The sequence below is a fragment of the Eurosta solidaginis genome, chromosome 1 (assembly GCF_040869045.1).
Source record: "Eurosta solidaginis isolate ZX-2024a chromosome 1, ASM4086904v1, whole genome shotgun sequence".
Classification (NCBI taxonomy): Eukaryota; Metazoa; Arthropoda; class Insecta; order Diptera; family Tephritidae; genus Eurosta; species Eurosta solidaginis.
The window spans coordinates 82,652,559-82,796,737 of NC_090319.1; the positions used below are offsets into that span (position 1 = coordinate 82,652,559).

At 39.1% G+C, this 144,179-nt stretch overlaps 1 protein-coding gene across 3 annotated transcripts; it reads left to right on the forward strand.

Annotated features, from left to right (window-relative positions):
- Positions 1–15,994: 15,994 nt before the first annotated feature.
- Positions 15,995–81,249, forward strand: LOC137236375 (uncharacterized). 3 transcript variants are annotated; one of them, XM_067758883.1, is made up of 3 exons: positions 15,995–16,079; positions 21,606–22,130; positions 80,820–81,249. In XM_067758883.1, exons 2-3 carry the CDS (start codon positions 21,793–21,795, stop codon positions 80,923–80,925), a joined length of 444 nt encoding a protein of 147 aa, XP_067614984.1. In that variant the 5' UTR covers positions 15,995–16,079; positions 21,606–21,792; the 3' UTR covers positions 80,926–81,249. The 3 variants fall into 3 exon arrangements, with proteins under 3 accessions (XP_067614984.1, XP_067614982.1, XP_067614983.1); XM_067758881.1 differs by having other exon boundaries at positions 15,999–16,485; positions 21,352–22,130; XM_067758882.1 differs by having other exon boundaries at positions 16,029–16,079; positions 21,405–22,130.
- Positions 81,250–144,179: the final 62,930 nt, after the last annotated feature.

Below are 144,179 nucleotides of genomic sequence, written 5' to 3' on the forward strand. Positions count from 1 at the left end.
AAGCCTTTTCTCTCGGGAGTGGGATTTGAACCCGCACTCCTACGATGGTTGAAGGGTTACAAACGCATTCAGCCACGTCATGCCTTAGTTGTTGTAAACCTTATCCCAATTGCCTTCTTTACATATTTGCTTTATGCACAGTACATACTTCGTATGTAATCATGTGGTAAAGTTATGCGGTGGTAAGGCGGTTTCAAAGAAACTTGGCGTTGTTGCTTTTTGTTCTAATTATAGAACTACAACGAATTACCTAATGTTGTCATACATTTAAAGCAATAAGGGTAATCCCCGCATAAAACTCTTACAAAATATGTTTTAGTGTAAGCTGCTTTAAACCAAAAGTTAGCCCGCTGACGAGATAATACTGACATTTAAAGAAAACTCAAAATGACAATTACTGCGGATATATGTATATGCCTTCCATATCATTTTACTACCTTTATATTAAGTCCCTTTCATGTTTATCCCTTCATTTCCATACGAATTTTTGACCCACGGAAAAGTCTTTTTAGGTAACTTCCCGTTGAGCTAGACACTTGATACTTAGAACATAATTCAGATCTGGGGGACATTACAATGCAAGTGAAAACCAAATCCGCTAGGTGGCGCATGGATTGAGATATACAGAAAATTTATTTTAAAATGGAAATTTTGCGATCGACATTTAACTAACTTCTCGGTGATCCAGAGACTTGAAACATAACACGTAGTTTCCGAGTCGATGGCACTACAATTCGTGAAAAACAAAATGCGGCCAAGTGGCAGACGAATCGAGATAAACGAAAATCCCTGAAAAAACGTGGCGTGCTAATTGAGATAACTACAAATCCCTGAAAAACGAGGGAATTTTGCGATCGATTTTTGAGTAACTTGCCGGTGAGCTAGAGACTTGAAACTTGGGCCGTGGGTCAGAACCCGGTAACAATGCAACATTTGATAAAAAAATCCGCTAGGTGGCGCATGGATCGAGATATTAGGAAAATTAATTTTAATTTGGGAATCTTTAAATCCATTTTTAACTAACTTCCCGGTTACCTAGAGACTTGTAACTTAGCACGTAGTTCGAGACCTGGTGACAATACAATTCATAGAAAACAAAGTTCCTCTAGGTGGCGTGCTAATTGAGATAACTACAAATCCCTGAAGAACGAGGGGAATCTTGCGATCGGGTTTTGAGTAACTTGCCGGTGAGCTAGAGACTTGAAACTTGGGCCGTGGGTCAGAAACCGGTGACAATGCAACATTTGATCAAAAAATTCGCTAGGTGGCACGCGAATCTACATAGTAAGAAAACAAATTCTAATTTGGGAATCTTTCAATCCATTTTTAACTAACTTCCCGATTACCTAGAGACTTGAAACTTGGCACTTAGTTAGAGGCCTGGTGACAATACAACTTATAGAAAACAAAGTTCCGCTAGGTGGCGCGCTAGTTAAGATAACTGCAAATCCTTTAAAAAGGGGGCGGAATTTTGCTATCGATTTTCGAGTAACTTCCCGATGAGCTAGAGACATGAAACTTGGGCCGTAAGTCAGCACCAGGTGACTATGCAATATTTCCGCTAGGTGGCGCATGGATCGAGATATTGAGAAAACTGATTTTAAATTGGGAATCTTGCAATCGATTTTTAACTTACTTCCTGGATATCTAGAGACTTGAAACCTGAAATATAATTTAAAACTCGGTGAAAGTGCAATGTTTGATTAAAAATTTGAGCTACGTAACGCACAAGTCGAACTATTTAGAAGATTAGGCCATACCTTCATGGCTAGCCTCCTGAGTGTTGCAGGCGTTGTAGAATTCCACCTCGTTGAAGGCCCAACTCAATGCCCGTCCTTGCATACTTTTAGGCGTACGCGACTTTTACCATGATTCTTTTAGACTTTCAGGCGTATGCGAATTTCACCACGATTTTCAGCTGTGCAAATTAAGTAGCTGACAAACGAGGTGGAATTCTCTTGTTATGATGGGAGGTGGAGTTCTGTTGTTTTCACCAGTGTTTTTTTTTTTTGTCAGCAAAAATTCCACTAATTCTCTTAAATCTTGCTATTTTGAACAAATAAATAAAGATAAGAACTTTCACTTAGGAATTACTAAAATTACTAATCAAAGTTGCAATTGCCTTTTTGTAGGCAGTACGGCCACCGTGGTGTGATGGTAGCGTGCTCCGCCTACCACACCGTATGCCTTGGGTTCACATCCCGGGCAAAGCAACATCAAAATTTTAGAAATAAGGTTTTTCAGTTAGAAGAAAATTTTTCTAAGCGTGGTCGCCCCTCGGCAGTGTTTGGCAAGCGCTCCGAGTGTATTTCTGCCATGAAAAGCTCTCAGTGAAAACTCATCTGCCTTGCAGATGCCGTTCGTAGTCGGCATAAAACATGTAGGTCCCGTCCGGCCGATTTGTAGGGAAAATCAATAGGAGCACGACGCAAATTGGAAGAGAAGCTCGGCCTTAGCTCGGGAGGTTATCGCGCCTTACATATATTTTTTAAAAATATTCCGGCCTTACTTCCAATAAAAATATTCCTTGGGTTAAGATTTTTAGTAATATTTTGATATAATCATTGCAGCTAAAATTACTCATATTTATGGAATAATATCAGCAGAATAAATTTTTCTGATTGAACTCTTTAGCGCAGGTCGGAAATATATAGAAACTTTTGCTTCTGTAACTGATATTGAATTTGGGGGTTGTATAGCATAAATGCTATTAACTTCCAGACACAAAAATAGAAAATATAGCCGCATAATAATATAACATAATAGCCCTGGAATTCATAAAACTTAACAATTTGTTTTTTGCAGTGTGAGAAAAATTAAAAAACTCTCATTACCTATCGAAGCATAACGCATAACTTGAACATAAAACAGTGGTAAGTACGCTTAATATAAAACAAATTAGACTCATTAATTTATTTAGTTTTTAATACAAGAATGTCTTTATCAGTGGACAACTCCGTCAAATTACTTTGAGATGTACGTGTATTTGCAACAACTTTTTTTAAGTTCAAACAGTAACAGTTTTTGATAAACGATCCAAATATCCAGCCACCAAAACAACATTTTCTGATTGATCGCTTGTTTCACCAACAATTTACGAAAATTGGTTTGCTTCAAGCTCCAAATGGACCAAAAGTGGCAACCGTGTGTGCAAGTCTCGCAAAGAGCATATTCACTCTTCACACCTTGTTATTATTTTCCCAACAGGGTTTGCGCAAGCATACACAACCACATAAAAACTTATCATTGTTTTTTGTTCATTGCATTTCTTTTGTGCGCTTTTAGGCGCTTACTCAAAAGGATTTGCACTTAATACCCAGCGTCAATAGACTGCCATACATTTATGAAAGTGTGTATGTACATTTGTACCTTAAGAGCTCGAAATGATTTTGTGTGTGTGATAAGCTTTAGGATTGTGATTTTTGGTCCGTTTTTGAACCTTCAGTGTGGGTTTATTTAGAATTGTGCTTTCTCGACGGATTTACCTTTTCCGTCCAATAAAAAAAAAAAACAATTATAATTTTTTTTTTTTAATTTTTAAATTGAGATTACTATAAGCCTATATACACCTCAACATGCATTCTACATGCAATTCCTATTTATTCATACATTCGATTTCATTTGATGATATCTGCGGAGAGGAAATTGTTTGTTAATGATATCGTTAAAGAGATCTTTTCCAACTGAATGATCTCCAGTAGTTAGAGGGATGTATGAAATGTGATTGTATAATGATATATGTAGGTAAAAATTTGGAATGGATGATGTGGTTAAAGTTAAATATACAGTGGAGTGGGGTGTGGAGGAAAAAATATAAGCCAAATCCCGTTTGAGACCTTTACAAAAAGTAAGTATAAAAATGTTTATTGTGAGGTTTGGTTGATTGGTTGAAACGGCTGCGCTGAATTATTTAGGTCGACACTTAGACCACAAGTGGGTCTATTGTGATGGAAAATACGGTCTCTATCTATACTGCGACAGATTTTGTGGATCAAACGTTTTTGTGGTATCTGAGCTATTGCTTCAACTTCAATATGTCCGAGAGAGACAGATCAAATGTTGTACATTTTCTTCCTCCTCACTTTATCTTGTAGATACCTATATTGATGATGACATGGTGGCTGAGGTACAGAGCCCACGTTTCGGCATCCGAATACGACAAAGTGAGGATGACTACGGCTAAAGAATAGTAAGGCGTCGGCTAACGACTAACTACCCTTCCACTCTGTTCAAACACAGTGGCGGGAAGTTGGTAAAAATCATGAACAAAATATGGTCGGACGAGAGATCGTAATTTAAGTGGGCCCTGTCCAATTCATAAGAAAGGCGATCCCGCAAACTGCGCTAATTACAGCGAATTCAACCTATTAATATCGCGTTTAAGGTTCTATTTAGCGTATGGTGCGAGAGATTGAAGCCCAAATCAAAAAACTAATTAGGTTTTGCCATTGTGGACAGGCGATGTAGTTTTAGCGATAGCGAAGCTTGGAATTTGGGGGCAAATCTTTACTATACACCAGATCAGAGAGAAGACGTACGATGAGAGAATTGACATGAACCATATTATATTACGAAGAGGAGTTGCTTGTATGCTGCTATCTCCAAATTTTAGTTTCATGGAAAGCTATTGAGGTTTTGCCAAAAAACGTGGACAACACCGTCAGCCCTGTAAGGACTGGAAACTACCTCTCCGAGACAATCGAAACTAAGCGAGATTAAAGACTAGGCGACTTGAGAAAATAATTCTAGAAGAGATATGGAAACGCACGGTAAGTTATGCCTTTTCTGACTTAGATGAAAAGGCAAAAATAGTGGGTCTTGCTGTAAATAAGAACAAAAAGAAGTACTTGCTGTCGTCTAAGAAAAACTCGGCGCACCCGCTCCTTAGCAGCCATGGTACGGATACGGATATAAACTCAAAACTGTGAAGTACTTAGTTCATCTGATAACCAGCACTAACAGCGAAAATAAAGTCAGTTTAGAAATCAAATGGAGAATAACTCTTGCCAATAAGTGCTACATTGGACTGAGTAGGCAGTTTAAAATTAAATTCCTCTGTTGACGAATAAAAATCACGCTCTACAAGTCGATCATCGTATGTGTCTATGGCTGAGAATTGTGGGCGATATCCGGGAGAAGATAAGATGGCTCATGCAGTAAACGAAAAAGGAATTTTTCGGAAGATTTATGGTCCCATACGTAATGTGTCAGATTTACGCAGATATGCACATAGCGCAACGAGAAAAGGTCCAAAGACTTCGTTGGCTAGACCATATTATAAGAATGGACGAAGAAGCTAGCTACGGCCAAAAAAGTGTATCTATAGACCCCCGTATTTGAAAGCAGGGGAAGAGGAAGAACTCCTCGTTGAGACAGTACTGATCATCCATTATGCTCACATGGATAGCTGGCGTGGCTTGTTACGAAACAACCAATATCAGTTAACGCAAATAAGCGCAAATTAATGATCATGATGAAGCGTGAATGTGACTTGCCTGCCAAGACTTCACCAGCTCTCCCTTGTTGTATAGAGTTCGTGCTTACACTGAGGAGATCATAGATACATCTATTGAGTAGTTTTTCGGGAGGATGGGAGAGATCGTAATGATACTGTGCAACCCATTTAGGTTACATATAAAATTTACACGGAAGTGCTGCGCCATTTCATTGATTGAATTTATTTTGTCGAAGCATAAGTCCTTTACAAGCTTTTAATTCAGGTTGGCTCTATGAAAACATACACCAGTTTTTGCAGGTAAAAATATTTTTTTTAATTCGGATTACTCAAAAAATAAAAATACAGATTTTACTTTTATATGTGGACTTTTATGGAAAAAGTTCGGAAAACAAAAAGGATGCATGATTCGACGTGATATTGCTATAGGGATACCTGGGAACTCAAATATTTTCACCTAGGACAATTTTTTGACCACGACTTTTTCGACACCGAAAAAATAATATTATTTTCCATCCCTGGGCAAGAGCCTAGCAGCTCGAAGTTCCTCACGGATGGCCTAGAAGCTTCAACGTGAAAATATGAAATCGTTCCCAAGGTGGTCGGGCTGGTACATATCTCAAGGGTGCTATTTTCTGGAACGTGCCGGATCTGTACGCGGTAAAGGACCATTAACATCGATATCACTCGCCAAAGCCTTGGGGGAGTTTCCTTACCGCTGCAAGAAGCAGAAGAAGAAGAAGCAAAGGAGGAATGACACCAGGACGAGTCTTATTTGATAAGATGAAAGAAGTGAACGCCTGTGTATCGCATATATGTCAACTCTAGGAAGCTTGTTGATGAAACGGATAGTCTTACGGCGCCGATGCCCTTCATTTTGCGAAATCGACAGGACGTCAACCTTAAGTGTATTTTTACCGTTGCACGCTATTTGTACGAGTATGCTGCGTTTTCCACAGCTCTGGCTCCGGATGTGAATCCATGGGAGAGCACAAGCGGCTACTTCTATGACGTTTGGTTTCTATCTCTTGGCCCTAAGAGCGGTGATCGAAGTTCCGCCTTCACACTGAATCCTTCTATACTGCGTGCAACAACATAGTCAGCGCGCACCGTTTTCTTGTGGAAGCGTGCACCGGACACGGCAATATCAAAAATTAAGAAACAAACTTTTCAATTAGAAAAGAATCGGGGTCTCCCCTTTACAGTGATATGGCAAACACTACGAGTGTATTACTGCAATGAAACGCTTCTCAGTGAAAACTCATCTGCCTCGCTGAGTCTGCGTAAACATGTAGGTCTCGTCCGGCTAATTTGTAGGAAGAGAAAGTTGAATCATCAGTAAAGTGCTTGAAGATGCAGTGAAGTGAATGCCTCCGTACATAGATTCCTCTGGCCTTATAGCAAATAGCTGAGAGACATTGATATTGCAAGTGCAGGCCATAAAATCAGGATACTAAAGGGTAAAAAAGAAGGTTATGGAGGTGATCTAGTGAACTACTTTGGAAGAGAAAATTATGAAACACAATTTGCTCTGTACTCAGATTTTTGTCCAGAATGCCTACCAGAGACTGGGCTTTTCCAGTGAAACTTGAGTTCATGCTCCTAATTTTAGTTCAGTTAGAGTCAATAAAATGTACTGTCGCATAAGGAGAAGGCGTTACGCATTTTCCGGGTTAACCTTCAGTCCAGCTTCGTTTCATTTCCTTTACCAACAATTCACCGGCTGAGTGGAAAATCAAAGTAAATTGGATAGGAGGAGGAGGATTGGAGCAGGATTTATTGAAGAGCTTGGTTCATTTCATACTTCTTTACTTTTAACCATGGACCTAGTTCAATAACAATTTTTGGTTTTAAGTCAAAAATTGTTTTAGGTAAACATTTTTTATACCCATAGTATTTTTTTGACGAAAATATTTTTCAAATCAGGATGTAAAGAAAAATCGATTGGTATAAGATTTCTTCTATTGGCTTCAGCCGTTCCTTTATTATAAAGCCGCACTTTTACTCTGTCCTCAAAAAATAAAAGTAGAAGTCCTCTATTGGCCACTATGGCTTCTCAGTGTTAATGCATCTGCCTTGCAGCTGGCGCTCGGAGTTGGCATGTACATGTTCATAGGTCTCCTCCCGTCAATTTGTAGGAAAAATTAAAAAGGAGCAGGTCGCATATTGGTAGAGAAGCTTGGCCTAAATCTCGTCGGAGGTAAATGGCGCCTTGTATTTATTAAGTTTTTATGATTAATATTTATGTTTTTTCTAACAAATTGTGGTCTATTGATGCACTGATCACTTTATTAACTATTTTTGAGTGCTGAGGGTAGGTCCTTGATATTTGCTTATTCAAAATTACACTTCCACTGACAAGGGTGTCAAAATATAAATTCCTCATTCAATGATTTTGTCATATAAAAAAAAAAAAAACACGGTAAAATAAGTTTTGTAACGCTAAAGGTGTGGTCATGAAGCGCCACGGTATATAAAATGTGAGCATAACCCAGTAGGAAATAGGTACATTTACATATTGGAACACTCTAACATTTAAGCTCATGAATTAGCATATTGTGGTCTTATTCATACTAGTTAATTTGTGACTAAAGTTAGATATGTTGTCAAAAACCCAGTGTAAAACAGAGACGTAAGGGCATAGATAATAACCAATGACGTTTAAAAATGTATGGTGTCAAACTAGTGATAGACAAATCACCATATTAACTGCCTCAAAATATGCTGTCAAAATATGAATATTATAATAAAAATGAAGTGTTATGATTGATTTTCACTAAGTCAAATTTTACCACCAACTTGGCATATCAATGATACGATTTGCCATACAACGTCAAATGCACTTGCAATAGGTGACGAATAAAACCCAACGGCATGACAAATTTGACATTAAAATTCCATTTGATAAAATATTGCCAATTTATTTTCGTTTGCCAACTAGCGTGGAATATCACCTTATCTCGGCTGCTGTTTTCGAAACAGTTGAAGAACGAACTATTCAGAATTTTTTTGAAAAATACCACGCCCTATTTCATAAATTGTTTTAAAAAACGCCCCAGGTAATGGTATTAAATTTGATCTCCGATAGGGCATTTTCGAATAAAAATCCTGAGGTAGGGCATTCCTAAACCAAATTCTAAGATAGGGCCTTCTTGAAACGAATTATGAAATAGAGAGTTATTAGAATGTTTTCTGAGAAAAGGCGTTTTTGAAACGGCAACCGAGATAGGGTGATATTTCACTCAGCAGTGGATGCCAGAGCATGTGAGACTACGGTAAATAATGAAACGGGCTGTGAATTAAAAAAAACACAAAATTATAGCGTGTGTTTTGACCATGTACTGCTTTATCGACTTCGAGTTAGCAATGTGACATAATGGAAACTCCTTTGAGACCAAATGGCCAGCGGGTCAGTCATTGTTTAGTTTATAGTTGGCCAGCCTAAATTAAGTTTATGTAGCGAATTGAGTAGAAGGCAGTAAAAGAAGGCAGTCGAATGGAGTGGAATGAAAAAACAGCAGGAAGAACAGAGGTACATTGCATCAATATACCTTCAATCTTTGTATCAATGTTACAGATAAAATTGAAAAAAAAAAAAACTAACTAAATATTTAATTATAAGCACACATTTTCTCTTAATCACTGCAAATAAGTTGACCTTAATGCTATATACATATTCTAAAATTAGCAAAGTTTATGCCTGTTCAAATATTTAAGATGCATTTTCTAAAAGATTTTCGTAATATGGCCAAAAGTGATGTTACTTGTTAAGGTTTACAATGGAATCAGTTTTATGTACTTTTTGTTGTCAGTGACCGTATGAAAACCACGCATTAGCGCCTCTTCACGAGTAAATTTTTTTTGGTATATTTTTTGACGTTTAACAATCTGTTCTAGGTAAATATTGAAATTAGCACCAGACATACATCTACTGCATTCCGTACCTGACCTGGGTCTTAAGTCATTTCTAGAGCAGGCACTTTGTCACGGATGTGCAAATGACTATGTGGCTGGGTGAAAAGAGCCTTCCCCTCACTGGCCCTACGTATTCGAGGTGATTGATAAGCTAATGAAAAATAACCCAGAGATTCCAGTTTTAGCCTGGACTAAAACGCTGCGACTTCGGTTTTCCGCAATAAGGAACGGAGCGACGAACAGTCACGACTGTGGCGCTAATAGGCCGCAGAATTTCCTATGAGCAGATGTCTATCAAAATTTGGAGTTCTGAAGAAAGGAAAGCTACTTAATGTCATGTTCAGAATAATACCAAATAAACGTTTGCCCCTACTACTTTAATTAATAGTAGTATGGAGTTATGTTCATAAAGCTGAACAATACTAACACCTTGAAATACCCGTATTAATAATAACACCTTCAATCCCATTTTTTATAAAGTAAAAAACGTAGTTTCACTGCAGCTAACGAAGTTCTTGTCAAATAAAGTCCAATCTACATTTTCTGGTTTTCTTGTATGATGGTAAGCAGTTTTTCATAACTTTGTTAGACTTGGTAGGTTTTATTTTAAGTAATTTTTTGCGATTATTGACATTAAACACAAAATTTTCTTTTACCACCATGTTCAGAAATCGTCCCATATTCCATCAATATCAAAATGTCGTTTTGAATGAAAATTGGAGTTAGCAGCTTTTATCGCATAGTAGAAGGCATGTAACACTGATCTTAATGTTTCTTTCAAAAAATCTTGTATTTACCTCTTCCACGTCAAAAATTTCTTTAAAACCTTTGAGACTCCCTGTTGTACACTCCCTGTAGCTCCCGCAACGCACGCGATTTAGCGCAGCCAATATCTTAGTTCAAACGAGACGGGCAGCAATCTGCTTAGAAAACTTCAACCAACTCCCACACCAGTTTGTGCCTCAAACATCCACGCCGCTTGACATAATATTCCTCGCATTTCAACGGACAGTGGTACAGAAATTATATTTAACATGCAACAACATGTTGAATTATTTGATTTGGAAGAAGTTTCATTTAATTTGGATGAAGTTTCATTAAAATGGAAGAAGTTTCATTGATTGGGAAAAAAGTTACATATGATTTAAAAAAAGTTTTATTTCTCGCAGGGGCGTAACTCGTTATTCTCTTTGTGTATGAAAGTCCTCTTGTTGTATGCAGTTTTTTTGAGGGTTAAATTTCGGCATTCATATATTTTGTATCTCAACTATCTCTATCACATCACACTGTTGTTGTATGGCAAATAAGCAAAATATTGTTCTTTTATCATTTTGATCGTCCTTGTTGTAGTTTACCCAAGTACTATTATGATTGCGCTGTAGTACTAAGGATACCAACGATAAACAAATTATGTTTATATGAACAGACGAAAATTTGTACGAAGAGGAATTGTGCAGCTGTCTAAACAAATTAGTTCTGAAGGCAAATGCATAGACGGGCAAACGTAATTCGACTGATTTTGTAATAATCAAGTGGTTGGTGGCAGTACATATTTTATATATCCGAGGTCCTAAATGATAGCAACCCAAGTTTTAATATTTTTAATAGTAAAATTAAATTTTTTTCTGTGCTCTTATAGCTTTTAAATATTTCGACTGCTGAGGTATACATATGTCACCATGTCTCGTCTGCCAGTTCGAAGACGCCCTCTCTCAGAATTTAATTGAAGAAGACCCTACCCGAGAAAGATATTGGCGCATGGTCATAGTCGAAATAACATAAGCTCTAAAGTTACTTGCAGCTTTTTAACATAATTTCCTCTGAAAAACCTTCCAAAAAAGTTGCAACTTAATACATATATAGATTATTTATTGGATTATTCTGAAAAGGCATTTTCGAAACTTGATCACTTACTAGATATTGAAATCTTTGAATCCTATGTATGTCTTAAAATTGATGCGCCCAAGTAAAACTTTCTGAACTTTCTTATTCCGTTGAGAAAAACATAAAATGTAGAAAGAAGTGTCGAGAAAAACAATGTTTTGATAAAAATGTGAAACGGATATCTTTTGCCTCTGAAATGACGAAGAAGTCCATATTTTCCAAGGAGAAATATCTGATCTTTTTACGATGGAGAGATTTGAGCACCGACTAGACATGTGAAGTCAATATTACAAAATGCAGTGGCATTTGACAATACTCGCTCTCATAAATGCAAGTGTTGCTTCTTGACTTATCTGCAGCATTGATATTTTCAGTATCATAAAAAATACTACATTAATGCCTTTCTGAAGTAAAAAGTAACGTGCCGGAAAATACCGCCTGCGGTTTGTAATTCCTTTTCTGGGAGGGTATATTTCTTTTTAAACAGTTTTATTTAGCTTGACTCTGTGTAGCGGCCGGCTGGCCGTTGTGAAAAAAATTTTGTAATTAAAATTTCAGTAACTTCCCGATAAGCTACAAGCTTGAAACTTGGAATATAGTTCAGAACCCTAAGACAGTGCAATAATAAGAAAAAACTCCGACAGGTGGCGTATGGATCGAAATATTCAAAAAAATCGTATTTGTGGTCCGATTTGGCTCATATTTAGAAGAAATCTTACATACAGTCCGGCAGAAATGACATCAAAATACTTTGGAGTTCTAGAGGGGACAAGCATACGTGGGGCCGTAGTCGAGTCGCGTAAAGTCTTTGAAAGGATTATGTATTGAGGATTTAGACTATAACAAATTGTCAGGAAAGAGTCCTTGTAATAATGAGTCACTAAATGAACTAAATATAATAAGAAATAAAAACTTGAAACTTGAAAATAAAATAATAAACAAATTTTAAGGTAGACGGTTTGATTGAAAACAATACTTACATTAAGTATTAATAATACTAAAAGCTAGAAAATAATTAGGTAGGTCCTAGGTACTAGTCATCACACTCCTCATCAATCTAAGGCGTTGATCAGACAATCAAATAAAATAATTGGGCGCAAATACACTCAGAGTTCTTGCGAATCGATGCCAAGGGCGACCCCGCTTAGGAAAACTTACTTCTAATTTCAAAAACTTGTTTCTAAAATTTTCATGTTACTTTGCCTGTGGCCAGAACCCAGGAATCTCGGTGTGATAGGCGGAGCACGCTACCACCACAACACGGTGGCCACCAACTAAGTAATATAAAAGCATGTTGATGACGTCTATGAGATGATTGACGATCTGGAACAATATCATGAAGTTGCGGACGAGTATCTAGGAGGTTTATAATACGAAAGAGTATTGACGGTATACGGTTCCAATACCCAACAGTTATCTATGTAATCAGGCGTTGAGGTAAAATAATTCAGCAGAAGAAGGTGGCTGGTGTAAAAATATAAAGCGGCGGAGGTTTTATTTTAAACAGCTCTGGCTAACCATGAACTTAATTAGACAAACATGAAATATTGCCATCCATATTATCAAGCCCGACATACAATGTTCTGACTTTTTCTATCTATCCATCTCACTCTCCTTTGACTATTGCTCTTCCTCTCTTATTTTCTCTCCTCTCTGAATTTTTTAGTTTGCTTTAATCGGATCGTTCAATTTCCCTATCGGTATAATTCTTCCGTTAATCTTCCCGCGTATCCTCGGACTCTTCCCGCACTTATCCAGGTCTGACTTCCAATATTAGTCGTAATATTATCCTTATTATTAATCCTCCTATTAACCTCTTTTTACTACTTTTTACTACTTTGTATGAAACCATTTCCCCTCTTCTTAATTTTACCTTCACTCTCTATCTTCCTCTTGTTCTCTTTACTTTTCTGACTTCCCATCAACATCCTCTGGGGTTTCTTCCCATTTTCTGTTTTCTATTCTTTTCCTTCATTTTCCCGTTTTCAATGTGGAGACATATCGTGTTTGGCTCTTTATCGCACATTACATTACTAAGGTAAGTAAGAAAGGAGCAAAATAGTATCAACAATTTTCTCTCCCCACTACTCTAAAATTCATGACCGTTTTGTGAGGGCCGTCAAATTTTTGTTGTTGTACAAATGTCTTCACCTTTCTGATTTTATTACGTCATGTCCGTCTTGGTACCAGAAATACGTGTGTAGATGGTAATGTTGACGAAGGAATGCATATACTTATACTATATGGATGACGTTAACGTTACGCCCTACCTAATTGTAGCTCCTACGATTGCAGGTAATAGTTGCCCTGCGATCATCTCAGAGAATAAGCAACATTGATCGCAAGTCAACGCAATTGATAAGTTTAGCACTAGCCACAGAGGCTCCAGACTAGCTATGGCGGCTTCCGTTGTGAGGGCTATATCGTTCTTATATTCAGTAAAATCCTGTTTCTTACCATCGGTCAACTGACTTGTGTACTTTAGACAGCTGTGTGTGTTCTCTATTGGAGTGCTAAGCTTCCACTTAGACCTGATGATCAAATTTGGAGAATGGGTGCCCATGAGCAACTCGGAACACATTTTTCGGCGTCAATGTACGCCAGCAAACTAATACCGAAAGAATTTTTTAAGCTCCATGACTCATTACACCCTTTCTCTTATTAAAAGAAGCTTACACAAGAGTTCTGGTCTTTAGAGACAAAATTATTTTCAAAAGCCTCTTCCCTAATTGCAGGAACACGAGGGGATCATCGACCTCGATCTCGACCTACCCAAAGAAGGCTGCAGGAAGAATGATCTTGGTGTTGATTACCGCTTGAGTTCTAAACAAATCATCATTGATCATACGCCCAGAGATCAGTCCACTATTCCTTTTAATGATGATGAAATCACGCTGAATTTACAAATTTTTTGTCCAGAGATATTACTACTAGTACTATTCAACCACGACTACTGTATAAGGTTTATGTCTACTTCACTTCTACAAGGCAGAGCAACATACTTACATACATCTACAGCACCTCTGCGCTGTCGCTTCTCCACACTTGAAGCCAGAGTACCTATTTAATATGTTGTTATGAGCTGTGAGTTAAGGGATTCAAGGGGTTGTGTAGCGCAATCCAATCCAATTGTCAACCTCACATTCGAGCGGCGAATCCCGTTTCACTAACAGATGAGGCTTTGGCGACCCCAAGCACCTCAAGGAACTTGGGGGTGGGGAGGGAGCGATGACCTGAAGGTTTAATGTGGCCATATAAATCGTTCCCGAGATGGTCGGGCTAGTACCTTAATGGTGCTGTGTTACCGGAGCGTACCGGATCTGTTTCCCGCAAAGGACCATCACATCGATAACACTCCCCAAAGCCTTCGGGGAGTAACCTTATCGCTAGAACAACAACAACAACAGCTGTGAATTAACGAAATTAACTCTCATAAAATATTTAAAACCAGTAATAGAAAACCTTCATGGATGGTCACGGGCTAAAATTATTCCTATATATGCATATATCAAGGAGGTGTGACGCCCCCATACTGATTGAGTTTTCCTTACTGCATGGCTTTAAGTATATTTGATCTAGATCAATAATATTTGGTTTTATATATACCCAGTTTGCCCAAAGTTACTACTAGCAGTTTTGAATTACTTCGGAAGTGATTGTGATTCAATGAATTAGACAATATTCCGAACACTTCCGTTTTGGGACTGCTAACAGTATTGTATTGCAATTGTTTTTTGGGACAATGTCGCGATAATTTCGGGACTTTGGCACCGCTTTAAATTTTCGGAATTTTTTTGAAGGCCATAGCAAGGCTATTTCTGGAGTATTTTATGATGGTTTTGGAAATTATTTCGACACTATTTTGACAACGTTTCGATATTGTGATTGGGATAATTTCGGGAGCATTGCAGGATCGTTTTCAGATTTGTTATAGGGATCATTGCGGATATTTCCTAAACTTTTTCGGAATTGTGTTCGGGGATAACTTCGGAAAATGTCGAGTAATTTCGGGATCATTTTGCGATCATTATACATAGGTTTTCGTTTAACAGAGATAGTGTGAAAAGTAGTATCAAAAACACTTTATGAATATTTTTCTAAACATGGTCGCCCTTTGGAATGCTATAAGTGTAATTTTTACGATACCAAGCAATTTCTCCCCATTCAAATTTTTTTATAATCAAAACTCTTCGTTGCTATAATAAATTTAAGTCGAAATAAAGATATCATTTGCTTGTTATCTTGTCATTAAACTAAATCGCCAATAAATATTTCATTCACTCTGCGCCTAAATTAGTTTTGTGCACAACCTGTTCATATTGACCTTTAACACCTTCATATAAAAAATTGTATGCATTTCTGTAGAAACATTCCAAAGCACACACATTAGCCTCTGATTGGTGTTATATTAAGCTCCGCCCATAAAGTTCATTCCTTGGAGTTTGCCGCCATTATTGTCGCAAATAAACCCTCACTCAACCCAACTGGCAGTCTACAAAAACAGCACATACTCCTTATTAAACATTCGTACACATATACTAAGTATAGCACGATTAGCTTCAAAAACAATCTGGCAGCACAGTCACCACCCTGTATGGCGTATAAAACAACCCTCTGCAAAGTATTTGGTATTTCAGCCCAGAACCTGGGGTGAAGAGGGTGCAATGAAGCATTCAATTGTCCGGATATCGGTAACGCACGTTCATTTTGGGCTGCTCGTTCATTTAATGTTCAATCACGCGAACGGCAGTGCCACGCGGGTTTTATGCGTTTACCGATGTACAATAAGATCAACTTGTGAAATTGCTGTGAGGTGACGGGCTCTGTATGTGAATTTTATTTATAGTTATTAAAGTTATTCGGACGAGTTGTATAAGCTGACCCATTCTGTGTGAAGTTATATGAAAATCCAAGAAAAAATGTGAATATAAAAAGTTGGTAGAAAGTGCAAAAAAGCCACAGCTTAAGTGAAAGCCAAGCTTAGCTGATTGGAATGTGAGAATGAAGAAAGACTTCAAACTTAAAGAAAACAGTGAAATTGTGCAAAGACGACAGAGAGAACTACAACATTTCCAGTTGAAAATAAGAACAGGCAATTGTAAATGAGAAACCATCATATGGAAATGAGAGTAGTTACTTGTATATGAGGAAGCGTCAGTTGGAAAATAGATTTGCTAATCGCAAATTAGATTAAAATGCGAATATATTATATGAAAAGAGAATAGTCAATTGTAAATGGTAAATGGTAAAGCGTTACTTCGATATAAGAAGAGTTATTTGTAAATGAGAGAGCGTGAAATAAAAATGCGAGAACGGCATTTGCATACAAGAATAGTCAGTTGGAAGCGTCAGTTGGAAATAAGATTTGTTAATCGCAAATTAGATAAGTCAATAAGAAAGCGTCAAATGTAAATGCGAAAATGTCTTAAGAGTACGAAATCGTCACTTGGATAAGAGTTATTTTTAAATTAGAGAGCGTCAAATGAAAATGCTGAAGTGTCATTTGCATATTTAAATAGTCAGTTGGAAATGAGAAAGCGTCAGATGTAAATGCGATGTAGTCATATGTAAATTAGAATAGCTAATTGTAAATGCGAAAGCGTCAATTGTAAATGCGAAAGCGTCATATGGAAATGAGGAAGTCAAGTGTAAATGAGAAATTAATATGCGAAAGCGTCACATGTAATTGCAAGAGGCTAATACATTCATTTATTCGGCGAGATATCAGTGTCTGGAGTGTCGTTGATCGACCGACAAAAGGTTCCGTTTAGCAGGGGAAAATATGCTGTTTCAGTGTGTTTAGTTTTTCAACGATTGGAAGAGCAGGCGAACGATTTAACGATTTAAGTGTTGCATTAAGTACCGTGCTCGCTCCCCATCAAAAATCTCTAGGAAAAGTAAACACATAGGTGCAGGGATACATTACAATACCACTGACAAACGTATGTTGTATGTAGAGCGATATTTGCAAGGTTAGGTTAGGTTGAACTGGCCTCACATAGACTGAATAAGTCCGTAGTGTTACCAGAAGTTTGTTTTAACAACCAAACTGAAAAACATCTGCAATATTTATATAGTATATTACGCGAGAGTATTCCAGCATGCACCGTCACGGAGACCTTTTTTGTCCTTTTTTTTATTTTCCATCAAAGTTGGAAAAAGGTCCTAAAAATAGGCTTTTCAAAAAACAGGTAGATCTGACAACTTTTATAAAAAAAAACCAATTATATGTTTTGCTTCAACCTAGAATTAAATATCCTTTCGTTATAATACAAGAAAGCAGTAGCAGGCCGTTTTATTTAGAGACACAACAATTTTTAATACAACAAAAAAGAACAAAAACCACAAATTTTTCTAAGTGTTAAAAATTAATCAAATTTGAACGTCTCTACCTCCTAAGATATCATTTTCTGTTTATTAACAGTTATATATTCGTAATCCCTGGAAAATTCTCTATTAAATACATGTATTACGTTTATCGAACGCTTTCATGAAATTTTTGATTTTTGCCAGGCTTTTCGGGCAGAGGCGCCATAGTGCGTCGTTCCATGGAAATGCTCTCACTCAAAGATATGTCAGTCGGCATAGGCAATTTCCCATTAAGTGTTATTATGCTTAGCGGACGTGCCGGTTGTATCGTGATAGCGACCGACTAGACTCAGTAACATTACCTTAAAAGGTATGGAAAAAGTATAAGGTCACATATTAAAGAAGTCAATCTAAAGGAACCCCTTATAAATATAAAAATAAATTCGCAGCTATTCAGGATAATCTTCCTAAAACCCCTCATAGAATTTTACTCTCTCCCCTATTATTGACATGCCATCAGTGATAAGAGAAAGATGACGTGATACGAAGAAATTGTTCAATTTTAGCCGCGCGAGAAAGCTATTAATGTTAGAACAACAACTGTATGAGTTTGCCAATAAAAGTAAAACTCCAAGATTCAATAGAATTCTCACATGGAGAGATTATCTAAAGCCTATCATAAACATAACACCGAGGAACTTCTTCCCTTTACTCGACCTTAAGACAAATAAGTGAGATATCTACCAAAGCTAAGTTGTGGTCAATTAATATGATTTTGAAGCCAACGCTTCCTTATAAAGATGGCCTAAGACTACGTAAAGGAGGGGTTTCCGTCGGTATAACAGGTGCAATGAACGTGCCCTGTAGATTATCTTAGTGCTCCAGTAGGAATGCCTCAGATGCAAAAGTTGCTATTCTCAGGATCTCACGGAATTTTTGAGGTAGCCACTTAACCTGATTAAGACGGCATCGGTGAGTACCGAAGAAAAATCAAGTAGTTGATGAGAGCTATTCATAGCTTCCGCAACCCAAATGTCAACCTAACCTACGCGAGGCGAATCGTGTTACAAATATGCATGTATCATACACATATTTAAAAGGCAAGGATCTGGAGACCTCAAGCTCCTCGTGGAACTGGGGGGTGGGGGCGGGATGGCCTAGAAGGTTCAATGTGGTCATATTCATTAATGGTGCTTTTTTACCGGAACGTACCGGATCTATATCCGGCAAGGGGCCATCAATATCGATGAGGCTCCCCAAAACCTTGGGGGAGTGTCCTTATCGCTACAACAATAACTACCCAAGAAGATTTAAGGATTAGCTGTTTGACATTTGTGCAGACAAAAATATAGCTTAGCAAATTAAAAGACAGTGACCTGTCAAAATCGTTTAAACAGTTGAGCGCCAATTAAGTAAGTAAGTAAGACCCAGAGGTTTGGTTTATGGATGGATGCTTTTCCACCTTTAGTACGGTAGTCCATGTAATACAAATTTGCAGCAAAAATTGTATTTCTTAAGCCCACAGGGAGCGACTGTGGTTTCAGATCTAATACAAATGCTGAAAAAAAAATTCAAGCAGAAAAGTCTCTAAGTCAGCATCTAATAAAAGGGCTTGCACTGATGATATTCATATTATTAGCCTTGAAGGCGCGTATAACTTCTTTCCTTCTGCGATGGTCAAAATCTCACGCTCTATAAATCTTTCTCCGAGAACCCTTGGAGTATTCAAGGGGAAGAGTATCAAAGTAAATTTTATGATAAACTAAAGAATATATATATTTCACCAAATAAAAGCCCAACGGCACGCCGACTAAGTTGTACTCTCCTAACTGACACCCGTTTTGGGAAAAAGATTTGTAGGATGACTTGAAATAACGTAATGTTTCCATTTTGTGGCAGCTGCCGCTACAAGCCGTTTCTCGAACAAATTAATCAAAACTTGAACCATGGACTTTAAGAGACGTTGCTCGATTATTAGATATTTCGATCGGTCAATATTCGACCCCGCGTAATCCTTAATGGTGGCAATTTTGAAATGTTTGCTGATGCATAGGGGAATGGAAGAGGAAAATAAATGACATAGAGAGAAGAAAAAGAAGGATAGGCGAAGTCATAATGTCCATTGATCTTTTGACCACTTCAAATGGCCACAAAGTCGTTGAAGTTATGACTATATGAAATGGTCACAAGGGCAAGTTTTAAATTGTTGCAAAGTCAACGATATTGACATTATGACCATCCTTCTTTGCGGAAGTGGTCACAAAGTCAACACCTTTTTTTCCAATTGGCTATAAAGTATATTATTTTGTTTCGCATGTTAAAAACTATTAAATTACAGTATTACAACTTTGTTCAATCGATTGAAAAGGATTTGCTTTTATTTAAAATTTTCTTATACGGCGCTCCTTTTCTCATATTTCGATCCCATTCTGGTCAAAGATCGGATGAAAACTGGCCCTATATGATTCCATCTGAGATAAGAAAAACCTATTCAAATAAAATTTTAGAGAAGTTTTGGAATATATAATCCCGCGAAGTTTCATCTGCGGAGTTACTTTTCCTAGTTCTGTTTTTATTAAAGTACCAAATCGGTCTAAGAGCTGGGCCGGTGACGTCCTTTGACATTAGAAGAACATATTCAAATAAAAGTCTAATCCATCCTGCTGAAGTTTTTTGATTTCGTGCTGATTTTAAATTGCTGGACATGGCTATGGTATAAAGGTCAAAAAGCCAATGAACCTTATGGCCGTTTGAAGTGGCCTTTGACTTTTCGGCCGTTGACCTTATGTCACCTGCTGTATATTGTTACGGTCCTTTACTCAAACGGAAATTTCCTAAACGGCCATAAAGTCAAATGAAAATGTTTCTATGTTCAATTTTACTTAAGATTTTTTTTCTTAATCTTAAAGTAAAATTGGACACACCATTAAACACACAAACATATAACTATATAAACTGAGCGCAAGTTTAAATATAGTACACAAACAAATGAAAAAACGTAATAAATTCAATAGACCTTGTGACCATTTGAAGTGTTCATAACGCCAGTTTACCTTTTGGCCGTTGACCTTATGTCACCCCACCAAAATTTGTTATACTATCTTATCTGGGCATAGAATAGATTGTTCATAAAAATTGTCGAAATCAGATTCTAATCTACTTTTTCGATATCGAAACTTTCGAAAAAATGGGAAAAAATCATTAACAAACACTGACAAAGTGATGAAAGAAAATTCGAAGAATTTTGTAAAGATGGCAATGACAACAATCAATTGTATAGGGACAAAATTTTTAGTAGCTACCATTCCATGTAGAAGGTAACGAAAAGCTCGATGAGTTGGCAAAGGAGAGTGCAACACGCGCTGAATCGATAATAGCCGTCCGCATCCGTTTCAGAGAAGTTAAAAGGGGAATTGCATATGATCCAATCAAGCATCAAAGGCGTGGACAAGAGCGAGAGGCTGCAACATTTTTAAGACCATGTGCAAAGCCTACGATATTAGACTGACAAAGTCTCGCCATGTCAAGGCTCCAGTTACAAGGGGCCAGATCACGAGGCAGCATTTAAGCTAGTTCCTAGAAAACTTAAAGTACTTGCCAAGAGGTTTTTACTGACCGGCCAGTTCAACCTAACATACCATTCCATGTCTCTGAAAAGTATAATAAAATATTAATGTTAAGCAAAATTGGAATAAAATTATCGAACTCATGTTTAACATTTTTATAACATTACGGAAAAATCACTTAAAATAAACAGATATCAGCAACATACATACATACATATGTAGGTAAACACATATAATTATCTACTTAACAAACTAACATAAATTAATACGAAAAGCCAATAATATTCATATGTATGCTTAAAAACATAACAAATAAACACAAACAATCGTAGTGATAAAAGAAAAAATTAAGCGAATGTGGGCGTTAGTGAACGCTAAAGAGTTACTAAAGGGAGGCGGAAATAAGAACAATAAAGCAATAAACTAATAGACAATTGATTTTGTTTAAAAAGCCAACAAATCATTATCTACTTTAGAAAAATCTACAAAAATAGTAACAAAAGCGACAAAAGTCGAGAACACTTGTTTTGGTGTGAAGTGCACGTGCAGAACACGCGGCACTTGGCACGACCTAATCAAATCCGTATATTTAACTAAAAGCGACGCGTGTGCCCATTTAAGAAAGCAAATATCGGTGGCAAAAATAAAATGCACAACTGTTAAATGCTAATTATTCAATTAAATAATAGTGTTTACATACAATTTGTCGAGTCAATTACGACTGTTGGTCCTACTGACAACAACAGCACCAATAAATATAAAAATAGACACACACGAAATATTGCGCCTTTGTCAAATATAACCGTTAAAATGTTTTCACTTGATAATTTCGATTTGGAAGCGACCATGGCACGACACTTTTTCGAAGGTTCGCAAGCGACAAATGCTTCGAGTTCAAGTTCGGAATTCTTCTTCGGCGATGATGATAACACTTCGGAGAGCGATGAAGATGATGCGTATAGTAGTGGTTTTAATAGTGATCAAGAAAATAATGAAAAAAGGTGAGAACGCTTAGTAAATATCAGATTTTAGGTGGAGGTTGGTCACCTAATTGGGTCTAAAACCAATGTTGTCAACAAAACTATCCCAAACTTTTTTTTTATTATAATGTTTTTAACTTTCGATTTTTAAAACTGATATGCATTACTTTGGTCTTGAGAAACTCTATATTTCGTTCTAATGTCATTTTTTTGCTGAAGTCGTTTTCATGAAATTGTGACAGCTAAACGAGTCTTAGTTCCATCGATCGTATGGAACTTGTTTCTTCTTCATAAACAAAATTTAAAAGCAGCAAATATTACAAACATCTTTTGATATTTGCCCCTATTTCAAGCGATTTATTGCGTTTTGAAAAAAATTATTTATTTATTGGTGAATTGCTAGGCTAGGCTCAGCGATGTATGTATGTATGTACTTCAACAAAAAACAAATTTCTTAGCTACGGTATGGTTACCACTGAGGCGTTATATTATGGCATCAATAACAGATGTCATTGATTCCATAAGGTTGATTGCATCAGCTGTTTTATACGGAGTTTTCCAGGGCCATGAAGTACTTATTCCGCAATTTTATTTTTATCTCATGGTCTATTCGATAACGTGGAAAGTTTAAAGCTAAGAATAAAGTTTGATCTCAAAACCTAAGGCATTTGCATGTCTCACACTTTTATTGCAAACAATCAAAAATATTTGTTTGAAATTGCAATTATAAATATTATTTGAAGATAACATAAAAAGAAGTATTGCCATTGCGACTGCTGATTGGAATATATCACCATATCTCGGCTACCCTATCTTAGAATAAATTCTATATGCTTTGACGTGAGCTGCAGCGTGTATGAAAAAAGTTCTGAAATGGGGCCGAGTTAGGGTGATTTTCCACTCAGTATTATAATAACATCACCCTGCAATTACCGCCGAATCGCATCACTTAAAAAGTACTCAACCCATTTAACCTTGAGTAAATTTTTGGTTAGAAGTGCCTAATTAAAATTTCAATGCCCTTAATTATGAAAAATATTTAGACAGCAATAATATTTGAGTAAGAACACTACTCGAAATAGTCAAGATATTGTTCAAAGTGTGTAGCACTCATGTCAAATATACCCTACAGGGTAATTCGAGTATCGAATTGATTGCAACATCAGGTGACATTGCCATAACAGAATAATTATTGTAGATGTGACAATAAATACCTACATACTTTTTGCATAAACTCTTAGCGGGATAATCAGGCGATTTTTGAGAACAAAGAAAATAATAATATATTAAAAACTTGTGGTGCTACATGTTGCAGACGATCTTTTAAGCTCGACATAAAATACTATAGTCTTTTTTATACGACAGGGTTTGATTTAAGCCAGGATTATCAATGTCAGGATCAACTCTTTGGAATCAATCTTGTATAACGAAGTTGCCTACTTAATGCTAAATTACCTAATTCAATTTTACTTAATTCGTTGTTGTTGTATTAACGATAAAGACACTCCCCGAAGTCTTTGGGGAGTGTTATCGATGTTGATGGTTCTTTAACGGATTTAGATCCGGTACGTTCCGGTAACAAAGCACCATTAAGGTACTAGGCCGACTATCTCGGGAACAGTTTATATGACCATATTAAACCTTCAAGGCCATCCCTCCCTCTCCACCCCCTACTTGCATGAGGAGCTTGGGGTCGCCAGAGCCTCGTCTGTTAATGAAACAAGATCCGCCGCGGGTAGGAGAGTTTGACAATTGGGTTGGAGAAGCTATATATTGCGCTGGCAACCCCTTCAATTCGTCGCTCTGATCAATTCGGTATATTTAATGGTGAGTCTATCTTCTATATTTCTCAACGTTACAAACATCGGACAAAGTTAATATACCATTTCATGTTCATGAAAGGTATAAAAAGCGGATTTATAAAACAATTTTAATAAGCTGTTAATTCTATTATGTGTTATTGGATTCTAAAATAAATAAATCTAATCATGAAGGAAAAAATGCACAGTACAAGCATACATATATGTAAGCAAAGGAAAAGAAACATGTAAATACTTCTATAGGTATAAATAAAAACAGAAATGTAGAGACAACTCAATAAATATTAATAATATTCAGTTTTTTTGTTCTGTTCGGACTTTGAATGAAACCTGGCCAAAATGGGACTCTGAATGATCCCGTCGCATGTACAACCTAAATGGGGATACAATTTACACATTTGTAGGGGCACTAACTGGGCATTGCTTTATAGGTAGGTGTAGGCATGTAGAAAGGTTAGGAGCTACTTATCGTCGATGTTGCCGGTGTTGAAATGAGGATGAAGAGGAGGGAACGGTGGTTTTCCTCATCTGCAACTGCCTGGCTCTAAGTGGCTCAAGGCACCGTTTCCTGGGTGCTCCATTTCTAGATTAACTGAGCCAAGTTTTGGAGCATGTCGTCAAGGACTTGGTAGCATTTATCAGGTCCTCAAAATGGTTCGAAGAGGAAAGGTAACGGTGTCTTTTCGTGGTATCACAACGGGTCTAATATCACCGGCCTAAGTGTGCCTTCGGGAAGCCACTTCAACCTAACCTATACTTTCTTAATTTCCAAATAAAGAACCCAAATCCTTATTCGCTTAAAATTAGAGCTAACAATTTCTCGAGAGGGAATGTGTCGTGCGCGTCTGCTTTGTAGAATCGCGAAATACACGTAAGGCTCGCGAGTTTCTCGACATTCAAATTCATCACTGAACTGGCAGAATTATATAGATCTTACGAATACTTCTCGAAAACAAGCGAGAATTTCGGGAATAGATCGTAAGTTCTACATATCGCACACCTAGATCAAAACAACGATCAAAAATCGCAAATTTCAGAAAACGCACTGACCGCCTTCCCCATATGCGCAATTCCAATTTTTATTCTAACCAAGTCTTTTCTCGCTGATTATACAGTTCGGTAGGTATTGAATAGGGAAGCTCGGGTGTACTCATAACTTCGATATTTGAGTTAGCTCCCTATTGATCTAGGTGTGCGCTATAACATTGCCAATGCAGCGACTAAATTGAATGTCGAAAAGCTTGCGAGCTTTACGAGGTTCACCTACTGGCTGAAATCGTTCCGTTAGCAATAACGCTTACAAACAATGACTGCCCCAGACCCAATCACAGCTCCCGTCACAGGAGACTAAACAACGATAATATAAACCCGTTATCTGTTCAACAACTTAGCAACACTAGATGTTGCAGCAAACTGTCATACATCCTCACTCACAGCTTGCTATATACAGTGTTGCCATATTAGCTTTTTTCAACCTAGATTTAGTTTATTTTTCTTCGTTGAGCTTGAAAAGTTGCGATTAAGCTTTAGGCTTTTTCAGCTTTTTTTAGCTCTGTTTAGCTTTTTTCAAAATTTTAGAAAATCTAGATAAACAGTTTTATGTAGATAAGATTTTAAGAACATTGAATGAATTAAAAAAATTTATGGGGCTAAGAAACAGATAATGTTGGCATTATGGTAGGCAGAAATCGAGGCGTAGTAACTTTATTAAGGCAGCATCAACGTAATATCGTTTTCGTTCCGTGTGTTTGCCACTCGATTCTATGACTGTTTCATCTGCTTCGACACCGATTCCGAGCGAAATTAAAAATTTGATTTCAGAAACAGTTAACTGGGTTTCTATGCCCACATGTAGACAAAAGAGCAATGATACATACACATATGCTGGGTAATACGACGAACTCTATCCGTAGAAAATCGCATCCACACGAATGGGAAAACTCCTTGTTTTTCTGTACTTATGTCAACAGGCTTAATATTTATTCGAAAAATACCGTTGTGTGTAAGGCTTATTACTTACTTAATTGGCGCTTAACAGTTTAAACGGTTATGGCAGTCCAACAAGGCGCGCCAGTCGCTCCTTCTCTCTGCCAACCGGCGCCAATTGGTCACACCAAAGGAGTTTAAATCGTTTTCCACCTGGTCCTTCCAACGGAGTGGGGGCCGCCCTCTACCTCTGCTTCCATAGGCAGGTTCCGATAGAAACACTTTCTTGGTCGGAGCGTCATCGTTCATTCGCATAACATGGCCTAGCCAGCGCAGCCGCTGCGTTTTAATTCGCTGGACTATATTGATATCTGCGTATAGCTCGTACAGATCGTTAAATCTTCTTCAATACTCGCCATCGCCAACACGTAAAGGGCCATAAATCTTTCGAAGAACATTTCTCTCGACCACTGCCAGAGCCGTTTCATCTAATGTTGTCATGGTCCATGCTTCTGCACCATATAGCAGGACGGGAACGATAAGTGACTTCTAGAGTATAATTTTCGTTTGTCGAGAGAGGGCTTCACTTTTCTATTGCCTATCTGGGCCAAAGTAGCATTTATTGGCAAGAGTGATTCTTCGCTGGATTTCAGAACTGATGTTGTTGCTAGTGTTGGAGCTGGTTCCCAAATAAACGAAGTCTTTTACTATTTCGAAATTATCGCTGCCAAAAGTGGCGTGCTTGCCAAGGCGCAAACGCGCTGACCCTTTGCTCGATGACAGCAGGTACTTCGTTTTGTCCTCATTCACCTTCAAACCCATCTTTACAGCTTCCTCTTCCAGTTTGGAGTAAGCAGAACTAACATCGTGGGTGTTTAGGCCGATGATATCAATGTCATCAGCATATGCCAGTAATTGCACGCTTTTATATAATATTGTTCCAGAGCGGTTAAGTTCTGTAGCTAGTATAATTTTCTCCAGAGCATCAAATTAAAGAAATCGCACGATAGGGGGTCACCCTGAATGAAACCTCGTTTAGTTTCGAACGGCTCGGAGAGGTCCTTCCCAATTCTGACTGAGCTGATGGTGTTGCTCAACGTCATTTTGCACAGCCGTATCAGTTTTGCGAGGAAACCAAATTAAGACATAGCGGCATATAGGTAGCTCTTTTTCGTGCTGTCGAAGGTGGCTTTAAATCGACGAAGAGGTGATGTGTGTCGATTATTTTTTCGCGGGGAATTTATATGCGATATTAAGAAGGCTGATTCCGCGATAGTTGGCGCAGTTTGCAGTATCCCCCTTCTTGTGGACTGGGCAAAGAACATTTTTATTCCAATAGTCGGGCATGCACTCGTCCGCCCATATTTTGCGAAGAAGCTGATTCATGCGCCTTACCAACTCCTCGCCGCCGTATTTGAATAGCTCAGCAGGCAATCCATTAGCGCCCGCGGCCTTGTTGTTTTTCAATCTGGTTATTGCTATTCTGACCTCATCATAACCGGGTGGGGGACATTTATTCCATCATCATCGATTGCGGGATCAGGTTCGTCATCCCTGTGCGGTAGATCGCTGTCTCTATTTAGGAGAGCAGAGAAGTGTTCCCTCCATAATCTAAGCACTCTCTGGACATCAGTTACAAGGTCGCCGTTTTCGCCGTTTACAGGAGTTTGCCCCGGTATTGAAATTTTCCGTCTGTCGCCGAATTTTTTGGTAAAATTTTCGGGCGTTATTCCTGGTGGCTAGCAGCTCAAGCTCTTTGCACTCACGCCTTTCTGTCTCTGCTTTTTTCTTCCTGAAAAGGTGTCTGGCTTCCCGATAGCGTTCACACACACTCCTCTTGTTGCGATCGCTTTTAACGTAGCCCTGTAGGCAGCGTCTTTTCTTTCGGTATCAACGCGGCATTCTTCATCGTACCAGTTGTTTTTCCGTGGCCGCCGGTAACCAATTTTTTCCTCGGCGGCAGTACGAAGTGCTTTGGAAATATGCTCCCACCGCTCCTGCATTCCTTCAGGCTGAGTTGAGCTCTCACAGAGCAGGTGTGAGAGTCTGTTGCGAAATCATTCGCAGTCTGTTGCGATTGCAGCCTTTCGACGTCTCGCTTTCCTTGTGTTTTTTGTTCCTTGGTTTTAGCCGTGCAAAGGCGGATGCGTATACGGCAGCGATCGTATGTGCATTCTAATTGTTCATAAAAAGCGTCTTTCGCCTCATCGTCTTTCTCATCTATCGGTGCATGGGCGCAGATGAATGATATTGTAACAAATTCTGGGGATTTCTGCTTATTTGAAACCTTCTTCCAACATTCGAATCGCAAAAATGTTGAATAAATTACTCCAATATTCTGTCTATCAAAGTTGTCTTTATTATACTACTTTGGGAGTAGTACAATTATTCTTCCCAATTATACTTCAGTTCGCAAGTGATAGCGTGTTTAAATCAAACTGAATAGTTATGCATCAGCTTGCGCTGCTTTCATACTCTCGGTTGCCTCGTCTGCATATTTCTCCTAAGGTCCAGACGTTTCGCCTTCCAGAAATTTTGTCTCTTCTGCTTGGTTACCATCTGCATACATGTATATTTGTAGTTTATGTTTATCTTGTAGCCATATGCGGGTGTATGTGTGAGTAACTACTTCCCAGCGGACCAAGTTTGATTAATTTGCGAGACTTTCGCAAAATGCTCAGAATTGTGCTCATATGTGAACAAAAGAAGATATAAACTTTATTTTTATCACAAAAAACCTGTAAACAAGCTCCTACGCGAACAAAGAGCGATAGGAAATTTATATACCGCATATCACTCGCTTTATGTTTGCAGGAATTCTCGCAACTGAGCAAAGAACGATGCTCATTTTTGTGGCGCAAAACAAATTATTATGAGCTTTGCAAAATGTGTTTTGTGACAAAAACCAAAATGCAGACAAAATAACGGTTCAAATTTCGTATACAGCGTTATTTCTTCTATCGATGCGCAGCGCATATAAGAAATAAAACAATTTTTTAGTTCTATGATATCCGTGAAAGTGAATACTTGAGAGCAGTGTTTGAAAAATTATTTAATATTTATTATACGCAAATAAATACTGTGCAAAGTAAGTATAAACGCCTCAAGTGCGCTTCAATGTATTTAATATAGGGGAACATAACGGGAAACGGAACAACTGAAAAATTCGTTCATCCTATTTCTTATGATCATTTTGTAATATCCTTTTTGATACTTATATAATATTGTTTCCGTCTCGGGAAAAAGATTTTTTTCAGTATCTAATTTGAGTCGAAAATGTATCAAATCAAATATTTTATCCGACTAATCAGAAGTATCAAAAAAAGCCTATAAAAAATATTGCTTAATATTCGCTAGCTTTATTTGTTGCGACTATCGTAAACAATACTTTCACTGCCACAAACGAACGACATATGAATCATATTGCTATCGTTTTCAGACTCGTTTGCGAGGGTTTTATCCGGTTAAATATCGTAAATCGCTCAAATGGGGTATCATTTGTGAGAATTTGGTCTGTTGGGATTCGACTGATGATTACATGTGTTTGTGAGTATTTCTTCGTTGCCTTGAATGTATGTGTGTAAATGATGATTGCCACAAGAGTGGCAGCTTGCTTTATTGTTGTTGTGCCTTTATTTACTAACAGCTTAGTGATGCTAAAATTCGCCACAATATACTAAAAAATTTTGCTTTTATTCGGATAGCGGCGAGACGTTTGTCCAGAGGCGTGAACGCCAGTACTTGGCGACAAAGACTCTCTCCCACCACGAATCCGACGGCGAAACTACGCTTATTTGTATGGCCACTCCAATAGATGTCACAATTTTTAATCTTTATTCCTTGCTTCGTCCAACGCATTCCTTGGATGGCGGTGATGTCAGATTTTGCTTTGACGAGGACATCAACCAGCCCGGCATCTGTACCAATCCCATTCAGGGAGCGGACGTTCCAGGTGCATGCCCTCAATTCATTGTCCTTCAAACGTTTGCCATGGTCGTCATCAATAAAGGATTTTTGTTTTATCCGAGGCTTGTTCTTGCTTTTCGTTGGAGTGTGGTTTGACGTGGCGGGTTCCAAGCACAACCCGCTCAGCGGGGGTGAAAATATTACTTGCACGTTTATATAGCGAGCCGCTTGATCCAAGACAGACGCCCACTTGCAGCCGCACTTCGTGGTGGAGAGACGCTGCTGATAGCTCATATAAAGTCATATAGAGTAAAACTTACGTAAGGAATTATTATAAGCCATAAGGTAGAATATAACAACTTTATTATAAGGCTTATGGACCAACAAAAGTAAGGCTTACTTACATAAGACCTTATTAAAAGAAACTACTGGCTGTATTAGGATCTTTTATATAAGATTTATATATAGCCCACCCACAATCAGGCTTGCATAAGCTGTTACAATAACGAGTTTGAATAATGATTGGTCTACCATAGTATAACCTTTAAGTTTTATTGCACATATGAAATTGCTTGGCCTTATAATAAGACACCATCTGACTTCAAATTCCTTTAGTCATATTCATAATAACCTATTTCAAAACCTTATTTAGCCGGGGGTCACTCGTCGATAGTGGTTCGGCAAGCCTATAAAGTGTCATGAAAATGTTTCTTCCAAAAATTTATTTGCCAGATATCGTTTGGAGTCGGTGTAAACCAAAAACTTGAAAACGAGGTTCTCAGACAGAGGGGAATGTAGATTTTCATCTTACATGGGTTCTTTAAAAGGACAAAAAAAGAAGAGTTTCTTATTGAAAATATTTTTATCGGCGTTATTATTTTTCAAATAAAAAAACATTTACCTGAAACATATTTCGAAAACTTTTAGACTATAGCGGCGCTTTGTTTATCCCTTTTAAATTAAAACACAGATAGCATCTGCTAACTATTTTTTTGATCTTTTATGAAATTGGAGTAAAAATTAATAAAATTTTTTTAATCTGTTATGTCTTTTATGAAAAAAATTAAAACAACACATAGAAAGTTGCCTTAAACTATTAGCTATTTTTCTTATACTAGGTTCAAACACACACCAAATTGGCAATTTATACTGTTTGGGCAATTTATTACGCAATTTGTCATATAATAAATTGTAATAATAAATTGCCAATTTAAAAAAAATTGCGTAATAAATTGTTTCAACCTGCAAATGCAACATTGTAAAGTGTGTTTATTGAGTATATTTAAACGTCACTTACGCATGGCTGAACTATATGGTTGGCTCATTTCATCAGCTGATTTTATGTCTTTCATTTCACTGGAGTAGAGACTGTCAAAAGAAGATGGCAAAAACAAAATGAAACCAAAACATTAAACACATTTTCTTACAACATACAAAAATTTCAAAGTTTTATGTATTCATTCCATTCCATTCACCTAATACCAACACGCACATTTTGACAGTCTCAACAGATATATGCTGTTACTGTAGAGATGAGCCAACCAGCTATCAAACTACTATTGTGTAAGCTAAATAGAGTTGTATGAACACCACTCAATTTAAATCGAAACAGCCTCAATTTATTTTTCTGTTTGAACATAGTATTAGCCTTAAAAATTTTTATTTAGACTTTTTTATGTTTTTTTTTGTTGTCAATCTAGCCTTTTTTCTTAAAAAGTGCTGGCAACACTGGTCACAGTCTCGGATGTATACCGCTGCGACTGAGAAGACGAAGCCGGAAGTTACATCATTCCAACAGTGGTGGGATCTGCCAAGCCTAAGTCGAAAATATTTTCGAAATTATGTTCTGTTCTTCGGTTGCTGCACACAAAAACTTTTGTTGCTCATTATCGGCAAATTCTGTTTTAGATTTGTTGGGGTTTGACTTGGAATGACAGGTTTGTTCAATTTACATCGCCACATTCATGGCTACTGAGTTAAAACGATAACGTGCACGTAGAGAAAGGTGAAGATAAATAAAATATGATGTGAAGACCAAGAGAATGCGAAGTTAAATACGAATACTGAAGGGAAGAAGAAAATAAATGACATAGAGAGAAGAAAAAGAAGGGGATGAATAGGCGAAGCTATAACGTCCATTGCTCTTTTGATCACTTCAAATGGCTCAAAGTCAATTGAAGTTATGACTATATGAAATGGTCACAAGGTCAAATTTTAAATTGTTGCAAAGTCATATCCTGCTTTTCCGAAGTGGTCACAAGGTCAACACCTTTTCTTCCAAGTGGCCATAAAGTATATTATTTTGTTTCGCATGTTAAAAACTATTAAATTACAGTAACGTTTTATTGTTTTCGCTATATCTTTGTTTAACCGAATGAAAAGGATTGATTTTTATTTAAAATTTTCCAATACGGCGCTCCTTTTCCTATCTACAAATTATCTAGATAATAAAAAAAACCAATGCTGCCGCACAAAAAAGCATACCCCAAAAGCGGGCTTAAACTGTGACTGGAAAACTGCTCAGTAGTTTAACTGGAGTTTAAATTTGACTAGAGTTAAATCAAACGTAGTTTAAGCTTAGCTTAACCAACTACTGGAAAACCGGGCCTAAGTGGAGTTTGGTGACTCAACTGGATCTAAAACCAATGTTGTCAAAAAAAATATCCCACATTTTTTTTAAATTATAATTTTTTTAGCTTTCGATTTTTAAAACTGATATGCCCTATTTTGGAGAGTTTCTATTTCGTTCTAATGTCATTTTGTGTTCTGAAGTCGTTCACATGAAATTGTGTCAGTTAAACGAGTCTTAGCTCGGAACGATCCTGCTCCAGCTTTTCAAAGTTTCTTCTTCATAAAAAAAATATAAAAGCAGCAAATATTACAAACATCTTTTGATATTTGCCCCTATTTCAAGCGATTTCTTGAGTTTTGAAAAAAATTATTTATTTATTGGTGAAATGCTAGGCCAGGCTCAGCTATGTATGTATGTACTTTAACCAAAAAGAAATTCCTTAGCTACGGTATGGTTATCACTGAGGCGTTATGTATGGCATCAATAATAGATGTCATTGATTCCATAAGGTTGATTGCATCAGCTGTTTTATACCGAGTTTTCCAGGGCCATAAAGTACTTACTCCTCAATTTTCTTTTTATCTCATGGTCTATTCGTTAAAGAGGAAAGTTTAAAGCTAAGAATAAAGTTTGATCTCAAAACCTAAGGCTTTTGCATGTTTCACACTATCATTGCAAACAATCAAACATATTTTTTTAAAATTGTAATTATAAACATTTATTTCAAGATAACACAAAAAGAAATATTGCCATTGCGACTGCTGATTGGAATATCACCATAACTCGGCTGCCGTTTCGGGAAAGCTCTATCTTAGAATAAATTATATATGCTTTGACGTGAGCTGCAGCGTGTACGAAAAAAGTTTTGAAATGGGGCGTTCAACCGAGTTAGGATGATTTTCCATTCAGTAGTATAATAACATCACCCTGCAATTATCGCAGAATCGCATCATTTAAAAAGTCCATAACTTCTGTATTAAATAAAATTGTAAAAACAGTGGGATAATTCGGGTTCGCACATCCCATACTATATGATGCCACTGCACAAAGGTGTCCATTCACAACGCCCGGTGTCCCAAAATCTTCATTGCACACATCAGCTCCATTACCAGCAGCGCAAATCATTGTTGATGTAATAATTCTACCTCCTCTATCATAAAGCAATTCACAAATATTACGTGATAATGAATACAAGACAGTAGTTTGGAGTATATTCGAAGTCTGCCCATATCCTGCAGTTTTCCAACCCCATCCACTAACTCGCATTTCCGTACTCGTTTCAAATGTACAAGCGCAAAAGTTTATTGTGTCTACTTTATACTCGGAAAAAGGGATGCATGCACTTTCAACATAGCTATATCCATATGTAATGTTTCGGGTTCATAAGTACATGGATAAAATACATCCACTACATTGCGAGTTTGTCCAAATACGGGTATATGACGTAAATCCGTTACACCAGCTGAAACCTTCAAGTAGTGCTTATCGAAATCTACCACGCAATTTGCAACTGTTACCACCTTCAGAAGAGTCACCAACGAACCAACGCAATGATTTCTGCCTTCGAAACGTATTGATGCCAAATACGGATAATTCCGTATACCCTTAGGACCGCCACTTACTATGCGATATTCCGAATTCGTATAAATTAAAAGGAAACTAAGCATAACAAACAAGATCGCGAAAAAATTGCGTATATTCATTTTAGACTATTTCCACCGCTTCTTAAGTATAAAGTACACCAAGAACAATTTTGTGGACGCTATTTATACATAATTGTGTTGTCGATTCCAGGAATTTGAACAATAAAAACACTTCAACATTTGAATTATATAGAAAGGAAAATTTTTATTTTTTTTTTTCATTTAACCTTGAGTAAATTTTTGGTTAGAAGAGCCTAATTAAAATTTCAAGGCCTTTAGTGATGAAAAATATTTATACAGCCTTTTAACACGCTTATATTAGCTTCACTAGTTTTTAACTCTCTTGACTAGACACTCAAAGGAGAGTTAGAGCCATCTAGCAGCAATTATTGAAGTGGTTGAATAAACCGATACAAAACGAGTTGTGCTTAATAGCGGAGACGTGAACCTCTGTGCTACGGTGCTATAAACATCAAATATCTGAGTGGATTGCAGATACTAAAACGGCACAATATATCCATGTTTTTTAGTTTTTTTATACTATACTAGCCTTTACCCGCGGCCCCGTCCACAAAGAGAAAATAAAATATATGGGCTATTCACGTTAGCCTGCTTATCAAGTTATCTGTTTAAAAGTTATTTTTGTCTAATATATTTTATTTTTGTAATAGATTAAAAAAAGTACTAAAGGAGCTGATAACTTGTAAAGCACGCTTACGTACAATACAGTTTTTTCGAATTAAAAAAAATACATTTTGTTTTAAGTTAAATTAATTGATATGACAGGGGTGACGGAACTACTATACATAGAACAAAGGAGCGAAACTACAATTAGCTAAAAACAAAGATATTTTTCTAGATGAAAGTAGTGGTACCTTTCGGGTATTTAATTGGTTAAAATATTACAAAACGAGTAATTATAGTTATAACAGTTCGTTACAGGATTCATTTAAAAAAATCAAAAATAGTTAGAACGGAAAAGCTGGGTTGGATATAAAGATAAAACATACCGAATTTTAATTACGAATAACTTTGCAACAAATCCATGGCCATAAGAGCTCCTAATTTAAAAAGGCATGTGCGCTGAACTACCGGTTTCGAAGGGCCTTAAATGATCCCGGAAGGGTCCCAAAATGATACCAAAATATTCCCGGAAAAGTCCCGAAATGATCCCGACGGGATCCCGGACAAATCCCGGAAACCATCCACAAATTACCCCTTAGGGTTCCCCAAATGATCGAGAAATAGTCTCGAAATGACCCTGACAGGATCCCGGACGTATTCCGAAAACCATTCAGAAATGATCCCGAAAGGTTAATATAATGATCCCGAAATAATCCAGAAAAAGTCACGAAATTACCCCGACTGATTCCCGGGCGGATCCCAAAAACCATCCAGAAATGATCCCGGAAGAGTATCCGAATGATCCCGACATAGTCCCGAAAACTATCCAGAAATGATGCCGGAAGGGTCCCCAAATGATCCCGAAATAGCCCCGAAATGATCCCGAAATAATCCCGAAAATGTCCCAAAATAACCCCGACGGGATCCCGGACGGATCCCGAAAACTATATAGAAATTATCCCGGAAGGGTCCCAAAATGATCCCAAAATGGTCCCGAAAAAGTCCTGAAATGACCTCGGCGGGATCCCGTACGGATCCCGAAAACCATCCATAAATGATTTCGGAAGGGTCTCGATATGACCCTAATGGGATTACAATTAAGGGGAAGCTAATTATAAAACCATGTTAATAAGGCAGCAGGCGCGTTGGAGCGAATGAAGCTTTACAAAGAAACATACAGGTAAAGCTAATAAAAGCGTGCTAATAAAAACAATCGAAGGAGGGAGGATGGCGGGAGGAGAAGGAGAGGACCACTGATCGTTTTTCCAAAATTGTTTAGATCTCGATCTGTATGTGCCAGATACCAAAAACTATTGATTTTGGAGAAAATTTATATTGAGTTATAACAACTTATAGATTTTATACCAGGGGGGCGGGGGAGAAAGGGGGGGGGGGGAGGGCGGAGGGTGTCACTGCTCACTTTGGAAGCCCTGACCTATTGAGTCTGTAATATTGGTGAAGGCCAGTATACGTAAAGTTATAATGTGTAAAAATTATTAAAAAGTAATTGCTCGAAAGTAATTGCTCGAAAGTAATTGCCCCACCCCTCTTTCCCTGTTCGAAGGAAATTTCGCTAGTAGACTACTGTCTGTGTCCCAAATTTCATCAAAATCCGTGTAGCCGTTCTGGCATGATTCATTGGCAAAGACTAAAAAATATAATAATTAAATTTTAACTGTTCCTAGGGGCCGGGGAGGTATGTTTGTATGTTCGTATGTTTGTCCAGACGTTTGTCTTTGTGACTCAATCACGCAAGAACGGTTGGACGGATTTGGATGAAATTTAGCACACGTATAGCCAATAGTCTAGAATGATGTACTAGCTATATTATTTTTGGAAAGGGTTATAATTTAATTATTGTATTTTTTCGTCTTTGTGACTGAATCACGCCAGAACGGCTTCACGGATGTTGATGAAATTTGGGACAGAGATAATAGTCTACTGGCGAAATTTTTTTCGAACATGGAAAGGGGGGAGGGGGTCCCACGACCCCTTCGAATAATTACTTTTTAACAATTTTTACACATTATAACTTTACGTATACTGACCCTTACCAATATTACAAACTCAATGGGTGAAATAAGTCGAGGGCTTACAAAGTGAGCAGTGATACACCCCCCATCCCCCCTCCTTCCCCCTCTCGCGCAAAATCTATAAACTGTTATAACTCAATGTAAATTTTCTCCTAAATCAATAATTTTTGGTATCTGGATCATACAGATGGAGATCTAAACAATTTTGGAAAAACGATCAGTGATACTCTCCTCCTCCCGCCCTCCTTCAATTGTTTTTATTAGCACGCTTTTATTAGCTTTACCTGTATGTTTCTTTGTAACTCTTCATTCGCTCCAACGCGCCTGCTGCCTTATTAACATGGTTTTATAATTATCTTCACCCTATTTGTAATCCCGTTTGGGTCATACCCTTCCGGGATCATTTCTGGATGGTTTTCGGGATCCGTCCGCGATCCCGCCGGGGTCATTTCGGGACTTTTTCGGGACTATTTCGAGAACATTTTGGGACCCTTCCGGGATCATTTCTGTATAGTGTTCGGGATCCCTCCGGGATCCCGTAGGGGTTATTTTGGGACATTTTCGGGACTATTTAGGGATCATTTCGGGACTATTTCGCAATCATTTGGGGGTAATTTCGGAACTTTTTCTCGACTAAGACGGGATCATTTGGCGACTCTTTAGGCATCATTTCTGGATGATTTTATGGATCCGTATGGATCCGTCCGGGATCAATGTCATTTGGGGTGCCCTCCGGCATCATTTCTAGATGGTTTTCGGGATCCGTCCGGGATCCCGTCCAGGTCATTTCTGGACTTTTTCTCGACTGATACGGGATCATTTAGGGACCCTTTCGGCATCATTTCTGGATGATTTTCGGGTTCCGGCCGGATCCCGTCTGGGTCATTTCGGGGCTCTTTCTCGACTAATACGGGATCATTTGGGGACCCTTTCAGCATCATTTCTCGATGGTTTTCGGGCTCCGTCCGGGATCCCGTCGGGGTCATTTCGGTACTATTTCGGGATCATTTAGGGTGCCTTTCGGCATAATTTCTATATGGTTTTCGGGATCCGTCCGGGATCCCGTCCGGGTCATTTCGGGACTATTTCGGGATCATTTGGGGTACATTCCGGCATCATTTCTAGATGGTTTTCGGGATCCGTCCGGGATCCCGTCGGGGTCATTTTGGGACTTTTTCTCGACTAATACGGGATAATTTGAGAACCTTTTTGGCATCATATCTGGATGGTTTTCGGGATCCGTCCGGGATCCCGTCGGGTCATTTCGGGACTATTTCGGGATCATTTGGGGTGCCTTCCGGCATCATTTCTAGATGGTTTTCGGGATCCGTCCGGGATCACGTCGGGGTCATTTCGGGACATTTTCTCGACTAATACGGGATTATTTGGGCACGCTTTCGGCAACATTTATGGATGGTTTTCGGGATCCGTCCGGGATCCCGTCCGGGTCATTTCGGGACTATTTCGGGATCATTTGGGGTACCTTCCGGCATCATTTCTAGATGGTTTTCGGGATCCGTCCGGGATCCCGTCGGGGTAATTTCGGGACTTTTTCTCGACTAATACAGGATCATTTGGGGTAGCTTCCGGCATCATTGCTAGATGGTTTTCGGGATCCCGTCTTGGTCAATTTGGGACTTTTTCTCGACTTATACGGGATCATTTGGGGACCCTTTCGGCATCATATCTGGATGCTTTTAGGGATCCGTCCGGGAAACCGTCGGGGTCATTTCGGTACTATTTCGGGGTCATTTGGGGTGCCTTCCAGCATCATTTCTAGATGGTTTTCGGGATCCGTCCGGGATCCCGTCGGGGTAATTTCGGTACTATTTCGGGATCATTTGGGGTGCCTTCCAGCATCATTTCTAGATGGTTTTCGGGATCCGTCCAGGATCCCGTCGGGGTAATTTCGGGACTTTTTCTCGACTAATACAGGATAATTTGGGGTAGCTTCCGGCATCATTGCTAAATGGTTTTCGGGATCCGTCCGGGATCCCGTCCGGGTCATTTCGGAACTATTTCGGGATCATTTGGGGTACCTTCCGGCATCATTTCTATATGGTTTTCGGGATCCGTCCGGGATCCCGTCGGGATCCCGTCGGGGTCATTTCGGGACTTTTTCTCGACTAATACGGGATAATTTGGGGACCTTTTCGGCATCATTTCTGGATGGTTTTCGGGATCCGTTCGGGATTCCTTCAGGGTCATTTTGGGATTTTTTCTCGACTAATACGCGATCATTTGAGGTACCTTCCGGCATCATTTCTAGATGATTTTCGGGATCCATCAGGGATCCCGTCGGGGTCATTTCTGGACTTTTTCTCGACTAATACGGGATCATTTGGGGCAGCTTCCGGCATCATTGCTAGATGGTTTTCGGGATCCGTCCGGGATCCCGTCAGGGTCATTTCGGCACTTTTTCTCGACTTATACGGGATCATTTGGGGACCCTTTCGGTATCATATCTGGATGCTTTTAGGGATCCGTTCGGGAAACCGTCGGGGTCATTTCGGTACTATTTCGGGATAATTTGGGGTGCCTTCCAGCATCATTTCTAGATGGGTTTCGGGATCCGTCCGGGATCCCCCGTCGGGGTCATTTCGGGACTTTTTCTCGACTAATACAGGATAATTTGGGGTAGCTTCCGGCATCATTGCTAGATGGTTTTCGGGATCCGACCGGGATCCCGTCTTGGTCATTTCGGGACTTTTTTTCGACTAATACGGAATCATTTGGTGACCCTTTCATTATTATTTCTGGATGGCTTTCGGGATCCGTCAGGAATCCCGTCGGGGTCATTTCGGGACTCTTTCGGAACTAATACGGGATAATTTGGGGAGCCTTTCGGCATCATTTCTGGATGGTTTTCGGGATCCGTACGGGATCCTGCCAGGGTCATTTCGGGACTATTTCGGGATCATTTGGGATACCTTCCGGCATCATTTCTATATGGTTTTGAGGATCCGTCCGGGATCCCGTCGGGGTTATTTCGGGACTTTTTATCGACTGGTATCGGATCATTTGGGAACCTTTTCGGCATAATTTCTGGATGGTTTTCCGGATCCGTCCGGGATCCCTTCGGGGTCATTTCGGAACTTTTTCGGGACTATTTCGGGATCATTTGGGGTATTTTCCGGCATAATTTTTGAATGGTTTTCGGTCATTTCGGGACTATTAGGGGATCATTTGAGGACCTTTCCGGGATTATTTCTGGATAGTTTTTGGGATACGTGCGGGATCCCGTCGGGGTAATTTCTGGACTTTTCCGAGATTATTTTGGGGCCCTTCCAAGATCATTTCTGGATGGATTTCGAGATCCGTCCGGGATCCCGTCAGGGTCATTTAGGAGTCCGTTCGTGATCCCGTCAGGGCCATTTCGGGACTATTAGGGGATCATTTGAGGACCTCTCCGGCATCATTTCTGAATAGTTTTCGGAATCCGTCTGGGATCCCGTCGGGGTCATTTCAGGACTTTTTCGGACCTAATACGGGATCATATTGGGACCCTTCCGGAATCATTTCTGTATTGTTTTCGCGATCCGTCGTGGATCCCCTAGGGAACCTTCCTGGATATTTTCTGGATGGTTTTTGAGAACCGTCCGGGAGACCGTCAGGGTCATTTCGGAACTTTTTCGGGACTATTTCGGGATCATTTTGGTACCCTTCAGGCATCATTTCTATGTGGTTCTCTGGATAAGTCTAGAATCGTGTCGTTGTCATTTCGGGTTTTTTGGGACTATTCCGGGAACTTTTGGAGACCCTTCCGTGGCATTTCTAGATGGTTTTCGGGATCTGTCCGTGATAGCGTCGGGGTCATTTCGTGGATTTTTCTGGATAATTTCGGGATCATTTGGGGATCCTTTTTTTTACTCAATTACAAAAATAAAATGCATTAGACAGAAACATTTTTTTAAACAGGTAAATTGTTAAGCAGGCTAACGTGAATAGCCCATATATTTAATTTTCTCCTTGCGGACGGGGCCGCGGGTAAAGGCTAGTATATTATAAATGGCAAAGTTTGGATGTTTGGATGTTTGTCCAGACGTTTGTCTTTGTGACTCAATCACGCAAGAGCGGCTGAACCGATTTGGATAAAATTTGGCACGCATATAGGCAATAGTCTAGAAGGATCTACTAGCTATATCTTTTTGAAAAGGGGGAAGGTCCCCGCCCCCTGGGAACAGTTATAATTTAATTATTGTATTTTTTCGTCTTTGTGACTGAATCACGCCAGAACGGCTACACGGATTTTGATGAAATTTGGGACACAGACAATAGTCTACTAGCGACATTTTTTTCGAACTTGGAAAGGGGGGTAGGGGACCCACGACCCCCTTCGAACAAATAGTTTTTAATAATTTTTACACATTATAACTTTACCTATATTGACGTTCACCAATATTACAAACTCAATGGGTCAAATAAGTCGAGGGCAGTGAGCAGTGACACCCTCCGCCCCCTCCCCCCTTCTCGACCATCTGGTGTTAAATCTATAAATTGTTAAAATTCAATATACATTTCCTCCTAAATCAATAGTTTTTGGTATCTGGCACATACAGATCGAGATCTGAACAATTTTGGAAAAACGAGCAGTGGTTCTCTCCTTCTCCTCCCGCCATCCGTCCTCCTTCAATTGTTTCTATTAGCACGCTTTTATTAGCTTTACCTGTATGTTTCTTTGTAACTCTTAATTCGCCTCAACGCGCTTGCTGCCTTATTAACATGGTTTTATAATTAGCTCCAAGTTATTTGTAATCCCGTTAGGGTCATATCGAGACCCTTCCGGGATCATTTCTGGATGGTTTTCGGGATCCGTCCGGGATCCTGTCGGGGTCCTTTCGGGACAATTTCGGGGCTTTTTCGGGACAATTTCGGGATCATTTTGTGAACCTTCCGGGATCATTTCTGTATAGTTTTCTGGATCCATCCGGGATTCCGTCGGTTTTATTTTTTTACTTTTTCGGGAAATTATCAGGGTAATTTCGAGACTGTTCCGGGATCATTTGCGGATCCTTCCGGGATAATTTCTGGGTAGTTTTCGGGATCCCGTCGCGGTAATTTCAGGACTTTTTAACGACTATTTCGGGGTCAGTTCCCCTTAAAGAACATTTCTGGGTGGTTTTGGGGATCCGTCCGGGGTCCCGTCAGGGTTATTTCGCGCCTTTTCGGGACTATTTCGGGATCATTTTGGGACCTTTCCGGGATAATTTCTCTATGATTTTCGGGATCTGTTCGGGATCCCTTCGTAGTTTTTTCGCGACTTTTTCTGGGATAATTTGCGGACCCTTTAGAGATCAATTCTGGATGGTTTTCGGTATCGGTCCGGGATCCCGTCAGGGTCATTTCGGGACTTTTTCGGGACTATTTCGGAATCATTTTGGGACCTTTCCGGGATAATTTCTCTATGATTTTCGGGATCTGTTCGGGATCCCTTCGTAGTTTTTTCGCGACTTTTTCTGGGATAATTTGCGGACCCTTTAGAGATCAATTCTGGATGGTTTTCGGGATCATTTTGAGATCCTTCCGGGATCATTTCTGTATAGTTTTCGGGATCCGTCCGGGATCCCGTCGGAGTTATTTTGGGACATTTTCGGGACTGTTTCGGGATAATTTCGGGACTATTTCGCGATCATTTGGGGACGCTTCCGGCATCATTCCTGGATGGGTTTCGGGATCCGCCCGGCATCTCGTCGGGGTAATTTCGGGTTCATTTGCGGACTATTGAGAGATAAATTCTTGATGGTTTCCGGGATCATTACGGGACTTTATCGGGGTCATTTTGGGATCATTTGGGGTATCTTCCGGCATCATTTCTGGATGGTTTTCGAGATCCGTCCGGGATTCCGTCGGGGTCATTTCGGGACTTTTTCTGGACTAATACGGAATCATTTGGGGACCCTTTCGGCATCATTTCTGGATGGTTTTCAGGATCCGTCCGGGATCCCGTCAGGGCCATTTCGGGACTATTAGGGGATCATTTGAGGACCTTTTATCCATCATTTCTGGATAGTTTTCGGGATCCCGACGGGGTAATTTAGGGACTATTTCGGGATTATTTGGGGTGCCTACCGGCATCATTTCTGGATGGTTTTCGGGATCCGTCCGGAATGCCGTTAGGGTAATTTCGGGACTATTAAGGGATCATTTGAGGACCCTTCCGGCATCATTTCTGGATAGTTTGCAGGATCCGTCCGGGATCCGGGCGGAGTCATTTCGGGATCATTTGGGGTATCTTCCGGCATCATTTCTGGATGGTTTTCGGTCTCCTTCCGGGATCCCTTCGGGGTCGTTTCGGGACTTTTGCGGGATAATTTCAGGTCCCTTCCGGCATCATTTCTGGATGGTTTAGGGATCCGTCCGGGATCCCGTCGTGGTAATTTCAGGACTTTTTCGGGGTCATTTGGGGTACCTTCCGCCATCATTTCTAGATGGTTTACAGGATCCTTCCGGGATCCCGTCGGCGCATTTCGGGACTTTTTCGCGACTAATGCGGGATCATTTGGGGACCCTTTCGCCATGATTCATGACTTTTTCTGTATTATTTCGGGATCATTTGGTGACCCTTCCGGCATCAATTGTTGATGGTTCGCCGGATTCATCAGGGTAATTTCGGGACCATTTTGGGATCATTTGGGGACCCTTCCGAGGTCATTTCTGGATCCGTCCGGGATGCCGTAGGATTCATTTTTTTGTTTGTTACTTTTTCGGGATTATTATGGGACCCTTCCGGGAGCATTTCTGGATCCGTGCGGGAGCCCATCGGTGTCATTTCCGGACTATTTCGCGAATAATACGGGATCATTTGGGGACCCTTTCGCCATCATTTCTGGAAGGTTTTCTGGATCCATCCGGGATCTCGTCAGGGTCATTTCGGGACTATATGGGGATTATTTGGGAAACTTTCGGGCATCATTTCTGGATAGTTTCCGGTATCCCTCGGGGATCCCTTCAGGGTCATTTCGGGACTATTTCGGGATCATTTTGGGGTACCCACCTGCATAATTTTTGATGGTATTCGTCCGGGATCCCGTCGGGGTCATTTCAGGACTTTTTCGTCATCCCGACGGGGTCATTTCGGGACTATTTCGGGATCATTTGGGGTACCTAGATGGATGGTATTATAAATGGCAAAGTTTGGATGTTTGGATGTTTGTCCAGACGTTTGCCTTTGTGACTCAATCACGCATGAACAGCTGAACCGATTTGGACGAAATTTGGCACGCGTATAGGCAATAGTCTAGAAGGATCTACTAGCTATATCTTTTTGAAAAGGGGGAGGTCCTCGCCCCCTAGGAACAGTTATAATTTAATTATTGTATTTTTTCGTCTTTGTGACTGAATCACGCCAGAACGGCTACACGGATTTTGATGAAATTTGGGACACAGACAATAGTCTACTAGCGACATTTTTTCGAAGATGGAAAGGGGGGTAGGGAACCCACGACCCCCTTCGAACAAATAGTTTTTAATAATTTTTACACATTATAACTTTACCTATATTGACGTTCACCAATATTACAAACTCAATGGGTCAAATAAGTCGAGGGCAGTGAGCAATGACACCCTCCGCCCCCCTCCCCCCTTCTCGGCCATCTGGTGTTAAATCTACTTTATCGGGGTCATTTTGGGTCCCTTCCGGCATCATTTCTGGATGGTTTTCGGGATCCGTACGGAATGCCGTTAGGGTCATTTCGGGACTTTTTCTGGGATCATTTGAGGACCTTTCCGGCATCATTTCTGGATAGTTTAAGGGATCCGTCCGGGATCCGGACGTGGTCATTGCGGGACTATTTCAGGATCATTTGGGGGGCCTACCGACATCATTTCTGGATGGTTTTCGGTATCCTTCCGGGATCCCGTCGGGGTCGTTTCGGGACTTTTTCGGGATAATTTCGGGTCCCTTCCGGCATCATTTCTGAATGGTTATAGGGTAATTTCGGAACTTTTTCGGGATCATTTGGGATCCCTTCCGGCATCATTTCTGGATTGTTTTCGGGATCCGTCCGGGATGCCGTAGGAGTCATTTTTTTTTTTGTTACTTTTTCGGGATTATGGGACCCTTCCGGGATCATTTCTGGATCCGTGCGGGAGCCCATCGGGGTCATTTCCGGACTATTTCGCGAATAATACGGGATCATTTGGGGACCCTTTCGCCATCTTTTCTGGAAGGTTTTCTGGATCCATCCGGGATCTCGTCAGGGTCATTTCGGGACTATATGGGGATCATTTGGGAACCTTTCGGGCATCATTTCTGGATAGTTTCCGGGATCCCTCGGGGATCCCTTCAGGGTCATTTCGGGACTATTTCGGGATCATTTTGGGGTACCCACCTGCATCATTTCTGGATGGTTTTCAGTATTCGTCCGGGATCCCGTCGGGGTCATTTCAGGAATTTTTCGTGATATGCCCGTGATCCCGACGGGGTCATTTCGGGATCATTTGGTGTACCTAGATGGATGGTTTTCGGGATTCGTCCGGGATCCCGTCTGATCATTTCGGGACTTTTTCGGGATCATTTGGGGTATCTTCCGGCAACATTTCTAGATGGTTGTCGGGATCCGTCCGGGATCCCGTCGGGGTCATTTTGGAACTTTTTCGCGACGGGGTCATTTCGGGACTTTTTCGGGATCATTTGGGGTATCTTGCGGCAACATTTCTAGATGGTTTTCGGGATCCGTCCGGGATCCCGTCGGAGTAATTTCGGAACTTTTTCGCGACTAATGCGGGATCATTTGGGGACCCTTTCGCCATCATTTCCGGATGGTTTTCGGGATCTGCCCGGGATACCGTCAGGATAATTTCGGGACTATTTGGGGATAACTTGGGAACTTTTCCGGCATCATTTCTGGATAGTTTCGGGGATCCGTCGGGGATTCCATCAGGGTCATTTCGGGACTATAAGGAGATCATTTCATCTTTCATCTTTCTTTAAGGGGATCATTTCACCTTTCCGGCATCATTTCTGTATACTTTTCCTGATCCGTTCGGAATCCCGACGGAGTCATTTCGGGCCTATTTCGGGGTCATTTTGGGGTACCTTCGGGACTTTTTCTCAACTTATACGGGATCACTTGGGGTCCCTTTCGGCATAACTTTAGGATGGTTTCCGGGATCCGTCCGGGATCCTGTCAGGGTCGATTCGGTACTATTAGGGGATCATCTGAGGTCCTTTCCGGTATCATATCTGGATGGTTTTCGGTATCCGCACGGGATCGCGTCGGGGTCATTTCGGGACTTTTACGGGATCATTTGGGGTTCCTTCCGGCATCTTTTTCGGGACTGTTCCGGGATCATTCGGGGATCCTTCCGGGATAATTTCTGGATTATTTTCGGGATCCCGTCAGGGTAATTTCGGGACTTTTTCAGGCCTATTTCGCGGTCAATTTCGAACCCTATTTAGGATCATCTGAGGACCTTTCCGGTATCATATCTGGATGGTTTTCGGTATCCGCACGGGATCCCGTCGGGGTCATTTCGGGACTTTTACGGGATCATTTGGGGTCCCTTCCGGCATCTTTTTCGGGACTGTTCCGAGATTATTTGGGGATCCTTCCGGGATAATTTCTGGATTATTTTCGGGATCCTGTCAGGGTAATTTCGGGACTTTCTGAATCCGTCCGGGATCCCGTCGGTGCCATTTCGGGACTTTTTCGGGAGCACTTTGGGACTCTTCCGGGATCATTTCTGGATGGTTTTTGGGATCCGTCCGGGATCCCGTCGGGGTCCTTTCGGGACAATTTCGGGCCTTTTTCGGGATCATTTTGTGAACCTTCCGGGATCATTTCTGTAAAGTTTTCCCGATCCGTCCGGGATTCCGGCCGGGATTCCGTTATTTTTTTACTTTTTCGGGAAAATATCAGGGTAATGACTGTTCCGGGATCATTTGGGGATCCTTCCGGGATAATTTCTGGGTGGTTTTCGGGATCCCGTCGGGGTAATTTCGGGACTTTTTAACGACTATTTCGGGGTCAGTTCGCCTTAAAGAACATTTCTGGGTGGATTTCGGGATCCGTCCGGGGTCCCGTCAGGGTTATTTCGCGCCTTTTCGGGACTATTTCGGGATCATTTTGGGACCCTTCCGGGATAATTTCTCTATGATTTTCGGGATCTGTTCGGGATCCCTTCGTAGTTTTTCGCGACTTTGTGAGGACCAAATATAACACCATTAATTTGGCCCAGACAAAACGACCCACATCATATTCGATACAGCACTAACACAACAGCCAATCACAAAAGGCTATAGCAACAGACCAACCAACAAGTTCAATACAGCATACATCATATTCGATACAACACTAACACAACAGCCAGTCACAAAAGGCTATAGCAACAGACCAACCAACAAGTTCAATACAGCATTGTCACAACAGTCAGTCACAAAAGGCTATAGCAGCAGACCAACCAACAAGTCTCAGCAACACAACGGGCAAGCACAACACTTTAATGCCAACACAACAAACTAACAAATCTCAGCAACGCAACGAGCGTTCGCAACATCGAACAGCAACCATGGCAACGCAACCATTCGAGCCAGCAATACCAAACAAAGCAATAAAAGGAGCACCACAGCAGGACAGAGGTTAGTTAGCACGGAGCTGTGGCCGTGACCAAAGCTACTTGTGGAGCGTCCCTTGAAGTTGTCGGTTCTACCATGCGGACAGGTCGTTTCACAGGAGTAAGTCGTGGCCTCAAGTGGTGAATGTGTCGGTTATACCACCAAACACGGCTTGAGACTTCGCCAGCAACGGCACTACCACAGTAACGCGCACCCGCGAACAGGCAGCGTCCGCCCGCCTGCGCCGACAGTAACAGCGCCACAAACAGCGCTACGCAAGCATATACGTTGGCCGCAGCAACACTACGCAAACATACAACGCTAGCTGCAACAGCATCATAGCTAATATATACGCTGGCCATACTATTACGCCAATCTACTACGCTGGCCGCAACAGCGCCGTAGCTAATACACTACGTTGGCTTCAGTACTGCACCGATCTACTACGCTGACCACGACAGCGCCCCGATAATATACTGCGTTGACACAGCAAAGTTACGCAAACCTATTACGCCAACTGTACCAGAGTTACCCTCGTGCCGAAGCACGGAGCTGTGGTCGTGACCAGAGCTACTTGTGGAGCGTGCCTTGAAGTTGTCGGTTCTACCATGCGGACAGGTCGCTTCACAGGAGTGAGTCGTGGCCTGAAGTGGTGAATGTGTCGGTTATACCACCAAACACCGCTTGAGACCTCGTGAACAACGGCACCACCACAGTGACACGCCCCGCGAGCAGGTGACATCCGCCAACCAAACTACCACGCTGGTCACAATCGCAAACATACTACGTTGGCCATAGCATTACGCCAATCCACTACTCCGGCCACAATCGCACACACACTACGTCGGCCACAGCATTACGCCAGCCACTACGCTGACCGCGACCGCACCACGCTAACATATTACGTGGACCACATCACTACGCAAACATACGACGTTGGCCACAGCATTGCGCCAACCCACTACGCTGACCGCAAGCGCCAACATACGACGTGGGCCACAACAGCGCTACGCAAGCACATTACGTTGGTCACCGCACCACGCTGGCCACAACAGCACTACACACACATACTACGGTGACCACAGCAGAGTCACGCAAATACACGACGTCAACCACACTAGGGTTGCGTACATACATGACAACGCAAGGCGTCACCGAAACACGTTTTACACGCACTCAGGCAACGACCAGCCGGGCGTCCTAACGGGACGTTTCTCACGGGACATGCATGCCGACGCAGGGCGTCACAAAACACATTTACACACACACAAGCAACGACCATCGAGGCGTCATAACGGGACACGAGTACCGTTGGCCCACCACGCAGTATAGAGCAAACATACAGTGAAACGAAAACAACAAATATTTATTCTTTTGATTACGTAAAATTTTTCATTTTAATTATAGTGTACATACATATATAGAATTAGAGAAATAAAGTGAATTTATATGAAAACGATTCGCACGGTGTCCCAAATTTACAAATCTATTGTAAGCGAACCTTGGACACGGCGAGTATACCCCTAGCACTTATTGAAGAAGCGCCGGGACGGAAAAAGCTTCGTTACAATTGGCGACCGAGCAGAGACCCTGCAAATCGTTACCACGTCAGAAGGAACATTCCTGACGAGAAACCTAACCACAAAATGGTCGACCAGATCGATACCACGTGGTTAGACACAATTTCAAAGGAGCAGCTGATATCCATCACACAGGAATTGGGTATTGAGCTGACAGGTACCACCCGAGAAATCCGAAAGCGCATAGCAGCACTGGCCTCAAAGGCAAATACGGACTCGGAAGTCCACGAACAATTTTTATCCCTACAAGCCACCTACAAGGAAACTACGCACATGAGCGACGTAAATGAGGTTAAGACACCGACTCCGTCGAACGGAGGAGGCACACCGAAGGTCGCCGTTGCAACAGTAGAACAAACTCAGTTCGCGTTTCCTCCCAGGAATAAAGTACCCACATAACAGTACTTACCATAAGGAATAGCGGTACCACCCAACGGTACATCTCAGTCACCTCCCAGGAGTACAGTACCCACACAACAGCACGTACCATCAGAAATTACGGCATCATCTATACATGCTACACATACTATACATGCCAGGTAACTCAAGCACCGACCGTGGTGTTCGCGCCCATCAAGAAAGTGGTCCGTAAAGTATGAAGGTGGACGGGACCCGTTAGCGTTCATCGAACGGTTATAGGAGTTAGCCGAAGTATACGCGCTAAACGTGGACCTCCTGCCAAAAACCATGCCGGAGCTACTAGGGGGCGCCGCGCTACAATGGTACCGCAATAACAATGCGCACTGGGGAGAGTGGACAAGCTTCAAAAAGCATTTTTTACGTTTCTTCCTACCAGTCAGATACTTCGAGCGGCTCGACGACGACATACGCCAACGAAGGCAGCACAACAAGGAGAGGTATAAGGACTACGTACTAGGAATCCAGAGCTTGATGAGACACGTAGGGTACACCAGCGAACAGCGGCTGGAACGAATCTTCCGTAACAGCCACCCCGATTAGCAACTTTACATCCGTTGGAGGGACTTCACTAATCTCGCAGAGCTCCTGACACTTGCCGAAGAATACGAGAACATACGCGAGGACTATCGAAGATCATCAGGCGGACATCACCGCGAAGTTACGCGACACATCGCCAGTGACACAACCCGGGTGTCACCATCAAAAACTGCAACACAACCACCACCACCACCGAACCTAACGAACCGCACGCCTCCAGGCAATCAGAGATACGACCCCAACGGCGTAAGCAGGAGATGAGGCGAACGCGGACATGACACCAATAGGTGCCGAAACCCACAGACAATTTTTTTGCTGGGAATGTGGCCGCAACGATATACGAACCATCGAATGCTGCCGCCGACGTCAGGGAAACGACAGAGGGCTCCACGAAGAAGAAGGCGCCGTGAGCCCAAGGGACCTAGCGCCGAAACGGCAGTAACTATACCCAAGGAACCCAGCGCTGAAACGGCAGTAACAATGTACCAAGAGCATGGTCGCCTCTACGCCGTAGCCAAGCTCGGCGCGGAATCAGCCGAGGCGGTCATCGACACAGGGGCATCAAGAAGTTCGTCTCGAGCAGCTTAGCAGAACGTGTGGTGAACTCGGGAAGCGGAGAAATGATGACAGTGGCCATTAAAACAACAATGGCAAACGGGACTAGCACTACCATCTTCGACGCCATAAGGACTGAGGTACGCCTCGGAGAAGCGTCACTCCACACAGTTTTACACTTCATGCCCGGAGCGATCGACGACATCATACTGGGCCTAGATACGCTAGGAAGCATGGGAGCCACCATATCATGTGGAGAAGGCCACCTCGTGCTAACCAGACCCCTTGCCCAGCACACACCGAATCCTGGAGCCGCGCCAGAAACCATTCAGCGAACAACACCAGCAAGAACGAATATCGCCAGGTACGACAGCCCTGGGACTATTCCAAGTTCAATATCATCAAAAAAGGATATCGCCAGGTACGACAGCCCTGAGACTATTCAAAGTACACCATCCTCAAGAACGGATATCGCCAGGTACGACACCCCGGGGACTAATCAGAGTATAACACGAGCGAGAAAGGGTAACGCCGGGTACGACACCCCTGGAGCCTCATCTGGAACCATTCAGAGTGTAACAGCACCGGGCAGTAGTAACTTCAAGCACGACGGCATTATGCAAAACAACGACGACGACATACAAGAAGAAGAGGACCGAGTGCGCGGTTTTCTGGCAAAGGAACTCCGAAAATTCGAGAGTATGAGTGGAGTGACGACAATAGCCGAGCACAAGATTGTCCTGACGGACGAACGCCCCATCAGGCAACGTTACTTCCCACGCAACCCAGCCATGCAGACAATCATCAACAGCGAAGTTGACGAATTGCTCCAGAAAGGATGCATCGAGCCATCCTGTAGCCCACACAGCGCACCGATCGTACTGGCCAAAAAGAAAAACGCGAAGTGGCGGAAACCAACTACTCGCCCACCGAGAAGGAGTGCCTCGCGATAGTCTGGGGGATACGCAAGATGAGACCATACTTGGAAGGATACCGATTCAAGGTAATCACGGACCATATGTCTCTAAAGTGGTTAAACTCCATCGAAAGCCCTTCAGGCCGTATAGCACGATGGGCCTTGGAACTTCAACAACACACTTTCGACATCGAGTACAGGAAAGGGAAGTTGAACCTGGTAGCGGACGCACTATCACGGCAGCCACTGGAGACCCTACGCCTAGCAACGACAACAGAGCCACAATGCAAGTGGTGGCACAAGCGCGTCGGTGAAGTACGCACTAACCCCGAGAAATTTTCTGACTACATGATACAAGATGGGCAACTGTACCGCCATATTCCCTGCCGGTCACACGATGAGGAAACGGTCCCTTGGAAATTTTGTGTACCAACACCACTGCGACAACGAGTGTTAGAAGAAAACCACAACATCCCAAGCGCTGGACACATGGGCATCCGCCGGAAGGTAGCACGGATTGCCAACCGGTATTACTGGCCCGGCATGTTTCGGGACATCAGTCGATATGTACGGCAGTGCGAGTCTTGCCAGAAATACAAGGAGGCACAGCAAAAACCAGCAGGAAAGATGCTCACACTGGTGGCCCAAGAACCATTCGCCACGGTATGCGTCGATTTCGTCGGACCACTCCCACGATCCACACACGGGAACACGATGTTATTAGTATTTTTCGACCGCTTCAGCAAATGGGTGGAATTGGCCCCCATGAGGCGTGCGACAGCAGAGGGCCTTCGCCGCGCGTTCAGAGAAATCCTAGCAAAATTTGGTGCTCCCAAGATACTGATATCGGACAACGGCGTTCAGTTCACCAGCACAATGTGGCAGCGTTACCTCAAGGAAATGGGGATACGACAACAATTCACGGCGCCCTACAATCAATAAAAGGAGCAACACAGCAGGACAGAGGTTAGTTAGCACGGAGCTGTGGCCGTGACCAGAGCTACTTGTGGAGCGTCCCTTGAAGTTGTCGGTTCTACCATGCGGACAGGTCGTTTCACAGGAGTAAGTCGTGGCCTCAAGTGGTGAATGTGTCGGTTATACCACCAAACACCGCTTGAGACTTCGCCAGCAACGGTACTACCACAGTAACGCGCACCCGCGAACAGGCAGCGTCCGCCCGCCTGCGCCGACAGTAACAGCGCCACAAACAGCGTTACGCAAGCATATACGTTGGCCGCAGCAACACTACGCAAACATACAACGCTAGCCGCAACAGCATCATAGCTAATATATACGCTGGCCATACCATTACGCCAATCTACTACACTGGCCGCAACAGCACCATAGCTAATACACTACGTTGGCTTCAGTACTGCGCCGGTCTACTACGCTGACCACGACAGCGCCCAGATAATATACTGCGTTGACACAGCAAAGTTACGCAAACCTACTACGCCAACTGTACCAGAGTTACCCTCGTGCCGAAGCACGGAGCTGTGGTCTTGACCAGAGCTACTTGTGGAGCGTCCCTTGAAGTTGTCGGTTCTACCTTGCGGACAGGTCGCTTCACAGGAGTGAGTCGTGGCCTCAAGTGGTGAATGTGTCGGTTATACCACCAAACACCGCTTGAGACCTCGTGAGCAACGGCACCACCACAGTGACGCGCCCCGCGAGCAGGTGACATCCGCCAGCCAAACTACCACGCTGGTCACAATCGCAAACATACTACGTTGGTCATAGCATTACGCAAATCCACTACCCCGGCCACAATAGCACACACACTACGTCGGCCATAGCATTACGCCAGCCACTACGCTGACCGCGACCGCACCACGCTAACATATTACGTGGACCACATCACTACGCAAACATACGACGTTGGCCACAGCATTGCGCCAACCCACTACGCTGACCGCAAGCGCCAACATACGACGCGGACCACAACAGCGCTACGCGAGCACATTACGTTGCTCGCCGCACCACGCTGGCCACAACAGCACTACGCACACATAATACGGTGACCACAGCAGAGTCACGCAAATACACGACGTCAACCACACTAGGGTTGCGTACATACACGCCAACGCAAGGCGTCACCGAAACACGTTTTACACGCACTCAGGCAACGACCAGCCGGGCGTCCTAACGGGACGTTCCTCACGGGACATGCACGCCGACGCAGGGCATCACAAAACACATTTACACACACACAAGCAACGACCATCGAGGCGTCATAACGGGACACGAGTACCGTTGGCCCACAACGCAGTATAGAGCAAGCATACAGTGAAACGAAAACAACAAATATTTCTTCTTTTGATTACGTAAAATTTTTCATTTTAATTATAGTGTACATACATATATAGAATTAAAGAAATAAAGTGAATTTATATGAAAACGATTTGCACGGTGTCCCAAATTTACAAATCTATTGTAAGCGAACCTTGGACACGGCGAGTATACCCCTAGCACTTATTGAAGAAGCGCCGGGCCGGTCCGGGATTCCGTCAGGGTCATTTCGGGACTTCTTTGGGACTATTTCGGAATGATTTTGGGACCCCTCCGGGATAATTTCTGGGTGATTTTCGGGATCTGTCCGGGATCCCGTCGGAGTTCTTTCGGGACTTTTTCCGGACTATTTCTGGATTATTTGCAGACCTTTCGGAGCTTAATTCTGGATGATTTTCGGGATCTGTATGGGATCCCGTCGGTGTTATTTCGGGGTAAGGGGTCCAGGATAATTTCTTCATGATTTTCGGGATCTGTCTGAGTTTTTTCGTGACTTTTTCCGGGCTATTTCCGGATCATTTGCTAACCCTTCAGAGATCAATTCTGGATGGTTTTCGGGATCCCGTCAGGGTTATTTCGGGCTTTTTTCGGTACTATTTCGGAATCATTTTGGGAACCCTCCGGGATAATTTCTGGGCGATTTAGGGATCTGTCCGGGATCCCGTCGGAGTTTTTTCGGGACTTTTTCCGGACTATTTCGGGATCATTTGCGGAACCTTCAGAGATCAATTCTGGATGGTTTGGGGACTTTTCCGGGATGATTTGAGGATCGCTCCAGAGACATTTCTGGATGGTTTTCGGGATCCGTCCGGGATCTCGTCAGGGTCATTTCGGGGTTATTTAGGGATCATTTGGGAATGTTTAGGACATCATTTCTGGATAGTTTCCGGGATCCCTCGTGGGTCATTTGGGGACTATTTCGGGATCATTTTGGGGTATCCACCGGCATCATTTCTGGATGGTTTTCAGTATTCATATGGGATCCCGTCGGGGTCATTTCAGGACTTTTTCGGGATCATTTGGGGTATCTACCGGCATCATTTCTGAGTGGTTTTCGGGATCCGTACGGGATCCCGTCAGGTTCATTTTGGGGCTTTTTCGGGATCATTTAAGCATGGTTTCCAGGATCCGTCCGAGATCGCATCAGGGTAATTTCTGGAATTTTTCGAGACTATTTCAGGATCATTTTGGGACCCTTCCAAGATCATTCCTGGATGTATTTCGGGATCTGTCCGTGATCCCGTCAGGGTCATTTAGGGATCCGTTCGAGATCCCGTCAGGGTCATTTCGGGACTTCTTAGGGACTATTTCGGGATAATTTTTGGATGCTTTTCGGGATCCGTCTGGGAGCCTGTCTGGGTGATTTCGGAACTTTTTCAGGGCTAATACGGGATCATTTGGGGCCCTTCCGGCGTCACTTCTGGATGGATTTCGGGATCTGTACGGGAACCCATCAGGGTAATTTCGGTACTTTTTCGGGACTATTTCGGCATCATTTGGATACCCTTTAGGGGTCATTTCATGACTTTTTCTGTATTATTTCGGGATCATTTGGGGACCCTTCCGGCATCAATTCTTGAACTTTTTCTGGACTATGTCGGGATAATTTAGGAACCCTTCCTGGATATTTTCTGGATGGTTTTTGAGATCCCTCCGGGAGCCCGTCAGGGTCATTTCGGAACTTTTTCGGGACTATTTCGTGATCATTTTGGTACCCTTCAGGGATCATTTCTGTGTGGTTCTATGGATAAGTCTAGATACGTGTCGTTGTCATATCGGGTTTTTTTGGGTCTATTCCGGGAACTTTTGAAGACCCTTCGGGGGCATTCCTGGATGGTTTTAGGGATCCGTCCGCGATAGCGTCGGGGTAATTTCCTGGCTTTTTATGGATAATTTCGGGATCATTTGGGGATCCTATCAGGTTAGCAGCTCATTTAGTTCTTTTTTTACTCAATTACAAATATGAAAGGCATTACCCAGAAACAAAATAATAAACAGATAACTTGATAAGTAGGCTAACGTGAATAGCCCATATATTTCATTTTCTCCTTGCGGACGGGGCCGCGGGTAAAGGCTAGTTTATAATATATGTATCCCGGCCTATGAAAAGGTGGCTTATGACTCAAAAAAGAAATTGCGAGAAACAGCTGTTAAAGATAAACAATGCATTTCTTCAGTTTCTTAGTTTTTTTTCTTTTGCATTATGAACAGTCATGCCCAAAAGGCAAAGCACAAACCAGTTTCTGACCTATATTTTGGCTCAATTGCCACCGAAAAAATTCTATCAAAAAAATCTGAGGATGCTTCACTAGCCACCAAAGTGGCATCGAAGGAACCAAAGGCTTCATCGTCTTTCATTTGTGCTCTTCTTTCTCTACATTTTTGGTACACTTCTAAGCAAGTTAGGAGTTTCTAGTTTTCACCACGCGAAAGAGCGTCTCAAAAACTATCGAAACCAGAAAAAAATGGAAAATTGTTTTTGAGTCATAAGCCACCTTTTCACATATATTAGATATTAGATTAGATTAGACTAGCAAGTATCCGGGTTACTTTGTTACGCCGCAAAAAGTAAATCCATTCCCGCAATTTCTTCCACACTGGAGCAGACCTTATCGTATATTACTCGTTGCTCATTAGTTAGCTTTAGCTTATATTTTAATAAATAGTGGTGCAGCTCATGGGTATTGTGCGTTATTTCGCACATTGTAGAAACGGGGTCTAAGTCTGATCTAGTGCGGTTAGGTTCTGGCAAGCCGAAATCCTTTATACGTTTCTCTGCATATGAAAAAACCAAATTACCAAGAAGAAAAAGGCCTGGCCTGTATTATCAAATGTCTTCAGTAAAGTCCAATTCAGGATCATTACTACTCTGGCGCATATTATGCAAAATATCTTCACATAAATGTTTGCAGAACAAATTCCATAAATCTGTTGGATCAGAAATTTCGCAATAAGCATGATAGAAAAGGGCTCTCTCATTTTGTGCGCGCTCTCAGAGACGGTGGCATCAAACAATGTATTCTTCCAATGACTATCATCCTGCAGTAAATGTCATGCCTGGCAAGCTGCTCGATTTGTTGGATATAGTTGACCATATACTCAACGTAAATCAGTGAAAGATGTCGATCGTCGAACACGATGTAGTAGTAGTCTAAGATAAAAACATTCTGAGTAATTTGGATGTATGATATAGGTATACCCTACCCACCGCAGTTTCTCGCTTAATTCCGGGCTGATTGGGGACATTCTGTCGACGCTTTCTACGTTGCCATTTTTAATTAGTCCAAGTGTAATAGGCGGGTACTTCGGAGTAAAGTAAAGTCTTTCCGAAATCGTCAACTGAACAAATGGGAAAAAATGCTTTCAAAGTGGTTTGTGGTGGTTCCGGCAGTACGTTTTCGACATTACTGGGTGTGAAGTAAACCCTTTGTCCATTTTCTACAACCGTTGGGAATCGCTCATGAATCGAAAATCCCAGTAATCTCCAAATACCTTCTAATGTGCTTAAATATCTGCCATTCAAAAAATTTTGCATTTCGTCTTTATTATCTTGAACGGAAAATGTCGTTGCGTCGCTACCTTTGTTGACATACATATTTACAAATATATTTTATTGATTTCGCTATATGACAGTACTCTACATTTATGTGAGCGGAGGAACATCTGGAAAGAACGAAATCGGTTGTGGACGTTGTACCCATTAGAAAGTACATGGGTATAGCCACGGTCCGCTGAAGACCTTCGTCTATATTTTGGATATCCATCTTCCCCGGTCTGCGTATGCTGTAGGAGCTCGCGTGGGTATCGTTTTGAGCATCGTCGTCAACATACAGGGCGATGATAAATGATCAACCCCACATGGGCCGTGGATCATATTTTTAGTAATTATATCATACAACATCAGATCTTCGTCATTATTTGGAATTTCCGCAGATATAATGCGATCCATGTCATCGGAAAGAATTTTATCTATTAGCCAAATTAAAATATGCGCGTGAGATAAACCTCGCTTTTGCCATTCAACGTTAAAAGTTGGTGTAGTCATGAGTTGGTGTAGTTTGATATGGAATACTCTTGACACAATGTCACTGCGCTCACTTGGTCGTTGATTAGGAAACAGTTCGTTTTTGATTTCACTCCACTCTGGATTGCATGTGAATGTTATAAATAAGTCAGGCCTTCCATAATGACGGACATATAAGAGGGCGTCTTCTGTACGGTCATGCAAATATCGAGGTGATCCAGTAAATGAAGACGGCAAAATTACCAACTGACCAATATTTTCAGGATTGCAATCCTCGTGAACAGCATCCTTTAGATGTATATAATTATCTGCACACAACGTCTTTTGGTGTGCTCTTATAAAATTCAACCTTTTTGTCATCAATTTAGAAGGCATGTGCGGACAGTATCGGTTAAAGAGATATCCATATCTATGAAGCGCATTAAAGCTACATATTTTCTCTAATCATAATTTTATATGCATTAAATTGCATACATGAAATTGTTTTTTGTGGGTTTGGTGCCCCACTGCTTGGATAAGTTTGTAGTATATTTATGCTGCAACCGTCCTCACCATTTAATAAAATAATTTAAAAAAAATTTTAAGTTAAACGGTGTTATTGAAAACAATACTTACATTAAGTAGTAATAATACTAAAAGATAGAAAATAATTAGGGAGGTCCTAGGTACTAGTCATCACACTGCTCGTCAATCTAGGGCGTTGATCAGACAATTAAATAAAAGTGTTAAATTTTGATGGATAATTAACAACATTTAGGACCTCCTTTTCTTGCTATCACAATGTAACACGCTTTTATTAGAACAATTAGGACTGGATATAAACTGTAATATTTAATAATTTAGGTGTAATGTTTTAATGTTATATCTCGAGACCCTAGTTAGCCGCGGGTACGAAAAATATCCCGTATCAAAGTACTCATAAACAGCTTCCATTTGATACCCATATTGTACAAACATATCCCAGGATTACCCAGGTCCACGTTTTGATCTCAAGACCCTAGCCGGAAGGGGAAAAAATTATCCTGTTCCTATCTCCTGGTTCTAAGCTACCCCTCCACCAATTTTCAGCCAAATATCTTCATCCGTTCCTTCCTCTTCAATCACTTTTTATCTATTAAAAAAGCGCAACAAAATCCGTTGCGTATTTTTAAAGGTTTAAGCATTCAGGGACATAGGGACAGAAAAAGCAACTTTGTTTTATACTATGTAGTGATGTACATCCATACATACCTATAAACTTACGCCCGAAGTTAAACAACGCAACGAATGCTATATATGTACGTATGTATGTGTCGCATCATGCCTCAATCAAAAGCAATTAGCGCGCACAGTTCACAGCGAACAACCACACAAACACATTTTTTTGGTAAAAATGTTACTTTTTTTTTAACAATTTGGCTGATATAAGAAAGGAATCAAGTATTTTTTTTGATGCAGATTGAAGGTAAATATTTCAAAGTTTTACTGAAAAGTAGAATTTTTTAAATCCATCCATCCGTTTATGAGTTATAGCTGTGTAAACACAAATTTTATGATTTTTACTATATTTTGGCAATTTGCTACGCCCCTATAATATATATCTTCAAATTATATTAACTGTACCATCTCACGTAGCTAAGCTTTCAAATGCAAAAAACCGTTTTAAAATCGGAGTATTCTGTGTGAAGTTATGTGTGTACATGGCATTTAGCGACTTTATTTTATAAGATTTACTAGCAGACCCGGCAGACGTTGTTCTGCCCTAAATTTAGCCTATCTGCATACTCTTTAATAAGCTTTTTACACTGCTCTACCCCTCTACACTTTTTCCTAATCTATTTATTCACTCCTCCCTCCGTCTTTTTCGCTTCATCTCCATCTTCGTCTCATTCTATCTCTTTATCAGCCTCCTTCTCTCTGTTATTTTCTCTCAAGTTTTTCTCCTTCTTCTTCATCTCTTATTGCCAGTCCCAGAGGGTGGTATGTATTTTATTCCATTCCCATTCCGAGTCTCAGTCCCAGTCCCACTCCGAGTCTCAGTCTCAGTCCCAGTTCGAGTCCTAGTCCCAGTCCCAGTCCGTCTCTGGTATACTCCCCGGAAAAAAGCTTTGTAAATACTAATATAGGCAAATTTATATACCAAATTTCAGTCAAATCGAATAGGACGTGTAAATAGGTATGTGGATATTATTAGTTCATGTCTTTATTTTGGCTTCGCATGCATATTTATCAGTTTTGCCAGGTTGATGCGACTAAATCGAATATCACAATAAAAATTACTTTAAAGCTCTCAGCAACAGCTTTCATTTGACATCCATAATACACACACATTCTAGGGGTATCCGGGTCCATGTTTTGGCCTATATCTCGAGACCCTAGCCTTCCAGTTGTATGAAAATTATCCTGTACTATAGCACTCATCAACAGCTTTGAACTGATATCCATATTGTATAAACACATTCTAGGGGTACCCGGGTCCACGTTTTGGGCTATATCTCGAGACCCTAGCCTCCCAGTTGTATGGAAATTATCCTGTACTATAGCACTCAACAACAGCTTTCAATTGATATCCATATTGTATAAACACATTCTAGGGGTACCCGGGTCCACGTTTTGATCTCAAGACCCTAGGCACGTAGCGAAAAAAGGTAGACGTTGGCCGATTCTCAGACCTACCCAATATACTCACAAAATTTCATGAGAATCGGTTCAGCCGTTTATATATTAGATTAAAAACTTGTGGCGCTACATGATCATGGTCGGTTTCTTAAGTTCGGCATAGAATACTATAGTTGTTTTTATACGACTGGGTTTGATTTAAGCCAGGAGTATCAATATGACAGGACCAACTGTTCGGAAACAATCTTGTGTAGCGAAGTTGCCTACTTAATTCTAAATTTCAGGAAACTGAACAATAAAACAATTGTACATTTCAATTACATATATAGAAAGGAAAATTTTTATTTTTTTTACTAAATCCATTTAACCTTGAGTATTTTTTTGGTTAGAAGTGCCTAATTTAAATTTGAATGCCCTTAATGATGAAAAATATTTATACAGCTTTTTAACACGCTTATATTAGCTACACTTGTATGTATGTATGCTTGTTTGTAACTCTCTAGCCTAGGCGCGCAAATGATAGTTAGACCCATCTAGCGGCAATTATTGAAGTGGTTGAATAAATCGATAAAAAAAAAACGTTGTGACAATAAATAACTACATACTTTTTGCATAAACTCATAGCGGAATAAACAGGTGATTTTTGAGAGCAAAGAAAATAGGTTAGGTTAGGTTGAACTGGCCAGTCCATGAGGACCTCACATAGACTGAATGAGTCCGTAGTGTTACCAGAAGTTTGTTTTAACGGCCAAACTGAAAACACCTATCAAAAACCAGGGCCTTTGTTATAAAACAACTCCGTCCTCTTGGCAATTACTAGAAGCTTCCTAGGACTTAAGCCACTTGCTGCTTCTAGATCTGACAGCTGTATCACTCCTAATAGCTGCAGTCTTAGCCTGGCCATTGCAGGGCACGGGCACAGAACGTGCTCGATCGTTTCCTCCTCCAACTCGCACTTCTTACATCTGCTATCACTGACCCAGCCTAATTTAAAGGCATGTGACGACAGAAGGCAACGTCCAGTCAGAATACCCGTCATGAGTCTACAGTCCACTCTTTTTATGATAGAAGCAATTGAGTTAGTCTAAGGTTGTAAGACCTACACATAATCTTCGACACTTTACAGCCCCGCGCTTGAACCCAAGCCTTTCCTGCGGTCGATCATGTGCACTTCTCGCCTTCGCTTAATCTCGCAAAATTGCGACGTCTACGGAGCAAGCTTCAAGGGATGCGCCCTTTTTAGCTAATTCATCCGCTTTTTCATTCCCATATGCCTTGGGACCCAGTATAGATGTATACTTCTCCCTGTCCCGATTCTCTCCAGGGACTGCTTACACTCTAACACGCATTTACATGCTGTGGTATGCGAAATTATTGCCTTAATTGCTGCTTGACTGTCAATATAAAAGCTAACACGATTGCAGCTTGGGCTATTTTCTTCCAGGGTTTCTACTGCTTTGGTTACGGCTACTATTTCCGCTTGGAAAACGCTACAGTAATCCGGCAGCCTGTAGGATCTGTTCATTTTCGGATCACCACAGTATTCCGCAGGCCTCCTTCCACTACTTTGGAACCATCTGTATACACATTTATCGCCTCGTCCGCCATTTGAGCACCCTTGCGCCAACCGTCCACCTCTATTGTGGCTTCAAGTTCGCCCTCGAAGCGCAGATAGGGAATCAGGTAGTCTGTTTGTCTTGTGATTGATGACGCTATACTACTATGGCCGTATGGTCGGCGCTCAAGCTGCCCCGAGGCACCGAGCCTGGTTGCAATTGTTAACGCTATGTTCTTTGCTACCAGGTCTACAGGTGGAATGTACAGAATGGCATACAGTGCAGCTGTCGGGGTTGTTTTCAGGGCTCCCGTAATGCTCAGCATTGATAGTCTGCATACCCCCTCTAATTTTTTGAGGTAGGTTGCTTTTTGTGTGGCTTTCCACCAAACAATAACTCCATAGTATAGGATAGGGTTTACAATCGCTGTAAAAACCCAATGAGAAAGAGAGGGCGATAAGCCCCACGTACACGCCAGCATTCTTTTACATGCATAAAGTTCCGTTGGAGCCTTCTTCACCCTCTCCTCCACGTTGAGCTTCCCTTCTAATTTAGGCCTGATTCAATTTGGGACCTTGTACCTCTTTGTAAACAAGACCATCACCGTCTTATCCACGTTGACTTTCAACCCGACATTAATGCCCAGGTATGAACATCCCGAAGCGCCCGATCCATCAAAGAGCTAATCGTTGGAAGGCACTTTCCACTTTTGGCAATTGCAGCGTCATCTAGATAAGCCGTAAGTTTTACAGGTCCCTCTTCGAATCGCCTGAGCAGTTGGTAGATGCCCAGCGTCCACAGCAGAGGTGATAGCACCCCTCCTTGCGGCGTGCCCCTGTCCACTGATTTCGTGGCCTCGTACAATTCCCATTGTGATGTAATCTTCCTGCAATTTAACATGCAGCCGATCCATCTCGTTAAGGCTGGATGTACTTTAATGTAATTAAGACCATCCATAATTGCCCATTTAGCAACATTATTGAAAGCCCAGGCAATGTCTAAGAAGACTCCTAGAGCACATTCCTTATATTCCAGCGCTTTCTCTATGCTTATTGCCACCCTATGCAATGCGGGGTCTACCGACTTGCCTTTGGTGTACGCATGTTGTGTTGTGGAGAGCAGCTTTTCATCCACGTTGGACTTTATGTACACATCTATCAGCCTCCAAAAGGGTTTGAGCAGAAATGATGTTAAGCTAATGGGCCTGTAGTCTTTGGGATACACGTGACCGATCTTCTCCGCCTTCGGTAGGAAAGCTACACGAGCAGTTCTTCAAGAGTGCGGTACATGATTCAGTCTTATGCACCCATCGAATATTATTTTAAGCCATTCCACGACCGCTCTACTTGAAACTTGCAGCATGGCCGGGAATACACCATCTGGCCCCGGAGATTTAAACTTAGAAAACGTCTTCACTGCCCATTCGATCTTGGTATCGGTCACCAAGCCTGGTACTACCCGATCCATGATCGAAGTGTGAGTGCTGTCTGCTGGCTCCTCTAAACCATCTCCCGATGGGAAATGTGTATCAAAAAGCACCTCAACGGATTCCTCACTATTACGTGACCATTCCCCGCTCTCTTTCTTTATTAGTCCCTGGACTATGTTTCCCCTTGCTAGGACTTTGCGCAAACGTGCTGTTTCGCTGGAGTACTCTATGTCCTACGGAAACTTTTTCATGAGATTCCCTTCGCCCTGGAAAGTGCACGCTTGAAGATCCTCAGTAGATCCAAGTACTCGGCCCGACACGCTTCGCTTTCCGCGGTCTTTGCTAGCTTAGGCATTTCTTTTACCTGTCTTCTTAGGAGACTCAGCTCATTTCTCCACCATGGCGGCTTTGCTTTTCCTCTGAATCTTCTTAGAGGACAAGCTTTGTTATAAGCAGTCATAAGCGTCCCTGTTAGAAATTCATTAGACTCCTCCAGTTCCTCCACATTGGCAACCTCTTTGGGTTGCCCCAGTTTTTTTTTTTTCTACCCGTTTCTGGAATTTAGTCCAGTTCGTTGACTTAAGGTTTCTAAAGATTCCTCCCTTCTCTACCCCCTTTAGGGGGATGCTGAAGCTGATATACGCATGGTCGGAGAAGGATGGTCTATCAAGAACGTTCCAATCATACCTTGGTATATCACGTTCGGAGCTCAATGTAATATCCAAAACATTCCTGGATGTTGGACCAATGTATGTAGGGACATTTCCCCTGTTGGCTATCTGCAAATTGGTTTGCAAGATGTAACAAAATAGAGATTCGCCTCTCTCGTTCGTATCTGTTCCTCCCCATGCATTGTGGTGCGCATTAGCATCCGCGCCTATGATCAACCGCCCTTTGCGCCCTTCGTCTTGTACTAGCCTCTTGCACTCCATCGGTGGAACCTCCGCAGCATGGGCCATGTAACAGGATATCAGGATAAATGCCTGCGTATTCCTTTGCTCAACTGCCAGCACTACGAGGTCCTCAGTAGTGTAATTAGGCAGTATATATGAATGCAGCTGTTTCCTTAATATTACTACAGCTCGCACCCGTCCTTCCGTTTGCGCGTAGTAAACGCCAAATCCACGTGCGCTAAGTCCACAAACCTTGCCTCCCGATGAGAGTCACGGCTCCTGGATCAGCGCCACGTCAAACGAACCGTCCTCAAAAGTTAGGAGGAGATCGCTCGACGCCACTTTACTGTGTTGGAGGTTTATCTGTACGACTCGCAGCACCATTGGGCTGTTTGCCCAAGAAGAGAAACTAAGCATAAAATCTTTTCGGAGGTTATCGCGCCTTATATTTATTTTTACCTTATTTATACTTACCTAATTCATAATTAATTCGTAAATACTTAAATTACAAAACATCCAATTCGCTAATACCAAACTTTTTCGGCAATGAATAAATACAGATAGTTTTTGTTTTTTAATAAGAGGGACAAAAAGCATATTTAAGTATCGTGTTCTTGAAGTCGCCTATCCCTAGTATTATTTTAAATTCTGTTAGGACTATAACTATATCAAACGAACATGAAGTGGCTTACAGCGTCAACTTACGCGACTTTTCTTAAAGGCGTAGAAATCTGTAGAGATACGCGCTTGACGCCGTATTCCCAAAACCAGCTGGTGTTCCAGCGGCCTACCCTGAGGATCCCGAAATCACTTCTACATTTGAATTATATAGAAAGCATTTTTTTCTCACTCAACCCATTTAATTTTGAGTAAATTTTTGGTTAGAAGTGCCTAATTAAAATTTCAATGCCCTTAATGGTGAAAAATATTTATAGAGCTTTTTAACACGCTTCTATTACCTTCACTTGTTTGTATGCTTGTTTGTAACTCTCTAGGCTACGCGCGCGAAGGAGAGTTGGACCCAACTAGCGGCAATTATTGACGTGGTTGAATAAATCGATACAAAAAGAGTTGTGCTTAATAGCGGAACAACGAACCTTTGTGCTACGGTGTTATCAACATCAAATATCTATGTGGATTGTAGATACTAAAACGGCACCATATTTGCGTGTTTTTTAGTTTTTATCCTCAGCGTACTTTGCACACAGAGTATATTAACTTTGATTGGATAACGGTTGGTTGTACAGGTATAAAGAAATCGGGATAGATATAGACTTTTATATATCAAAATCATCAGTATCGAAAAAAAATTTGATTGAGCCACGTCCGTCCGTCCGTCTGTCCGTCCGTTTTGTTGTCCGTCCGTCCGTCTGTACCTTAACACGATAACTTGAGTAAATATTGAGATATCTTCACCAGATTTGGTACACGAGCTTATCTGAACCCAGAATAGATTGGTATTGAAAATGAGCGAAATCGAATGATAACTACGCCCACTTTTTATATATATAACATTTTGGAAAACACAAAAAACCTGATTATTTAGTAAATAATACACATAAAATGTTGGAATTTGACGTGTGGACTGACATTGAGACTTGATAAAAATTTGAAAAAAAATTTTAAATGGGAGTGGCACCGCCCACTTTTTCAATTGTACAAATATTATTAATCATAAATCAAAAATCGTTAAACCTATCGTAACAAAAAATTCGGCAATGAGGTTGCCTTTACTATAAGGAATGCTTTGAAGAAAAATTAACGAAATCGGTTGAAGACAACGCCCACTTTTATATAAAAGATTTTTAAAAGAGTCGTAGACGAAAATAATAAGCTATTACTTAGCGAAAAAGAGCTTTGTATTAATAGATTTTTACTTCCTAAATTGAATTATAACATTAAATTGGAGAACAATAAAATTTTTGAAAATGGGTGTGGCAGCGCCCCTTTTTTGTCTAAGCACTTTTCAATGTTTCGGGAGCCATAACTCGAAGAAAAATTAATTCAGAATAGAACCATATGTATGTGTATTATTGCGCAGCCTTGTAACACTATTAAGCACACAAAAGAAACAACAACAGCATTTCAAGTGTACAGCTGGGTATGTAATGTTCGGTTTCACCCGAACTTAAACTTCCTTACTAGTTTCTAAATATCTTAAGTAAAATTGAACACACCATTAAACATACAAACAAAAAAATCTTTCTTTAAATTTTGCTTAGTGCTATTTCTTAGGTATAGCAATCAATTAATGTATTCCTCAGGAAAATAAGCAGCACGAAAGGCATGAATCTCTTTGATTAACGGAATATAAATTTCTGAGTGAACTTCCGAATTGTTGAATACAAAGTTCGAAAGCATAGATTAGGGATGGGCCTATTTTCGGCTCCTAAATCAGTTTCAGTGCCAGCGAGTGCTAGGTGATACGCTTGTGTCTTTTGGGGTGTTAGGGGAGTAAAAAAATACATTGGAAATATCGTCCGCTTCGCCTCAAACGATATTCACCGCAAGCATAGTACCGGTTTACAAGTATGATATGTATGAGAAGGAAACAATTCCTTTCTCTTTCTAACACACTGCAGTTTGACACTTCGGTCAGTGTCAAACTATTGTGGAACTCAGTGGAACCTGCGTGGAACTTGCGTTTGACACTGAACGAAGTGTCAAAATTACCGGGGTTGTTGTCGTGGAAAGCGACACAGGGAAACAAAAAATGGAGCGGAATATCAGATATGGGTTGTTGTGATGGTAAATTTTTTGGAACCAATTTAGTATGAAAATGTAATGCACCTATATGGGTCCTACAGAAAATTATACAAAAGTCTTGAATTGGGGTATATGAGAACGCGTAGTTATTCCAGCATTAAGAATACAAACACGGGTGCTAAGTTTTTGTACCCGTTCAAAAGTTCTCCGCGAAAAACAGTTTGAAACCGTGGTCGACTGCAATAACCCGTCCAAAAATGTGGAAAGAGAAATGAAAAGACGCGTTTTGTCCTGTTATCAATAGTCCAAAGAGAAAAAGTATTCGAATTATTGGAAGCGAGGCAAAAAAGCGTCTATTAATACCTCCCCCGACGGTTTTGGTCGTGTTTTAGCAATCGTCCCCTGTAATAAAGTATCACAATTTGTTAATTAAAATTGTCCAAAATATATGGACATTAAAAAGAGATGTAATTAAGTGCTCGTGTGAAAGTAAATAAATATATTTCTTTGTAATATAACAATAAAAATTTTAAGCAGTTTTCGATAGCAGCTACTAAACTTTTTTTGGTCCTAAGAAGTACAACAGTGCCAAATAGCATCCACAAAAGAAAAAACGAACAAAAACAAGCATTTTATCAGGTGAGCGTGGCTGTGTATGTGCGTGCTGCTACATATTCTACTTGAAGACCTGTACTATGAACGCAAGAAGGTTGCGGGAACACTAAAGGCTCCATTACTGATACTTAGCATATACTTGACTTGACTTGAGAACTGTCACTTACAGTTCTGTTAAATGAACATTGCATGTTACTGATTACTCAAAACTTAGCAACACTTAACTTGACTTAAAAGTCTGTTGAATTTTGATTTTCTATGTAAGTTCTAAGTGAAGTTTATATTTTGAGATGCCATTTGTTTGTTTCCATTTTATTTTGACATTTCGTCATACAAATTGACATTTATTGATTATGATGCCAGATTGTATGCGCTAAGTGGAGTATAATAGTGGCTAAGTTGCCAAGTTTACGCCAAGTCAAGTCAAGTCTATTCTAAGTATCAGTAATGGAGCCTTAAAAAACTGAAATGAAAATATTCTCTCTCAACCTCGAAAACCAATTCCCAAACTGTGCTGCAATAGTACGAAAACAAAAACATACATTTTTTGGCAAGAAATACGGAAAACGGAATAAACATAGACTGAAGTCGACTTTATGTTAAGCAGCGCATTATTGACATTCATTTCGCCTTCACATACATTTTATTATATGCAAGGCGATTCATTTTGCAATATATACATAAAAGTATTTAAGAAAGTATTTTTAAAGTAGTAGCATTACAGGAAGTAGTAGTAGAAAGGCGTACTAATGCACGTTTCGTATACAATCGTGGGAAAACGAAACCCTTTTCAGACTTGTTAGCAGTGTTGCCGTGAGCCTAGAAAGAAATGTATCAGTTTACAAATAAAAAATGTACCAATCGCATAAACAACGACTAATTTTACCAGTTACATATATCCATTTACCATACATATATCGTTAAATCCACACTGCAAAAATTGTTGGAGCATGTATTGTATGTGTGTTTAAATTACGGCGACCAATTTTCTAATTTTAAAACTTGCTTTGTTTATGATTTGAATCATAAAAGAACTTTTAAAATGACAACTGAAAATTCATTTCGAGTTGTGAATCACAAAAGCGACATTACATATTTGTGGCCTTTAGGGCGAGCGAAGCCGCCGGTAAAGGCTAGTTTGTCCTAAAACGCTTAATAATTTGAACATAATAAGAGCGGTGGTGCTGTATTTTCCACATATACATATATAAGGCCAAATACTCTCTCTTTATCAATCTTATGCATGGCGGAAGGATACAAGGTGGCAGCATGGAGACATACCTACAAACATAAATAAAAATTCCATGTACTATTTTGTTTTTGTAAATTCGATGGACAAATGTCAAAATCGTACTGCGCAGCATGATACAAAAAAGAAGGTAGAGCCCCTCAAAATTTTTAGACGTATTTGGGGATTTTGGAAGTTTCATAATGTTTTACCAGAAGCGTTGCCATACCGTTACTGTTTAATGCGAAACTGTGGTTTTTCGAGATGGAAATTTCCTTTAGGATGAAAACGCAATGGTCATCTGAGACAATAATAATATGCTTTAGCACGATTTATGTGCAAATGTATTGATTGAGAATACAGTAAAACATGCAATTTTATTGAAAAATAGTGGATAAAGACTCATATCTTTATGGTAGCTTGACCCCTAGACAGAAAAAAATACACGAAAAATCCTGTTGTTCTAACATGGCGCTATTATCATGCCCCTACAGTGGATAATTTCTCAATGCATGTTGAGAAAACGTGTACCTCCAAATTCTGCACATCTATGTCAATGCTAAAAGGGCACAGAATATGTATAGCCGGGGCTGCCCCAAAGGTGATCCCTGGTACAACGGGCAGAAATACTCTCATAACTAGTGGCTAACCTGCAGAGCTACAGGGTAATGTTCTCCCAAAAATAGTTGTAACAATTCCTTCCTAAAGAGTAACGCTATTGTATAATAAATACAAAAAAAAAAATGTGGACTTGTAGCCAATTTATCAAGAAATTGCGGTGTCGGTTTATAAGGACCTCCTTTGAGCAAGCAATTGACAAACGTGTATGTTTTGTCAAAATGTTCTGAGCAAACGCACGGCCACTTCCCTTGCTTTGCATACTGCGATCCATGTTTCTTCCACCAAACCAATTTTTGGGAGCTCGGAAAGCTTATTAAAAACCTTCTTTTCTAGGCTGATATTTCGTATTAAAATATTTCAACGCACGTGGCTCGTTTCTTCTTCTTTTTTATTTAAAATAACTATGAAAGTAATTTAGTCGTATCCATTAATATGGAATCCATCAAAATTTGAAAAATTCGTAACATTTTTCAATCTGGTAACTTGTTTTTGGTGAAATTGTCATTGTCCCCGCAAAAGTCAAGGGGCTAACTTCAGACTAAATGGAACTACCTCCATTTTTTGCATCATGCTACGCAGGAAGTTGATGTATCAAATCAAATAAAAAAGTTTATAATCAGCTGTCCCATGCTGCCACCTTGTATCGTTCCGCCATGATCTTATGTGTGTTCGTATATTATTCTCTTCCTGTGTTCTTCACCCCACATACCTGCACTTGATCGTCCCTCACAAAGCACTTAAATGTGCAAAGCGTGCCCGTATGAGCAAAAGGCTCATATATATGGGAAGGTAATACCTGCCAAGATTTTAAGGGTTTTTTATTTCGCCCTGCAGAACTTTTTCATTTTCATCTACTTAATATGGTAGGTGTCACAAATATTTTATAAAGTTTTTTTCTAAAGTTCTATTTCGCGTCAATAAAACAATCCAATTACCTTACCATGTTTCATCCCTTTTTTCGTATTTGGTATAGAATTATGGCATTTTTTTCATTTTTCGTAATTTTCGATATCGAAAAAGTGGGCGTGGTCATAGTCGGATTTCGTTCATATTTCATACCAAGATAAAGTGAGTTCAAGTAAGCACGTGAACTAAGTTCATTAAAGATATGTCGATTTGTGCTCAAGTTATCGTATTAACGGCCATGCGGAAGGACAGACGGACGACAGTGTATAAAAACTGGGCGTGGCATCAACCGATTTCGCCCATTTTCACAGAAAACAGTTAACGTCATAAAATCTATGCCCCTACCAAATTTCAAAAGGATTGGTTAATTTTTGTTCGACTTACGGCGTTAAAAGTATCCTAGACAAATTTAATGAAAAAGGGCGGAGCCACGCCCATTTTGAAATTTTCTTTTATTTTTGTATTTTGTTGCACCATATCATTACTGGAGTTGAATGTTGACATAATTTACTTATATACTGTAAAGATATTAAATTTTTTGTTAAAATTTCACTTTAAAAAATTTTTTTTTAAAAGTGGGCGTGGTCCTTCTCCGATTTTGCTAATTTTTATTAAGCGTACATATAGTAATAGGAGTAACGTTCCTGCCAAATTTCATCATGATATCTTCAACGACTGCCAAATTACAGCTTGCAAAATGTTTAAATTACCTTCTTTTAAAAGTGGGCGGTGCCACGTCCATTGTCCAAAATTTTACTAATTTTCTATTCTGCGTCATAAGTTCAACTCATCTACCAAGTTTCGTCACTTTATCTGTCTTTTGTAATGAATTATCGCACTTTTTCGGGTTTTCGGTATTTTCGATATCGAAAAAGTGGGCGTGGTTATAGTCCGATATCGTTCATTTAAAATGGCGATCTGAGATGAGTGCTCAGGAACCTACATACCAAATTTCATCAAGATATCTCAAAATTTACTCGAGTTATCGTGTTAACGGACGGACGGACATGGCTCAATCAAATTTTTTTTCGATCCTGATTATTTTGATATATGGAAGTCTATATCTATCTCGATTCCTTTATATATGTACAAGCAACAGTTATCCAATCAAACTTAATATACTCTGTGAGCTCTGCTCAACTGAGTATAAAAAATATGAAAGGGCGGGACTGTGCCGGAGACTTCATACCTTTCATGATTGGGGCTGCACATTCGTAATATCCAAATAATCGGCTGTATAAGATATGAATTATGCAGTGAACATACATGCATACCTAAGCAATTTTTAAGATAAATATAAAATAAAGAATAGGTAGGCACTTTTTGAGAGAATGCAAAGATTCACGTTTTTTGTGGTCTAGGACCATGAAAAAGCTATGACCATGAATCACTTATCTCAAAAATATATGACGTAAACGTAAGTGTTTGATGAAATTTGAAACTCTTGGCCGTTAAGGACTTGGTAGCCTTTGTCAGGTCCTCAAAATGTTTCGGAGAGGGAAGGTAACGGTGTCTTTTCGTGGTATCACAACGGGTCTAATATCACCGGCCTAAGTGTGCCTTCGGGAAGCCACTTCAACCTAACCTGAACTTTCTAATTTCCAAATAAAGAACCCAAATTCTTATTCGCTTAAAATTAGAGCTAACAATTTCTCGGAGGGAATATCTCGTGCGCGTCTGCTTTGTAGAATCGCGAAATACACGTAACGCTCGCGAGCTTCTCGACATTCAATTTCGTCACTGAACTGGCACAGTTATATAGAGCTTACGAATACTTCTCGAACACAAGCGAGAGTTTCGAGAATAAATCGTAAGTTCTACATATCGCCTAGATCTAAACAACGATAAAAAAGTCGCAATCTTCAGAAAACGCCCTGACCGCCTTCCCCATATACGCAATTCCAATTTTTATTGTTATCAAGTCTTTTCGCGCTGATTATACAGTTCGGCAGGTATTGAATAGGGAAGCCCGGGTGTACTCATAACTTCGATATTTCAGTTAGCTCTCTATTGATCAATGCAGCGACTAAAATGAACGTCGAGAAACTTGTGAGCTTTACAAGGATCACCTACTGGCTGTGACAGTAAATCGTTCCCTTAGCAATAACGCTTACAAACAATAACTGCCCCACACCCAATCACAGCTCTCGTCACAGGCAGACTAACGAACGATAATATGAACCCGTGATTTGGTCAACAGCAGCAAACTGTCATACCATGATTCAATTACTAGAGGTTTGTTCTCCAATTACGACAGATCTTCGACTCTCCCAAGTTGAAAAATCTACGAAGTAAGGAAAACGGGGAATAATTCAATACCCTATTGTAGTAGAAATGTATCTTTGGTAGTATAATAGTAGTGATAATAAATTTGTAAATGCCAAAAGTTTTTGGGGAAATAATTCATTTTCTACTAAATATTTCGTAAATTGATAAAGTTATGTTGGCTTGGTCATTCTTTCAGAAATTGTTTGAAGTTAGAATTTTATTCAAAAATGCAATATCTCGAAATTTGTTTCAAAAACTCCCTATATGAGCATAAGTTCAATGCATTTTGTCATAAGAGCGAGTTAATGAAAAGCATTCTGAGATAAAGAGTTCTCCAATCTAACTCTAATATAGGGATGTTTTGTGGCAAATCCTGAATTGGGAAATTTTTGAAAAATATTTTGAGATAGCACGATTTTGAACAGGCAGCCGACATGGGGTGATACGCTACTCAGCAGCCGCAATGAACTGACAAAAACAAAAATAAAGGAAAAATGCTTATTGTTTTATAACTTTATATTCCTACTCAGCAGCCGCAATGAACTGACAAAAACAAAAATAAAGGAAAAATGCTTATTGTTTTATAACTTTATATTCCTACATTGACTTTGACACAATGTGCGGTCCTGCTACACAGGGAGCATTCACCTTTTTATTCTCAAATTTCGGAATGCTGTTTTCCATTAAGTATTCATGGAAGCGTTCCGGATAAACCGTTAATTTAGAATATTCGGAATACGTTAATTTGATACTACCTCACGAGATACGAATATATCAAATAAGTATATACAAAATATTTCATATATAAACCGATTCCCCAAATTATTAAATGGAGACGAATGTTCCGAACACACGGAATTAATAGAACAGAAGGTCGACTTTTAATAGGCGCACAAATATATCCAGAGAAGTGTTAAAAGAAGCGTATTGACCCCGATAACAATAATTCGAAGGCGGAAATAAAAATATTAGCTTGTTCAAAAGGTATTGACGAAAAACCGAAAAATGACCCCAGGTTGCCGAGCTTATAAAAAATTACCCTGGCCGGCCCACCAATGAGATGGGGTCGAAACTAAATGCGTGCAAAATCTTTTTCAGTGAACAAAAACATTACACAACCACGTGAAAATTGCCAACTTCAACTGCAAATATCTCCGGACAGATACAATTTTTCTTTTCCGCCTTCGGATTATTGTTGTCGAGGTCACCTCTCTCGATATTTTTGGATACGTATTAGCAGTAGACTCCTGTTCTAGACTTTTACCTGAATAAGTTAACATGTCCCATGAGTACATTTCGTTATGGCATCTCCAATATTTCCTCATGACATTTTTACGTGAATCGATTTAATAGTCGAGGTTTTGACGTTGAAAGATGAATTTTGCATTTCGTATGTTCCTAGGTTTATGAAAGTGCACGATTTATTGGTGTCCTCACTTTTCATAAAATTACCTATGTTCAATGGTCAGCCATACTTATAGATCGAGGCATAGTTAATAAATTCACTATAAAATTAAAAACAAAAAGTGTTCTAAGGAATTATGCAGTTAAGTACTTATCGGGTATTTGTAAACTGATTGCTTCCTATTTCTACTACTAATATTTTTCGAAAATTCGCAAAGAAACAACACAGTTAACGGATGTCAATTCGATTTGGGAGCATAATGGTTGCAATTGTCAAAAAATGTGTCTGTCGAGCAAACCTCTTGTGATTGAATCATGCTGTCATACCACCTCACTCGCCGCCTGCTATATACAGTGTTGCCATTTTAGCTTTTTTCAAGCTAGATTTTTAGCTTTAAGCTTTTTTTTTAGAAATTTTTTAGCTCCTTTTAGCTTTTTTCAAAATTTTAGAAAATCTAGATAAAAAGTTTTATGTAGATTCAATTTTAAGAACATTGAATGAATTTGCGCTAGATTTAAAAAAATTAAGGTGCTAAGAAACAGATAATGTTGGCATTATGGTAGGCAGAAATCGAGGCGTAGTAACTTTATTTAGGCAACATCAACGTAATATTATTTTCATTCCGTGTGTTAGCCACTCGTTTCTGTGACTGTTTCATCTGCTTCGACACAGCTTCTGGGCGAAATTGAATTTATGATTTCAGAAACAATTAACTGGGTTTCAAATTCACATGTAAACAAGAGCTATGCAATGATACATACATATATGCTGCGTAAAACGACGGACTCGACCCGTTGCAAATCATATCCATACGAATGGGATGCCTGCTTGTTTTTCTGTACTTATGTCAACAGGCTTAATTAATATTGAGACGAATATTAGTGACACTAAGTGATACTCACATCACTAATCTGATACTAAGTAAACAAAGCCACAACAACAATAAAGCAAGCTGCCACACTTGTATGCACATAAACAAATCAATCATTAGGGGGACTCATGTAACCGTATAAATGCCTTATAAAGTGTGTAAACGTATAAATTTATCTAGTTTACGCAGGAGCTGTCAAATTTTGTATGAAAAATCATTTACACGATTTGTATAAATTTACGCGCACATTTCATTGTGTAAACGCGGTAAACTCAAAGGAATGCAACCTTGCAGACATTACAGACGGCATTTTCATCAAAAATCTCCAACATCAGCAAGTAAAGGCGTTTTAGTTTTGATTTTACACTTAATCTTGGTATTTTTTAATTTGTATAACAATCAAAAAATTTTGTTTGGAAATAATACAGCTGAAAAACAATCAAGTTTATCAAGAGTATTACTAGGTGCGTTCATATAACCGCGTGTGTAAATGGATATAATTTTACACCTTATAAGTTTATATGCTATCATGAGTCCCCCTATTATATCTAGCTAAGCGTGGGGCAGTTGAGGGGGAGCAGTTTAATACGAGTTATAAGGGAGTAATTTGATGCGCTTGTAGGCGTATGAGTCGTGGCACAGTGGATGACGTACCCGACTCACACGTTTGGGGTTGCGGGTTCATTTTAAATTTATTTATTTTTTTTTATTTTATAAATTATTATTTTAATGGACTTTATGTTATTTTACTTAGAGAGAGGTCACTATGTACCTGTTACACCTTGTATTTATTCATTGGGGGCGAACACTGGGGGCTCCAAGGTATTGGCTGCGGGATGAGCCACCTTGTTTTGCTTTGAAAAACCCCTTGTATTTATTCATTAGGGGCGAGCACTGGGGGCTCTGAGGTTTCGCTCTAATGAGCCACCTCATCTTCTCTTTGAAGAACCTCTTGTATTTATTCATTGGGGGCGAGCACTGGGAGCTCTGAGGTTTCGCTCTAATGAGCCACCTCATCTTCTATTTGAAGAACCTCTTGTATTTATTCATTGGGGGCGAGCACTGGGGCTCTGAGGTTTCGCTCTAATGAGCCACCTCATCTTCTATTTGAAAAACCCTTAAAAAATGTGATATGGAGGCGAGCACTGGGCTCTGAGGTATTGGCACCCCATCTTCTACTCGAATAACCTCAATTTTAAATTAAAAACTAAAACTATATCTTTAGATTATTTCACTAACAAGTTGAGAATTACAAGCACACTCAATGGCTAATGAAACAAACGAAAGAAAAAAGTCATAGTTTAAGTCGCTTAAACAATAACTTCATATATGCTCATACAAGCAGCGGAGAGAAACGCACAAACACATGCATATATCTGAGATACTCCCAAATGTAGCCAATCATCGATGGAAGTATGACTCATAGCTATGCGAGAAGCTATAATCGTGCATCTGTGTTATAGCTGATAAGTTTATAGCTGGTAGTAAATTCTAGAAATAGAAACGCCTAGAAATATGCCAACGAGGAAACCAAACAGTATAAAAGCAGCACCAGCTGAGGCACGACCAATCAGTTTGACTTAAGCACTCTATCTGTTGAGAAGTAGAAGTGTTATTGTGAAACTAGTCTAATAAAGACCATTTTGCATTATTGAATATTGGAGTTATTTATTCAACAGTTCAGTGATTCAAATGTTAGCAGAAGGTTGCAAATAAGCGGAATTTCCCCGAATTCGTTACAATATTTGAAAAATGCCGTTGTGTGTAAGGCTTATTGCTTATATAAATTCATATAAAGCAAAACTCACGTAAGGAATTATTATAAGCTTATGGCTATGGCAGAATATAACAACTTTATTATAAGGCTTATGGACCAACAAAAATAGGGCTTACTTACATAAGACCTTATTAAAAGAAACTATTGGCTGTATTAGGACCTTTTATATAAGATTTATATATACCCCACCCAAAATCAGGCTTACATAAGCTGTTACAATAACGAGGTTGAATAAGGATTGGTGTACTATAGTATAACCTTATTACAAGTTTTATTGCACATATGGAATTGAATTAGACACCATCTGACTTCAAATTCCTTTAGTCATATTCATAATAATTTATTTCAAAACTTTATTTAGCCGGGGGTCACTCATGGCAGTGGTTCGGCCAGCCCAAAAAGTGTCATGAAAATATTCCCTCTAAAAATTCATTTGCAAGATATCGTTTGGAGTCGGTGTAAAACATATACCAAAGACTTGAAAACAAGGTTCTCAGACAGAGTGGAATGTAGAGTTTACATCTTTCATGTGTTCTTTAAAAGGACAAAAAGTAGATTTTCATACTGAAAATAGTTTTGTCGGCGATATTATTTTGCAAATAAAAAACGATTTACCACAAACATATTACGAAAACTTATAGACTATAGTGGCGCTTTGTTTATCCCTTTTAAATTAAAACACAGATAGCATCTGCTAACTATTTTTTTGATTTTTTATGACATTGGAGTAAAAATTAATTAAAATTTTTATTCTGTTATGTTTTTTATGAAAGAATTTAAAAAACCCATAGAAATTACCTTTTAAACTTTTAACTTTTTCCTTAGCCTTAACAAATTTTACTTAGCTTTTTAAGGTTGTCTTTTTTGTCCATCTAGCATTTTTTCTGAAAAAGTTCTGGCAATACTGGTCACAGTCTCGGATGAATACCGCTGCGACTTAGAGGACAAAGCCGCAAGTCACATTATTCCAACAACAGTGGTGGGATCTGCTAAGCCTAAAGCTGGAGACATTGGTGCTTTATCGGTAATCGTATCGGTAACCTTATAACAGCTGATTCGACCAACCTTATGAGAATCAATGCAATCGATTATTGGTTCCGCTAAGGTCGTAACCGTATCGTAGCCAACCAATTGGGTTTTGGTTTAACGTCGTAACGATAAACAGCTGATTACGTTAGGGATACGGATACAGCGATACGACATACGGCACCAATGACTCCGGCTTAATTCGAAAATATTTTCAAAATTATGTTTTCTTCTACACACAAAAGCTTTTGTTGCTCATTATCGGCATTTTCTCTTTTGGATTTGTTGGGGTTTGACAGGGAATGACTGAGGTTTGTTCAATTTATATCGCCTCATTCATGGCTACTGAGTTAAAACAAAACGATAACGTGGACATGGAGAAAGGCGAAGATAAATATGATGCCGAAGACTAAGAGAATGCGAAGATAAATATGAATACTGAAGGGAAGAAAAAAATAAATGACATAGGGAGAAGAAAAAGAAGTCGATGAAGAGGCGAAGCTATAACGTCCATTGATCTTTTTACCACTTCAAATGGCCTCAAAGTCAAAGGTTATGAGTATAAGAAATGGTCACAAGGTAAAATTTTAAATTGTTGCAAAGTCAACGATATTGCTTTTCCGAAGTGGTCACAAGGTCAACACCTTTTTTCCAAGTGGCCAAAAAGTATATTATTTTGTTTCGCATGTTAAAAACTATTAAATTACAGTAACGTTCTATTGTTTTCGCTATATCTTTGTTTAATCGAATGAAAAGGATTGATTTTTATTTAAAATTTTTTAATACGGCGCTCCTTTTCCTATATTTTGATCCCATTCTAATCAAAAATAGGATAAAACAAGTAAGGAAGGCTAAGTTCGGGTGTAACCGAACATTACATACTCAGCTGAGAGCTATGGAGACAAAATAAGGGAAAATCACCATGTAGGAAAATGAAACTTGGGTAACCCTGGAATGTGTTTGTATGACATGTGTATCAAATGGACGGTATTAAAGAGTATTTTAATAGGGAGTAGGCCATAGATCTATGGGTGGACGCCATTTAGGGATATCGCCATAAATGTGGACCAGGGGTGACTCTAGGATTTGTTTGTACGATATGGGTATCAAATGAAAGGTGTTAATGAGTATTTTAAAAGGGCGTTGGCCTTAGTTCTATAGGTGGACGCCTTGTTGAGATATCGCCATAAAGGTGGACCAGGGGCGACTCTAGAATTTGTTTGTACGATATGGGTATCAAATGAAAGGTGTTAATGAGTATTTTATATGGGCGTGTACCTTAGTTCTATAGGTGGACGCCTTTTCGAGATATTGACCAAAATGTGGACCAGGGTGACCCAGAACATCATCTGTCGGGTACCGCTAATTTATTTATATATGTATTACCACGAACAGTATTCCTGCTAAGATTCCAAGGGCTTTTGATTTCGCCCTGCAGAACTTTTTCATTTTCTTCCACTTAATATGGTAGGTGTCACACCCATTTTGCAAAGTTTTTTTCTAAAGTTATATTTTGCGTCAATAAACTAATCCAAATACCATGTTTCATCCTTTTTTCGTATTTGGTATAGAAATATAGCTTTTTTTTCATTTTTCATAACTTTCGAAATCGAAAAAGTGGGCGTGGTCATAGTCGGATTTCGGCCATTTTTCACACCAATACAAAGTGAGTTCAGATAAGTACGTGAACTGAGTTTAGTAAAGATATATCGATTTTTGCTCAAGTTATCGTATTAATGGCCGAGCGGAAGGACAGACGGTCGACTGTGTATAAAAACTGGGCGTGGCTTCAACCGATTTCGCCCTTTTTCATAAAATCAAAAGGATTGGTTAATTTTTGTTCGACTTACGGCGTTAAAAGTATCCTAGACAAATTAAATGAAAAAGGGCTTAGCCACACCCATTTTGAAATTTTCTTTTATTTTTGTATTTTATTGCACAATATCATTACTGGAGTTGAACGTTGACATAATTTACTTATATACTGTAAAGATATTGAATTTTTTGTTAAAATTTGACTTTAAAAAAAAAATTTTTTTTAAAGTGGGCGTGGTCGTTCTCCGATTTTGGTAATTTTTATTAAACATATATATAGTAATAGGGGTAACGTTTCTGCCAAATTTCATCATGATATCTTCAACGACTGCCAAATTGCAGCTTGCAAAACTTTTAAATTACCTTCTTTTAAAAGTGGGTGGTGTCACGCCCATTGTCCAAAATTTTACTAATTTTCTATTCTACGTCATAAGGTCAACCCACCTACCAAGTTTCATCGCCTTATCTGTCTTAGGCAATGAATTATCGCATTTTTTCGGTTTTTTGAAATTTTCGATATCGAAAAAGTGGGCGTGGTTATAGTCCGATATCGTTCATTTTAAATAGCGATCTGAGATGAGTACCCATGAACCTACATACCAAATTTCATCAAGATACCTCGAAATTTACTCAAGTTATCGTGTTAAGGGACAGACGAACGGATGGACGGATATCGCTCAATAAAATTTTTTTTCGATACTGATGATTTTGATATATCGAAGTCTATATCTATGTATCTCGATTCCTTTATACCTGTACAACCAACCGTTATCCAATCAAAGTTAATATACTCTGTGAGCTCTGCTCAACTGAGTATAAAAAGACCCAATAAGGTTCCTTCTGAGATAAGAAGAACTTATTCAACTAAAAGTTCAGAGAAATTTCGGAATAAAAAATCGCGCGAAGTTTCACCTTCGGATCTACTTTTCATCGTTATGTTTTCATTAAAGTTGCAAATCGGATTAAGAGCTGGCCCGCTGAGGTTCCTTTGACATAAGAAGAACATTTTCAAATAAACGTCTAACCCATCCTGCAAAAGTTTTTCAAATTGCTGTATATGGTTATGGTATAAATGTCAAAAAACCAATTGACCTTATGGCCTTTTGAAGTGGTCGTTGACTTTTTGGCCGTTGACCTTATGTCAGCACACCAAAATTTGTTATACTATCTTATCTGGGCGTAGAATAGATTGTACATAAAAATTGTCGAAATAAGGTCTAACCACGCCTATTTTTCCATACCGAAACTTTCGAAAAATGGAAAAAATGGGAAAGGCATTAAGAAACACTGACAAAGTGATGAAAGAAAATTCGTAAAATTTTGTAAAGTTGGGAATGTCAACAATCAATTGTATAGGGACAAAAGTTGTAGTACACTGAACCAAAAAAGTGCATGTATACTAAGAAAAAGTGCGTATATTTTAAGAAAACCTTTCCAAAATCGTATTCATAGAATTTAAGAATATAACTACATTAAGATATCGATGGTTTCTTATATTATAAGAACGAAGTTTTGTCATAAAGATAAATTTACGAATTTTTTCTTAGATCATACACAAATTTTCTTAAATTATATGCAATTTTCTTAAATTTTTAGACAAAATCGCATCCGTTTGAGAGAAGTCAAAAGGAGACGGGAATTGCATATGATCCAATCAAGCATCAAATGCGCGGACAAACGCGCGAGGCTGCAAAATTTTTAAGATCATGTGCAAAGCCTACGATATTAGACTGACAAAGTTGCTCACATCTCTGAAGAGAGAAGACTTAAGCCTCACGATGGGCACACTAACTGGACACCCCCTGACGTCACATGCTTATAAGTTAGACCTCGCCGGTAACAGCAGTATAGGAAGTCCGAGCTGCAGGAAAAAACGGTTAAGCACGTTTATGTTGGAGTCCTGCGCTCGCTTTGTCAAGGCTCCAGTTACAAGGGGCCAGATCTCGAGGCAGCATTTAAGCTAGTTCCTAGAAAACTTATAGTACTTTCCAAGAGGTCTTTATTGACCGGTCAGTTCAACCTAACATACCATTACATGTCTCTGAAAAGTATAATAAAATATTAATGTTAAGCAAAATTGGAATAAAATTATCGAGCTCATGGTTAACATTTTTATAACATTACGGAAAAACCAATTAAAATAAACAGATATCGGATACATACATATATATGTATGTAAATACATATAATTATCTACTTAACAAACTATCATAAATTAATACGAAAAGCCAATATATATATGTATTCTTAAAACACATAACAAAAAAAAAAAAAACAATCGTTGTGATGAGAGAAAAAAATCAAGCGAATGTGAGCGAGCGATAGTGAACACTAAAGAGTTACTAAAGGGAGGCGGAAATAAGAACAATAAAGCAATAAACTAATAGACAATTCATTTTTTCTAAAAAACAAGCAAATCATTATCTACTTTAGAAGAATCTACAAAAATAATAACAAAAGCGACAAAAGTCGAGAACACTTGTGCACGTGCAGAGCACGCGGCACTAGGCACGACCTAATCAAATCCGTATATTTAACTCGTTTTAGTTGTGTGCACATTTAAGAAAGCAAAGATCGGTGGCAAAAATAAAATGCACAAACTATTAAATGCCAATTATTCAATTAAATAATAGTGTTTACAAATAATTTGTCGAGTCAATTACGACTGTTGGTCCTACTGACAACAACAGCACCAATAAATATAAAAAAAGACACACGCGAAACATTGCGCTTTTGTCAAGTATAACCGTTAAAATGATTTCACTTGATAATTTCAATTTGGAAGCGACCATGGCACGACACTTTTTCGAAGGTTCGCAAGCGACAAATGCTTCGAGTTCAAGTTCGGAATTCTTCTTCGGCGATGATGATAACACTTCGGAAAGCGACGAAGATGATGCGTATAGTAGTGGTTTTAATAGTGATCAAGAAAATAATGAAAAGAGGTGAGAACGCTTAGTAAATATCAGATTTTAAGTGGAGGTTGGTCACCTAACTGGGTCTAAAACCAATGTTGTCAACAAAACTATCCCAAACTTTTTTTTTATTATAATTTTTTTAACTTTTTTAATACTGATATGCATTACTTTGGTCTTGAGAAACTCTATATTTCGTTCTAATGTCATTTTTTTTCTGAAGTCGTTTTCATGAAATTGTGACAGCTAAACGAGTCTTAGTTCCATCGATCGTATGGAAAGATCCTGCTCCAGCGTTTCAAAGTTTCTTCTTCATAAACAAAATTTAAAAGCAGCAAATATTACAAACATCTTTGGATAATTGCCCCTATTTCAAGCGATTTATTGAGTTTTGAAAAAAATTATTTATTTATTGGTGAAATGCTAGGCCAGGCTCAGCTATGTATGTATGTACTTTAACCAAAAAGAAATTCCTTAGCTACGGTATGGTTATCACTGAGGCGTTATATTATGGCATCAATAACAGATAACAGTGATTCCATAAGGTTGATTGCATCTGCTGTTTTATACGGAGTTTTCCAGGGCCATAAAATACTTATTCCTCAATTTTGTATTTATCTCATGGTCTATTCGTTTACGAGGAAAGTTTTAAGCTAAGAATAAAGTTTGATCTCAAAACCTAAGGCTTTTGCATGTTTCACACTATCATTGCAAACAATCAAACATATTTTTTTTAAATTGTAATTATAAACATTTATTTGAAGATAACACAAAAAGAAATATTGCCATTGCAACTGCTGATTGGAATATCACCATAACTCGGCTGCCGTTTCGAGAAAGCTCTATCTTAGAATAAATTATATATGCTTTGACGTGAGCTGCAGCGTGTATGAAAAAAGTTCTGAAATGGGGCCGAGTTAGGGTGATTTTCCACTCAGTAGTATAATAACATCACCCTGCAATTACCGCCGAATCGCATCATTTAAAAAGTCCATAACTTCTGTATTAAATACAATTGTAAAAACAGTCGGATATTCCGGTCTAGCACAACCCATACTATATGATGCCACCGCACAAAGGTGTCCATTCACAACGCCCGGTGTACCAAAATCTTCATTGCACACATCAGCTCCAATACCAGCAGCGCAAATCATTGTTGATGTAATAATTCTACCTGCTTTATCATAAATCGTCTCACAATCACTATGTGATAACGAAGACAAGACAGTAGTTTGGAGTATATTCGAAGTCTGCCCACTTTCTGCAGTTTTCCAACCCCATCCACTAACTCGCATTTCCGTACTCGTTTCAAATGTACAAGCGCAAAAGTTTATTGTTGCTACTGTTGGACCAAGGATAAAGAAATCATCCACATTCAACATAGCTATATCCATATGTAATGTTTCGGGATCATAAGTACATGGATAAAATACATCCACCACATTGCGAGTTTGTCCAACTTTGCGTATATGACGTAAATCCGTTACACCAGCTGAAACCTTCAAGTAGAGCTTATCGAAATCTACCACGCAATTTGCAGCTGTTACCACCTTCAGTTGAGTCACTAACGAACCAACACAATGATTTCTGCCGTCAAAATATATTGATACCAAATACGGATAATTCCATATAGCCTTAGAACCGCCCCTACTATGCGATATTCCGAATTCGTATAAAATAAAAGGCAACTAAGCATAACAAACAAAAAATAATTGCGTATATTCATTTTAGACTATTTCCAGCGCTTTTTAAGTATAAAGTACAAAAAGATCAATTTTGTGGACGCTATTTATACATAATTGGGTTGTAGATTCCAGGAATTTGAACCATAAAAATACTTCCGGATTTGAATTATATAGAAAGGAAAATGTTTATTTTTTATACTCAGCGTGCTTTGCACACAGAGTATATTAACTTTGATTGAATAACGGTTGGTTGTACATGTATAAAGGAATCGAGATAGATATAGACTTCCATATATCAAAATCATCAGTATTGAAAAAAATTTGATTGAGCCATGTCCGTCCGTCCGTCTGTTCATTAACTCGATAACTTGAGTAAATATTGAGATATCTTCCCCAAATTTGGAACACGACCTTATCTGGACCCAGAATAGATTGTTATTGAAAATTTGCGAAATCGGATGACATCCACGCCCTTTTTTATATATTTAACATTTCGGAAAACAAAAAACCTGATTAGTTAGTCAATAATACACCTAGTATGTTGAAATTTGAAGTGTGGACTGATATTGAGACTCTAGATAAAAATTTGATATTTTTTTTAAATGGCGTGGCACCGCCCCTTTTATGACTGAGCAATTTTCTATATTTCGGGAGCCATAACTCGAGGAAAAATGATCGGATCGTAATAAAATTGGGTGCACAAATTTTCCCTATAGCAGAAAATATTTCTAGTAAAGATGGACGGGATCGGTTAAAGACCACGGCAACTTAGATATAAAACAAGTTTAAAAGGGTCGAAGACTAGAAAGATAAGCTATAACTTAGCAAAAAATAGTTTTGAATTAATGTCTATTTCATTTATCAAGTTTTATTGTAAGAGGAAATGGGGAGACATTTTTTTTTTAAACTGGCGGTGCCACGTATTATGTAGAAAATAATTTGTCGGAAATGAAATTTACAATTGAAGCTCACGCTGAGTATATAGTTTTCGGTTACACCCGAACTTACACACATTTACTTGTTTTCATTTAACCATGAGTAAATTTTTGGTTAGAAGTGCCTAATTAAAATTTCAATGCCTTTAATGATGAAAAATATTTATACAGCTATTTAACACGCTTATATTAGATTCACTTATTTGTATGCTTGTTTGTAACTCTCTAGGCTAGGCGCGCAAAGGAGAGCTAGACCCAACTAGCGGCAATTATTGAAGTGGTTGAATAATTCTCTACAAAACGAGTTGTGCTTAATAGCGGAGCCACAAACCTCTGTGCTACGGTGCTTTTAACATCAAATATCTAAATGGATTGTGGATACTAAAACGGCACCATATTTGCGTGCTTTTTAGTTTTTTATACTCAGTTGAGCAGAGCTCACAGAGTATATTAACTTTGATTGGATAACGGTTGGTTGTACAGGTATAAAGGAATCGAGATAGATATAGACTTCCATATATCAAAATCATCAGGATCGAAAAAAAATTTGATTGCGCCATGTCTGTCCGTCCGTCCGTCCCTCCGTCCGACCGTCCCTTAACACGATAACTTGAGTAAATTTTGAGGTATCTTGATGAAATTTTTTATGTAGGTTCCTGAGCACTCATCTCAGATCGCTGTTTAAAATGAACAATATCGGACTATAACCACGCCCACTTTTTCGATATCGAAAATTTCGAAAAACCGAAAAAGTGCGATAATTCATTACCAAAGACGGATAAAGCGATGAAACTTGGTAGGTGAGTTGAACTTATGACGCAGAATAGAAAATTGGTAAAATTTTGACAATGGGCGTGGCACTGCCCACTTTAAAAAGAAGGTAATTTACTTTTGCAAGCTGTAATTTGGCAGTCGTTGAAGATATCATTATCAAATTTGGCAGGGACGTTACTACTATCACTGTATATGTTGTAAATAAAAATTAGCAAAATCGGATGAAGAACACGCCCACTTTAAAAAAAAAAACTTTTTTAAAGTCAAATTTTAACAAAAAATTTAATATCTTTACTGTACATATATGAGTAAATTAAGTCAACATTCAACTCCAGTAATGATATGATGCAAAAAAATACAAAAATAAAAGAAAATTTCAAAATGGGCGTGGCTCCGCCCATTTTCATTTAGTTTGTCTAGAATACCTTTAATGCCATAAGTCGAACAAAAATTTACCAATCCTTGTGAAATTTGGTAGGGGCTTAGATTCTAGGACGATAACTTATTTCTGAGAAAGATGGCAAAATCGGTTGAAGCCACGCCCAGTTTTTATACACAGTCGACCGTCTGTCCTTCCGCTTGGCTGTTAACACGATAACTTGAGCAAAAATCGATATATCTTTACTAAACTCAGTTCACGTACTTATCTGAACTCATTTGCATTGGTATAAAAAATGGCCGAAATCCGACTATGACCACGCCCACTTTTTCGATATCGAAAATTACGAAAAATGAAAAAAAATGCCATAATTCTACACCAAATACGAAAAAAGGGATGAAACATGGTAATTGGATTGGTTTATTGACGCAAAATATAACTTTAGAAAAAAACTTTGTAAAATGGGTGTGACACCTACCATATTAAGTAGATGAAAATGAAAAAGTTCTGCAGGGCGAAATAAAAAACCCTTGAAATCTTGGCAGGAATACTGTTCGTGGTATTACATATATAAATAAATTAGCGGTATCCAACAGATGATGTTCTGGGTCACCCTGGTCCACATTTTAGTCGATATCTGGAAAAAGCCTTCACATATACAACTACCACCACTCCCTTTTAAAACCCTCATTAATACCTTTAATTTGATACCCATATCGTACATATCGAAATTCTAGAGTCAACTCTGATCCACCTTTATGGCGATATCCCTAAATGGCGTCCACCTACAGAACTGTGGCCCACTCCCTCATAAATACCTTTCATTTGATACACATGTCATACTAACACATTCCAGGGTTACCCTCGGTTCATTTTCCTACATTGTTATTTTCCCTTATGTTGTCACCATATCTCTCAACCTTTCTTGAAAACAAAGAAAATAATAATATATTAAAAACTTATGGCGATACATGTGGCAGCCGGTCTCTTAATTTCGGCACAAAATACTAATGTTTTTTTTATACGACGGGGTTGGATTTAAGCCAGGAGTATCAATATGACAGGATCAACTGTTCGGAAACAATCTTGTATAATGAAGTTGCCTACTTAATTCTAAATCACCTAAGTAAATTTACTTAATTCATCAATATTCAATTCGTCAGTACTTAGTTCGTACTACTTAATTCGTTAATAGTTAATTAACACATGCGAAAATACCCAAGTCGTATGCGTAATTCATAATTTATTTCCTAATTAGCTATAACTTAATTCGTATTTACATAATTCACACATTCGTAGTTCATTTTCTTATAGTTAATTCACAAGTGTCTGACTGGTTAAAACTTGATTCAACAAGTAAGGTAGGCTAAGTTCGAGTGTAACCGAACTTTACATACTCAGCTTAGAGCTTTGGAGACAAAAAAAGGGAACATCGCCATGTAGGAAAATGAAGCTGGGTAACCCTGGAATGTGTTTGTATGACATGGATATCAAATGAAAGGTGTTAATGACTATTTTAAAAGGGAGTGGGCCTTAGTTCTATAGGTGGATGCCTTTTCGAGAAATCACAATAAAGGTGGATCAGTAGTGGAATTCACTAACTTTTTTAACGACATTTGCCATCGCTTTATTTGCGAATCGATACCTATAACGATTTTGTTATTCAGCAACTATTTTGTATCGATATTCATTTATCGACGATCAGCTGTGTCGTTAAATAAACGGCAAGTAAATTGGCTGCGTTAAAAATCACGATATTAATATTTCTGGCAATTTTAGTTAAAAAAGAAAATCGGAACTTTAATTAAATACTTTTAAACACGAAAAGCTGCTTTATTTATAAATCAAATGGCATTTGAGTACTTGGCGTACGTTTTATCACAAAATGAAGAATTACTAAGTCCATCGCCAGTGGTTCATAGAGAAGTAGATGACCCATTCCACTTTAATGCAACGGAGTTTCTAAAGCTGTACCGACTAACCCTAGACTTGGCTCATGATATTATTTCTAAACTTGATGGTCAATTAAGGGGTACAAGAATAACTGCGATATCAACAGAGAAAAAAATTAATACCGCATTTACTTACCATTTGTTAAAATATGTAAACACTTTTAAAAGCAGTTAGTATGCGGAATTTATTTATTTTTGGCACTCCTTTTGTGCTTTTCGCATTTTTTAGGTTTCGTTAAGCTGTGCTGCCACCTTTCTACTATTAAAACGAAATTTAAATGTAATTTATTTTGATTCGTTAAAACTAAGTTAGTGAATAGCACAATCGATAAGGCAAGCGACAAAATCGTTAATTAAAATCTCGACAAATCGCATCGTTATAAGTTAGTGAATTCCGCTACAGGGGTGACTCTAGAATGTGTTGGTACGATATGGGTATCAAATTTATTTATTTATTTATTATTAATATAGTCTACAGAATACAATCCTTACAGATTATTTGGCATAATAGAAAAACTTTCTAAGCTAATATATAAAATGAACAAATTTTCTAGGGCTGTGCAATTGATGCGTCTATTAATTACAAAGATAATTGAGAAATATTTCCTTCTTTCATGCAAGGACTGCAGACCTAGCAGCTTACGCCTCCCATCATAAGAAGGGAGTAAATTCTGCCACTGATGCTTACATAATGCGAATTTTGTAAATATCTTTTGCGCGCGTTCGATTTTATGAATGTGTATAACATAATAGGGACTCCAAATTACGGAACAGTATTCTAGGCGGCTCCTGACTAGAGAAATATATAGCGATTTTAAAGTCAGTGGGTCCTTGTACTCTTTGGTGTTTCGTCTTATGAACCCTAGCATAGCATAGGCTTTAGACACCATAAAGTCTATATGCTTCGAGAATGTGAGCTTTGAATCGAAGATAACACATAAATGTTTCATTTCCTAACAACGAGATAGTTTACAACTATTTAGCTCATAGTCAAATATAATGTTTCTCGTAGTCATTATAGAAAACGTTACTATATAGCACTTATTGATATTCAATTGTAGGCGATTAAAAGAACACCATTTTTCAAGAGCTTCGAGATCGCGCTGCATTTTAAGACTAACAGAGTGGTCACGTATAACTGAGAAAATCTTCACATCGTCGGCGAATATCAGACAATTAGTGAAGTTGAAGCAATTTGGTATGTCATTTATAAATAATAAGAATAGGAGTGGACCACATTGGGTTCCCTGAGGTATACCTGATACCTCGTCTATCATAGTTCTTGATGATGCAGCTCCCATTTTAAACTGGTGTTTTCTTCCTGTAAGAAAGCTCATAAAAAAGTTAAGTAGCTTACCGCTTACTCCATTACACTCCAATTTTTTCAAAAGTATAAAGTGACTGACTTTATCAAATGCTTTGGAGAAGTTTGTGTACACAACATCCAATTACGTTCGATTTTCAAAAGCGTTAATTATATGGTTTCTCAGTAGGGTTAGATTCGTACAGGTTGATCTACCTGGAAAAAAACCATGTTGGCAATTTGAAATAACCGTACTTACATGGTCGAAAAATTTTGACTGGAGAATATGGTCAAACAATCACCTATTGGTTTGTAGTTGAGGACATCATTACGATCACCAAATTTATAGACTGGAATAATAGTGCATATCTTCCATTGATTAAAAAAAATTCCATTATTAAGGCACAATTCAAAGAGAAGAGCAGTATAGAGATCAATTACACTGCAGCAATTTTTGAAAAATAATGGTGAGAAACCTTCGCAATTCGACTTTGGGCTAGAATTCAGCGACGAAATTGCTGAAATGACATCCTCTTCAGAAACCGTGAAAGTAGTTATTATAGGCAATGAAGTAGATGAATACGACGGAGATGAATGTGGTGTTTGGGTTTCATACAGAGTTTGGAAAAACTTGGCAAATAATTCGCAGGAGTCAACTGTGTTGTCAGAAGAATCGCCATTATAATTCCAGCTTGTGCGGAAACCTGATGGGTTAGATTTAAGGTTATCTTCAATTTTATACATGTAATCCTGAAACAAAAAGCCATGAAGCTAATTAAAATATTTTGTACGATATGGGTATCAAATGAAAGGTGTTAATGAGTATTTTAAAAGAGAGTGGGCCTTAGTTCTATAGGTGGACGCCTTTTCGAGATATCGCCATAAAGGTTGACCAGAGTGACCCAGAACATTTTAATTTATTTATATATGTAATACCACGAACAGTATTCCTGCCATGATTCCAAGGGCTTTTGATTTCGCCCTGCAGAACTTCTTCATTTTCTTCTACTTAATATGGTAGGTGTCACACCCATTTTACAAAGTTTTTTCCAAAGTTATATTTTGCGTCAAAAAACCAATTTAATCACAATGTTTCATCCCTTTTTTCGTATTTGGTATAGAATTATGGCATTTTTTCCATTTTTCGAAATTTTCGATATCGAAAAAGCGGGCGTGGTCATAGTTCGACTTCGCCCAATAATACCAAGATAAAGTGAGTTCAGATAAATGTGTGAACTAAGTTTAGTAAAGATATATCGGTTTTTGCTCAAGTTATCGTGTTAACGGCCAAGAGGAAGGACAGACGGCCGACTGTGTATAAAAACTGGGCGTGGCTTCAACCGATTTCGCCCATTTTCACAGAAAACTGTTATCATCATAGAAGATATGCCCTTAGAATTTCACAAGGATTGGTGAATTTTTGTTCGACTTATGGCATTAAAAGTATTCTAGACAAATTAAATGAAAAAGGGCGAGGCCACGCCCAATTTGAAATTATCTTTTATTTTTGCATTTTGTTGAACCATGTCATTACTGGAGTTGATTGTTGATGTAATTTACTTATATACTGTAAAGATATTCATTTTTTTGTTAAAATTTGACTTAAAAAATTTTTTTTTTAAGTGGGCATGTTCGTCATCCGATTTTGCTAATTTTTATTTAAACACATATTGTAATAGGAGTAACGTTCCTGCCAAATCTCATCATTTTATCTTCAACGATTGCCAAATTACAGCTTGCAAAACTTTTAAAGTACCTTCTTTTAAAAGTGGGCGGTGCCACGCCGACTGTCCAAAATTTTACTAATTTTATATTCTGCGTCATAAGTTCAACCCACTTACAAAGTTTCATCGCTTTGTCCGTCTTTGCTAATTAATTATCGCACTTTTTCGGTTTTTCGAAATTTTCGATATCGAAAAAGTGCGCGTGGTTCATTTTAAATAGCGATCTGAGTTGAGTGCCCAGGAACTTACACACCAAATTTAATTAAGATACCTCAAAATTTACTCAAGTTATCGTGTTTACAGACAGACGGACGGACGGACATGGCTAAATAAATTTCTTTTTTCGCCCAGATCATTTTGATATATAGAAGTCTATATCTATCTCGATTAGTTTATGCCATTACTGATTACCGTTATGCGAACAAAATTAATATACTCTGTGAATTCTGCTCAGCTGAGTATAAAACGTTTTAGTATCTAAAATCCACTTAGATAAGTTGATTGCACTGTATCACAAAACAGAGGTTCGTGTCTCCGCTATTAAGCCCAACTCGTTTTGTATCGATTTATTCAACCACTTCGATAATTTCCGTTAGATGAGTCTAACCCTCCTTTGCGCGCCTAGCCTAGAGAGTTAACAAACAAGCATACATACAAGTGAAGCTAATATAAGCGTGTTAAAAAGCTGTATAAATATTTTTCCGCATTAAGGGCATTGAAATTTTAATTAAGCACTTCTAACCAAAAATTTACTCAAGGTTAAATGAAAAAAAAAAAAATAAAAATAAAAATTTTCCTTTCTATATAATTCAAATGCAGAATTGTGTTTAATGTTCAAACTCTTGGAACTTAGAATTAAGTAGGCAACAAGATTGTTTCCGAACAGTTGATCCTGTCATTTTGATACTCCTGGCTTAAATCAAACCCTGTCGTACTATAATCTAAAACTATAGTATTTTATACTGGCAACATGTAGCTCCACAAGTTTTTAATATATTATTATTTTCTTTGTTCTCAAAAATTGCCTGATTGTCCCGCTATGATTTTATGAAAAAAAAAAAAATTGAGTTATTTATTGTCACATCTACAGTAATTATTTATTACTTTATCAATACGATAGAACACACTATTTGCTTTTCATAAAAATATTGTGGCGAATGTTGACATCACTAGGCTGTTAGTAAATAATCACGCAACAACGAAAATATTAAAGCGAGCCATACTGGTGCACACGAACACATAAATCATCATTTATACACATCATAGAAGGCGACGAAGAGATATCTCACACACACACATGTAGCCATCAGCCGAAGTAGTTACTCACACATAAATAATCGGAATTTCCCTATATTCGTTACAATTGTTGTCAGAAGAGGAATTGTTGAATAAAATCCATAGGACAACAAGGACATGGCAAAGTTCAGTGAATTGAAGATCCAGCAACTGAAAAAGGAGTTGGAAGCCCGTGGGTTGAATACAACCGGGAATAAATCCGAACTGCAAGCACGGCTACGAAATGCTATGGAGTCTTGATAGCGAGGAGACAACAACAAAAATGGAGAAGAAAACCGAAACATCGCAGACAGTTACAAGCACAGACTTGAACATGATATTGGTAGAATATATATATACACTAGCAGACCCGACAGACGTTGTTCTGCCCTAAATTTGGCCAATCTGCATACATTTTAATAAGCCTTTTCCGTCTAACTCTGCCCTACTCCTCTACACTTTTTCCTAATCTTTTTATTCACTCCTCCCTCCGACTTTTTTGCTTCATCTCCATCTTCGTCTCATTCTATCTCTTTCTCAGTCTCCTTCTCTGTTTTCTCTTCTCTCAAGTTTTTCTCCTTCTTCTTCATCTCTTATTGCCAGTCCCAGAGGGTGGTATGTATTTTGTTCCAGTCCCAGTCCTAGTCCTAATCCCAGTCCCAGTCCGTCTGTGGTATACTTCCCGAAAAAAACGTCGTAAATACTAGTATAGGCAAATTTATATACGAAATTTCAGGCAAATCGAATAGGACGTATGTAAATAGGTATGTGGGTATTATTAATTCTTGTCTTTATTTCGGCTTCGCATGCATATTTATCAGTTTTGCCAGGTTGATGCGACTAAATCGAATATCACAATGAACTTTAAAGCTCTCAGCAACAGCTTTCATTTGATATCCATAATACGCACACATTTTAGGGGTATCCGGGTCCATGTTTTGGCCTATATCTCGAGGCCCTAGTCACTCAGCGGTGTAAAACTTACTCTGTATTATAGCACACATCAACAGCTTCAATTTGATACCCATAATATAAAAACACATTCTAGGTGTATCCGGGTCCATGTTTTGGCCTATATCTCGAGACCGTAGTCACCCAGCGGTGTAAAACTTACTCTGTACTAAAGCACACATCAACAGCTTCAATTTGATACCCATCATGTAAAAACACATTCTACGTGTATCCGGGTCCACGTTTTGGGCTATATTTCGAGACCCTAGCCTCCCAGTTGTATGAAAATTATCCTGTACTATAGCACTCATCAACAGTTTTCATTTGATATCCATATTGTATAACACATTCTAGGGGTACCCGGGTCCACGTTTTGGGCTTTATCTCGGGACCATAGCCTCCCAGTTGTATGAAAATTATCCTGTACTATAGCACTCATCAACAGCTTTCATTTGATATCCATAGTATATAAACACATTCTATGGGTACCCGGGTCCACGTTTTGGGCTATATCTCGAGACCCTAGCCTCCCAGTTGTATGAAAATTATCCTGTATTATAGCACTCATCAATAGCTTTCATTTGACATCCATATTGTATAAACACATTCTAGGGGTATCCGGGTCCACGTTTTGGTCTATATCTCGAAACCCTAGTCACCCAGGGGTTTGAAAATTATTCTTTACTATAGCACTCATCAACAGCTTTCATTTGATATCCATATTGTATAAACACATTCTAGGGGTACCTTGGTCCACGTTTTGATCTCAAGACCCTAGACACGTAGCGAAAAAAAAGGTAGACGTTGGCCGATTCTCAGACCTACCCAATATGCTCACAAAATTTCATGAGAATCGGTTTAGCCGTTTCGGAGGAGTTCAGCCTCTAAAACCGTGACAGAAGAATTATATATATTAGATATACATACATAGAATATGCACAAACATCGGCAATGGTATCACAACTGGAATCCCAGGAGACACGACAAGAAGCACCTTTTTCAGAAATGTCGTTGCAGGTGGCACAAATGTCTTCGCAGTTAGAAGCACAGGATACAAAATTGTACAGCTCGAGGACAAAATTGATGCTGAGATAGAAGCTTTGAGAGGTCATATACAGGAGTTGTATATAAATCGCCCAGCAGTTTCAGCGAGTCATTCAAAGGTAAAAACACCATCCTTTGACGGTTCTGTTCCTTTCCAGGTCTTTAAACTACAGTTTGAAAATACCGCAGCAGTGACAACTGGAATGCTGAAGATAAAGTTGCAGCTCTATTCATAGCATTGAAGGGGCCAGCCAGGCATGCTTAACCAACGAAACGATATCATTTCGTTACGATAATCAACGTTAATAAACGAAACGAAGTCATTCGTTTCGTTTATTAACGTTAAGATCGTCAAATTAACGAAATGATTTCGTTTCGTTTTCTGCCATATCAAAACGAAATCAAATCGTTTATGTTGATTATTAATTTCAAACTATGCTGGCAAAGCTGATTGATGGCGGAGTCATTAAAGGTGAAAGCATTAGCCAAGCTGATTGCAACTTTTCTCATGAATTTTGACAGTACGAACATTTCTCAGAGTATTTTTGACATTACCACCAACGAATTACACAAACAAATTACATAGAGTTTGTGTGTGTATGTGCGCTCGTTGTTGCCACCTTACGGCTTCACCATTGCTATAGCATTGCCAGCACAATTCAAACATAAAGTATCACGTTTTTGTTAACGTTTTTAACGTTAACGAAAGCTTTTCGTTTCAGTTAAAAACGAGATACAATTTATTTTGATAATTTCTTTATCGATAATATTTCGAAGTGTTTCAACGGAAACGGTGGAAATTTTTTGATAAACGATTAGCTTAACGTTAAGGTGCATCCCTGGGGCCAGCAGCCGAAATCCTACAGACTATTCTAGAAGAGAGCAGAACGACTATGAAGCATTGATGTCTGCTGTAGAACGACGTTACGGAAGCGAACACAGGAAACAAATCTACCAAATAGAATGCAAAACCGCTACCAAAAATCTAACGAGACTCTGCAGGAGTTTGCTTAAGATATTGAAAGATTGGCTCATCTTGCAAATGCGGACGCACCCATGGAATACACTGAAAGGGTAAAGATTCAGAGTTTTATAAATAGCATACGGGACGTCAAAACGAAGCTATTTACATACGCAAACCCAAAACAAACATTTGCTGAAACGGTATCACATGCACTGACTCAGGAAACAGTCTAACTTTTGAGTAATGAAGGAAATACAAGACCCTGTAAGAAAACGAACCAATATTATGAGTGACAAGATGAAAGCCAGGTCTTTGGCAAGGAGATTTGGTGCTGCTATACAACCCACAACGAAACAAAGTTTTGTCCCCGAAATTGCAGTGTAATTGGGAAGGCCCATACAAAGTTATAAAACGGATCAAACCACGAAACAAAATGAAAGTGGCTCATTTGGAAAGGCTGGCAGCGTCTAGATCGGAAAGATACGATAAGACTTAGGTGGGGGGGCAGTGTGGCGAACGTTAGTAAATAATCACGCAACAACAAAAACATTAAAGCGAGCCACACTGGTGTACGTGAACACATAAATCATCATTTATACATATACATGGAGGGCGACGAAGAGATATCTCACACACACACACATGTAGTACACCCGCATATGACTATGAGAAACGCACAAACTACAAATATACATATATATCGCTGGTAACCAAGCAGGAGATTCTAGAAAGCGAAAAATCTAGACCTTTGGAGAAATATGCTGACGAGGCAACAGATAATATAAAAGCAGCGCAAGCTGAGGAATGACTAAACAGTTTGATTTAAACACGCTATCAGTTGCGAAGTGAAGTGTAATCGTATTACTCCCAAAGTAGTCTAATAAAGACCATTTTGCAATACAACAAATTGGAGTTATTTTTTCGACAGTTCAGCGATTCGAACGTTAGCAGAAGGTTTCAAATAAGCGGAATTTCCCAAAAATTCGTTACAATATTAAGCTAAATAAATTTCTATATAAACGTCATTTTAATAATATTAATATAGTATGAAAAACGAAGAAAGACGGAAATATGGTGCCGTTTTAGTATCTACAATCCACTTATGTAGATATTTGATATTGGTAGCACCGTAGCACAGAGGTTCCTGTCTCCGCTATTAAGCACAACTCGTTTTGTATCGATTTATTGATTTATTCAATCACTTCAATAATTGCCGCTAGTTGGGTCTAACTCTCCTTTGGGAGCTTAGTCTTATTGCTGTCATCGCAACAAGCGTGTGTCCGTAGACTAAAAAACAGCCCCACAAAAACAGTACCACCTTCGCATCACTTCAAGGTGGCTTTCCATATTTATCATTTTTTAAGGGCCTACTGTTGTCTCTGCGTCCAGGTTCCCGCTATTTGCTCTGAGTGTCGATTTAATCGCCACTGCTTCGCATGCGCATTTCTCTGGCCTCTCCCTCAGCATCCATCAGACGTGTCATTACTATAAAAGCCATTTTGCTCACTGTAGTCCAGCACTCTTTCCTGTTGCATATTTGTAATACTAAATTTCTCGTAGTTGGCTCCTCCCCAAAGACTATGCAAGGCGGGTCTTTCTTCGTGGAAACGAGAGCAGTGGAACATAACGTGTACTGCATTTTCTAACTACGTGGTACACATTGGGCAAAGATGATCTTCCTCTATCCTGCGCTTCCATAAATACTCTTTGAAACCGCCATGCCCACTCAGTATCTGCGTGAGATGGTAGTTCAGTTCGCTGTGCTTCAGCTCATTCCATTGAACTACGTACCAAACTAGCGTGAAGGTCCAACGCCCTTTACTCGAGGCCTCCCACCGTTTTTGCCACTTAGCTATTGTTTGAGCCCTTGCTCTTTTCTTGGCTTCTTCAGTTGGTCGCTCGATATTAGTGTTATACATATCGGCCATTTCGCTTGCCAGTAAGTCCACTGAAATTTTCCGGGTTAGAACCAGGATCGTACTTGCTTTTCTTAAAGCAGCAAGTCGATACGCTGCTAATATATATTTTTGATGGGTCCGTTTAGATCCATACCACACTGGTGCGGCGTATAGTATTATTAAGCTGGTTACTATGGACAGTAGCTGACGTGCAGTTTCGCTCCTAAGTGCTCCATTAACTTTGGTTACTTTCTCTCCCACCGCTCTTAAGTGATCTTTGAAAGTTAACTTAGAGTCAATGTGCACTCCTAAGTATTTTAGATAATCCTTTGAAGTGATTTGGTGATCCCGACAGTTAAGACTAACTCGTTCGCCGACCGTTTGGAGCTTACTAATACCACTTCCGCCTTTTGCCTAGCCAACTCCAGTCCCGTATTGGTCAGCCATTCCTTTATTCTTCCTATGGCGTCATTACACCATGCTTGAAGCAAGTCCAGTTTCTTGGCCACTACTACCACTGCAATATTTTCAGCATATCCCACAATTTGCGTGTTTTCTGGTAGATCAGTATTTAGCACCCCGTCATACATTACTTTTCGTAGCTTTGGACCGGGAGCAGATCCCTTTGGGACGCCTCCAGTGATTTTGCAATCTCTTGCTCCTTGATCCGTTTCAAGAAGAAGTACTCTGTCTTTAAGATAACTACCTATTATTCTGCGTAAGTAAGCTGGTGTGCCGAAGCTTCGCAGCGCTGCCTTTATCTTCATCCAGTTCGCAGTGTTAAAAGCATTCTTGATGTCCAACGTAATTAGTGCACAGAACTTCCTTTTATTTTGACCTCCAGAGGTAGCTATGTTTACGACTGTTTGTATTGCATCTACGGTGGATCTTGATTTACGAAATCCATATTGATTATTCGATAAGCCACCTTGGATTTCTAGAGTCAGCTGTAGCCGATCGCTAATTATACGGTCGAAAATCTTTCCTAGGGAATCCAGCATACGCAGTGGCCTATATGAGGATGGTTGCTCCTGCTGTTTACTACGTTTCAGCAATAGGACAAGTCTTTGTCGTTTCCACGGGGGAGGGAACACGCCTTCTTGCATACAGGCATTAAAAAGATCAGTAAATAATGTAGCCCTAGTTGTGAACGCGGCTTTAAGGGCTATGTTTGGTACTCCATCGGGTCCTGGGGATTTGTTATCAGCAACTCTTTTTGCAGCATCATGCACCTTTGCTCTGTAACCTGCGGAATTTCCGTACTTTCGAGATCCGCACTTGGATAAGTCCAGCGATCTTGCGCCGGGAAAAGTGTTTCAACAAAAGTATTCATTAGTATCGGACACCTAGGTTGCAGTGATATCGGTCCTTTAACTTTGGCCATCACGGTTCTGTAGGCTGATCCCCAAGGATCTAGGTCGACATTATCCAGCAGTTCCTTAAAGCATAACTTCTTGCTCTTTTTTATGGCATTTTAAATGCCTTTCTTTGTGCAACATAGGTGCTGTGTAACTCCGCATATCGTGGTGATGAGCGTGCCCTCTGCGCTATTCTTCGTGCTTTGTGACATTTTCTACGCTCTTCCGCAATTTCGTCATTCCACCAATATACCAGAGTGCGTTGGGCTTTTCCGCGACTTCTGAGCACGGCAGCATCACATGCCATACATACAGACTTGGTGATTTGAACCGACTGGTCTTCCGAATGCGATCCTCGTACTATGGTATACTTCCAGATAATATCAAATATTTCCATTTCCTACTTTGTCAATGTTTTGCTGCTATCGTTCGTGGAGTTTTGAGCAGCTCTACGCAAATAGCTTTATGGTCGCTTTGTGTGTAGACGTTGCTTATGGGCCATTTTGCGCGTCTTGCTATTTCGCTGCTAGCGAAGGTGAGATCTATAATGGATCGTCTGGTACCTGTATCGAAGGTATATATCACTGGTCCATTTAGGAGCACTAGCCCCAAAGAAGTAAGGCTTTCGAGAAGAACTCTCCCTCTTTCGTTGGTTCGTCTACTTCACCACACAGATGACCATGCATTGAAGGCTCCACATACAAAAAGCGAGTGTTTACCTCGTGCTTCCATGGTGATAAAGTATATCATGTCTTCGAACTCGGCGATGGTCATGCTCGGAGGGCATAGCAACTGAAGGCGTATATAACGTTGATTTTTGACCACGTGAATCCTGCTGCCGTTGGTGTCATATTTTCCTATGGAAAAAATTTCCCTGGTGCTCAAATTGAGCTTTCCCTGCAGCATCTGAGTGCCAACACTGCTCCTGGCGATTTTTGTATTGTACAGAAAGTACCACTATGTCATATCCTCCTTCATAGAGTGTTTGGGATAATAGCTCTTGGGCTGCCTCGCAATGGTTTAAATTGAGCTGCAATACCCTCATGAGACAGTCATTTTGCTGCCCTCTCGTTGTGGGCACTTAAAACTACCTACCGAATGTTGTCCCCCACATAGCGTGCATTTCGGCGCGTTTTCGCAACTTGCAGCCTTATGACCTTCCTGACCGCATTTTCTGCATAATCTAGACCTATCTACAGTCTCCTTACATTTCTGAGCTATATGTCCGTATCGCCAGCACCTATAACAGCGTTTCCCTTACTTGACCTCCCTAATTCGGCAGGAAACCCATCCTACCCCGATTCTTTGCGTACTAAGAACAGCCTTGGCATCATCCGCTGTAAGGCTTATAAGTGCCGACTTCGTGCCACTGTACCCTGTGTGTATGCTTTTTATGGCAGTCACATCTGGAAATTTGATGTTGGATTGCTGGTGGAGGGCGTCCCAAATCTCCTTGGGCGTAGTAATCTCATTGAGATCTCTGCACTGTAGTGGGACTTTGTTATAACTTTAGCCTAGTCCTTTAGTACCGCTTCAATTTCTGTTTGGTATGCGTTTGTTTTCCCATCTTGCGATTTTTTCAGCTCTAGTAACAGCTCTCCTTTTGCCGTTCTTCTAATCGTTTTGACGTCATCACCCAGGGATTTTAATTCGTCGCATCTTCTCACTTTACGCAATATGTCGGCGTACGTCGCATCTCCCGCCTTGGAAATGATGATAGCGTCCGGCCTAGCCTTAAGTGCTTTTTTTTTGCTCTTCTTTTTAGCTAACTACCACTCTACCGTCTTTTGAGCTGCAGTGTCCTCTTTCCGCTCCGTCTTCTCTTCCGTTTCTTGCCGTCGTATGTGACTACCCACATGCCCTGGCATGACGTCTTTTGGTGTAGTTGTGGGGTTGACCACGTTGTTCTCCTTGGTCGAGTACGAATTGATCCTCGGTCGCTTTCCTGGGAGTGATGGATTTCTATCCTTGGCACTTTCGCTTGCACGCAATTTATGTTCTAAATTATCGATGTACAGCACTTTTATTACGGAGGCCAAGCGCTTGATTTCCACGTGTATATTATTACGCCCTATGAAGAACTGCATCAATTGCTCAATCGCCTTGCCTATCTTGGCCACCTTTTTTCCCCAGGGGGGTTTTGCTGATTTAACGCAGCTGACGCTTGCTTAATTGGCTCAATTAATGTTGGTGTGCCTGTTTGAGCCTTGCTGTCGGAGCTCTTTTTGCATAGCTTCGGTGTAGCACCCGGCGACGACGTTTCTTGCATGCTTTCAGCCTCCGCTCCTTTGGGTTTCCTTACCACTTGCGACGTATTTCTAAGGCCCCAGCCGATGGGCCACGGCCTTCTGGAGAGCTAGGTAGCTTCCTTCCTACGAATGAATTGAACGCCATTTCTTTCTCCTGTGTTTGGTTTTTTATTTTATTATTGTTGTTGTTGGGAGCCTAGTCTAGAGAGTTACAAACAAGCATTCATACAAGTGAAGCGAATATAAGCGTGTTAAAAAGCTGTATAAATATTTTTCATCATTAAGGGCATTGAAATTTTAATTAGGCACTTCTAACCAAAAATTTACTCAAGGTTAAATGAAAAAACAAAAAATAAAAATTTCCTTTCTATATAATTCAAATGTAGAATATTGTTTAATGTTCAAATTCTTACACTGTCGTTTAAAAAAATATAGTATTTTGTGCCGAATTAAGAGACCGACTTCCACATGTATCGCCATAAGTTTTTAGTATATTATTCTTTTCTTTATTCTCAAATTATTATCCCGCTATGAGTTTATGCAAAATAACTATTCTATGGTGGCAATATTACCTGACATCAATCAGTTCAATACTCGAATGGCCCTGTAGGGTATATTTGACGTGAGTTCTACACCTCTTCGGAGGTTATCGCGCCTTATATTTATATTTTATTTTATCTCATTTAAACCCTATTCATACTTACTTAGCGGCACCGTGGTGTGATGGTAGCGTGCTCCGCCTACCACACCGCATGCCCTGGGTTCAAACCCCGGGCAAAGAAAAAATTTTAGAAATAAGGTTTTTTAATTAGAAGAAAAATTTTCTAAGCGGGGTCGCCCCTCGGCAGTGTTTGGCAAGCGCTCCGGGGGTATTTCTGCTATGAAAAGCTCGCAGTGAAACTCCTCTGCCTTGCAGATGCCGTTCGGAGTCGGCATAAAATCATGTAGGTCCCGTCCGGCCAATTTGTAGGGAAAATCAAGAGGAGCACGATGCAAATTGGAAGAGAAGCTCGGCCTTAGATCTCTTCGGAGGTTATCGCGCCTTACATTTATTTATTTATACTTTCTTAATTTAGGAATACCTAATTCATAATTAATTCGTAAATACTTAACTTACAAAACACCTAATTCGCTAATACGAAACTTTTTCGGCAATGAACAAATACACATAGTTTTTTTTTTTTTTTTAATTGGTAATTAGAAGACAGAAAGCATATTTAAGTTTCGTGTTCTTGAAGTCGCCTATGCCTAGTATTATTTCAAATTCTGTTTGAACTATAACTATGTCAACTTAGGCGACTTTTGTTAAAGGCGTAGAAATCTGTACAGATCCCCGCTTGACGCCGTATTCCCAAAACCAGCTAGTGTTCCCGAGGCCTACCCTGAAGATCCCGAAATCCATAGTGCCAATGTTGCTGTTTGTGAAGTAATTATTTTAATATCTTTTATTATATAAAAATATATATCTTTCTTTAAATATTTAAAAATTATTGAGCTCAACACCGGTAAATAATAATTGTTATTCAATTATTATTTTTATTTATTGGGAAGTAGGAAACATTTACTGGCATATTCCGATGGTACCATTTCGAAATCCGCCACGTTATCATCGTCAGGCAATTTAGTAATGCTAATTTTATTTTTTTTTATTTATTCCAAAAGGTTTCACCGGGGATCGAACCACGGCCAAACTGCTGAAATCACAATCGCCTAACCATTGGGCTATTGCACTGAATTTGCTTTCTTTGCTAATTTTAGTGTTATCTCATTTGCACGCTCTCGCACAATTTGAGACGTTCTGTCTTTACATTAATTTGTACTAGGCGTGCTTTTTTGCTTTTCACGCAACCCCTTTAACCTTGAGGAAATTTTTGGTTAGAAGTGCCTAATAAAAATTTCAATGCCCTTAATGATGAAAAATATTTATACAGCTTTTTAACACGCTTATATTAGATTCACTTGTATGTATGTATGCTTGTTTATAACTGTCTAGGCTAGGTGAGCAAAGGAGGGTTAGACTAACTATCTATCTGACATTTTTATAGACATTTTTTTAACTTTATATTTTTATGAAAAGAAAATAAGTAATGTGTTCTATGGTATACTGCCACAAAACCAGAGTTGGGAGCAGTGCAATAAATTTTGAGTAACAACACTGCTCGAATTTGAGTGGGATGGCATAATCAAGATCTTCTTCAAAATGTGAGCACTCATGTCAAATATACCCAAGAGGGCCATTCGAGTATCGAATTGATATCAGGTAATATTGCCACAATAGAATAATTATTTTGCATAAACTCATAGCGGGATAATAATTTGAGAACAAAGAAAATAATAATATATTAAAAACTTATGACGATACATGTTTCAGTCGGATCTCTTAAGCTCGGCATAAAATACTATAGGCTCATTCTATTTCAAGACACCCGGTCGGCGAAGGACATGAGTTTTGATTTAAATGAAATTTTAATATGTTGTTCTGTGTTCAAAATAATGAAACCCGTGTTTTTTTTGCCTGAAAAAAAATTTTTTTTCGGATTTATCGGCAATTGAATTCCATAAAATGCAATCGGTATTTTATTCACCTATTTTTCCAACTGTCAATAACTCTGTCAAAAATTGACCGATTCTCCCTATTATTCTATTTTTTATTGATAAGCGCGTTGTTTAATTAAACACCAACCAATTCCACGGAAGTATATCCGCACCCCTGAAAATGTGAGTGCCGGTGCGCATACTTATCATTTTATTTTTACGTATAAACAAATACAAAAATTTGCAATAAAATAATATTGCGACCATAAACTGAGATATAACCTATCCTATATTTCAAGCTAGATCAAACTACACACGGGGTGCAAAACAAATTCAAAATCGGTTCAGTAGTTTAGGAGTCCATTGGCGCCAAACATAGTGACACGTGATTTTTATATATTAACATAGCACAAAGTTAAAAAAAAATTTTTTTTAGTATTTAGTCAAAATTAATTACTTTTTTCAAAAATAAATTTCTCAAAAAAGGTTGTTTTTTTTCGTTTAAACTTTTTCTGTATTGAGTGTACAGTTCATATTTCATATTTGAGGCAAAAAAACACGTGTTTCATTATTTTGACCAAAGAACAACATATTGTGACGAAAATTAGCAACACTAAGGAATACTATCATCTCGAAGCCGATGCTAAGCAGTTACTTGTATGCGCATTAATAAATCAATCAGCGGTGAAGAGACGCACAAACACATGCAGACATCTTATCTGAAATGCTCCCAAAAGTAGGCAATTATAATTGTGGAAGTGTCGCTCACAAATACACGCGCATATGAGAAGCTATACACGTGCATCTGTAGTTATAATTTTATAGCAGTAACTAAGTAAATTCTGGAAGCGCCTAGAAGTATGCGAACGAGAAATCACAGAGTATAAAAGGCAGCAACAGTAGAGGCGCGACAATGAGGGTTTGATTTATGCCAGGAGTATCAATATGACAGGATCAACGGTTCTCAAACAATCTTGTATAACGAAGTTGCCTACTTAATTCTAAATTCCAAGAATTTGAACAATTAAAACAATTCTACATTTGAATTATATAGAAAGGAAAGTTTTTATTTTTTTTACTTAACCCATTTAACCTTGAGTAAATTTTTGGTTAGAAGTGCCTAATTAAATTTCAATGCTTCAAGAGCTTTTTAACACGCTTATATTAGATTCACTTGTATGTATGCTTGCTTGTAGCTCTTTAGGCTAAGCGCGCAAAGGAGAGTTAGGCCCATCTAGCGCCAATTATTGAAGTGGTTGAATAAATCGATACAAAACGAGTTGTGCTTAATAGTGGAGCCACAAACCTCGGTGTTACGGTGCTATAAACATCAAATATCCAAGTTATATATATATTTGCGTGTTTTTATATAATATTATTAAAATAACTTTTCTATAGAAATTTCTTTAGCTTTATAGTTTTATGAAAATAAAATAATGTGCTATATCGTACACTGCGGCCGCCGTGGTGTGATGGTAGAGTGCTTCGCCATCCATACCGAAGATGCTGGGTTGACGCCCCGGGAAATGCAACATCAAAATTTTATAAACAAGTTTTTCCAATTAGAAGAACATTTTTCTAAGTGAGGTCCCCCAGCCAGGGGATAAATACGGCTGTATTGAAACGGAGCCTTCCCGATACGGGGGCACCTCGGGAAGTATTGATGGCCCTACCACAGTAAGGGGCACTGCTGTGGCGGACGGTTCTTTCCCCGTATATAATACTAGACCGCTGAGCCCGCCTTGTCGGGCAGGTGGTCGTACGACCACGATGAACGACTCATTACCTAATTGTAATAAGGACGATGATAAGAGGAGGACTGAGTCGCAAGCCACGGACGACAAATACGCATTAAGCGACGCTTCGGACTGGGGGAGCGAGAGTAGTGCTGATTCAATGAACTCCGTGTTGGAAAACCACACAAATGAAAACGGAGGAGACGAGTGGAAAATGGTACGGAGCAGAGGAAGTAAAAGAATTCTCTCACAGTACTGTGCAGCACTAAGAATTGTTCAATGCTTGGGAGCAATGGTGGACCCAACAGAAGTGGAAATCGAGCGCTTGGAATGGGCCCATGAGGCGGTAGAAGTAGGTCGAAGGCAGTTCAGAAGGTTTTCTGCGAGAAACCCTCGGCTCTGCAACCGGTACGAGGAGGAAGAAGCGTCGAATGGTAGAATGAAGAGGTAACGTTCGCTGGAAGGCGACAAGCCTGCTTTCAAGAGGCAGAAAGGACCCAGTCCCAGAGCCGCGAGGCAGAGCAGTCGCATAGACAAGACTTATAATGGGCTGAATATGATAGCGTGCGACAACATCGTTTTCTTGCGGTGGCTGGAGGAAGTGGTTCCATACCTCCAAAGGCAAGGCACGGACGCGCGGTTTGAGGTGGTTGATAAAGCGCAAATCCCCACGGTACCAAAAGCTAAGGTATGAATACCATGCGTGATGAGGTCGGAGGATACACTGCGATTTCTGCAGAATCAGAATCCGAACATACCGACACAGGATTGGAAGGCACTTACTGTATCTCGGCCTATGGAGGAAGGTCAGTTCTACATCTTCCAAATATACGAGCAGGCGGAGAATATATTGTACACGCAGCTTGGAAAGATGTCCTTTGGTACAGAAAAAATTTACATGCGACTTAGTCTAAGAGAAAAAGGACAGGTGGAAGGCACAACAGTTACGAGAGGCTGAAGGGGGCCTCGCATTCTCTAAACCAAAAGAGCAAGGGGAGACGACGACGTTACGACGAAGGTGCTGGAGGGGGACAAACAGCCCAATGGTGCTGCGAGTCCAACAGATATACCTCCAACACAGTAAGGTGGCATCGAGCGAGCTCCTCCTAACCCTTGAGGACGGTTCCTTTGACGTGGCGCTGATCCAGGAGCTGTGGTTCTCATCGGGAGGAAAGTTTACTGGACTTAGCGCGCGCAGATTTGGCGTTTACTACCCGCAAACGAAAGGACGGGTGCGAGCTGTAGTAATTGTAAGGAAACAGCTGCAGTCATATATGCTGTCTTATTACACTAGGTCCTCAGTAGTGGTAGCCGTTGAGCAAAGGAATAAGCAGGTATTTATCCTGCCATCCTGCTACATGGCCCATGCTGCGGAGGTTCTACCGATGGAGTGCAAGAGGCTAGTACAGGACGAAGGGCGGTTGGTCATAGACGCTGATGCAAATGCGCACCACAATGCGAGGCGAGGAGCAGATATGAACGAGAGAGGCGAATCTCTATTTTGTTACATCCTGCAAATGACTTTGCAGATAGCCACAGAGGATAGCCCTACATACATTGGCCCAACATCCAGCAAAATTGTGGATATTACATTGAGCTCCGAACGTGATATATCAAGGTATGATTGGATGGTTCTTGATAGACATCCTTCTCCGACCACGCGTATATCAGCTTCAGCATCCCCCTAAAGAGGGTAGAGAAGGGAGGAACCTTTAGAAACCCTAGGTCAACGAACTGGACTAAATTCTAGAAGCAGGGAGAAACAAACCTGGGACAACCTAAAGAGGTTGCCAATGTGAGGGAACTGGAGGAGTCTAATGAATTCCTAACAAGGACGCTTATGACTGCGTATAACAAAGCTTGCCCTCTAAGAAGATTCAGAGGAAGAGCAAAGCCGCCATGGTGGAGCAATGAGCTGAGTCGTCTAAGAAGATATGTAAAAGAAATGTTTAAGCTGGCAAAGATCGCGGAGAACGAAGCGTGTCAGGACAAGTACAGGGATCTACTGAGGATCTACAGGCGTAAAATTTCCAGCGCGAAGAGAATATCATGGAAAAGTTTCCGTACGGACATAGAGTGCTCCAGCGAAACAGCACGGTTGAAAAAAGTAATAGCAAGGGGAAACATAGTCCAGGTACCAATAAAAAAAGAGAACGGGGAGTGGTCACGTTATAGTGAGGAATCCCTTGAGGTGCCTTTCGATACACATTTCCCATCGGAATATGATTCAGAAGAGCCAGAAAACAGCACTCACACTTCGATCACGGAGCGGGTAGTGCCGGGCTTGGTGACCGATACCAAGATCGATCTAAGTTTAAATCCCCGGACCCAGATGGTATGTTCGCGGCCATGCTATAGGTTTCAAGTAGAGAGGTCGTGGAATGGCTTAAAACAATATTCGATGGGTGCATAAGACTGAATCATGTACCGCACTCTTGGAGAAGTTCTCGTCTAGCTTTCCTACCAAAGGCGGAAAGATCGTTCACATGTATCCCAAAGACTATAGACCTATTAGCTTAACATCATTTCTGCTCAAAACCTTTGAGAGGGTGATAGATGTGTACATAAAGTCCAACACGGATAAAAAGCTACTCTCCACAACACAACATGCGTACGCGAAAGGCAAGTCGGTAGATACCGCATTGCATTGGGTGGCAATAAGCATAGAGAAAGCCCTGGAATATACGGGATATGCTCTAGAAGTTTTCTTAGACATTGCCGGGGCTTTCAATAATGTTTCTAAAAGGGCGATTGTGGATGGTCTTGAATACATTAAAGTACATCCAGCCTTAACCAGATGGATTGGCTGCATGTTAAATTGCGGGAATATTATATCACAATGGAGATTGTACGAGGCCACCAAATCAGTGGACGAGGGCACGTCGCAGGAAGGTGTGCAGGGTCGTAGAGAGAAAATCCGGGCCCGGGACTAAACACATTTGATTAAATTGAATTAATGACGTCTTATTCATGAATCATTATTGATGGATTACGTAAAAAAAAATGTTTGCCACATCAACTAAATGATTTTTGGACTAAGAGCTGAAAATAAAATTAACACAGAATATTTACTATTTATACTATTTTATTTTAACGTAGAAATAAAGTTCTCTTTTAGCAGCCACATATTGTTTGTAATAATCTTCTCTAGTTATATGGTAACATTTTAATACATTTCTGATAAATCTAATGATGATTATAAATTTTAATTATTCAATATAGAAGGTTCGGATATCAAAGAGTGGCTTTTCTTGCGCTTTTCGCTGCAAAATTTTTTATAATAATATCAAAATTTAACTGTCTTGCCAAAACGGATTCAACACAAAGCGTGGCAAGCCCAGAAACTCGCTCTTGAGATGGACACGATATATAAATGTTTTTGATTCTTGAAAGGACGCTAAAGGAACATTTTGCACTAGCTACAATGACAGATATAACACAAATGTTGGGGAAAATTGTATACAGATTTTGAACACATGTAGATGGTATTTAGCAATTCCAATGATGACAGACCTTTATCAAAATTTGCTTCGTAAATGTGTTTGAAGTGAATTATCTCGAATTTTAAGCTTTGAGAAACATCCGACTTGTATTTTTCGACAAATTTTGCTGCGCTCGCCCAACCGTAGTTTCATCCATGTCTTCAAACTGCCACAAAAAGAAAAACGTATCGTTCATATTTCTCATAGCTGGAAATCGTTCAGTAATGCCAGTGATTACCGAATCAACGATCACCAGGAATGTATTGTTTTTAAAATCAGACTCTGAATCATCCGTAATCATCTCATTTAAATTATCTTCAGAACGTCTTTTGGGTTTTCTCTTTCGAATGTCCGGAAACTTTGGCGAAATGTTCAATTGAGTAGCAACTGTTTTGCATTCGTTTAAAGTTGTTTCGAATTGGTTTCTACTCAACTTCAAATCAGGTAATAAGGCATCTAGATGTCTGACCTCAACATCTATGGTGGCGTCTCTAGCTTTGAGCACCACGTTTCTTTCATTAATGGTAGTCAGTATTTTGAAACAAATTGAGGACAGTAAGATACATTCCAACTTGTTGATGTACTTTATAATGCCGGTAACATCTCCGTATGCTTGCGCAGTCAAATTTGGCTTTTGTCTGAAAGACTATGAAGAGAGCTCGGTACATTTTTTGAGGATGTCCCATCGTTGTGTAGTGCTGCTGAAAATAGTAAAACATTTTTGTACAACTCCGAAGAAAGTAATTGCAGACATACAACATTCTGCAGCATGAACACCACATAAATTGAGACTGTGGGTTGCACAAGGCGAGTAATCAGCATTCAAGTTTTTGTTGAGAATGTGAGTTCTAAGCTTCTTTCATATTGGCGCCGTTATCGTACCCTTGTGCACGACAATCTTTTAATGGGATTTCATTTTTACCTAGAGTGTGGCATATTAGATCAGCGCTTTTTTGACCAGTTTTTTGGCTACAATTCACGAAAGCGAAAACCCGTTCTTTAATTGTAAAATTTGTTGATTTCGAATTGAAATGGAGTTAGCGCAAAATGAACGTAGTCCACGTGACTAGCATCAGGCATAGCATCAACGATAATAGCAAAATACTTGGCTTTCTTTCCTTGATCTAATGTAGTTTCTCTCACGTAGATAGGTAGGTTGAACTGGCCGGTCCATGAGGACCTCACATAGACTGATTGAGTCCGTAGTGTTACCAGAAGTTTGTTTTAACGACCAAACTGAAAAACCCTATCAAAAACCATAAATATAAAATAACTCCGTCCTCTTGGCAAATACTAGAAGCTTCCTAGGACTTAAGCCACTTGCTGCTTCTAGGTCTGACAGCTGTATCACTCCTAATAGCTGGAGTCTTAGCCTGACAAGTGCAGGGCACGAGCACAGAACGTGCTCGATAGTTTCCTCCTCCAACCCGCACTTCCTACATCTGCTATCACTGACCAAGCCAAATTTGAAGGCATGTGACGCCAGAAGGCAGTGTCCAGTCAGAATACCAGTCATGAGTCGCTTTTTAATGATAGAAGCAACTGTGTTAGTCTAAGGTTGTAAGACCTACACATAACGAAACAATGGACATTTTTTGGGCATCTAAGATCTCATAAGCCATTATGATGCGATGCTTAGAGATCATTTGGAAAAAGTTAGGATTTCACAACAGCAGCACGAACTTTTACAAGTTCACTATTTTTCCCCAGACATTCAGAACGAGTCTAAAGAAATTTGTGCAAAGCAGGGTGGTAATAAGCATAGAGAAATCCCTGGAATATAAGGAGTATTCTCTAGGAGTCTTCTTGGACATTGCCGGATATGGTATTGTTTACAAAGAGGTACAAGGTCCCAAATAGGGCCAGGCCTAAGTTAGGAGGGGGGACCCTACAGGAGAAAGCTTGCACAAAATATCTAGGAATCATCCTACACAGTAAGCTGTCATGGAAGCACAACGTGGATGAGAGGGTGAAGAAGGCATCAACGGCACTTTATGCATGTAAAAGAATGCTGGGGTGTACATGGGGCTTATCGCCCTCTCTTTCTCATTGGCTTTTTACAGCGATTGTAAGCCATATTCTATACTATGGAGTTCTTGTTTGGTGGAAAACCGCACAAAAAGCAGCCTACCTCAAAAAATTAGAGGGGCTATGCAGACTATCAATGCTTAGCATTACGGTAGTCCTGAAAACAACCCCGACGGCTGCACTGTATGCCATTCTGCACATTCCACCTGTAGACTTGGTAGCAAAGAACATAGCGTTAACAACTGCAACCAGGCTCGGTGCTTCGGGGCAGCTTGAGCGCAGACCATACGGCCATAGTAGTATAGCGTTATCAGTCACAAGACGGACAGATTACCTGATCTTAAGGCCACAATAGAGGTGGATGTTTGACGCAAGGGTGCTCAGCGAGGCGATACATGTGTATACAGATGGTTCCAAAATAGTGAAAGGAGTAGGGTCTGCGCTATACTGTGCTGATCCGGAAATAAACAGATCCTACAATCTGCCGGATTACTGCAGCGTTTTCCAAGCGGAAATAGTAGCCGTAACCAAAGCAGTATAAACCCTGGAAGAGAATAGCCCAAGCTGCAACCGCGTTAAGTTTTATATTGACAGCAAGCAAGCAGCAATTAAGGCAATAATCTCGCATAACACAGCATCTAAATGCGTGTTAGAGTGTAAGCAGTCACTGAAGAGAATCAGGACAGGGAGAAGCATACATCTATATTGTGTCCGAGGGCATATGGGAATAGATGGGAATGAAAAAGCGGACAAACTAGCTAAAAAGGGCGCATCCCTTGAAGCTTGCTCCGTAGACGTCGCAATTTTGCGAGATTAAGCGAAGGCGAGAAGTGCACATGATCGACCGCAGGAAAGGCTTGGGTTCAAGCGCGGGGCTGTAAAGTGTCGAAGGTAATGTGTAGGTCTTACAACCTTAGACTAACAAAGTTGCTTCTATCTTTAAAAAGAGATGACTGTAGACTCATGACGGGTATTCTGACTGGACACTGCCTTCTGGTGTCACGTGCCCTTAAATTAGGCTTGGTCAGTGATAGCAGATGTAGGAAGTGTGGGCTGGAGGAGGAAACGATCGAGCACGTTCCGTGTTCGTGCCCTACGCTTGCCAGGCTAAGACTCCAGCTATTAGGAGTGATACAGCTGTCAGATCTAGAAGCAGCAAGTGGCTTAAGTCCTAGGAAGCTTCTAAAACTAGCCAAGAGGACGGAGGTTTTTTATAACACAAGGCCTGGTTTTTTATAAGGGTTTTCAGTTTAGTCGTTAAAATAAACCTCTGGTAACGAGTCTTAGTCCCATCGATCGTATGGAACGATACTGCTGCAGCGTTTCAAAGTTTCTTCTTCATAAACAAAATTTAAAAGCAGCAAATATTACAAACATCTTTTGATATTTGCCCCTATTTCAAGCGATTTATTGAGTTTTGAAAGATATTAATTATTTATTGGTGAATTGTTAGGCTAGGTTCAGCTATGTATGTATGTACTTCAACCAAAAACAAATTCCTCAGCTACGGTATGGTTACCACTGAGGAGTTATTTTATGGCATCAATAACAGATGTCATTGATTCCATAAGGTTGAATGCATCAGCTGTTTTATACGGAGTTTTCCAGTGCCATAAAGTATTTATTCCTCTATTTGATTTTTATCTCATGGTCTATTCGTTAACGAGGAAAGTTTAAAACTAAGAATAAAGTTTGATCTCAAAACTTAAGGCATATGCATGTTTCACACTTTCATTGCAAACAATCAAAAATATTTTTTTTAAATTATAAACATTTATTTAAATTATAAACATTTATTTGAAAATAACACAAAAAGAAATATTGCCATTGCGACGGCTGATTGGAATATCACCATAACTCGGCTGCCGTTTCGAGAAAGCTCTATCTTAGAATAAATTATATATGCTTTGACGTGAGCTGCAGCGTGTATGAAAAAAGTTCTGAAACGGGGCAATTAGCCGATTTAGGGTGATTTTCCACTCAGTAGTATAATAACATCACCCTGCAATTACCGCAGAATCGCATCATTTAAAAAGTCCATAACTTCTGTATTAAATAAAATTGTAAAAACAGTGGGATAATTCGGGTTCGCACATCCCATACTATATGATGCCACTGCACAAAGGTGTCCATTCACAACGCCCGGTGTCCCAAAATCTTCATTGCACACATCAGCTCCATTACCAGCAGCGCAAATCATTGTTGATGTAATAATTCTACCTCCTCTATCATAAAGCAATTCACAAATATTACGTGATAATGAATACAAGACAGTAGTTTGGAGTATATTCGAAGTCTGCCCATATCCTGCAGTTTTCCAACCCCATCCACTAACTCGCATTTCTGTACTCGTTTTTTAAATGTACAAGCGCAAAAGTTTATTGTATCTACTGTTGGACCAAGGATAAAGGCTGCATGCACTTTCAACATAGCTATATCCATATGTAATGTTACGGGATCATAAGTACATGGATGAAATACATCCACCACATTGCGAGTTTGTCCAACTGCGAATATATGACGTAAATCCGTTACACCAGCTGAAACCCTCAAGTAGTGCCTTTCGAAACCTACTACGCAATTTGCACCTGTTACCACCTTTAGATCAGTCACTAACGAACCAACGCAATGATTATTGATGCCAAAATGTATTGATACCAAATACGGATAATGCCGTATACCCTTATGACCGCCACCTACTATGCGATATTCCGAATTCGTATAAATTAAAAAGCAACTAAGCATAACAAACAAGATCGCGAAATATTTGCGGAAAATTTGATTTTTTTTTTTTTCATTTATCCTTGAGTAAATTTTTGCTTAGAAACGTCTAATTAAAAGTTCAATGCCTTTAATGATGAAAAATATTTATACAGCTTTTTAACACGCTTATATTAGCTACACTTATATGTATTCTTGTTTGTTAACTCTCTAGGCTAGGCGCGCAAAGGAGAGTTAGACCCATCTAGCGGCAATTATTGAGTTGAATAAATCGATACAAAACGAGTTGTGCTTAATAGCGGAAACACGAACCTCTGTGCTACGGTGCTATCAACATCAGTTATCTAAGTGGATTGTAGATATTAAAACGGCCCCATATTTGCGTGTTTTTTCGTTTTTATACCCAGCTTGTACACAGGGTATTATGGCTTTGGTTGGATAACGGTTGGTTGTACAGGTATAAAGGAATCGAGATAGATATAGACTTCCATATATCAAAATCAACAGTATCGAAGAGAAGTTCGATTGAGCCATGTCCGTCCGTTCGTCTGTCTGCCCGTTAACACGATAACCTGAGTAAATATTCAGATATCTTCACCAAATTTGGTACACGAGCTTAACTGGACCCAGAATATATTGGTATTGAAAACGAGCGAGATCGGATTATAACCACGCCCACTTTTTATATATATAACATTTTGGAAAACACAAAAAACCTGATTATTTAGTAAATATTTCACCTATAATGTCGAAATTTGACGTGTGGACTGATATTGAGACTCTTGATAAAAATTTGAAAAAAAAAATTTTTTTAAATGGGCGTGGCACCGCCCACTTGTGATAAAATCAATTTTACAAATATTATTAATCATAAATCAAAAATAGGTTTAAAGATTTTCAAATTAACAAAATTCGGCAGAGGCGTTGCCTTTACTATAAGGAATGCTTTGAAGAAAAATTAACGAAATAGGTTAAGGACCACGCCCACTTTTGTATAAAAGATTTTTAAAAGGGTCGTGGACGAATAAAATAAGCTATATCTTTGCAAAAAAGAGCTTTATATCAATGGTATTTCATTTCACAAGTAGATTTATAACAATAAATAGGAAAACTTCAAATTTAACAAGTAAGGAAGGCTAAGTTCGGGTGTAACCTAAATTTACATACTCAGTTGAGAGCTATGGAGACAAAATAAGGAAAATCACCATGTAGGAAAATGAACCTAGGGTAACCCTGAATGCGTTTGTATGACATGTGTATCAAATGGAAGGTATTAAAGAGTATTTTAAGAGGGAGTAGGCCATAGATCTATGGGTGGACGCCATTTAGGGATATCGCCATAAATGTGGACCAGGGGTGACTCTAGGATTTGTTTGTACGATATGGGTATCAAATGAAAGGTGTTAATGAGTACTTTAAAAGGGAGTGGGCCTTAGTTCTGTAGGTGGACGCCTTTTCGAGATATCGCCATAAATGTGGACCAGGGGTGAATCTAGGATTTGTTTGTACGATATGGGTATCAAATGAAAGGTGTTACTGAGCATTTTAAGAGGGAGCGGGCCTTAGGTCTATCGGTGGACGCCTTTTCGAGATATCGCCATAAAGGTGGACCAGGGGCGACTCTAGAATTTGTTTGTACGATATGGGTATCAAATGAAAGGTGTTACTGAGCATTTTAAGAGGGAGCGGGCCTTAGGTCTATCGGTGGACGCCTTTTCGAGATATCGCCATTAAGGTGGACCAGGAGTGACTCTAGAATGTGTTTGTACGATATGGGTATCAAATGAAAGGTGGTAATGAGTATTTTAAACGGGAATGGGCTTTAGTTCTATAGGTCAACGCCTTTTCGAGGAATCGCCATAAAGGTGGACCAGGCGTGACCTTAGTTCTGTAGGTGGACGCCTTTTCGAGATATCGCCATAAATGTGGACCAGGGGTGAATCTAGGATTTGTTTGTACGATATGGGCATCAAATGAAAGGTGTTAATGAGTACTTTAAAAGGGAGTGGACCTTAGTTCTATAGGTGGACGCCTTTTCGAGATATCGCCATAAAGGTGGACCAGGGCGACTCTAGAATTTGTTTGTACGATATGGGTATCAAATGAAAGGTGTTACTGCGCATTTTAAGAGGGAGCGGGGCTTAGGTCTATCGGTGGACGCCTTTTCGAGATATCGCCATTAAGGTGGACCAGGAGTGACTCTAGAATGTGTTTGTACGATATGGGTATCAAATGAAAGGTGTTAATGAGTATTTTAAAAGGGCGTTGGCCTTAGTTCTATAGGTGGACGCCTTTGTGAGATATCGCCATAAAGGTGGACCAGGGGCGAGTCTAGAATTTGTTTGTACGATATGGGTATCAAATGAAAGGTGTTAATGAGTACTTTAAAAGGGAGTGAACCTTAGTTCTATAGGTGGACGCCTTTTCGAGATATCGCCATAAAGGTGGACCAGGGCGACTCTAGAATTTGTTTGTACGATATGGGTATCAAATGAAAGGTGTTACTGGGCATTTTAAGAGGGAGCGGGCCTTAGGTCTATCGGTGGACGCCTTTTCGAGATATCGCCATTAAGGTGGACCAGGAGTGACTCTAGAATGTGTTTGTACGATATGGGTATCAAATGAAAGGTGGTAATGAGTATTTTAAAAGGGAATGGGCTTTAGTTCTATAGGTTAACGCCTTTTCGAGGAATCGCCATAAAGGTGGACCAGGCGTGACCTTAGTTCTGTAGGTGGACGCCTTTTCGACATATCGCCATAAATGTGGACCAGGGGTGAATCTAGGATTTGTTTGTACGATATGGGCATCAAATGAAAGGTGTTAATGAGTACTTTAAAAGGGAGTGGACCTTAGTTCTATAGGTGGACGCCTTTTCGAGATATCACCATAAAGGTGGACCAGGGCGACTCTAGAATTTGTTTGTACAATATGGGTATCAAATGAAAGGTGCTACTGAGCATTTTAAGAGGAAGCGGGCCTTAGGTCTATCGGTGGACGCCTTTTCGAGATATCGCCATTAAGGTGGACCGGGGCGACTCTAGAATATGTTTGTACGATATGGGTATCAAATGAAAGGTGCTAATGAGTATTTTATAAGGCCGTGGGCCTTAGTTCTATAGGTGGACGCCTTGTTGAGATATCGCCATGAAGGTGGACCAGGGGTGCCTCTAGAATTTGTTTGTACGATATGGGCATCAAATGAAAGGTGTTAATGAGTACTTTAAAAGGGAGTGGACCTTAGTTCTATAGGTGGACGCCTTTTCGAGATATCGCCATAAAGGTGGACCAGGGCGACTCTAGAATTTGTTTGTACGATATGGGTATCAAATGAAAGGTGTTACTGAGCATTTTAAGAGGGAGCGGGCCTTATGCCTATCGGTGGACGCCTTTTCGAGATATCGCCATTAAGGTGGACCAGGAGTGACTCCAGAATGTGTTTGTACGATATGGGTATCAAATGAAAGGTGGTAATGAGTATTTTAAAAGGGAATGGGCTTTAGTTCTATAAGTGAACGCCTTTTCGAGGAATCGCCATAAAGGTGGACCAGGCGGGACTCTAGAATATGTTTGTACGATATGGGTATCAAATGAAAGGTGCTAATGAGTATTTTCAAAAGGAGTGATCCTTAGTTCTATAGGTGGACGCCTTTTCGAGATATCGCCATAAAGGTGGACCAAGGGTGACTCTAGAATGTTTGAACGATATGGGTATCAAACGAAAGGTGTTAATGAACATTTTAAGAGGGAGGGGGCATTAGGTCTATAGGTGGACGACTTTTCGAGATATCGCCATTTGGGTGGGCCAGGGGTGACTCTAGAATATGTTTGTACGATATGGGTATCAAATGAAAGGTGCTAATGAGTATTTTCAAAGGGAGTGATCCTTAGTTCCATAGGTGGACGCCGTTTCGAGATATCGCCATAAAGGTGGACCAGGGGTGACTCTAGAATGTGTTTGTACGATATGGGAATCAAATGAAAGGTGTTACTTAGCATTTTAAGAGGGAGTGAGCATTAGGTCTATAGGTGGACGCCTTTTCGAGATGTCGCCATTAGGGTGGGCCAGGGGTGACTCTAGAATGTTTGTACGATATGGGTATCAAACGAAAGGTGTTACTGAGCATTTTAAAAGGGAGTGGGCATTAGGTCTATAGGTGGAAGCCTTTTCGAAATATCGCCATTAGGGTGGGCCAGGGGTGACTCTAGATTGTGTTTGTACGATATGGGTATCAAATGAAAGGTGGTAATGAGTATTTTAAAAGGGAGTAATCCTTAGTTCTATAGGTGGAAGCCTTTTCGAGATATCGCCATAAAGGTGGACCAAGGGTGACTCTAGAATGTTTGTTCGATATGGGTATCAAACGAAAGGTGTTACTGAGCATTTTAAGAGGGAGTGGGCATTAGGTCCATAGGTGGACGCCTTTTCGAGATATCGCCATTAGGGTGGGCCAGGGGTGACTCTAGAATGTGTTTGAACGATATGGGTATCAAACGAAAGGTGTTAATGAACATTTTAAGAGGGAGGGGGCATTAGGTCTATAGGTGGACGCCTTTTCGAGATATCGCCATTTGGGTGGGCCAGGGGTGACTCTAGAATGTTTGCACGATATGGGTATCAAACGAAAGGTGTTACTGAGCATTTTAAGAGGGAGTGGGCATTAGGTCTATAGGTGGACGCCTTTTCGAGATATCGCCATTAGGGTGGGCAGGGGTGACTCTAGAATGTGTTTGTACGATATGGGTATCAAATGAAAGGTGGTAATGAGTATTTTAAAAGGGAGTAATCCTTAGTTCTATAGGTGAACGCCTTTTCGAGATATCGCCATAAAGGTGGACCAAGGGTGACTCTAGAATGTTTGTACGATATGGGTATCAAACGAAAGGTGTTACTGAGCATTTTAAGACGGAGTGGGCATTAGGTCTATAGATGGACACCTTTCCGAGATATCGCCAATAGGGTGGGCCAGGGGTGACTCTAGAATGTTTGTACGATATGGGTATCAAACGAAAGGTGTTACTGAGCATTTTAGGAGGGAGTGGGCATTAGGTCTATAGGTGGACGCCTTTGCGAGATATCGCCATTATGGTTGGCCAAGGGTGACTCTAGAATGTTTGTACGATATGGGTATCAAACGAAAGGTGTTACTGAGCATTTTAAGAGGGAGTGGGCATTAGGTCTATACGTGGACGCCTTTTTGAGATATCGCCATTAGGGTGGGCCAGGGGTGACTCTAAAATATTTGTACGATATGGGTAAATAACGAAAGGTGTTACTGAGCATTTTAAGAGGGAGTGGGCATTAGGTCTATAGGTGGACGTCTTTTCGAGATATCACCATTAGGGTGGGCCAGGGGTGACTCTAGAATGTGTTTGTACGGTATGGATATCAAATTAAAGGTATTAATGAGGGTTTTAAAAACGAGTGGCGAGATGTATATGTATGTCAAGGCGTTTTCGCGATATCGACCAAAATGTGAACCAGGTGATCCAGAAAATCATCTGTCGGGTACTGCTAATTTATTTATATATGCAATACCACCAACAGTATTCCTGCCAAGATTCCAAACGCTGTTGATTTCGCCTTGTAGAACTTTTTCATTTTCTTCTACTTAATATGGTAGGTGTCACACCCATTTTACAAAGTTTTTTCCAAAGTTATTTTTTGTGTCAATAAACCAATCCAATTAACATGTTTCATCCCTTTTTTCGTATTTGGTATAGAATTATAGCATTTTTTTTTTTTTTCTTTTTTCGTAATTTTCGATATCGATAAAGTGGGCGTGGTTATGGTCGGATTTCGGCCATTTTTTATACCAAGATAAAGTGAGTTCAGATATGTACGTGGACTAAGTTTAGTAAAGACATATCGGTTTTTTGCTCAAGTTATTGTGTTAACGGCCGAGCGGAAGGCCAGACGGTGGACTGTGTATAAAAACTGGGCGTGGCTCCCTCCGATTTCGCCCATTTTCACAGAAAACAGTTAACGTCATAAAATCTATGCCCCTACCAAATTTCACAATGGCTGGCAAATTTTTGTTCGACTTATGGCATTAAAAGTATTCTAGACGAATTAAATGTAAAAGGGCGGAGCCACGCCCATTTGGAAATTTTTTTTATTTTTGTATTTTGTTGCAACATATCATTACTGGAGTTGAATTTTGACTTAATTTACTTATATACAGTAGAGATATTAAATTTTTTGTTAAAATTTGAATTTTAAAAATTTTTTTTAAAAAGTGGGCGTGTTCTTCATCCAATTTTGCTAGTTTTTATTTAGCACATATATAGTAATAGTAGTAACGTTCCTGCCAAATTTTAGCATGATATCTTCAACGACTGCCAAATAACAGCTTGCAAAACTTTTAAATTACCTTCTTGTAAAAGTGGGCGGTGCCACGCCCATTGTCCAAAATTTTACTAATTTTCTATTCTGCGTCATAACGTCAACCCATCTACCAAATTTCATCGCTTTATCCGCCTTTGGAAATGAATTATCGCATTTTTTCGGTTTTTCGAAATTTTCGATATCGAAAAAATGGGCGTGGTTATAGTCCGATATAGTTCATTTTAAATAGCGATCTGAGATGAGGAATCTACATACCAAATTTCATCAAGATACCTCAAAATTTACTCAAGTTATCGTGTTAACGGGCAGACGGACGGACGGACGGACATGGCTCAATAAAATTTTTTTTCGATACTGATGATTTTGATATATGGAAGTCTATATCTATCTCGATTCCTTTATACCTGTACAACCAACCGTTATCCAATCAAAGTTAATATACTCTGTGAGCTCTGCTCAACTGAGTATAAAAACATGGGCGTGGCACCGCCCCTTTTATGACTAAGCAATTTTCTATGTTTCGGGAGCCATAACTCGAAGAAAAATGAACGGATCGTATCAAAATTGGGTACACAGATGTTCCTTATAGCAGGAAATGTTTCTAGAAAAAAAGGGCGAGGTCGGTTAAAGACCACACCCAATTTTATATAAATGACTTTGAAAAGGGGTTAGGCAAAAATAATTAGTTAAATCTTAGTGAAAAATAGTTTTGTACCAATCGTATATTTATTGTTCTGTTATCTGTATTTTAAAATAAATGTAGAGAAGTCCCCATACCTGAAGGAAAACTGCATTATTACCCGCTCAAGGTCATTGGTGTTAGCCTCTGTATCCTTTTGGCTTCTTTTAAACGAAAATTAGTTCAGAATAGAACCATATGTATGTGTATTATTGGGCAGCCTTGTAACACTATTAAGCACACAAGACAAACAACAACAGCATTTCAAGTGTACAGCTGGGTATGAAATGTTCGGTTTCGCCCGACGTATACTTCCTTACTTGTTTATACTGTATTTATATTGAAAATGACTTTTCTATATAAATTTCTTTAGCTTGATGTTTTTATGAAAAGAAAATAATGTGTTCTATCGTATACTGCGGCCTCCGCACAGTGGCATTTTTGCTTGGTTTAGACGCGAAAAAGTAAAAATTTTCAAGTAATTTTTTTTTTAAATTTGAACGCAGGTTGTTTTTAAACTGTGCACAGTATATAACGGCAATTATCGTTCCTTATATTTATTGTTCTTCATTGAATAATCTTCTGTCAAACTGTGAGTTGTTGATGACGCGCTAAGTAGTACAATTTACAGAAGTGAAATAACGCGTGGTTTAAAACAGGGACGGAAAATAATAATAATTTTTTTTTGGGAGTCGAAAAAGCCCCGATCAAAAAATTGGCCTATGTCAAAGTTTTTGAGTTCCCAGGTATCCCTATAGCAATATCGTGTCGAATCATGCATCCTTTTTATTTTTCGAGCATTTTCCATAAAAGTCCACATAAAAAAAAAATAAAAAATAAATGTAAGGCGCGATAACCTCCGAAGAGATCTAAGGCCGAGCTTCTCTTCCAATTTGCGTCGTGCTCCTCTTGATTTTTCCCTACAAATTGGCCGGACGGGACCTACATGTTTTATGCCGACTCCGAACGGCATCTGCAAGGCAGATGAGTTTTCACTGAGAGCTTTTCATGGCAGAAATACAATCGGAGCGCTTGCCAGACACTGCCGAGCGGCGACCCCGCTTAGAAAAATTTTCTTCTAATTGAAAAATCTTATTTCTAAAGTTTTGATGTTGCTTTGCCCGGGAGTTGAACCCAGGGCATACGGTGTGATAGGCGGAGCACGCTACCATCACACCACGGTGGCCGCCAACATATAAAAGTAAAATCTGTATTTTTATTTTTTGAGTCCGGTAGAACTAGTTAAACTCGGACTTTTAAAAATAAAAGTCAGGAAATAAAAGTTAAATCCGGACTTTTATTTTTTAAGGCCAAAATAAAAGTCCCGCTTGATAACAAAGAAACGGCTTATCCGAATTAAAAAATTTTTTCAAGCCCGGATTTAACTTTTATTTTAAATTGTCCGAGTTTAACTAGTTCTATCGGACTAAAAAAATAAAAATCCGAAAATAATTTTTATCTTGATCCAAATATATTTAAAGTCCAAAATTAATAGTTTTGCCAGGAATTATGTTATAAAAGGAATAACAGTTTCAGTCCCTGGTTTAAAATTAAATATAGCTTTGTGGTGAAACAAAAGCTATTTAAAATCTAAAAGTAATTATATTATTTTGCAAGTGTTCAAAAGTTTTTTTGGTTGAGTATTTTTTACGAAATTATCAGTTTTTTAATGTGTATTATTTTTGTGCTGAAAATATATAAAACCGTGAAAAGAAAAGGCTGCTAAAAGTACGCACGCTGTACCACAATAATTTTTGAATTTCTACAATAATTCAATATTATTGCATATAACTGAAATGATTCGTCATCCCCCTGGGTCCAGAACATGGCCAAAAGCAAAAGGGTAAAGCCTTTTTAGACCACGTGAGTACTGTTTTAGGGAGGGAGTAAATTGAGACGAGGGAATGTGTGATGAATGCTGCAGTAAAGTTCGAATTTTTTTTATCAATCTTTGTATGAAATGGATTCAAGTGAATTACACCAAAGTTAATTTTCTTGGAAAGTTTGCTTCATGGTTTGAAGAAGATAAGAAATTTAAATATAGGTATTTTCAATTTTGAACAAAAAAAACAAGATAAGTCTATAAGAAAGTTTTTGTTTGGGAAAAATTCAAAATTTTGGAGGGGGTCCGATACAAAACGAGTTGTGCTTAATAGCGGAGACACGGACCTCTGTGCTACGGTGCTATCAACGTAGAATATCTAAGTGGATTGCAGATACTAAAACGGCACCATATTTGCGTGTTTTTTAGTTTTTTTATACTATATTTATATTATTAAAATGACATATAGAAATTTCTTTAGCTTTATAGTTTTATGAAAAGAAAATAATGTTTTCTATCGTATACTGCCACATAACCAGAGTTGGGAGCAATGCAATAATATTTGATTAACAAAACTGCTCGAAATAATCACGACCATGTTCAAAGTGTGTAGCGCTCATGTCAAATATACCCTACGGGGACATTCGAGTATCGAATTAATTTCTACATCAGGTGATATTGCCTTAATAGAATAATTATTGTAGATGTGACAATCTTGTATAACGAAGTTGCCTACATAATTCTTAATTCCAGGAATTTGAACAATAAAAACAATTCTACATTTCAATTATATAGAAAGGAACATTTTTATTGTTTTTCACTCAACCCAGTTAACCTTGAGTAAATTTTTGGTGAGAAGTGCCTAATTAAAATTTTAATGCCCTTAATGATGAAAAATATTTATACAGCCTTTTAATACGCTTATATTAATTAGCTTCACTTGTATGTATGGTTATTTGTAACTCTCTAGGCTAGGCGCGCAAAGGAGAGTTAGACCCAACTAGCGGCAATTATTGAAGTGGTTGAATAAATCAATAAATCGATACAAACGACTTGTGCTTAATAGCGGAGACACGAACCTGTGTGCTACGGTGCTATAAACATCAAATATCTAAGTGGATTATAGATACTAAAACGGCACCATATTTGCGTGTTTTTTAGTTTTTTTATACTATATTTATATTATTAAAATGACATATAGAAATTTCTTTAGCTTTATAGTTTTATGAAAAGAAAATAATGTTTTCTATCGTATACTGCCACATAACCAGAGTTGGGAGCAATGCAATAATATTTGATTAACAAAACTGCTCGAAATAATCACCCATGTTCAAAGTGTGTAGCGCTCATGTCAAATATACCCTACGGGGCCATTCGAGTATCGAATTAATTTCTACATCAGGTGATATTGCCTTAATAGAATAATTATTGTAGATGTGACAATCTTGTATAACGAAGTTGCCTACATAATTCTTAATTCCAGGAATTTGAACAATAAAAACAATTCTACATTTCAATTATATAGAAAGGAACATTTTTATTGTTTTTCACTCAACCCAGTTAACCTTGAGTAAATTTTTGGTGAGAAGTGCCTAATTAAAATTTTAATGCCCTTAATGATGAAAAATATTTATACAGCCTTTTAATACGCTTATATTAATTAGCTTCACTTGTATGTATGGTTATTTGTAACTCTCTAGGCTAGGCGCGCAAAGGAGAGTTAGACCCAACTAGCGGCAATTATTGAAGTGGTTGAATAAATCAATAAATCGATACAAACGACTTGTGCTTAATAGCGGAGACACGAACCTGTGTGCTACGGTGCTATAAACATCAAATATCTAAGTGGATTATAGATACTAAAACGGCACCATATTTGCGTGTTTTTTAGTTTTTTTATACTATATTTATATTATTAAAATGACATATAGAAATTTCTTTAGCTTTATAGTTTTATGAAAAGAAAATAATGTTTTCTATCGTATACTGCCACATAACCAGAGTTGGGAGCAATGCAATAATATTTGATTAACAAAACTGCTCGAAATAATCACCCATGTTCAAAGTGTGTAGCGCTCATGTCAAATATACCCTACGGGGCCATTCGAGTATCGAATTAATTTCTACATCAGGTGATATTGCCTTAATAGAATAATTATTGTAGATGTGACAATCTTGTATAACGAAGTTGCCTACATAATTCTTAATTCCAGGAATTTGAACAATAAAAACAATTCTACATTTCAATTATATAGAAAGGAACATTTTTATAGTTTTTCACTCAACCCAGTTAACCTTGAGTAAATTTTTGGTGAGAAGTGCCTAATTAAAATTTTAATGCCCTTAATGATGAAAAATATTTATACAGCTTTTTAACACGCTTATATTAGCTTCACTTGTATGTATGTATGCTTGTTTGTATCTCTCTTGACGAGGCGGGCAAAGGAGAGTTATACCCAACTAGAGGCAATTATTGCAGTGGTTGAATAAATCGATACAAAACGTTGTGCTTAATAGCGGAGACACGAACCTCTGTGCTACGGTGCTATTAACATCAAATATCTAAGTGGATTGTAAATACTAAAACGGCACCATATTTGCGTGTTTTTCGTTTTTTATACTATATTTATATTGTAATGAATTTTGGGAAATTCTGCTTATTTGAAACCTATATTCTGTATTGCAAAATGGCCTTTATTAGAGTACTTTTGGACTAGTACAATTATACTTCACAATTATACTTTACTTCGCAACTAATATCGTGTTTAAATCAAACTGATTAGTCATTCCTCAGCTTGCGCTGCTTTTATAGTCTCTGTTCCCTCGTCCGCATATTTCTCTAAAGGTCTAGACGTTTCATCTTCTAGAACTGTTGTATCCTCTTTTTGGTTGACAGCTATATACATGTATGTTTGTAGTTTATGCGTTTCTCACAGTCATATGCGTGTGTATGTGTGTGTAACTACTTCGGCTGATGACTATGGGAGACCGGGGAAGCTTCGTCGTTGGGGTACATTCGTCAACGACGTTTTTGGTATGAAAGAGAAATCTGTCATCATCAAATATCGACGCAAACTCACCCACCACCAATAATAATGACCATTTCAAAGTTGCACATCTCTAGCTGTATAACAGATACAAATAAACGTACTTTTGTGTTTTCGAGAGTGCCGATATAATATTTCAAGCCTTTTGTGGAAGTGATTTTCAATATTTATATCGGCAAATCCCAAAAACTTTTACTTTTTTGGATACTCGGGTTTTACACACGGGCAAAAACTTAAGGCCAGAAAAAAGTACAAGGACATTAGGCTTGACCTTTTGACTATCCGATCCGATGATATTAAAAATCATGAGAGTCGATAGTAAGTTTTTGCAGAACTTCGAAACGTGGAAAACGTCGATTTTTACACTTTTTCAAGCGATACCCTTGATTTTTTTTTTTTTTTGAACTTTTTCGAAAAAATTTTGAGGCATCGCTGAAACGCTATGGAATTTGAACTGAATGGTGTTTTTGAGACGACGATTCTAAAAGTAAAAGCAAAATTTATGTGCCCCTCCAATACTCAAAACTATCATCAATCAAAGTAGCGATACTTTTTTTTTGTCATTTTCAATAATGACAGTTTTTTGCTTATAGCTTTTTGAGGCACCTGAGTATTGAAATTTGGATTATGCGCGATAATAGCCTATCAGGGATTAAAAATACCTGGGGCTTCAAATTCGATGTGCCCCTTTCAGTTTTGAAGGTAGAGGCAGAAGCACTTGGTTGCGTAAATTTTTTTCAGGAGCATGTTTTTTTGTGGGCACAGCTACAATTTTACTTTTATCACTTCATACGCGTTTGTTAATTTTCACTCTACACCACAGTAGTATACCATCAATTGCCTTATCTTGGAATATTTAAGCAAGGAAAATTATTGATGTTTGTATATGGGGCAAACATACGAAATTTCCGACAAAAATTGGCAATCGTCAAAAAGTGTAGACCATTTTTTTTTTAATTCAGGTTTTATTTAAAAGTAAATGAAAAGGAGCACAAAATTGGCACAAAAATTAAAAAAAAACAACAAGTAAGGAAGGTTAAGTTCGGGTGTAACCGAACATTACATACTCAGTTGAGAGCTATGGTGAAAACATAAGGGAAAATAACCATGTAGGAAAATGAACCGAGGGTAACATTGGAATGTGTTTGTATGACATGTGTATCAAATGAAAGGTATTAAAGAGTATTTTATGAGGGAGTGGGCCATAGTTCTATAGGTGGACGCCTTTTCGAGATATCGCCATAAAGGTGGATCAGGGTTGACTCTAGAATATGTTTGTACGATATGGGTATCAAACGAAAGGGCTTAATGAGTATTTTAAAAGGGAGTGGGCCTTAGTTCTATAGGTGGACGCCTTTTCGAGATATCGCCATAAAGGTGGACCAGGGGTAACTCTAGAATGCGTTTGTACAATATGGGTATCAAACGAAAGGTGTTAATGATTATTTAAAAGGGCGTGGGGCTTAGTTCTATAGGTGGACGCTTTTTTGAGATATCACCATAAAGGTGGACCAGGGGTGACCCTAGAATGTGTTTGTACGATATGGGTATCAAATTAAAGGTATTAATGAGGGTTCTAAAAGGGAGTGGGCCTTAGTTCTATAGGTGGACGCCTTTTTGAGATATCACCATAAAGGTGGACCAGGGGTGACTCTAGAATATGTTTGTACGATATGGGTATCAAATGAAAGGTGTTAATGCTTATTTTAAAAGGGCGTGGGGCTTAGCTCTATAGGTGGACGCCCTTTCGAGATATCTCCATAAAGGTGGACCAGGGGTGACTCTAGAATGTGTGTGTACGATATGGGTATGAAATGAAAGGTGTTAATGGGTCTTTTAAAAGTTAGTGGGCCTTAGTTCTATAAGTGGATACCTTTCCGAGATATCGCCATAAAGGTGGACCAGGGGTGACTCTATAATGTGTTTGTACGATATGGGTATCAAATTAAGGGTATTAATGAGGGTTTTAAAAGGGAGTGGTTGTAGTTGTATATGTGAAGGCGTTTACCAGATATCGGCCAAAATGTGGACCAGGGTGACCCAGAACATCATCTGTTGGATACCGCTAATTTAGTTATATATGTAATACCACGAACAGTATTCCTGCCAAGATTTCAAGGGTTTTTTATTTCGCCCCGCAGAACTTTTTCATTTTCTTCTACTTAATATGGTAGGTGTCACACCCATTTTACAAAGGTTTTTTCTAAAGTTATATTTTGCGTCAATAAACCAATCCAATTACCACGTTTCATCCCTTTTTTCGTATTTGGTATATAATTATGGCATTTTTTTCATTTTCCGTAATTTTCGATATCGAAAAAGTGGGCGTGGTCATAGTCGGATTTCGGCCATTTTTTATACCAATACAAAGTGAGTTCAGATAAGTACGTGAACTGAATTTAGTAAAGATATATCGATTTTTGCTCAAGTTATCGTGTTAACGGCCAAGCGAAAGGACAGGCGGTCGACTGTGTATAAAAACTGGGCGTGGCTTCAACCGATTTCGCCCATTTTCACAGAAGACAGTTATCGTCACAGAATCTATGCCCCTATCACAAGGATTGATCAATTTTTTTTCGACTTATGGCATTAAAAGTATTCTGGGCGCATTAAATGAAAAAGGGAGGAGCCACGCCCATTTTGAAATTTTCCTTTATTTTTGTATTTTATTACACCATATCATTACTGGAGTTGAATGTTGACATAATTTACTTATATACTGTAAAGATATTAACTTTTCTTTTAAAATTTTACTTTAAAAAATTTTTTTTTTCAAAAAGTGGGCGTGGTCGTTCTCCGATTTTGCTAATTTTTATTAAGCGTACATATAGTAATAAGAGTAACGTTCCTGCCAAATTTCATCATGATATCTTGTACGACTGCCAAATTTCAGCTTGCAAAACTTTTAAATTACCTTCTTTTAAAAGTGGGCGGTGTCACGCCCATTGTCCAAAATTTTACTCGTTTTCTATTCTGCGTCATAAGTTCAACTCAGCTACCAAGTTTCATTGCTTTATCCGTCTTTGGTAATGAATTATCGCACTTTTTCGGTTTTTCGAAATTTTCGATATCGAAAAAGTGGGCGTGGTTATAGCCCGATATCGTTCATTTTAAACAGCGATTTGAGATGAGTGCTCAGAAACCTACATACCAAATTTCATCAAGATACCTCAAAATTTACTCAAGTTATCGTGTTAACGGACGGACGGACATGGCTCAATCAAATTTTTTTTCGATACTGATGATTTTGATATATGGAAGTCTATATCTATCTCGATTCCTTTATACCTGTACAACCAACCGTTATCCAATCAAAGTTAATATACTCTGTGAGCTCTGCTCAACTGAGTATTAAAAAAGCTACACTTTTTGACGATTGCCAATTTTTGGCGAAAATTTCGTATATTTGCCCCATGTACAAGCATCAATAACCTTCCTTGCGTGAATATTCCCATATGAGGCAATTGATGGTATGCTACTGTGGTGTAAAGAAAAAATTAACAAACGGTTATGAAATATTTGACGATTACCTGGTTTCATATTTTTGCCGATATCTCTAAAACCGGGTTTCGGGTATCAACAAAATTTTACCTAAATATACCCCACATAAATATGTACATCCTGATAAAATCTCAACACAATCGGTTAAGAAGTGTTTAAATAGGTAAACCAATTTAAGTATGATTTAATCGGGGATTGCCGGTATTGCTTTTTGTAAATGTATGAAAACAGCATGACGTAGCTGAATGCGTTTGTAACCATTTCAACTATCGTAGGAGTGCGGGTTCGACTCCCACTCCCGGGAGATAAGGCTTTGAAGAGATTTACAAGGTATAATCGAAACAGCTGTCGCCTTGTCCGTCCTGATGTCACCTTGTTTAAATATTTCCCAAATTATTAAAACAATTTAAGGTTTTCCGGGTTTATATTTTTATCAATATCTCCAAAACCGGATGTCGGGTATTAAAATTTTTTACCTAAACATACTTTGTTCACATATCTATATGTTTTTAAAGTTTCAAAAGAATCGGTAGAAAGGTGTTAAAATAAATGTGTTGCAAATTTTGCAGTAAAAAATATTTGACAGTTATTCGGTTTTATATTTTTACCGATATCTACAAAACCGGGTCTCGTGTATCAAAAAAATTTTACATAGCTAACAGCTGCATATATCTCCATATTTTGTTAAAATTTCGATATAATCGGTAGAGAAGTGTTGAAATAAATTGCGACCTCAATTTATATATATTTTTCTCGATAAGACGAGTAACGGCGATGCACTATAGCTCCAATTTACCCCTCAATGCTCCTAACAAAAAGAAATTTTTCGTGATACCATGTTTCAAAAAAAATTGCTTTTCTCCAAAAAAAACCAAAGTTTGGCGGATTTCCCCATATACGACCGATCTCATCCGTTTTTTCAGACAATAATATGTGAAATATAAGAAAGCATATGGTGAAGCTTGAAGCCTTAATCTGATAAATTGAGGAAGATATGACAAAAATCGTCTTTTCTGAAAAATCGGTTGTATGGGGGATATATACTATAGTGATCCGATCGGGCCGGTTCCGGCAAATGTCTAATCGGACACCTGAATACACCCGCTCACCAAATTTTATCAGACTAGTTTGCATACAAACAGACAGACGGACAGGCGAACGTGGCTAAATCAACTCAGCTCTTCATCGTGATGATTTCGGTATAATTATTGGTGGGTCTACCTATTTTCCTTTAAGGACTTACAATTTTGAGATTCGTGACGAAGTTAATATACCATTTCATTTTCATGAAAGGTATAAAAAGATTTGTAAAACAATCTTAATAAGCCGTTAATTCTATTATGTGTTATTGGATTCTAAAGTGAATAAATCTAATCATGAAGGAAACAATACACAGTACAATCATTCATATATGTAAGCAAAGGAAAAGAAATATGTAAATACCTCTATAAGTAAAAATAAAAATAGAAATGTGGAGACAACTTAATAAGTATTAGTAATATTCAATTTTTTTTGTTTTTGCTCATTTCGGACTATGAAGGAAACCTGGTCAAAATGGGACCGTAAATGATCCCATCGCGTGTACAACATAAGTGGGGATACAATTTACACACTTGTAGAAGCACTAACTGGGCATTGAAGGCTTATGGACCAACAAAACTAAGGCTTACTTACATAAGACCTTGTTAAAAGAAACTACTGACTGTATTAGGACCTTTTATATAAGGCTTATATATAGCCCGCCTAGCTATTCGCAACTTGTACTCTCAGTTGCGAGACAAAGATCGCTTAGTAGTTCTTGGTGATTTCAATTTGCCCTCGGTAAATTGGATTAGCTTGAGCGACTCAAACACTTTGACTGCCAACTGTCAGCATGATTTCTTTAACAATATTTTAGATACATCACTCGTACAGATCAACAATGTTTTAAATTGTAAAAACAAGATTCTTGACCTGGTATTTGTGGATGAATCAGTGGGTATTGCTCTCAATCGCATTTCTCCTTTATCTTTCCCAGAAGATCCTTACATCCTACGCTTGAAATAGCAATTGATATTGTTCAGCCTCCTTAGGTGCTGTGCTTTACAAAATTATATTATAATTTCGATCCCGCTCAAGATTTTTTTATAAAGCAGACTTCATAAAACTCAACGAATTGATTACTACTCATGAGTGGTCGGATCTTTATTCGTGTAACGACGTCGACTCAGCGACTTCATTATTCTACGGTATTCTTCATGACTTCTTTGAAAGCTGTGTTCCCCTTCGATGTGTTAGTGTTGGAACAAGTAAACCACCTTGATTCGCAAGACAACTTATAAGACTCAATAATATAAAATCTAGGCTTTATAAACGTTTTTCCAAATATTCAGTTTCTCGTTGCAACTTTCATTGTCTAAACCAACAATGTTATAAGTTGTACTTAAGGAGTTGTAAATTTCAAATTTTCAACAATCCGAAAAGATTTTACAGTTTCGTTAATTATAAGAGGAAAACATCTGGTTTTCCAGCTACCTTTTCTTTTGGTTGCACGAATGCCAGTTCTGATAATGACATTGTGGAATTATTTGCAGAATTCTTCAAGTCGACCTACTCATACAAACGTTTTCAATCCGGTCAATACTAGTACAACTTGGAAAGTTTGAATTTATTCCTAATCCAGTAATTGATAAGAATACTGTTCTTCAGAGCCTTCCAGGTTTGAAACCAATTTTTTCTCCGGGTCCAAATGGTGTTCCTAGTTGTGTACTCAAATACTGTGCAGTTACTTTATCTGAGCCGATATATAAATTATTCCAATTATCTATGGAATCTGCGACTTTTCCATTGATTTGGAAGAAATCATTTATTATACCTTTGCACAAAAAAGGTATTAGGTCTAGTATCGGGAACTATAGAGGTATAGCTAAGCTTTCAGCTATTCCCAAAAAATTTGAGAAAATAATTACATGCCAACTTCAACACATGTGTAGCTCTATATTATCGCCCTGCCAGCATGGTTTTGTGCCGCGTAGATTAACCACTACCAACTTGCTAGAGTTCACTTCTTTTGAAACGGATGGATTTTTAAATAATAGGCAAACGGATGTGATCTATACCGACTTCAGTAAAGCGTTTAACTCTGTCAATCATGAGCTTTTAGTATTCAAACTTGATTTACTTGGGTTCCCGAAGCATTTACTTGGATGGCTCGAAAGCTATCTCGCGAATCGGACTCAACAAGTTTTGCTTAAAAACAGTCTTTCAAGGTTGTTTGATGTAACATCGGGTGTGCCCCAGCTACACTTAACTTGACTTAGAAGTCTGTTGAATTTTGATTTTCTATGTAAGTTCTAAGTGACGTTTACATTTTGAGATGCCATTTGTTTGTTTCCATTTCATTTTGACATTTCGTCATACAAATTGACATTTATTGATCATGATGCCAGGTTGTATGCGCCAAGTGGAGTATAATCGTGGCTAGGTTGCCAAGTTTACGCCAAGCCAAGGCATGCTAAGTATCAGTAATGGGCCTTTTATACATTCCCGAGCTCTTATGTATGCGGTTGATGGTAAACTTTGCTACTCATACTTGCCTTCGGAGTCTTCCCGCGTGTAGTTTCTTCAGGCAGACTTGGATTCATTTCAGTGCTGGTATACTGCAAATCTACTAGTTTTGAACTGCTCGAAGTGCAAACTAATGACATTTCACCGAGTGAAGCCAAGTTTGACATTGTATACGCTAAAGAGCACGCCTTTGGAGCGTATATCTGTTATAAGTGATCTAGGCGTTCTGTTTGATCCAAAACTGACTTTTAGTAGGCATTTTTCATCAACGGTAAGCAAAGCAACGGGTATACTCGGTTTCATGAAGGGATGGGCTAAGAATTTTAATGATCCGTATCTGACTAAGGCGCTCTACACATCGTTGGTACGACCAATCTTAGAGCATTGTTCGTGTGTCTGGTGCCCAGGGTATCAAAACTTTATAAAGCGCATTGAGTCGGTACAGAAGCAATTCATTATATTTGCACTACGTGGTCTTAACTGGGATTCAAGTGTGCGTTTGCAACCATATAGAAATAGGCTTACCCTTATTAATCTGCCAACTTTAGGAAATCGAAGTACTTTAGTAGGAGTAATGTTTATTCATAAACTCATTATGGGCGCGATTGACTCCTCTGATCTTGTTAGTCGATTAAATTTTGCTGTTCCTGGTAGAACGTCCAGGCAATTTGTGCCTTTTCAAGTTGTTATAATAACGAGGTTGAATAAGGATTGGTGTACCATAGTATAACCTTATTATAAGTTTTATTGCACATATGAAATTGAATTAGACACCATCTGACTTCAAATTCCTTTATTCATATTCATAATAACCTATTTCAAAACTTTATTTAACCGGTGGTCACTCATCGGCAGTTGTCCGGGCAGCATAGAAAGTGTCATGAAAATATTCCCTCCAAAAATTCATTTGCCAGATATCGTTTGGAGTCGGTGTAAACCAAAAACTTGAAAACTAGGTTCTCAAACAGAGTGTAATGTAGAGTTCACATCTTTCATGTGTTCTTTAAAAGGACAAAAAGTAGATTTTCTTATTGAAAATTGTTTTATTGGCGACCACCGTGGTGTGATGGTGGCGTGCTCCGCCTACCACACCGTATGCCCTGGGTTCGCACGTAGTTTTAAAGGTTTAAGCATATAAAGGGACATAGGGACATCAAAAGCGACTTTGTTTTATAATATGTAGTGATGTCTTTTATGAAAAAAATTGAAAAACCAATAGAAAGTTGCCTTTTAAACTCTTAGCTTTTTTTCTTAGCCTTAAAAAATTTTATTTAGCCTTTTTTAGGTTGTTTTTTAGCCTTTTTTCTGAAAAAGTTTTGGCAACACTGGTCACAGTCTTGGATGAATACCGCTGCGACTGAGAAGACAAAGCCGGAAGTCACATTATTCCAACAACAGTGATGGGATCTTCCAAGCCTAATTCGAAAATATTTTCGAAATTATGTTCTCTTCTACGGTTTCTACACACAAAAACTTTTGCTGCTGATTATTGCCATTTTCTCTTTTGGATTTCTTGGGGTTTGCCTGGGAATGACTGAGGTTTGTTCAATTTATATCGCCACATTCATGGCTACTGAGTTAAAACGGTAACGTGGACATGGAGAAAGGCGAAGATAAATATGATGTTGAAGACCAAGAGAATGCGAAGATAAATATGAATACTGAAGGGAAGAAGAAAATAAATGACATAGAGAGTAGAAAGAGAAGGGGATGAATAGGTGAAGCTTTAACGTCCATTGATCTTATGACCTCTTCAAATGGGCACAAAGTCAATTGAAGTTATGTCTATATGAAATGGTCACAAGGTCAAATTTTAAATTGTTGCAAACTTAACGATATTACCATAATGACCATGCTGCTTTTCCGAGTTGATAACAAGGTCAACACTTTTTGTTCCAAGTGGCCATAAAGTATATGATTTTGTTTCGCATGTTAAAAACTATTAAATTACAGTAACGTTTTATTGTTTTCGCTATATATTTGTTTAATCGAATGAAAAGGATTGCTTGTTATTATAATGCGGTGCTACCTTTCCTATATTTTGAACACATTCTAATCAAAAATCGGATAAAAAACTGACCCTATAAAGTTCCTCCTGGGATAAGAAGAGCTGGGCCGCTGAGGATTCCTTTTACATAAGAATTACATTTTCAAATAAACGTCTAACCCGTCCTGCAAAAGTTCTTAAAATTGCTGTATATGGTTACGGTAGAAATGTCAAAAAGCCAAGTGACCTTATAGCCGTTTGAAGTGGCATTTTTGGCCGTTGACCTTATGTCACCTTACCCTTTGCTGTATATTGTTTTGGTCTTTTACTCAAACGGAAATTTCCTAAATGGCCATAAAGTCAAATTAAAAAAGGTAGTAAAATCAATTGACCTTGTGTCAATTTGAAGTGGTCATAATGCCAATTTACCTTTTGGCCGTTGACCTTATGTGACCACACCAAAATTTGTTATACTATCTTATCTGGGCATAGAATAGATTGTTCATAAAAATTGTCGAAATCAGATTCTAACCACGCCTACTTTTTCGATATCGAAACTTCCAAAAATGGAAAAAATGGGAAAGTGCATTAACAAACACTGACAAAGTGATGAAAGAAAATTCGTAAACCAGCATAAATCAAATCAGACTAGCCTATCAATCATAATAAATAAAAATTATTGAAATGATCGCAAAAAATAACAAAATTCGTAAAATTTTGCAAAGTTGGTAATGTCAACAATCAATTGTATAGGGACAAAAGTTGTAGTAGCTACCATTCCATGTAGAAGGTAACGAAAAGGTCGATGAGTTGGCAAAGGAGGGTGCAACACGCGCTAAACCGATGAGTCTGAATCCGTTTGGGAGAAGCAAAAGGAGACAGGAGTTACATATGATCCATCAAGCATCAAAGGCGTTGACAAAAACGGGAGGCTGCAAAATTTTTAAGACCATGTGCAAAGCCTACCATATTAGACTGACAAAGTTGCTCATATCTCTGAAGAGAGAAGACTTAAGGTTCACGATGGGCACAGTAACTGGACACTGTCTTCTAGCGTCACATGCTTATAAGTTAGGCTTCGTCAGTAACAGCAGGTGTAGGAAGTGCGAACTGCAGGAAAAAACGGTTAAGAACGTTCTGTGTTCGTGTCATGCGCTCGCTAGGTCAAGGCTCCAGTTATAAGGGGCGACAAAGATGCCAGATCTCGAGGCGTCATTTAAGCTAGCTCCTAGAAAACTTCTAGTAATTGTTAAGAGGACGGAGTTATTATATACCATAAGTTCTGGCACCTGATTGTTCTTCCGCTTGGTCGTCAAATAAATTCTGTTAACACTATGGACACATTCTGTCTATGTAAGGTCTCTATTGACCGGCCAGTTCAACTCAACCTAACCTACCATTCCATGTCTCTGAAAAGTATAATACAATTTAAAAGTTAAGCAAAATTGAAATAAAATTATCGAACTCATGTTTATCATTTTTATAACATTACGGAAAAATCAATTAAAAGATTTTTTCGATCCTGATGATTTTGTTATATGGAAGTCTATATCTATCTCGATTCCTTTATACCTGTACAACCAACCGTTATCGAATCCAAGTTAATATACTCTGTGAGCTCTGCTCAACTGAGTATAAAAAAACACGTAGTGATGAGTGATGAGAAGAATAAACCAAGCGAATGTGGACGATAGTGAACACTAAAGAGTTACTAAAGGGAGGCGGAAATAAAAACAATAAAGCAATAAACTAATAGACAATTGATTTTTTCTAAAAAGCCAACAAATTAGTATCTACTTATAAAAAATCTACAAAAATAGTAACAAAAGCGACAAAAGTTGAAAACACTTGTGCACGTGCAGAACATGCGGCACATGGCACGACCTAATCAAATCCGTATATTTAACTTAAAGTGACGCGTGTGCCCATTTAAGAAAGCAAAGATCGATGGAAAAAATAAAATGCACCAACTATTAAATGCTAATAATTCAATTAAATAATAGTGTTTACAAACAATTTGTCGAGTCAATTACGACAGTTGGTCCTACTAAAAACACCAGCACCAATAAATATAAAAATAGACACACACGAAACATTGCGCCTTTGTCAAATATAACCGTTAAAATGTTTTCACTTGATAATTTCGATTTGGGAGCGACCATGGCACGACACCTTTTCGAAGGTTCGCAGGCGACAAATGCTTCGAGTTCAAATTCGGAATTCTTCTTCGGCGATGATGATAACACTTCGGAGAGCGATGAAGATGATGCGTATAGTAGTGGTTTTAATAGTGATCAAGAAAATAATGAAAATAGGTGAGAACGCTTAGTAAATATCAGATTTTAAGTGGAGGTTGGTCACTTAACTGGGTCTAAAACCAAAGTTGTCACTAAAACTATCCCAAACCTTTTTGTACCATTCATGAAAATGAAATGGCATATTAACTTCGTCATGAATCCCAAAATTGTAATTCCTTAAAGGAAAATAGATAGAACCATTAAGTATACCACAATAATCAGGATGAAGAATTTGGTTGATATAGCCATGACTGTCTACCTGTCTGTATGTTTGTGTGCAAATTAGTCCCTCAATTTTTGAGATATCTTGATAAAATTTGGTGAGCGGGTGTATTGAGGTGTGCGATTAGAAATTTGTCGGAATCGGCCAAATCGGACAACTACAGTATATATCCTCCATACAATCGATTTTTCAGAAAAAGAGGATTTTTGTAATATCTTCCTCATTATATGCTTTCGCATATTGCACATATATTGTTATCTGAAAAAATGGATGAGATCGGTCGTATATATAGCATATATCCCCCACAACCGATTGTTCGGATAAGAAGGTTTTCGTAATTATTGCCACATTTTAAGAGCTAGAGGCTTCAAATTTAAACGAATGCTTACGTATCTCTATGATATTACAGATAATAATATGTGCTATATATGTAAGCATTCGTTGAAATTTGAAGCCCCTTTCTCTTAAAATGGGCCAGTAATTACGAAACGCTTCTTATCTTATCAATCGGTTGTGGGAGATATATGCTATATATGCGATCGATCTCATCCGTTTTTTCCAGACAATAATACGTACAATATGCGAAAGCATATGGGGAAGTTTGAAGCTTCAAACTGGTAAAATGAGGAAGATATGACAAAAATCCTCTTTTCTGAAAAATCCGTTGTAAGGGGGATATGTGCTATAGTGGTCCGATCCAGCCGGTTCCGACAAATGTCTAATCGGACACCTAAATATACGCGCTCACCAAATTTTATCAAGATATCTCAAAAATTGAGGGACTTGTTTGTATACAAACAGACAGACGGACAGGCGAACGTGGCTAAATCAACACAGCTCTTCATCGTGATCATTTCCGTATACTTATAGGAGGGTCTATCTCTTTTACTTTAATGACCTGCAATTTTGAGATTCGTCAAATTAATATACCATCTCATTTTCATGAAAGGTATAACAAATTCTTTAGCTACGGTATGATTACCACTGAGGAGTTATGTTATGGCATCAATAACAGATAACATTGATTTCATAAGGTTGAATGCATCAGCTGTTTTATACGGAGTTTTCCAGGGCCATAAAGTACTTATTCCGCAATTTTCTTTTTATCTCATGGTCTATACGTTAACGAGGAAAGTTTAAAGCTAAGAATAAAGTTTGACCTCAAAACCTAAGGCATATATGTATGCATGTTTCACACTTTCATTGCAAACAATCAAAAATGTTTTTTTTTAAATTGCAATTATAAACATTTACATATTTGAAAGTAACACAAAAAGAAATATTGCCATTGCGATTGCTGATTGGAATATCACCATAACTCGGCTGCCGTTTCGAGAAAGCTCTATCTTAGAATAAATTCTATACGCTTTGACGGGAGTGCTGCATGTATGAGAAAAGTTCTGAAATGTGGCGTACAGCCGAGTTAAGGTGATTTTCCACTCAGTAGTATAATAACATCACCCTGCAATTACCACCGAATCGCAGCAGTTAAAAAGTCCATCACCTCACCATTAGTTATAATTGTAAAAACAGTCGGATAATCTGGGTCCACACATCCCCTATTATATGATGCCACCGCACAAAGATATCCATTTACAACGCCCGGTGTCCCGAAATCTCCAAAGCACACATCAGTTACAAAACCAGCAGCGCAAATCATTGATGATGTAAAAATACTATAACGACTCTCACAATAACTACGTGGTAATGAAGTCAAGCGAGTAGTTTGGAGTATATTCAAATTCTGCCCATTTTCTGTAGTTGTCCAACCCCATCCACTAACTACCATTACCGTACTCGTTTCAAATGAACAATGGCAAAAGTCTATCGTATTTACTGTTGGACCCAGGTTAAAGAAATCATCCACATTCAACAGAGCTATATCCATATACCTTGTTACGGGATTTTAAGTACATGGATGAAATACATCCACCACATTGCGAGTTTGTTCAACTATGGGTATGTGACGTAAATCCCTTACACCCGCTGAAACCCTCAAATAGCGCTTATTGAAACCTACCACGCAATTTGCAGCTGTTACCACCTTCAGATAAGTCACTAACGAACCAACACAATGATAATAGCCGTTCAAATGTATCGATGTCAAATGCGGACTTTCCGTTATATCCCCAGAATAGCCACCTACTATGCGGTATTCCGAATTCGTGTAAATTAAAAGGCAACTAAGCATAACAAACACGATCGCGAAACATTTGCGTATATTCATTTTAGTGTAAGACTATTTCCACAGCTTCTTAAGTATAAACTACAAAAATATCAATTTTGTGGACGCTATTGATACATGATTAGGTCGTTGATTCCAGGAATTTAAACAATAAAAACACTTCCACATTTTTCCTTTTATTTTTATACTCAGTTGAGCAGAGCTCACAGAGTATATTAACTTTGATTGGATAACGGTTGGTTGTACAGGTATAAAGGAATCGAGATAGATATAGACTTCCATATATCAAAATCATCAGTATCGAAAAAAAATTTGATTGAGCCATGTCCGTCTGTCCGTTAACACGATAACTTGAGTAAATTTTGAGGTATCTTGATGAAATTTGGTATGTAGATTCCTGAGCACTCATCTCAGATCGCTATTTAAAATGAAGGATATCGGACTATAACCACGCCCACTTTTTCGATATCGAAAGTTTCGAAAAACCGAAAAAATGCGATAATTCATTGCCAAAGGCGGCTAAAGCGATGAAGCTTGGTAGATGGGTTGGCGCTATGACGCAGAATAGAAAATTAGTAAGATTTTGGACAATGGGCGTGGCACCGCCCACTTTTACAAGAAGGTAATTTAAAAGTTTTGCAAGCTGTAATTTGACAGTCGTTAAAGATATCATGATGAAATTTGGCAGGAACGTTACTACTATTACTATATATGTGCTAAATAAAAATTAGCAAAATTGGATGAAGAACACGCCCACTTTTTAAAAAAAATTTTTTTAAAATTCAAATTTTAACAAAAAATTTAATATCTTTACTGTATATAAGTAAATTAAGTCAAAATTCAACTCCAGTAATGATATGATGCAACAAAATACAAAAATAAAAGAAAATTTCAAAATGGGCGTGGCTCCGCCCATTTTCATTTAGTTTGTCTAGAATACTTTTAATGCCATAAGTCGAACAAAAATTTACCAATCCTTCTCAAATTTGGTAGGGGCATAGATTCTATGACGGTAACTATTCTCTGTGAAAATGGGCGAAATCGGTGGAAGCCACGCCCAGTTTTTATACACAGTCCACCGTCTGTCATTCCGCTCGGCCGTTAACACAATAACTTGAGCAAAAACCGATATATCTTTACTAAACTTAGCCCACGTACTTATCTGAACTCACTTTATCTTGGTATAAAAAATGGCCGAAATCCGACCATAACCACGCCCACTTTATCGATATCGAAAATTACGAAAAATGAAAAAATGCCATAATTCTATCCCAAATACGAAAAAAGGGATGAAACATGGTAACTGGATTGGTTTATTGACTCAAAATATAACTTTGGAAAAAACTTTGTAAAATGGGTGTGACACCTACCATATTAAGTAGAAGAAAATGAAAAAGTTCTACAAGGCGAAATCAACAGCCCTTGGAATCTTGGCAGGAATACTGTTAGTGGTTTTGCATATATAAATAAATTAGCAGTACCCGACAGATGGTTTTCTGGATCACCTGGTCCACATTTTGGTCGATATCGCGAGAACGCCCTCCCATATACATCTAAGGGCCACTCGCTTTTAAAACCCTCATTAATACCTTTAATTTGATATCCATATCGTACAAACACATTCTAGAGTCACCCCTGGCCCACCCTAATGGCGATATATCGAAAAGGCGTCCACCTATAGACCTAATGCCTACTCCCTCTTAAAATACTCAGTAACACCTTTCGTTTGATACCCATATCGTACAAACATTCTAGAGCCACCCCTGGCCCACCCTAATGGCGATATCTCGAAAAGGCGTCCACCTATAGACCTAATGCCCACTCCCTCTTAAAATGCTCAGTAACACCTTTCGTTTGATACCCATATCGTACAAACATTCTAGAGTCACCCCTGGCCCACCCTAATGGCGATATCTCGAAAAGGCGTCCACCTATAGAGCTAATGCCCACTACCTCTTAAAATGCTCAGTAACACCTTTCGTTTGATACCCATATCGTACAAACACATTCTAGAGTCACCCCTGGCCCACCCTAATGACGATATCTCGAAAAGGCGTCCACCTATAGACCTCATGCCCACTCCCTCTTAAAATGCTCAGTAACACCTTTCGTTTGATACCCATATCGTGCAAACATTCTAGAGTCACCCTTGGTCCACCTTTATGGCGATATCTCGAAAAGGCGTCCACCTATAGAACTAAGGATTACTCTCTTTTAAAATACTCATTACCATCTTTCATTTGATACCCGTATCATACAAACACATTCTAGAGTCACCCCTGGCCCACCCTAATGGCGACATTTCGAAAAGGCGTCCACCTATAGACCTAATGCCCACTCCCTCTTAAAATGCTCAGTAACACTTTTCGTTTGACACCCATATCGTACAAACATTCTAGAGTCACCCCTGGCCCACCCTAATGGCGATATCTCGAAAAGGCGTCCACCAATAGACCTAATGCCCACTCCCTCTTAACATGCTCAGTAACACCTTTTATTTGATTCCCATATCGTACAAACACATTCTAGAGACACCCCTGGTCCACCTTTATGGCGATATCTCGAAACGACGTCCACCTATGGAACTAAGGATCACTCCTTTTCAAAATACTCATTAACAGCTTTCATTTGATACCCATATCGTACAAACATATTCTAGTCATCCCTGGTCCACCTTTATGGCGATTTCTCGAAAAGGCGTTCACCTATAGAACTAAAGCCCATTCCCTTTTAAAATACTCATTACCACCTTTCATTTGATACCCATATCGTACAAACACATTCTAGAGTCACCCCTGGTCCACCTCAATGGCGATATCTCGAAAAGGCGTCCACCGATAGACCTAAGGCCCACTCCCTCTTAAAATGCTCAGTAACACCTGTTATTTGATACCCATATCGTACAAACAAATTCTAGAGTCAGCCCTGGTCCACCTTTATGGCGATATCCCTAAATGGCGTCCATCCATAGAACTATGGCCTACTCTCTCTTAAAATACTCTTTAATACCTTCCATTTGATACACATGTCATACAACCACATTCCAGGGTTACCTTCGGTTCATTTTCCTACATGTTGATTTTCCTTATTTTGTCTCCATAGCTCTCAACTGAGTATGTAATGTTCGGTTACACCCGAACTTAGCCTTCCTTACTTGTTCTTATTTAACTTTGAGTAAATTTTTGGTTAGAAGTGCCTAATTAAAATTTCAAGGCCTTTAATGATGAAAAATATTTATACAGCCTTTTAACACTTTTATATTAGCTTCACTTGTATGTATGCCTGTTTGTAACTCTCTAGACTAGGCACGCAAAGGAGAGTTAGACCCATCTAGCGGCAATTATTGAGTTGAATAAATCGATACAAAACGAGTTGTGCTTAATAGCGGATACACAGACCTCTGTGCTACGGTGCTCTCAACATGAAATACCTAAGTGGATTGTAGATACTAAAACGGCACCATATTTGCGTGTTTCTTCGTTTTTCATACTATATTAATATTATCATAATGACGTTTCTATAGAAATTTCTTCAGCTTTATATTTTTATGAAAGCAAAATATCTATCGTATATAATCAGAGTTGGGAGCAGTGCAATAATATTTGAGTAACAACACTACTCGAACTTAAGTGGGATGAAATAATCAAGACCTTGTTCAGAGTATGTAGTGCCCATGTCAAATGTACCCTACAGGGCCATTCGAGTATCGAATTGATTACTACATCAGGTGATATTGATACAAGAGACGCCATTATGAAATTCTTATGTAAAATCACCTCCTGATTCCGAAAATCAAGGTTATTTTTAATTCCTTGTAACGTTTTGAGATATTTACGAATAACCGTTAAAAAAAAAATTAGGTCCACTTAATCATATATATCTCAAGAACGAATTGAACAATTCCAAAACGGTTTGAAGCTTTTAAAAGGTAATAAAATTATAAAATGCGCAAACAACACTTTTTGCTAGGCCCTGCAGATTCCAAGATAACGAACAATTATTATGGATTTTTTAAATTTGATTGGTAAAAATATAAAAAAATGTATACTTTGCGAGGAAGGATCTCGAAACCTCTTTATTTTTTGCAGTGTTTTTTCCCCCTCTAAGCTCTGTTTTATTACAAAAAAATTTAGCTTTCATTCAACAAAATCGATGAGCTAATACAAAAGTTATAAGCATTCAAGTAAATATATCCATTTAATGTTATGTTTTGGTTTTATTGGTCTGTAATAATTATTTATTATATTAATTTGTTGTGTTCAAGACCAACTTTATTATTTTTGTAAAATTATTATATCCATTTAATACTTAAGTCGCCTAATGGTACATATGTGTTAGTATTCGTATATCAGTTAGTTAGGTCGATTTTCGAAGGGTTATTAGTACAGCTTACGATTTCTTCTTCTCGTAAGGTGATCATCTCGTCTTTAAATTCAGTCGCTGTATACGCAATATTCTATTAATTTCGGGGTTTTTTTACATGTGGTGTTGGGACATTTTGGCTTGTGCTCCAGAAGAAATCTTAAGCTCTATAAAAAACAGCCAATGAATCGATTACGTTGAATGTCGAGAAGCTCGCGAGCCTAACGAGTAATTCGAGATTCGAGAATCTCGCGAGAAGGCGATACTCGCGAGAAATCTCTTCTCGAACATGTTCGAGAAATCGTAAGCTCTAGTTATTAGATACAAAAAACTGTTAGTGTCGTTTTCTCAAACCCAGGTACATTTCAAGCAAGAGCATAATTTTAAGGCAGGTAGTGTTTTCTTTGTAGAACTAGGGAAACTTTTTGTCTAGGTAGGCTTGATTTTTTACTTGATCTATGTATAAATAATATTACATGCGCCTTGTTCCTACATAATATCTCCAACGCTCGCCGGATACTGTTCAGTTTATAATTGCAGTTTATAAAACGTCATTTACTTAAAGATATAATATTGTAACGAATTTACTAATTGTAACGAATTTACTGAAATTCCGCTTATTCGAAATCTTCTGGTAACGTTCGAATCACTAAACTGTTGAATAAATAACTCCAATATTGAATAATGCAAACATGGTCTTTATTAGACTACTTGACAACAAAACTTACACTTCGCAACTGATAGCTTGCTTAAATCAAACTGATTTTCGTGCCTCAACTGTTGCTGCTTTTATACTGTTTGGTTTCCTCGTTGGCATATATCTATGCAGTTCTATTTCTAAAATTTACTAGTTAGTTACCAGCTGTAAAATTACTAGCTATAACTACGTTTATAGCTTCTCATATGTGCGTGTATATGTGAGTGATACTTGCACAAATTATTGCCTACTTTTGGGAGTATCTCAGATATATGAATGTGTTTATGCGTTGCTCTCCGCTGCTTGTATGGACATATGTATAGACATAATGATTGATTTATTGATGTGCATACAA

Bases quoted from the DNA above. Each gene is read 5' to 3' on its own strand.
- LOC137236375 (XM_067758883.1), top strand. From the start codon at position 21,793: ATGCTAATTATTCAATTAAATAATAGTGTTTACATACAATTTGTCGAG. The intron at 22,131-80,819 runs GTGAGAACGCTT...TTAAATTTTTAG, and splicing joins CAAGAAAATAATGAAAAAAG to ACAAAATCGCATCCGTTTGA.